We start from the raw sequence: 135,095 nt of genomic DNA on the forward strand, positions 1-135,095 counted from the left end.
GATGATACGTCGAGACGATTCCTCTCATAAATTATCAGAATCAGAATCATACACTGTTTTGGATGAAAGAGTCAGCAGCCGGATAGCAAGAAGGTAGTAACGGAGCAAGAAAAGTAGTAATGGATGCGGTTACTACCTCTTTCATTCCAGTTACTGTTTACTAACATAGGTAGTAAACAGGTCGCAAAAAGTTAGTAAAGGCTTCAGCTAGTAACTGTTTACTAACATAGGTAGTAAACAGGTTGAAAAAGGGTAATAATGGTTCGAGAAAGGTAGTAAGCGCTGCAGCTACTATCTGTTTGCTTGCAGTTGCTACCTTTTTACTAACTCTTTTTGAAGAGGCTAGTCAGCGAGATCAGCCCACCTTTTACCAAGCGATGAGGCCTTGTGATGACGTCAGTGTTTGACGTTAGTCTGACGTCAGAAGTATTGCTGACTTGTGACGTGACGACATGACTTTTCGCCTCACTCACGCTCGCATCAGCCAAGAAGGCCGTGCACGTAGCTACGCTGTTTCTTCAAATTCACATTTTTTCATGTATATGATTTTCGAGACGCGTTACCGATGCGAGCAAGCAAAACCGCCATCAGCCGAAAGCTGCCCTGCCATCTTGCGGAGCAGCACGAACGGGCGGAAGCCCTGCCATCGTAGCCTTGAGTTTGAGTTTATTCAACCACGTGACAAGTACCCGAAAATACAATGTATACGTGGTTTGGTGCGAAGGAAAAAAAGCTGCATTTCACAGCTTGACTGGCGCCTTCACCCAGAAAAAAAATCTATACTACAAGTTTACAAAAAAATTACAAACATTACAGGCAGCGGAAAGCGACAATACAAAAAGAAACACGCATGTGGCCCATGACAGCAAATAATAGAATCACAACTCTAAAATACATACAAAAAATATTCATAACAAATCAATGCATGAAAGAATAAAAACTGAATAACCATTACAGAAATCACCCAACATTCATTTACAACACAATCAGCACATCCGATTTAACATTCCAGCTTTAGACAATATACGCTGCGCGTCTCTCATAATCAAATGGTGGTTTTGGGACGTAAAACCCCACACATCAACCAATATACGCAGATTATCAGTTGTTAGTTTCCATTTGTTCATCACACTTGGAAGGCGGTAACGTAGTGTTTCAAATCCATAGTTTGTGCGAGGACAAGGTGCGTGCAAAGTCTCCGTACAGCGAGTAACGCGACTGGCAGGATTTGGTTGCAAGGTGGCCAAGGTGCGTAAAAAGATACTTCCTCTGCGTATTTCTGATTTAAAAGCTGACAGAAGCTGGTATTCGTAATAACAGGTAATTCTTAAAATTCTATATTTCGCAAATATTGAAGCAGTGTGTGCATTATAGGATACACCTTCAATGCACCGCAAGGCATTTTTTTGTAACACAACCAGGTTCTTTAGAGATGATTTAGAGCCTGTAGACCAGACCAGATGACAATAGTGTAAATGTGAAGAAAAAACAGCATTGTACACTAATATTTTTTGTTTCACAGGTAGTATGTTCTGGCATCGACGCAACACACCTAGAACTTCCAATGTCGAGATAGAGGTCGCACTAGTCGAGATAAGTGGTCGCACTAGTCGAGATAAGTGGTCGGCGATGATTCTGTAACATTCTCCCCCACCCCTTTTTTTATGTGCATTTGTTTTTACTGGTGCTGTTTTTCTGCAGGTATGAACCAACTAGACCAAAAAATGCATCTTGACGAATTGCCTTTCTTCGCGGTTTTAAGCCCTCGTTGGACTAAACTTCGAGGCTGTGGCCCGCTAGCATGAGATGACGTTTGAGACCCGTATAGTCCACAAAGTGGTCTTCCACGAACTCAAACTACTCTCCGTTGAATGAAGTTTATTCCTCCCCTATCTTCTTTCCATCCAGCTAATCCACCCATCTGTCTATACCGAAGCTATCACGTATATATTAAAAAATGCCTCATTACGGCGTTATCTCCTCGAGTCACGTGACTTCCTCTCGCAAGCATAGCTTCGTAATAGGCGAAAAGCAGTTTCGAGACGGGTGCATGTTCTGTGTGCTGGGTGGCGGTGAGGGATTCGGCGGGCGGGCTTAATTAAGGGCGTCTTCGTATGCATAAACAAGCGCGTGCAGGCGTCGCGTCGGAACGCATTAAGGGAGCCCGTTATCAAGTGCCTCGAAGTGTACGCGGACAAGGTGTGTGCTTGTGCGTGCTGTATAGTTCGGAAGGCGGCCCAAGCCCAGCTTCGGTGCGTGTCGACGTTGCTGAGGTTGGCACGCTTAATTAGAGCAAGCCTCGGCCTCACGCCCATATGTGTACCCTATATACTAGCCGTCGCCGATGCCACAAAGACCGTGCTCTATGCTTGAGCTGTTCGTTGTATACGTGTGTGAAGCGACGTATACTGTGGTCGCACTATGCGAGGTCTGTCTGGCTGCGGGCGCGCTGAAAGAGCGACGCTGGCGAAGCTCGAGACGGCGTCGGAGCGCGGGAAAATGACGCCGTGTCGCTTTGCGCATACTTGTTGAGCGAGTGCGCCCGCGCATTTTGTCGAGTGGCAAAACGGACGGCACATGAGCGAGCACCGGAAGTGTGTATCTGTATGTGAGACCGTGGCCCGTGTTCGCTTCAGCGATCTTTTTAGGGGCGGAACTCCTAAACCCACGGGTCTGTCCATGCACGTCTCTTCATGACCGGTTCGTAACCACCTAGATGTATTACTATGCAGGTGCCGCAAGTGTGAGTGACAGGACAGACAGACAGACAGACAGACAGACAGACAGACAGACAGACAGACAGACAGACAGACAGAAAGACAGACAGACAGACAGACAGACAGACAGACAGACACAGACAGACAGACAGACAGACAGACAGACAGACAGACAGACAGACAGACAGACAGACACAGACAGACAGACAGACAGACAGACAGACAGACAGACAGACAGACAGACAGACAGACAGAGGCACGGACGGACGGATGCATGGATGGTCGGGAGCACGTTCGGACGAAGGGCAGACGGACAGAAGAATGGACGGAAGTACGGACGGACAGACACGCGCACCTTGTGTCCCCCCAACAGGTGGGAGCTTCTATGGGCTGCGCTCTCAACACGAAAAAACGGTTGTCATAGATGGCGAGCCCCTTTGTTACTTCAACCATATATGATTTACGTATAATATATTAATTCGTTGTGAGGATGGTATAGCTTGTGTCCAAATGCTGACCAAAGTCCAAGTTGTGAGAGCCTTGTCAAGCTGCCTAAAGGCACCATTTTTCTCTCACAGCCGACTACTATCTGTATTGTTCGTGGGATAAACATCTACGCACGCTTTGGTGCGCGTACGGGCTTCATATGGCCACTGTGAATATTTCGCTTCACTCGCGTTGGTTCGTTCGTCAAGGTTTCAGATGGCTTCCAAGGCCTCCGTTGCAGCATTCGCTGACACTGTCCGACTCCGTGCACCGTGCTGTCAAATCTGTCATCTTATTAACTTCGATATGCCCGAGACGGCTTCTACGCGTTCTCTCTCATCGGCTTAAATTGCCGCCATTGCGGAATTTGACGCAGTCCCGAAGAGCAGTACCCCTAGCAACTGAACCACGTTGTCGACCTCTGCGATGGCGGCACATCACAACGGCGTCGTAGCAGACCTCAAGACCAATCAGAGTTGACAAGGTGGGGATTTTTTGCAATTGCCAGAACAGCAGCCCAAGTGGTATACACGAGTAAGTGTGGTAGTTGAACTCGGACAGAAACATTTAGACTTGAGAGAGAAACAACTTTATTCAAAATGGCAAGTTTCCGAGGAATCATATCCTCTCCCCGAGATGGCAGATAAGAGTCCTTGGGCCCTAGCGGAATCCTCGGCTTGCCTGATAACTTATGGCTGGTCCTGGATGTCTGAGCTAAGCAGCGCGGTCTCCCACTGCTGTGCGTTAAAATATTTGGTGTTTGGCCTCTTCAAGAGGTTAGGACAAGTCCAGATAATGTGACTTTTTTTTAGGACAGCGGCCACAACCATTCTTCTTCTCAGGTATTTCTGAACTATTTTTCATTCCGTACTCCCTATCCGTGTGCTGACCTGCTGAGGTGTCCTCGTAAGGAGAGGCAGTTGTGGGTCGGCACTTTTCACTGCTTCCTTTTATAACCACTTAAGAAAGAAATATTTATCGCACCTTGCTACACAACGTGGGTGGAGTATAGTACTAGGAAGACCATTGTTGCTTAGGAGCCTCGTCAAACGCGCAATGGGACCGTCGGTGGCTTCGGCCTCAATACGAGTGATGAAGAAAATCGGGATAATGCGATGACTTCACCCTGTATATGTCGTCGTCATGACGTCGTACATGACGTTGGATAATAACGTCATCACATGACGTAGCCGCTTTGTGAGAGATGAGCCGATCACAGAGGCGCTTCAGCAACCCGTAGGGTGCACTGCAGAAAGTTGTCGCTGGCGAAGTGATCGATAATTACAATCGACCTAAAAAGACAGAAGAAAAAAAGATTAATTGTTTTTTTTCTTTGAGTTGCCTATAGGAAATTGCCTGAATGTCTGCGTGAGTTCTTTTCTCCTAGCCGCAGGAATGGTCCCGCCGTCCGACTGAACGCAGTTTTGGCATTGCGGGTAAAACGAACACGTACACGAGGAGACGGCGGGCGAAGGCTCGGGAGTAGGCGAAACGAAGGCGCAACAAAAGAACGACTTAGCGCGACTCGGCACAACTGTGCGTGTACTACACGAATCGAAAAGGACGCCGGCGGGACAACGACACAGTTCGCGCGGCAGGAAAGAGGCGTTTCCGAGCCGACTCGCTTCAAGAAAGAGCGTGATCCCATCCGCTGGCGCCGATGAGTAGTAGTTGAGGCAGTAGAGGTGCCAAGTAAGCGAGGAGAGAAAAAAAAAGAAAAATAAAGAAGGAACGCACCTAAATACGAGGATGGCGTGGGAGAGGACGGCGACGTGAGAGTGCCCTCGACACTTCACTCTGCAGCCTTCATTTCCGACCGTCGAAAACAGCGGTTAGCGTCGTCGACTACGTTACACCGCAAAGTGTTCCTGTTTCTGTGCGTTTGTCGGTGATGGAGGGGGGGAGTTTGTCACGTGACTAGTGCCGCCAGGGCGTTGGTTGCAGTTCATTGCCGATGATGGCTGGTGTTGGGGAATCGGCGGCGGAACCTGCTACTCGGCGCGACGCTTCACTGCAGCGTGGCAACGAAGCACTGTGTCTGTTGGGTGTGTGTGTGTGTGTGTATATACACACAGCCGACCGTATTTGTATCGCAACATGTGCGCGCCAACCGCTGCGTGGTGTGGCGTTTTCATTTCCGATTACGCTCCGCTGACGCCACGGGTGGTGCAGTGTGCTTATATATACTGCCCCAGTTTGGCTGCGCCGAGTTAGATATGGACGCATTCACAGCTAGGTAACATGACTTTAGGTGTTTCCTGTTGGAAAGCCTCTCAGCTGCGATTCAGGTGGCGACGACGAGGGAACGATATCGGTTGCCTTATAGGTTGAAGTGGGAGTCTGCCAATATAGGTACGCTTGTGGAGGATGAGTTTTGGAAAAGAAAATTGTTTGCATCCAATACATCTTTTCATGGCATCTCGCACGACCACAAATTGTAAAGTTGCGTTTTCCCACTTCCACGCCAAAAGCTGTCATAAGTCGCCTGGCGACGGTTGCCTACCCGAACCCGGCAATCTCAAAGCTCGTTCACTCAGAAGTGTGGCAGCTTGGGCTAGTTGGTATGGCATGACGATAGTTATAGCGCGAGAACAAAACGACGACACAGAGACAAGGAGGACACGAAAGACACTCAGACCAGGCCCGCAGCAAGAAAATGTCCTTGCCCCCCCCCCTCCCCCAAGCAAAAAAAAATTCTGGCTATAAGCCTCACCCAGACAAGTGCAAGAACTCTGGTTCATAGAGTCACTCTACTATGGCAATGTCGAGGAATAACGAATGATACGGCGGATGCAGCCACTAGCGATCGCTGCTGCACGTGCTGGGAGACTGTTGGCCCGCTCTGCCCTCGAAGATCAATGATTAAAATACTGCGCTACAGTTACTGCGAAATGCGAAGCTAGAGAGGAGACGCTACGAGCGATTGAAGTTTCGTGTCTCGATAATCCCTAAATTCGTATTTCGCAGTAAGCGCAGTTTTTTAATCATGCAAAACCAACTAGTCCAATACCTCACTGGGCTCGAAGATAAACTGTGGGCTGTCCAGCGGATGGAGGAAGCCGCCAGTCTTGATGAACTCCTGGCCTTCACCTTGGCGGGACTTTTTGCCAGTCCCACAAACATTCGGGGCACCGCACAAATATGCCCACTGCGAAGGAGCAAGAATCATATCAGCAAGTTTTGGAATCAGTGAACCGAGTCATCCAGTAACGTTACCTTCTTTGTAGTTTACCTTAGCGCCATCGATATGCTGCCACGGCGGCCTCTTTAATCAAACCCACGAACTTGGCAGATCTGTTACGGCGGGTGACATTTTGTTCCCGTCAAGACTTGTATACCATCCTTTCAAAACTCTGTTGGCAGGATTACTGCTTTGGTTTTAATATGATGGCATGAATTACGAATAGGAATAGTTCCATGTTTCGTGGTCACTGCCAAACGTAAAATATGATGCATCAGTATTGCGACGTCACGGATGTCAACAAGTCACAGACTTCGTAAGGGAGGAATCAATAAAAGCCCTTGTCCTCGTCCCTCCCCCCACCCCCCCATGAGTGGCTGATTTAGGGAAAGGCGATCGCTACTCCCCCTCCCCATCACAATGACTCAGTAAGCACATCCCCCCCACCCTCCTTCACTGTTTGTCTCCAGCTCCTATCCCCGATTTGAACCCATGGCGGGACCAACTGTGAGCACAAGTTAACAGTATTTGCGCTGCTGTAGGCTTCTTGTGATGATACAGACTAAAAACAACAAAAAGAGAGACCCCCCTCTCTAGTTTTAATCAAGCAACCGCCCCCTCCCCTAAAATGAGTGGCTCGATACGCCCAGAGCCCCGTCCCCCAAGCCTCTTTAGCCACCCGCACTTACCCCTAAAACCCTACCAGAGCTCCTTTAAGACGAAACCCCTGCCGAGGCTCACGAAAAGAGGTGATGTTCTATATTTTTGAGATTCCGCCATATTGTCAGATTCTTAGATGCCGGCCTTTCTGGCCAATTAGGGAGTGGCGGATCTCGGCCATTCAGGGCTGGTATAAGGTGGTGACAAGTTCGACATCATGGCAAAATCTGGCCACGTCCGAACTCCGGAGTAACACTCGCGAGGTATCTTCTTCGAAACAGTGACTTAAGCAGACAATGACAAGCACTTGCTTGTCCTTTTTGCGTGCTTGTCCTGGTATTTCCTTTGTTCACGTACTCGTATTTCAAGTATCATGACTCACCAACTCGCCCAGTCAGTCGTACTGACAAATTACTTGGCGCTGTTGGTGCTCATTGAAAGTTTTCGAAGCTCTACAATACAAAGTATGTGGTTGTTTTAGATCATATACCCCGTATTTACAGATGAACAATTGGCAATTTGTGGGAAACAGCGCTGGCCATCCTGGGTTCTGCACGCAAATATATACATATTTAATCCGATATTGGAAGGCGACGACAACAGTTCAGAGCCGATTGTAGGCTATTTTCCATCTCTTGTGCCTCTAATTCTCCTTGCAACCACTGTATGCTAATTATTTATCTCCCAGTATAGTTCTTGTAGCAAATAGCCGCTCACTTTCTCGCTGTAATGAAATTCTTTCACTTCGTGTTTCATTGTATAGTTTCGACAATGTCACTGTGATTGTACTCATCCCTGTGAAAATGTGTAACGGGGAATCTAACGTGTTTCAACTGGCATTGACTGGGATCAATTAGCCCCAAATGTGAACCAACGTCCCAGCTGACTATACAGTTGCAACTGGTTCTAGTTATCATCTGGTCCAAGTTACAACTCAACTGACCGCCAACGAGAGCCAGGACCAGTTAAACTGGAAGCAGCTGACAAGCAACTTCAATATGCATAGCGGTGAAGGCCTGAGGTCGGTTACGCTTAAGAAAAAGGTCAAGCTGAATTCCAGAACTGCGGCGCTTGTAAATGATCTGTGGAAGAGAATCGGGCCAGTCCCTGTTTAGCCATGACTACTCTTTTCGCTGCTAATGTATGCGATGAATTAAAATTAAAGTATAAATGTTAAGCTCATAATGATAACGAAATTTGTCGGAACGTTAAAGTTTTTTCACCGAAAACCATTGATAAGAACGAATATGTCCGTGTGTATAGGAAACAGTAGCGTAGTCATAAATTATTTTTCGAGGCCCCGCCGCGGTGGTCAAGTGGCTAAGGTTACTCGGCTGCTGCCCCGCAGGTCACGGGATCGAATCCCCGCTGCGGCGGCTGCATTTTCGATGGAGGCGAAAATGCTGAGGGCCCGTGTGCTCAGATTTGGGTGCACGTTAAATAACCCCAGCTGGTCAAAATTTCCGGAGCCCTCCACAACGGCGTCTATCATAATCATATGGTGGTTTTGGAACGTTAAACCCCACATATCAATCAATCAAATATTTTTCAGGGGGGGGGGGGGGGGGTTGAATTATACTTTTTGCAAGCTCATGCGTGTGTTTGCATGTGTGCGTGCCTATATTCTATCCAAAATAGAAAAAATTCTAGGGGTGGGGGAGGGGAGTCATACCCCACTCCCTGGCAACGTGAAGGTGGTGGGTGGATCTTAAACTGTCTCTTATGTCGTGACCGACCATAAATAAAGTAACAATAGCCTTCACTGCTACGCAATCCGAAAAAAAAAAAAACGAAACAGTTGAAATGGGTGGCAAAAAAAAAAATGTTGCCGCGACAGGCTGCTCCTGTCTGTACGCGCTACTTCAATTGTTCGCCGCGCATTATGTGGAAATGAAGCGACGATTAATTACGACGTGGTTATCGTTTTGCATATAACCATACCGGAAACAGCGAGCGCTGGGCCCTTGACCTCTAGACAAGCGCGCGGCGCGAGAGAAGTTGATGTGGAGCAAGTTCACATCAAGATATGCGCGCGGCCGCCACCAAGTAGCAGGTCGGGTAAAAATAACAGAAAACCCCTTCTAAGATACACAAATCGCTCTCCTTATAAACAAGCAAACAAACGGTAGCAGGCAGCCTCTGAAGCTCGTGCACCTAAAGTAAACACCAAGTGACGCAAAATACGTCAAGTTTATAAGTGCGCGAACGGCATGTGCGAATTCTTCACATCAAGTTTACGTCGGCATGCGGGCCGAAGTTTATTCCGAGTTTCTCTTCGCGAGCGCGCCCGTTTATTTATATATTTCCCATTTCATGCGTTGGCGCACCCAGTAGTTCCAGACACGGGACGAGCTTCCCGTTATGGCTCTGCGGTTCGCCAGCGACACCGCAAATATTTATGGAGCCAGACCCGACACGGGCAAAACGGAACAGGCCGCATCCGCGTCGCCTTTGCCACGCCCGCGTTCACCTCTTTTACGTTTCCTTTCTTATTTTTTTCCTTTATGCGCCGCGCATTATGCTCCGCATAATGCGATCGCCGGTTATTACGAACAGGGCTTGCAAAACGCTCCCGTCTACCCACGATTACACTCGCTTGTCGACGAAGACACGAGAGGCTGGGCAGTCTCGAAATCTCTCGATGCGCCAATCCTCGCATTTTGTACCCGAAGGCTGGTAACAATAAACACCGAGAAAAAACTGAAAGCTTGGGTGCGCGCACGAGTCAATGGCCTATTCAAGCGATGCGCCCCTGGGCGGTGACGTCATGCAGCCGAGAAAGAAAGTAGTCCGTCCCGCTCCGAACTCAGCTTTCGGTAACATTTCTGTCGTATTCCGCGTAGCGGCATTGCTGAGAAAATTTGTATGAAGTGAAAAGGCTAATATTGACTCAGTTTATACGCCCTTGAAGCCCTGAGAAGCAAAATTCTTTAGACGCGCATGAATACAACGTCTCATCTCGCGCAGGTACGCGCTGCTGTGTGTGGACACATGCGTTGAGTGTCTTGCCGTTTGTGTGTGTTGCCGGTTTGCTTGAAGTGTTGGAGAGTCCGTCATAGGATGTTTACACTTTGAAGAGCATTCACTGTGAGTACGCTACCGTTTTGCCCTCCCGGCGTCATTGCCGATTGATCAAACTTCGCGTCGGTAGGCGCTACTCCGCGCGGAGTTTTGTCACGTAAACACAAATGTCGCTCAGAGCGACGTTAGGCCTAACCTATAAAACCGGCCTTCAGGTGCAGCCGCTCTCTCCGCTGCACTGACCGCTCCTTCGGCAACTTTGCTGCGGCGGCTCGCGATGTATTTTTTTTTCTCTTTACTTGGCTCGCCGACCGTTTTGCATGACCTGGCCCAAACCACGAGCATAGTTTTCTAATACTTAAACTCGCTGTTTCTCCGAAAGTTCATTTTATGCGGCGCGCCGTCTACTTGTCAGTTCCTGAGCGTTCCCAGAAAGTATCAACAAAGCAAGAAAAGACAGCGATGGTGGCTGGTTTGTCAAAAGCCGATGTCAACGCCCAAGCCGGGGAGGGGATCGCTCGGTGCAGAAAAGGAAGAAAAAAAAAGGCGTGACAGGCTTGGAAGTTGTCGTAGTAACTTCGATGCGATTTGTTTAGTAAAAGTTGGCGAAAGTAACCTTGCAAACCACCGCGGTCGGTTCCCGGTAGTAGTCTTCGTCCGTTTCTGGGGGCGGCTTGCTCTTTCTATGAAATCGGACATCGGCCGTCTCGCTAGGCGCTGGCTGAGCTGTCACGATTGCCCCGTTTCTGTTCCCTTGCCAATCGCGTTGCAGATTCAAGTTGCCGCTTGGAAAAAATGCGTTGTTCCTTAAATCTCGATCGCGCTCCGATAGTAGGCGCCGACGAATCTTCTCAATTTTCACTTTAACCGCTGAAAAAGAAAAAAAGTTTTGCAGCGCGGTCGCAGCTCACATTCCGCGTCTCTTTTATTTCTTTTTGCAACCTCGTGTTGGTGTGTCGCCCGCACGCACTGCTACGAAAGAGAAACCACCCTTTGTGAGGTTCATGGCTTTCAGCGTCATCTAACACCGCGTTGTACGGATTGCATGACGCCGTTGAAGTTTCGTCTCGCTGTTTTAATTCGCCGCCGTGTGTGTGTTTGTGAAGGCGGCGGTTTCGCGCGACGCTCGTCTGGGCATGTGCATTGTTTGGCGTGGTGCGTGCGTGCATGGCAGAACACGCCTTGACATTGCCGCCTTTCCCCCGAGTCGGTAGTGTCGACTTGCAGCTGAGCGTTCGCACGGTCTTCCAATTCAAGGACGGTCGTTTCCAAGGGTGGCCGACACACACACACACCAATATATATATATATATATATATATATATATATATATATATATATATATATATATATATATATAATGCTAACGCGAGACACCCAGCGAATCGTTGGCGCTTAGGGGGTCGTCCGCTGGTCGTCATTCTGCCGCATGCAGTGTGAAATGAGAACATTCGTGCTCTGTGCTTTCTTTTATTTTTCCTCTTCTCCACCAGCGTTAACGCGCGCGAACTCAGTTTTGCTTTGCGCGTAGAGCGTGCCTACTACGTTCGTTTATTTATTTACTTTTCGTTGCGTTAGCAGCGGCGTTGGGTCTCCCGACTGCGCTTCGCGAGAAAGCTGACACCCAACACAACCCGGCGATTCTTTTTTTTTTTTCCTTATTCCTTTTTTTTTTTTTCAGTTCAGACGAGACGTGGTGTCGGCGGCAAAAGCTAGCGTTTGGAAGCGTAGCTGTCCAGACACCGCGCACCGAACATAAAAAAAAAAAAACAAAAATAAAATGTGTAACTGTACTACGTCGGTGGTATCGAATTGTGCTCGCTCGCTTCGTACTTCAAAAGTCCTTCGCAGTGTCGTCACGGGACGTGGTATGAGAAAACAGCTCAATTTCATTTCCTGGCAGTGGACGGATATTGGTTTGTAAAGATGCTTGGGGAGTTGTTAAAAAAAAGAAAAACAAAAAGAAACTGGACACAGACGTTAGCTTTTCTTTTTAAAGGATTGTAATTTTTTAACCAACTTTGTGAATTAGTTCAAGCCAGCTCTTGTAAAGAAAAAATGACTAAGAATAAAAAATGGTTGCTGTTAGGTGTTTCGGAGCACCACTGAACCAGTGAGAATCTAGAAATTGTGCGAGAGCTCGAAAGAGGAACTGTTCAATGACTGCTGTGGTGTTTTACATTGTAAGCAAATGAAAAGTGAATGTCGTAACATTTTCAGGCCACAGCAAAAGTTACAAAAAGTAATATCTCCTGCCTTTCATTGCTCTTCATTGATATGTGTTCTGGCTGCGTTTCTGATGAGCTGTACTGAAATGAACTATATGTTTGGCATGTTTGTGTAAACCACATGACCCTACAAAGTCGATCATTTGATAGCCATCTGCTTATTTTATGCAGACATACACCAACAACTTAATCCCACAAAGACCAAGTGCTATTTTGCGTCCAGGAATATAATAAGGCTCCACCTTTATATCTAGCCATAGGGAGTGTCCATTTATAAAGTGATGAAAATGTGTGTGCTGTGAAACACAGTAACACAATAAGGACTAATATTTGCTGTTCACTGCACACAACTGAAAGCTAGCACCAGAACATTAGAAGCACTATCGTTACATTCTGCCTTAGGTTTCCTGCCTGCAGGTAAATGATCATTTCGAAGCCTACTCAATGCAGCTAATTTGATGTATAGCTTGCTCAATTTAACTGAGATAAAAAAAAATTAGTGTGGGAGGTACAGTCTATGGCCGATTGTGGTGGATTTACGATTTGTGGTAAAGTTTGTGCTTGCAAGTGATATGAATATATATTTCTCAATATTTTCATTTGTGGTGTTGTGACACTTTTGGAAACATCTCTGGCAAGAGTTCAAGCTGCGAATGAATGCTTTTCATGTTGATGAGTTAACTGAGTTGTGTTTGACATCTGTAAATGTCTGTCCGAGTGTCAACAGAAAAAGTGTTGGTCAGATTTTATTTAAAACCTGACTCCGGAATTGTCAAGATGAAAAATGAGCGCAATATGTGCAGTACTGACAGCGAGCCTTTGCAGTGGTTTTGCGAGCTTCAAAATACAGTTGGGGCTGAAAAAATAAAACTGCCAGAACAAGTTGTGCTCAGTTTGATGCAGTCTTTTCTAACTTCTCTCTGTTTTTATTTGATGATCTTTGTCATTTGCTGGTGGGAAGTTGCATCTGCACTGTAATGGGAATTTACTGCTGAGAACAATTAAAAGAAAAAAAAAGAATGAAATAAAAAATTGCCTGCTTGGAGCAATTAATAGAAAAAGAAATCCTTGTAAAATGTAGATAATTTTCACATAAAGTCATCACATGAAATTTCTAGTAGGTTGTTGATGACAGCGTGCTGCCCTTTGTATAGTTTTTGAGGAAACTGCGTGACACAGGAGCATTTTATATGCTGTTATAATCAAGCTTGTTGTTGTTTACTTTGTCTTCTCTGTCAGTACGTGCACATGTAGAAGTTATAAGCTGCCGCGTTTCATGCCAGAACTGCCATGATAGCGTAGCCGATAAATTGTTCCGTTGCTATCCTCATGGACACGGGCTCGACTCCTGGCCACATTTCGGATAGAATTAAGTGCCTTGCTCGATTTCCCGTGCACAATTGATTTTGGTGCATGTCCAGAAATCACTGGTAGTCTGAATTATTTTGGAGTCCTCCACTATGGCAAGTCTAATAATTGTATCATGGTTTTGCCACGTAAAAGCCTACCATTTCGTTGCATTACATTTGTTGCACATTAGTAGGAATGCGTTTAAGGTGTTCCACGAAGCTGCCGGACGTGCGTTAATGCTGTACAACAAACATGTTCACTCTTCTGTTTGTAAAGCAGAGACTCATGGATTTTTTCTCAACATCTTTTTAAAACCATGATGTTTTCTTTAAACACGGCTCATACTTAAAATGTCATACTTGTGCTCATACATAACGACTCACTCTTCTAAATCTTTAGCGTTGGACAAGTCCAGAGAGTTTAATACCTTAAAAGGGAAACAATAAATCAAAGTAAACTGGTGAATTGCTTCTCAAAACTCTGTTATAATTAATTTCATTATGATGTGTTCATTATTAGAAGAGAAAGTTTCATTCTTCAATCCCAGAAATTTCAGCTCCTGAATGTCTCTGAATTTGCCAATGTGTCTTCTTTAATATTATTATTATTATTATTATTATTATTATTATTATTATTATTATTATTATTATTATTATTTGGTCCCGTCAAGCTCAGTGAAATATGACATTTTCTGAAATCTGCAATATTTGGTCCTTTTGGCTCCATTCAAACACATGGCAATTCATTTCTGCCAATAATTGCCCCGCCGCGGTGGTCTAGTGGCTAAGGTACTCGGCTGCTGACCCGCAGGTCGCGGGTTCGAATCCCGGCTGCAGCGGCTGCATTACCAATGGAGGCGGAAATGTTGTAGGCCCGTGTGCTCAGATTTGGGTGCACGTTAAAGAACCCCAGGTGGTCGAAATTTCCGGAGCCCTCCACTACGGCGTCTCTCATAATCATATGGTGGTTTTGGGACGTTAAACCCCACATATCAATCAATCAATCTACCAATAATTCGTTATTTACACATTATCAAAAATGCGTTCATGTCACGTGGAGTTGCCATGGAAACCTCAAGGCTGCATTGCCCCCTTCATATCTTCATTTAGTGTGTTTTCTCACTTACCAAGCATCTTTTCATGGCATGAGGGATGCTTTCGGTGTTGAGGGAGGGTAATTTAATAATACGAATACAATTGCTTTTTTTTTTTTTTTTTGCCAGTGTTCCTTTCATTGGCAGATGCGCGAGAAAAATATTTTTGCCATCCGAACTATCGCTTCACAGGCTCAGACAGCCTGTACGTGAAGAGTTGGCTGTCTGGCAAAGCCAGAATTAGCGCTTTGAGTGCTGCAGATAAGGGACACTTTTGTTGTGGCTATCTCACGCATGGCCCGAAGCTCTCCGAAGGTTTGGGTTACCAAGGCTCACCTTCTGTTCTGTGCTTTTATTTTTAGCTCATTGCCATGGAATTGTCCGATGCGGATTTTCACGTTTCTCTTAAGTCGCGCCGTTTGCTTGTTTGTGCTGCAAGACGATTTTGTGCCTAGTGATTAATGGGTGATTTACAAGAGAGTACTCGTCTTCCTTGTGCAGGCCTGAAGAGTGAAGATGCTCAAGTTCATTACAAAGAAGTCCCAGCACGTAAGTGCTGAGCGGCTTAAGGTGCAGCGGGAGCTGTTTGCCTTCAACAAGGTAAGCCCGTAAATTTGAACCCTTCACGACACTCGGTTACAACCTAAAAAAAACCAAATTGGCGAAGTTTGAGCACTAAGCGGCGCGCAATCCTTGACACATCAAAACTAGAAGATTCTATCTGGAGACTCATCTGGCTGCTCCTAGGTCATTGCTGGGCTTTAGCTACAGGCTTCGACGTTATAGCAAAGTACAAACAAACTCTACGGCATAATTTAGCTCGGTGACGTTTGCCAAGTACTACAACAATCTAGCCAATTACTTCAACATCATGTTTAGATGCAGTAGCCGGCCGAATCGTTTCATTGAGGGTGATCCCAAATATGAATGAGAGAGAAGGCAAGCATCAACAAAAAGTTATCGTTATTGAGCCAGCTCAGTCATCGTAGCCATCACAGAAATCTTCTATCTCTGCTCTTGGTAGCTACTCGGGCTAGTTCCTGTAGTAAAAGACTTCGACCACGGTTTCATCTTCAGTCTCTAGCATTTATTGTAGCCCGTATCTTGAAGTCGGCGGCTGTGGCGCATTACCAAGTGACTGTAGCTTTGACAAATCAACATTTGTTCAGCAGCTTCATCGTCAAAACAACAGTTTTACTTGTTAGAATATAAGTCCCTGTAGTCGTAACTAGCACCGGGTGCAGCTTTATGGTGGGCCAGTGGTGATATTTCGCCAATTTCTATGAACATACCCATTAATGATGTGTGGACCAGTGGTGAGCCAATGAATTGAGATACGGCATACATATTATGGCACCTTAAATGGCTGTGCTGTTAAAAGTGCCAGCTACAACACACTCTTGTTCCTTCTCCAGGGAATTTCTATAAAAGCTCCATTGAATAGCACTTCCCCGTTTTTGCGACGTCAGTCCAGCACTTCTGGAGGGTTTTGATTAGTTGACTTTCCCATATATGCACACATTTGCATCACTGGTTTTTAGGTTGGAAACTTGAACATACTGGAAAATTTAATCAGATTGCTGCTTAGTCAAATGCAATATTTCAGGTAGCAATGATGAACCTTTTAACTCTTGATATGCCACTATTAAGATCAGCTGAAAGAAAAAAAAAAGTGGATAGTTTCAGTGAAAACCATCTATCGTGATTGTATTTCAAAGGTGAAAGAAGGCACTCTGCATTTCTGTGGGTGGAACTTGCATATCTTGGGCTGTAACCAAGCATTGTAACATTTTTTTTTTACTTATAGTTGAAAAAGTTGCCCTTTGACAAGCAATATCACAAGCAGTAAAGATCGTCTTTAGATGGTTTATCATATCTAAAGTAGTTTTGAACTGTAGTACTATAATTGCTTCATTAGCAGGTTACTTGCACGGGGTTGGCTCTATGTGAACATTGTTTTGGAAGTGTGGTTCACATTTCTTTTGTCCTGAACTGTTGTTGCAATTTTTTATACATTGACGTCTTTTTTTTTTGCTTTATCTGGATGTGCAGTGGTAGTCTTTCCTTTAGTTGTTCGATTGGCTTTGCTGTGTTACCTAGTTTCTAATAATTGCCTTTTGGTCAGTAACAACTGCGTCGTCAGCACAAAAAGAAGAAAAAAAACTAAGAACGGGAAAAGAGTGGTTGTACCAATCTTCGCGCGTGCGGTTTCTGCAGCTGACTAGATTGTGATGTTGCCTCATATACCCGTGGTTACGACTTTTCTTAGTGGTCAGAGGCAGCAGCGAAAGAAGAGAAAAAAAAAAGGCAGGCGCACGAGCGATGAGACATCCCGCCGCCCTCTTAGCATTGGCAGGCTGCCCAGTCTGTATGCCTCTTGCGTCCGTGGAGGCTACCTGAGCGAATGCCTAATTGCTGTGTCATAGAGAAGTGAGCCGATTTTTCCCGGTGCTGCCGTAGTGCCACACATGTCAGGCCAGGGGTCAAAGGTCGCATGGCTACGAGAGGTCTTGGTGAGGGCGTCACTTGCATTCCTTACATGCGCACTCTTACCTTAGTCTCTCGCTCTTTCAACACTCTTGTCTTCCTATCAGTGTTGTTTTTCCTTAGATGGCTGGATTCAGCTTTGTGAGGAGGTAGTTTGAGTTAGATAGCCGAGATAGCTTTGGCATATCTTTATGACCATCCAGGTGTTTTTTTTTTGTCATGTAAGGCTTGTGATAATTTATCTCTTTTGTTTTCTTATCTGGGAGCATGCATAACAGAACAAAAGAAGAGGCAGCAAAAAAAAAAAAAAAGAAAGAAAGAAAACGTGTCAACATCCATAATAATTCAATTTAGGTTTTCTTTCTTGTGCCTTGTGAAACTGCATTTTACGGGACTTTGTTAATGCAAGTTCTGTGCTATGGCCTGTGGGTGCCAAGAAAAAAAAAAAAACACGAGATTTAGCTGCTCGTAGCACATCTGGGATGGAGAAACAATAGAAATGCAAAGAGTGCAAATTTACCACTCACTTACTTAGGGTGGCCAATGCACATCCCTGGGAGTGGGTCGCTATCCTTTAACGTGCTTAACATACTACTATATTATTGCTGCAAGTCACCTCTTTTGTGTGCAGTATCAAGCTTTTAACAGAGCTCAATCAGAAGTTGGTGTGAAAAAAAAAAAGAAACAAATGGTTGGTAAATTAAGCACTTCTATTGCCTTGCGCAATGAATTACAGTATGTGACACGCCAAACCTACATGTCAACTCTCATGCTGCAGCCACGGACGATTGCTGCTGCGTATAGCACACGTTACTGGTTCTGTGAAAACAGTTCAATTACGTTCTTGGTGGCATTACACAGGGGCTCTTTGTAAATTGAAATGCAGTGAAGGAGGGTTGCTTTCAGGTGCTAGTAGAGGCTAATGAACCATGTATGTGCGTTGGCATTAGAGCTTGTCCGCTGGCAGTGTAAAATTAAAACAATTAAATGTATTCTACCTTTTGTAATAATGAAACAACCTGAAGAATTATTGCTGCTGAGTGCTCTTAAACAGTACCTTACAGTTGTCTGTGTGACTGGAATTGCTGATGGAGCCATGTGAGGGCTAAGTAACTGCAGTGTTTGGCCTTTGTCTTTCATTTTCTTTTGCTGCCTCATGTTTTGCCTCACCCTACAGTATGTCGCGAGTTTGTGCTTCTCAGGGTTATTTTATCTGTGCTCTGGGGCTCTGCAGTGATATGTGTGCTTGCAGGCAACTGTGTAGCACTCTTTGTTGTTAGATGGGCATCTAAAGCAAATCGGAGGTGAAAAATAGTGTTTGAATTGGCATTACTTGCTACTGTAAGCAGCACTAAAGCAAATTAAAACAGATGTATGTACATAAAAACAAGGTGTTGTCAAGGTATCCAAGTGTAGCTCTCTTATTAGGCACTTTGTTTTCTGGAATATGACCTATGGCAAAATTTTAGCTGCCTTTCAAAACAAGGGCTGTCAAAATTTTCCTTCCCTGCTGTATTGCATGCTGAATGTTTCAGAAGAAAATGGTTATATAGATTTAGTCTCGCCTATGAAAAAAAATGAATGAGCTCTGAAAATTTCATGAACTGTCAGCAGACATCAACAAGGTTCATGCAAGCAACTCCTTGAAAACCCTTGAATTTGAAAAGTTTATTTGCAAGACTTTGAAAGTGCTGGAATTATCGCAACTCCTCTAAAATACTTGAATTTTCGTCATGTAAACAAGCATGAACCCTGAATGAAGACATAACTCAGCCAGCACAGTGATGACTAAGCAACGAATGCTGGTGTAAATGTGGTTTGCAGATGTACAACGAATAAATTCACTACGACACAACAGCTGTTGGCATAATCTCGTAGCTCAATTTCATATCTCTTTGGCAGTCGCTCCCGTGCAGCGTGAGTCACCTAGGTCTGGAGGCAGGGCACACAGAATTCAGAGGATTTCTTTTTTGTTTTGTTTTTGTCTTGGCTGCGTGTCGCATCCTTGCGCAGGTTTCACAGCTGTGGTCTCGGCTCAGTCATAGCAGCGGCAGGTGTTTTGCTGGGTCTCATGCAGCTGAGCCTTACGCGTCGTCGTTCCGTGCGGATCCTCCTACGGCTGCCGGAGAATTTCATTTCTTGCAGAGACTTATTTAGCGAGTGATGCCTTGTTCCACGACAGTGATGTTTGTGTGCAAAAAAATCTCGGCCGACAATGGCTCGAGAAAACATTCATGCTCGTGCGTCTATGACAGAGAGATGAATACGCGTCTATGTACTTGAATACAAACACTCCTACCAAAGGTACCTTGTGTTTGTTTGGAGAACAATGTCGCTGCAGTTCTCTGTGCATGATAATTGGTTTAGCAATAACTGTGCTGGAACCAGCTGGATTTTTTTTTAAGCAAGAGAAAGACTAAGCTTGTGCTTCTGAAGTCTTCTCTATCATTCAAGGTATTCATAATCAGCTCAGTTTTTAACACAGGCAGAGAAGTGACAATACTTTAATAAGTGCAGATGACTTTTGATATAGAATAGAAAACACGATTTCGAAAATGTAGGCTTGCGTATGGGCCATTTGTGTTTTTATTGTTCACATGTGCACACTCATAAAGAGAATTGCACACTATTTTCCATGGAAAAGAATTTTTGACAAATGAGCTGGCACATATATTCATTTATGTGTGTGTGTACTGCAGTCCGAACACCAAGCTGGTTGGTGCACAACAATGAACTGTGAAATGAACAATTCTAAATGTATGAAAAACTCCAGAATAGAATGTTGTGATGTATATTGTCAAGCAAGGGGAAATGGATCCTGTTTACACTCCACTTGCAGCATTTTTTTTTTGCTTGGGTTGCTTTTTTTTTTCTGTACCAGTTCACTTTTATTATTCCCATAGTTTGTGCTTCATATGGGTGTTTTATGAAAGCATCTTTTGCGACATGTTAAGACGGGTCTACTACAGGGTCACAGCTGTGATTTTGGTAAACGTCAGACATTTAGGTGTAGGCATCATAAGTGTGCGCTTTTGCAAAAAAAATGAATATACATAGTTCTTTTGGTTTGTTAAGTTAGTTCGTTGAAGTATGTTCTAATAAGTAGCCTCAGATCTTATATCTTCATCTTTGAGAATCTGCAATCTTTATTTTTATAGTGAGCACATTGGAAATACATACTTCTGAAGTCACTGTTTAAAAGTTATTGTAGGCTGGAATTTCAATGCATTAATTTCCTGTCAGTAAGGAGCAGAGTGTTCAGTCATGTACGTACTTTTGTTTATTTCTGCATTGAAACACACTGAGAGCGCATCTGCGTGCATAGTATGTTCCCATAGTCCTTAATTAGAGGACCGTTAGTGGAAACACTGCATCAATGTCAAGTGCACAAAGTAGCCCTACTTCTATGTTAACATTACTGTTTACTTATAAGTATGCACAATATATGTCTGAACATTGCTGGAATAGCACAGCTGTTAACATTACTTTCCTTCGCTCTTTTGTTTGTTGCACTTAAGCCATCTATTCATTGAATTTATAACAAGAAAAAAGAGTACGATGCACATTGGTTTAACACTGTATATTGGCTAAAACTTAGTGTGTTGTTCCTGTTGTTGACACCTTAGAGTGGTGACCTCACATAATGTTGCAATACTTGTACAGTAAAGATGGATCACTTGTGATGTGGAAAGGACCATTCAGAGTTGCACTATACTACGCTGCTTGCCAGAACTAATCGAACCCTAAGCACTACAATGCCGTGGCAAGGATTCGCCACATTGCAAATGTAGGCATAGACTCAATCTGGAATGTTTTGAGAACATTAAACTGCCACATTGTCCCAGATGCAGTCACATACATGTGTGCTCACAGAGGGAAAGCTACTTCGAATTCACAATTTCTCATGTACATAGCTTGTTTCTGGTCTCGATGTGAAAGTAAAATATTAAACACAGGAGGTTGATTTCCTTTTTCTTATAGCCAACCTTTTCAATCAGTCTCATGGTAAAGATACTCCCAGGAACTAATATGATTTGTTGAGACACGGATAAAATGGGTAAAAAGCTGAAGTTTTCAGCAAAGGTATTAAAATCTCCTTTTTTCATTGATCATTTGCTTAGTTTTCAAACAGACATTAATGTAAAGCAATGAACCAGTTTAGGTTTATGAACCGTACTGGGAAAGCCTGCTGTTGGTATTTTCATTACGGTAAGTTTAATAATGTAGAAGAGAAAATTGAGGTCAAGGTTTTATTTTAAGATATTGCATGGAAATCACTGCCCATGACGTCCCGGATTTCAATGCATATTTTTCATATCTTGGCAGTACTGGCTGAACGAAATATTCTGGAATTTCGTGTGTTTAGTGTGTGGATCCCCGAGAGTGCTTCATTTTTACTGATTAGGAACTGCTCGGGACTTTGCAGTCGCCGTCAAAATGAGATCACTATGTTTGGTGCGGGAAGCCTGAAAAAAAAAATATTTGCTACAGTCGTATTATTTTTGTGTGTTTCTCACTTACCAGACATCTTTGTGTGTAGCTGGCGGGGTAATTTAGGAACTGTTGAACTCAACTGTAATATACAACTAGGAGAAAAATTGTCTGTTTAGTGTCTGTTTAGTGTCTTTTTTCATATTTTGCTTCCTCTGGCCCACCCCTCATTGAACAGACTGCCTGCCATGGGTTTCCTCACTGCCCTACGGCTCTGGCCTGGGACCCATTCCTGGAACTTTTTGCCATTGGGACCAAGACAGGGTCACTCAGAGTGTATCCTTTTAAAAGAGATGCCACAGACATTGGTTGATGAAGATGTAGAGAACATATTGCATCCAGTGCACAATATCTCATTGATATCTGTTTCTTTAATCGTATCTCAGTTGCATCCTACACTACCCACTTCCATTATCTGTGCAGCTGTCATGTACTCTCGTTTAGTTAATGTTCATTTTCTTACTTAGGATAGAGAAGTAGAAGCATTGAGAATCTGATCGCATTGGGTCTTTTAATAAAAGATACAATTATGATTATTGTTGTTTGTGCGCATGTACAGATGTAAAATAAATTACAGCGCTCAACTGCTTTTATGTTTGTTAACTACAGGAGTTATTCAGCCTGTGTGCTGCAAGTGCAGGCTTTATTTATTTTCATTTCACTGTGATTGTTGTTTTTTTTTTCTTGCCCACAATGTGAGTGAAGTATCTGGAGCTGTCACCCCGTATCCACATTCTTTGATGAGCGGTAACTCGTACTGCTAGCTAATATAAGTTCAGACTCAAACTATTGCATGTTAATATGTCAACCCAAAGTTCACGAAAAATGTGAAAACTGTCATTCTTTTACAATTTATTGGCATTTTGTTACAGTGTAGCAGCAGGTTGGGCGCTGTTATGTCACACTGCCAAGCACACAGCTGCAAGTTGAATCCGTGCCACGGCGGCTGTGCTCTGACGGTGGCAGAACACAGAGATGCTTGTGTACTGTGCTTCCAGTGCAAGTTTAAAATCTTCATGTGGTCGTAAATAATCGTCCGGGGCGTCCCACATAATCATTCAGCTGTACAGTTTTGAGACGTTTAAAGTCTGCTATGGAAGCAAGAGAATTTTAGAAGAAAGGCGACAAAATCGAGTGAGTTAGCCTTTCTCGTGCAAGAGCCTTTAACTGTCTCTTTATGTTCCCCATCTGCTACTTCCCCCAACTTGTAGAAATGTTATGACTTTGACATACCTGTCGCCAGCTACGGAGCCCCTGGTGTTGAGTATGTGGTGGAACATGATGCCAGCAGCCCTGTGATAGAGCTGCACTTTGTGCCTAAGCAGGTGAGTTGATTGCGTAACTTCCATATCTCCTTACTTTCTTACTCTGGTAACCCTGCTCTGATAACCTACTCTTAGCATTCAAGTTGCAGATAACCTACTCTTAGCATTCAAGTTGCAGTATTGAAGAGGCTCACTGTTCAACACTGCAACTTCGAATGCTAGAGCAGGCTATATCATCTCGGACAAGGTTCTCCTCTTAGGCTCAAGATTGGAAATACTTCACTTCTTTACCAAAAAAGAAGAAAGAGTTTGTTGCGTGAAACAAATATGAAGAAACTACATAGTGTAGTTTTCAATATTTTTTAACGATTTTCGCCCCGCCGCGGTGGTCTAGTGGCTAAGGTACCCGGCTGCTGACCCGCAGGTCGCGGGATCGAATCACGGCTGCGGCAGCAGCATTTCCGATGGAGGCGGAAATGTCGGCCCATGTGCTAAGATTTGAGTGCACGTTAAAGAACCCCAGGTGGTCGAAATATCCGGAGCCCTCCACCACGGCGTCTCTCATAATCATATGGTGGTTTTGGGACGTTAAAACCCACAAATGAAATCTTTTTAACGATTTTTTGACTGGCTGAGCATAGCTGTCAGTTTCTATCAACTACATTTACTTAATTGAGCGTGCTCGGAAAACAGTGCCTCAGTCAACTTGCAACTTCATGACTGCTTAATATATAAGTATAGAGGCATTCGGCAGTCCCTTACGTATTCATGTACAACATGTTTATTCAAGTAAAGTATCCTCTAGCTAACTGTCTGGCATGAGTCAATGTTTTCTGCTGTTAGCTAAACTTTTGAGAAGAGCAATCGAGATGTGTCCTGTCCTGATCGGTCCATATGGACTTTGTTTGCAGGGACGGTTGATCACCCTGCTGGAGAACAACACACTCCACCTTTGGGAGATCAACATGAAAGGAGGAGAAGACTCCGTACTTGAGCATGTCGAGTCCTACACAGTTGACTCTAAGTGAGTGTTCTCCCACAACCCTATTCTTCCAGTCTCAAGGTAGTGAACTTGCGATGTATTCATCATGATGTGAAGGTTTACATCAAAATTACAGGGTTCACACGGAGTCACTGAACGTAAGCACTTCCTTCAATGTTTGGAAGGCGTGTGCTGCAAATACTAAACCACTTTATTTTTCATACAGTGTTTCCCCACCTTTTTTTCTTTTTGTCTGAAAAAAGTACGATTAGTCACTAAAGCAAAAAGGTGAGGCATTAGAAAATTCTAGGGCTCATTTTAAAGAACAAAAGAAAAACAAGTAAAAATAATTGATGAAACTCATTGCCCACTAGTCCTTATGTTAGGTGATTTCAGAAAAAAACTAAGCTATATCCCTGTGATAGTTGCAAGTATTTTCAGCATTAGATTTTCCTTAATGTATGGTGTCTGGGATGTATCAAACCCTCTCCCTTATCACTTTAGTGAAATAATTTGGTGTTACCGCTTTCATTTTGTGAATCTGACGATTGGTAATTGATGCCAGTATACTGTGTCAAGGTGATCATTGATCATAATTTCACGAAAGGCATGGTTCGTAAATTTGGTGACATCCTATTATTTGTCATGCGAATGCTCTCTGTGGTATAGGCATCTGTAGCTAGCTCTATGTGAGATTCAGAATAGCAGGTAGCATTAATCCGATGCAGTCACTGTCGGAGAGATATTGTAATGAAAGGGGAAGGGGGGGTACGTTTTGGGCTTGTGGCTAATTCGAACGAAACTTTATGCCTTATCCTTTGTCGTGCACGCTAAGCCCCGTTGTCTCCTGCTGCACAGGCTTCGCATCTTCACCTGTTCAGTTCAGTCTTCTGGGGATTACCTGTACCTGGGCACTGAAGGGGGCAACGTTCACATGCTGGATATCAAGTCATTCCAGATGGCCGATGCAGTCATCTATCAAGATCTCGTCACACAGAAGTGAGTCTTTCTCTTTCTAGCTGTTGCTTGCTTGCTTGCTGTGGGCATTCGAGCTCCCCAATGAACATTTCTTGTGCACCATTTGCCTTCAGTGTTCCTGAAGACTACAAGATCAACCCCGGTGGTGTGGAGGCTATCGCGGAGCACCCTTTGGATCCGAACAAGATGGTCATTGGCTACTCGAGGGGTCTCATGGTGCTGTGGGACAATGAGACATTAAATGCCGAGCAGACCTACATCTGCAACAAGGTGAATTGGTGGAAGAGGGGCGCACACGTTAACAAAAATGTACTAACATGTGATAATCTGACTTCTTTGTATGTAGGAATGCCATGTATAGACAAGCATGAACTTCTAATTATCCAAATGCCGAGCATTCGAGGAAGCCACCACTCATGTTTACAGCTGTCCATTTTCCCTCTTTTGCAGAATTGCTCACAGTTAAACTACAAATAGTATATTTCAAAAAATTGTATTTACCTGTGCAGCATTACTGTGGTGATATTACACAGGAGAGAAGAGGGAAAAAACAAACAAAAAAAACAGAACACTGCAGAGTAAAGAGGTCCCGGTCAACTCCAGTGATTGATCTCGGTGCCAACTTTTCTTGCCTGGTTGTCATTGCGTTCCAGGATCTCCACTCGGTGTCATGGCATGGAAGCGGCACCAAGTTCATGAGTGCCCACAACGACTGCAGCTATTTTGTCTGGAGCGTCAACAGCGCCAAAGCCATTGAATCCATGGAGCAGTGTTACGGTGAGCTTTTTACAAGGACACTGGCTGGAAAGTGCAGTTCTCATTCTTGACTTGAATTAAAGCCTTCATAACGCTGAGCTGTGCATCTTGAGCTATTGTAAAGTGTCCGATTGCCGCCTGCATGAGCTGAAACATTGGCAGTAATGAAAATCGAGTTGTTGCCCCGCCGCGGTGATCTAGTGGCTGAGGTACTCGGCTGCTGACCCGCAGGTCGCGGGATCAAATCCCCGCTGCAGCGGCTGCATTTCTGATGGATGCGCCGCAGCCGGGATTCTGATGGAGGCGGAAATGTTGTAGGCCCGTGTGCTCAGATTTGGGTGCACATTACAGAACCCCAGGTGATCGAAATTTCCGGAGCCCTCCACTACGGCGTCTCTCATAATCATATGGTGGTTTTGGTACGTTAAAGCCCACATATCAATCAAATCAAAAATCGAGTTGTTAACAGGGTTTCCTGACTGTTAGGACACCTCCTGCTTCTCTCATTCATCATAATTTTACGGCATTTTTTTTCACAGAACTTGTGTATGAACAAACTACAACATGTCTTTGACTGAACGAAAGAGTCCTAAGTTGCTATTTTGCTTTAATAAGTAAAATTTATTACCAGCAAATGTATTGACGAAAGACACTCAGTTTGTCCCATTGTTGCACTGTTACCCAGTAGTAGACTGAATCATCGTCCTTTCAAAAGCCACTTATAGCATATCCTGATAACACTAATATCTTTTTAAGACTTCAACTGTGCGACAATATTTTTTTGTCTATCACACATTTTTTGGAGTTACTGTAACTGGTTTAGGAGCTTGTTCATTCTATAACTGCTCAAGTAATTTTTTTCTTCATTAGTGCAATACTTGTCAATTGTGCTTGTGTAACTTGTATGTTTTGCTATGCATTGATTTAGCTTTGGTAGCCAAGACATTGTAGTTGTGCTTCTTAGGCTTTATGGCAATTCAAGTGGCAATTTGTTTCCTGGCAGTGTCTCATGACCTGAACACACTTGCAGGTCCATACCCTTGCAAAGCCATCAACAAAATCCTCTGGAAGCGCACCACCGGCAAGTGAGTGTTTACAAACATTTCAAAGTGCATTTACTCGTAAAAATAGTACAAGTGGACGCACCTTCACCCTTCACTCAATCGATTTCATAAGCGAAGCCTGGGATATGCTCTACGTTACGCTGCTGTTGAGATCGTTTTGCACAGGCACTTCAGCTACGTCTGCGCGGAGCGGATCATTAACATATGGGCACCGACTCCACCAAACTCGTCCTGACGGTGCACTTCTAGCTGGCGTCTTCTTGTTCCAAGCCTGCATTTTGTCGCTTTCAAAAGCTGGTTGCAAGGACGCTTTCACACGAGACTTTGCACATTTCAATGGCTTCTAAAAACTACCAGTGCAAGGTAGAAACACGGTGCGGCGAGAAACACACGCAAATGCAAAAGCAGACTCAAACGTTCGTGCAGCCACGGTAGGGAACCTGGGAGGAGAAAGAATAAATAAATAATGACGCGTTGGTCATGCCAGCCAATGGGTAACGCATAACGGCACTCTTGAAAATTGTACCGGCCACTTTAGCCAACGGGAGACTGTGCGGTGCTTTCCAAATGCGCACCGTGTGAGAGCCAATCAGCAGCCTGGGAGTGACCATCAGAAAAGCCGCGATGGCAGCCATTCTGCTCGGTGGAAGCCATTTTGAGATGGTGAAAATTACGCACAAAGGAAACAGCTTCATATCTAGCACAAGATGGCGGCATTCAGCTCGTTGCAACGCTCATGGCACACGCGCAAACTTTGAACAAATTTTGTTCGTTCGGGGGCATTTAGCTGCTGCTGGAGTGCTTTGAAGGCCCATTTTATCACATTTCTTGACCGAATTCAGCATTAGTAATCTGAGAGTTAGTGCTCAGAAGCACATATTTCCCTAAAATGTTTTACAAAAAAATCTATCTTGTGGCCATTTTTGGTCGTTCTAATACCCGTGGCCCCCCTTAAAAGAGGTTCTTGAAAGGTCGTTCTTCCAGCTTTTGCTGCGACTGTGCTGCACATTCCGCACAGGCCAGGCGTTCTTTTTTCGTTAGTGGGCTCAAGTTGGCCCAATAAAGCGTTTCATTACTGATTGTGACCTGCTTTCATCACCGCCACGGCCATGTGACACTATCTTCTTTCTAAATTGTGTGCATTGGCATTTTCTTTGTAAGGGATGACTTCGTCATCTTCTCTGGTGGTATGCCTCGTGCCAACTACGGCGACCGTCACACGGTCTCGGTGAAGCACGGCGAGACCTCCAAAGTGCTGGATCTCACCTCCAAGGTTGTCGACTTCTTCACCGTGGATAAAGAAGCGGACGACCCTGGTGAGTTTTAAAACGCAGAAGACACCCACCTTTCGTTTTATCATTTTCTAAATCAGTTGCTTCTAGTTGCTGCATTCTCACCTTGGTGCTACTGTTTCGCAACTTCTATAGCCTCTGATAACGTCGCTACTGAAATAAACTCAAACCTCATTATAACCAAGCTGTGTACTACATAAGAATAAGTACCTTATACAATCGAACCTCAGTCTGACGCGGCATCTGTTCGCTCTGTCCCGAAGTTCTTACTAAATGAAACGCAACTTTTAAAAAAGTTGCGAGTGAAAACAAAAAATATTTTGCCCCAGAATGTCCGTGATGCTGTGTTTCGAAGAGCAGAAGCGATAAGGGCAGTCTCCAGTTTATTTCAAACAGCAGTGTGCTTTTCGCTGAGGCCCGTGGCAAAAGCTGCATGAGGCACCAACTCCAAAGTTTTGTCCTTTTCGCAATGAGATCAATCCCAGTCAGCTCTTGCCAATTCTCGCAATCAGCTCTTGCCGCGTACTTAATTCACAATGCCCTTATCCTTGCACGGTTCCGCGGTGTTGGCATCGTCATCGGCCGTAATGAAACCATCGCATCAGAGGTCCCACCCGCTCTCCCATGTCGGAGTCGACAATGCGCTGCCACAAATCGCCCCCGGAGTGGTCCTGTTCGGAAGCTTCAGGCTCGACATCAGGCCCGACGCCTATGAAGTATGAGCAACCGCTTTGCTATGTGGCACCTAACGTGCGGATTGGGGCCGAGCCAAGCGGTCACACTTTTGAAGTTTTGTTGAGCGGCGGGAAAAAGTGTGCAAAGCCTCCCATCCGCTATCCTAACCACACACGCACACCGAGAGCAAACAAGATGCGCACACGTGACACATGCCAGAACGCGTTGTACAGCTCTGGGCCCATGTCTAGTCAGAAAACAAAACTTCTGAATTTGAGCCAGCTTGGCTGGCGTCGCGGAGCTGTAGAGACGTGCAAAAGAGTTGTGATCAAGAGAGGAAAGCAGATTTGCGAAAGAAGGGCAAGGACTTGGGATAGAATGAAGAGAGGGGAGGATACGGCGGAAAAGCGACATTAAAATCCAAAACACGCGAGAAGAAGGCAGGTTGGGTAGCTTGCTTGAATGGTCAGATGCGCAACTTGCGCGTAGAAAAACTTGAAAGAGTGCCTGCGCGCGCAGAGGTCAAGCACGGCTGCTGGGATCGGAGCGCGCGGCGGTGTTCAAAGAATTAGCGGCCGTGGCCAAAGAATTGTTTTGCTACGCCGGCGAGTTTGCGTGGCCTCAACGACTTCGATATTTCGCCATTCGTTCCACACGTGCGGAGGGCATGTTGAGTTGAGTGCTAAGTGAGCGAGAGCAGGTCCTAAACACGAAGCGAATCGTGAATTATCAGAGTGAGTGCAGCAGCGTACGCGCTTGCACTAGAACGATACGATGAGACAAGATGCAGACGATCGAATAGAGACGATGTTGGCAAATGATCAGGTCACTCCAGGCCGGCGATGCCAACGACAACAGTACCAGCGATTAAAAACAGGAAAGATGGCTGACCGGTCTGGAAAATTGGTGGCAGTGTGAAAACACAGGCCCCGTCCGGCAATGCGGGGTGAGTATAGGGGGGGACAAAGGACGAAGGGGTGGGTAACAAAAAAGCGGTTGGGGAGAGCGGCAACTAGAAGGGCGCGGAGGCAGGGTTGGCATTTAACAATAAGAATCTATGGGCCCCTCGCCGATGCCTGATCGGTGGTCGAAAGCGGATTCCCGGGAAGTCTGCACAGGGCCGACTCCATTCGCTGTAACCGATCGGCGGCGCTCAGAGACGTTCGTTGTGAGTGCGATTTTGTGTCATTGAAGCAATGTATATTTTCACGGTCATGCGTATACCGTATTTACTTGCATAGTCCTCGCACTTTTTTTTTTGTGGAAGACCAATGCAAAGTTGGGGGGTGTGAGAATTACGCAGGGAAAACGTTCCACGAAAACGTACAGAGCGAAAAAGAAAATGAAGTGGCCGCAAATCGGGATTCTCACACCAGAAACTAACAGCAAGCTTAGAGAAGTACTAATTGATACTTACATCAATAATAAAAGCACAGGATCAACACAAGGCAAGATTTATTTGAGACACCAAAAGTGCAAGCAAATAGTCGAGAATTAGAATACCATACGCAAAGCTTGTGGGCGTAGTGGTTTTATGGTCCCTCGAATAGGCAGTATTCTAGGGACCATACAGAGTTTGTCATTCAACGGGATCCCTCAAAAGATAAGTGTAGGGCGTCAGTATTAGACTGATGGCTGTTTAACAGAATTGTCGGCAGTTTCCTTCCATCAATCCCAGTTTTAGGCACATGGCAGGCCCAATGCGTCTTGGTGGCTTTCAGCTGCCGTCACCAGTAGCGAACACAAAACTCGTAGACTCCGAAGGGTCTACCGGTGGCCCTGTTGCCGTTGTTTATTGCATGACCTATCACTTTCAACTTGAAAACAGCGGTGTAGCTTTAGTATCGCCCCATGACGGGACAAGTTTACCAACGCAACATACAAAACACGCCGCAACGCATGGAGGAAGGAAAAATCTTCCATGTCGCAACGCGCACTTGTCACTTTGGCTTAGCTCTGATTGGATGGAATCTCCGTGCAATAATAGTACGCTTGATGCTTGAGAGATTGCGCCAGTAGGTGTGCGTTATCATTATCAGTGGCTAGAACGAGCAGTCAACATTATTGCGGCAGTTTTCGGGGGTGCGATAATTACTCAAGGAAAAAAAAGAAATCATATTTTTGTTGGGCGATGTGGGGGGTGCGAGAATTATGCGAGTGCGAGCGTTATGAGAATGCGAGCGTTACGCGAGTAAATACGGTATTAGTTTTAAGCGAAAGTTCGTCTTAAGTGGGGCCATTATATGTAGGCTCGACTGTATCAGAAAATTTGTTATAGAGCATATTCCTAGCACGGTGTCAATTGCAAGAGCATTCTTCATTCACTTCGTCATGACCAATATTTCATTATATCCGGGTTCAGTATATCGATTTTTGAGTGTTTTCAAAACAGTTTTAAAACTGCGCTCGCGCATATAGCTTGGGGGGGCCGGGTGGAATTGTTTGTTTTTCGAGTTCAACGGCTATCTGGAAGAGTAAATTGTACACTGAAAAATAAAAAGAAGAAAGAGCTTGTATTCTTGTCATGCTATGTTTATGTTTGAGACACCATTCTGCCAGGCTTTGATTAGATCAAAGCAAGGTATACAAATAATCGTTAGCCTGAGCAATACGTGTTTTTGCTTTTTTTTTTTTCCTAAGTTCAACTTCGTTGTGCAGGTAGGTGTTGCCCTGATTTGCACTGCAGTGTTCATCAGTAGGCCTGTGGGAATATTTGAACATGCATCACTGTGTTCATGTCGGCTTTGATAAGAGTTTATGAAGTTTTCGGGGATCTTGGGTTATTCGAAACGAACAAATGCAGTTTACTGCATGCAACCCTTCTGAAAAGATGGTTTTGCTGCAGCATGGGCCTGATATGCCGGGCAATCACCCATTCCGGGGAAAATCTGCTGCGCCACGTAACCACAGTTTGGGGTTAAGTGGGTATATATGTGCGCCCCAATCCACTGTTGAACTATTGAAGAAGCACGTCGTCAGGGTTGTTCCTGCGCCTGCCCTCACAGAGACCGCAGAACCTGTGGCACTGGTCATTCTGGCCGAGGAAGAGCTGGTGGTGGTGGACCTTGTCTCAGATGACTGGCCCAGCTTTGCGTTGCCGTGCTTGTCGAGCCTGCACTCCTCGGCCATCACTTGTACGAACCACTTCAGCAACGTACCCCTGGACGTGTGGGACAAGCTGCTCGAGGAGGGCCGCAAGCAAACACTCCAGTGCTCGACGAAGGTGAGGGGAAATGGGCCACCGGTGTTCTACACGTGAGCTGCAACATACCTTGATTTGGGTGAACTGTTTCACCCTGCAAAGATGAAGCAAACTACAAGCACAATAGAAACACATGACCAGAGCTGATCAGTACTAGTCCGGTCATATGTGTTTCTTTTGTGCCTGTCATTGCGCTGTTTAAGTACTACTTTCTGAGAACTAGGGACTTCTTCATCCAGTTTTCGTGGAGTCTATTGCAGGTATTTCAGCTTCCTTTCTTGTTGCAGTAAGTCATTCGAAAATAGAAATGTTTCTGCTTGCCTTAGGTTTGATCCTCGACTCACTTCGAAGGGCTGTTGCGTTGTCATAATCATTGCTGCTTCGTCATCACTTTTTTGGGAGGCTCTGAATAACTGTCTGCAATTTTTTTACATTTAGTAATATCAAGTTTTACATAATATTCCAACTAGTTTATGAAACCTCTTGAATGTCGTTTGTGTGCCTTGGCCAGCGTGAACTTCAGCAAACATTTATACCGATTGTTCGGGCTCTTTCTGCTTTTGTCCACTTGCGAATTCCCTTGTTGTTTTGGAAGCAAGGCAACTGGCCTACAAACAGATGAATGTTAGAATAGAATGCACTCCTGGGCTAGTTGGTACGTACAGTTGTTACATTGGTGCCCTTTGTAAGAGGCACCAATGTAACAGATAACTGATTATCTGTTAAAATAGGGGTTGATTGTAAAGCGAGGACAGGGTAGCCTGCTTGTAAGAGACAGCTCATATAATGGACAAGAACTGCTCCCCGGTGCATGTCTCTTGTAAAGGGGTTCAACTGTGTATCTTAGAAAGCGAAGGCACGACAAGAAAACTTAGACTTGGCTTCTCCTCGTCCGTGTTTTCTTGTCATGATTTGCATTTCTAAAAGAATGTTTGAAGCCATCAGCAATGGCAAAACTGCGGAAGCTTGAGCACTCATCGTATCAACGATTTTTATTTGCTGTATCTGAGGGATGCTAATAAGGCGTCCGATTGCAGCCCTGGCCGCTGGTGGGGGGCCGCGTGACGTGCGAGGAGTCGAGTCAGCACGACCTGCTGGTGACCGGCCACGAGGATGGCTCTGTGCGCTTCTGGGATGCCTCTGGGTCATGCTTGCGGCAGCTCCTGACCCTGAGGACTGCACGCCTCTTTGGGGCGGGAGACGGCCCCTCCAGCTTCCACGCTGCGCCGGACGAGGAGGAGGAAGAGGAGTGGCTGCACTTCCACAAAGTGGGTTGGGCCCTGCCTATCGTGAAACTCTTGCAATGATAAAAAGAGGCACAAAATCAGCTTAGGCTCTTAAAGTGTTAATTAATATCTTCACTTTTATTAAATGATTGTAAATAGGCTGATACAGGGTAGACTGGTCTGTGGGACCAAAAAGTGACAAAAAAATTCGTTGTTTTCAAATTAACCTATTTGGTTTCTGCAAGTATTTTTCTATATTTCTGCAAATTTTCACTCATCAGGAAGTGATAATTTTATTGTAATGTTATTCTAACTGTCCAGATTCATGGTGATGTTAACATGCAGAACCTGAAAAAAAAAGGGGGGGGGGGGAATTCACTTCGAGGCTTCTTCATGATTTGCCAGCACTTGTGTTAGAAGCTCTGCTATGAATTTATGAGCACCTTTATGAGGATTGCAATGCATGCGCAACATGATCGTTGCTTATTGAAGAAGCTGTGTGTTTTCAGTTTTTTTTTTGTTTTTCTCAAAAAAGTAAACTTACGACTGTTCAATTTTGAGGCCTCAATATATCTGCACCTAGGACAGCTACAACAATAATTCTTTCTGCAATGGAAACCTGTATGTGTGTGGAATGCAAGTATGAGAGCAGAATTTAGAGCACAAGCTTTTTTAAATAAGGGGGACATGGGTCTATGAGATATCTCATTTATTTTTTAACCCAATATGATGACAGTTTGTGTGCTTACTCAGTTTGTTCTCCTGATTCTAAGAATGTAGTTATTTTTTTCTGTAGCTTCATTAGTTCAATAAATGATCAAGATAACAATCTTTATTGTTCTTACCACAATAGAAAAATAACCAGCAGTCAGAAGTTTACAAATGACATAGAGATTAACAGTAAAAAGCATAAGACATACAACATAGGAAGCACTTTTTTTATTGGGTCACTATTTCTTACATTACAATACACTAAACTTCGTAACTCCGAATGTGGCCATGGTGTGGTCACACCAGACTAATTTTAAAAACTTGCATTAAAAGATATTAAAATCGACTAATTTTAAAAACTTGCATTAAAAGATATTAAAATCTGCTTCCTATGTTGTGTGCTCCAAACATATAGCTTCATTCTGCAAAAAGAATTATTCTGCTATCTGTAATAATTTCCGATATATTACAGGAATTGTCATACAGGGTGTACAAAATTGTCATTTTGAGAAAATCAAGAAAACAAATACCGTATTTACTCGCATAATCGGCGCACTCGCATAACAGGCGCACCCCTAGTTTGGTCGCGGAAAATTCGATTTTTTTTAATTCCGCGCATAATAGGCGCACCCCGAACTTGGCCGTGATCAGAAACGATTCTACCCCCCAGCGGTACAGTTGGAACGCGGTCCCCGTACCCTGAAGAAAAAAAGAAGGCAAATCGACGAGCAAATAAAAAAATTCGAAGTGCAACGACCTAACCAACGTGTTTGTCAAAATAAAACTTGAAAAAAAAAAAATCGTCCATGAGCGAAAAAAAAAAACGGCTGTTCCATCAATTACTGATACCCCCCAAATCGCCGCACTTTTTGGAGGTCACGTGTAGAACGCCGGGGGCTCGATCGCCATCACCACCATCAGAGAAAAAGAAAGAAACGCCATTTTGCAAGCCGTGCGCGTATGTTGTGGTCGTGTATTGAACTTTGCTTCCACCATGGGGAAGTACGCGGTCTACACAGCTGGGTTTAAACTGAAGGCAGTGCAGTACGCGCTGGAGCACGGCTACCGGGCTGCAAGCAGGCATTTCGGCGTTGGAGAAACCAGTATTCGGTACTGGAGGGACCAAGAAGAAAAACTTAAGGCGACGAAGAAGACATGACGGGCTTTCCGCGGTGCCAAGACCGGCAGGTATCCGAACATCGAAGAGTAACTGTTCCGGCATATACGGGAGCTACGACAAGACGGCTGTGCTGTGTCGTTGGATATTGTGCAGACTGAGGTGCGCAGAATAGCCCGAGCGCAGGGCATCGAAGCAAAAGAGTTCAAAGCCAGCTCCGGATAGACAACTCGTTTCATGCGGCGCAGTGGCCTCGCACTGCGAAGGCGGACCACCTTGTGCCAGCGCTTGCCCGCAGCATATGAGGACAAAGTGGGGGACTTCCACAGTTTTGTTATAAAGCTCCGACAGCAGAAAGACTTCATTTTGTCCCAGATCGGCAACGCTGATCAGACCCCCCTTTGCTTTGATATGCCGTGGAACACGACAGTGGAGGAGAAAGGTGCACGGAGCGTCATCGTCAGAACGTCTGGCGCTGATAAACAACGATGCACCGTAATGCTGGCGGTGACAGTGGATGGGCGTAAGCTACCGCCTTACGTTATTTTTAAACGTAAGACGCTCCCAAAGGCAAAATTCCCTCAAGGCATCTACGTCAGAGTCCAGGAAAAAGGCTGGATGAGCGCGGAACTCGTGGTGGGTTGGGTGAAAACAGTCTGGGGTCGGTGGCCGGGTGGTCTGTTGTTGCCGTCCATGCTTGTCCTGGACAGTTTTCGTGGGCACCTAGTAGACCGTGTACGAGATGAGCTAAAGGAGCTGCGCACAGATCTGGCAGTGATTCCTGGTGGCCTCACATCGATACTGCAGCCTTTGGACGTGTCCTTGAATAAACCTTTCAAGGACAATGTTCGAAGGCTGTACACCACCTGGATGGCTGGAGGACAACATCAGCTGACTACAGGTGGTAAGATTAAGAGGCCACCTGTGGAAATGCTGTGCGCTTGGATCGTGGAAGCGTGGCAGAACCTGAAAAAAACCTTGGCATCCAATCGGATGCCAAGGTTTTGTCACGTGCCCCTAGCAGCCAATGGAATCGCGCGCTGGTGCTTTTTGCTGATGAGTTTTTCTGAAAAACCAATGAGAAAGGCGAACCAGCGGTGGCGGGAAAGTGAAGACGAAGAATGACCCTTTCAAACGAGACCAAGATGAGCCCGTTAGCTCATGCGTACAGGCAACGGTTTGGTGCGGAAAAAGCGCGATTTCAGCGTTTGTGCTCACATTCATCTCACAGGGGTGTTATAAATTGTTTTTGCACCAGAAATAATGACATGAGAAGCTGGAAACTTCTCAGATAAGTGCATAAATAGGTACAGATTTCGAAAATGTCAGCTTCAGAAGGTCGCTTCTTTCGCGATTTTTCCCCCTTCTAAGACCCGTTTCCCCGTTACTCATCAAAATTGTAACAAGTACAAGTGCTTTTGAAAATGGATAGTTAATTTTGCGGTAAAATAAAAAAGGCCTAAAAAGAAAAATCTCGATCAACAGTCATTAGTCTATGTTGACATACCTTAAATATCACTTTTAATTAAGCACTCTTTTTTTCTATGGCAGCCTTAAACAATAGGGGGTGAACTTAAGTTATCTCAGGAACAAGATGAGTTACAGAAAAACTAATTAAATATTTGAAATTGGCAGGAAAAACTGCATAAGCCTGTGCAATTTGATCAAGATTACTGAAAAAATAAACAAAAAAATGTCTAAGATCAGTCTGCTCCTTTTACTGAGAACTGTTGTGCCAGCATCGGTTCATGCGAAAAGGAGCAGACAAGTTTCCGAGGAGCGAGAGGGGCTTGTTGCCACATGTTTATCCTTGCATGGCCTGGTCCCGATAAGTGCTGGGCACAAGATGCAGCGCAAGCTTTTTTATTCATTTCGTGCACCTGCACATTATCCACTCGATCAAATGCGGTGCTTGGCCGGACACCACAAGAACAGAAGCACATTTTTGGTAAGGCAAATGTGCCAGTCTCGCAATGAGCTGAGGTAACGGCGAAATTTGAAAGATGATGACACATAAAGATTCTTTCACCATATCTATATGACTGATGCTGGAGAGTGTTGCGAGATTCTCTTCGGGCTGAATGTGTATCAAGAATGGACAAAGTTATTTGACCTGAAGACAAGCTGAAATCATTTGTGAATAAATAAATGCACACATGTGTGAACATATTATGACATCTTTTGACACGATACTGACGTGGTTGGTTTTAGTGATATTACTGTAACGTTTTAAACTTTCTTTACAAAATAGTTGACTACAACAAATTTCAGAAAATGGTTCTTCATTAATAATAGGCCATTCCAAAATGATTTCGTGTTCCTTTGTATGTAGCTCCCTTTTGATTGCTTTGAATGCATTGACACAGCTGTGTTTCGCTGCTCTCAAGAGGACCAGAAGCACTGCAGTCATAGCAGTCTTTGTGTTGTTTGATAGCAACTGAAGGCAGTAGTTGTTTTCGGAAATGTATTGCACTGTTGTGGCACTCTCTCACCTTTATCGCACATTTTTTTGACACGCAGGTGGGCACATTTGACCCGTACAGTGACGACCCCCGCCTGGCGGTGAAGAAGGTCCTCTTCTGCCTGCAAACGGGGCGCCTTGTGGTGGCCGGCACCGCAGGTCAAGTGGTCTGCTTCAGTTTCAATCCGGAAGAGGCCGAAGTCACTCCCGAGGTCAGTAGGCATTGAAGTCGACCAGTGTTTCGATACCAGCATTAGCAACTCCTACGCACTGTCGTTGCTGCTTGCAGGGCTGATTGCAGAGCGATTTTGGCTTCTTTCAAGCAGTGCAATCAGATGTGGTTACCGTATTTATTCGATTCTACCGCGCCCTCGATTGTATAAGTTTGTTTCGTCGATTGCGACGAAACAAACAGCAGTGTCAGTGTGGTGGCAGGGCAACATAGCAGTCACGATTAAGAAAGCGAAAGTACAGATATGTGCAGAAATTTGATTGGTTGTCAGAGTGATGCGAGGCTCGGATTATGCTACAATTGGGAAAGAAAAACGTAATGTTATATGCAGGCTGTTACAGCATGCACTGTGTGACTTGTCTGCTGCTGCTCAAAGCGGGTGCACCTTATGTCTGGGCTGGAACACATTAGTCCACCTATCTTTCTCCCCATACAGTGCCTATAATGTTCGCGTGATTAATGATGGTAACAATGAATCCTGCAGGCCGTGCAGCTGAATTTTGTGGGCGACCGCGACAGCTTTGTGTGGAAGGGTCACGACGCCCTGCAAGTGAAGAACTCCGCCGTCCAGTCTGAGGCTGGATTCCACCCCGACCTTGTGCTGCAGCTAGCACCACCTGCTGGAGTCACCGCTCTCGCACTGCACTCCAAGTGGGGCCTGTAAGTGCGGAAGTGGTGCTGCTTATTGGGTGATCTAGAACAATGTTCCGTGGTCTGTTGTGCACTTCTAGTGTCCTTTAAAAGGAATTGCCCTAATGGTCGAAATTACTTTCAAGCACATACATCTCCCCCACTCTCTCCCTGTTCATTGTGGGGCTCTCCAGATTTTTCTTTCCACTTCAGTTAGCCTTTTTGTTTTGTTTGTTTGTTTGTTTGAAAGCACAGTGGCAACATGCTCTTGGCGGGAGTTTGTTGAGCCATTACATTATGAACAGTTTTAAAACAAATTTCTGAAATTAACAAAATGGGATTCGTGAATTCATTTCGTTTTGTTTGGCCTGTAGAATTTATGGTCTTACAACAGAGTTTTTGTCTTATAGGTACATTTTCATGTGGACTATCACGGCTTTTGTATCACAAGAAATGGCCAAAAAATTGATTTTGTCAAAATCACATTTTCAGTTTCTGCAGCCCCTCTTTTATCCGATACCGAAATATCTCCACTAAAAACCACCTAGAAATGCTTTTAAAAATTTGTTGCGCTTCCCAAAGTAGTGAAAAGTTAGCGAAAATTGCAAAAAAAACGCTGGTTTTTAAAAAATAAAAAATAGTCATATTTACACGATTGTAAGTCTATTCGAATGTACCGTATTTACTCGTGTAATCCTCGCACCTCCCATTGCCCAACAAAAATATGATTTCTTTTTTTCCGCTAGTAATTATCGCATCTCTGAAAATTGCTGCAATAATGTTGTCTGCTCGTTCCAGTCACTGATGATGATAGCGCACTTCATCTGGCGCCATGTCTTAAGCATCAAGCGTAGTATTATTGTACGCAGATTCAAGCCAAGCCAAAATGGCAAGTGCGTATTGCGGTGTGTTTTGTACGTTTTGTCTAATGTTGTTACGCTATGAGGAGATAGAGAAGCTACACGGCTGCTTTGAAGTTGAAAGCGATTTATCATCGACTAAATAATGGCAACAGGGTCGCCGGTAGGCCCATCGGAGTCGACGAGTTTTGTGTTCGCTATTGGTGGCGGCAGGTGAAAGCCACCAAGACGTCTTAGGTCTTTTGTATGCCTAAGACTGGGATGGATGGTAAACTTCGTCAGAAGGCAACTGCAGACAATTCTGTGTTAAATGTCCATCAGCCTAATTCAGTGTAGACCACTTATAACGTAACTGCTTATAGTGCAGAACCGCTTACAATGCAGTCTTTTTCTACTCTCGTTTACCCTGTTGGAATTCAGTGTGAATGCCGGCAAAGCGGCATTCACACTAAATATACAACAAAAAAAATCGTTTTCCCACTGCATTTTAGTGTGGCGAGTGGGCTTTTGAAGTCACGTGGTATGATCGGAGCCCTGCCATTGGTTGCGAGCATTCCGCCCGCAGTCGGATGCGAGCGCTTTCCTCGTTTTCCTGCTTTTGTCGAGACATTGACGGACACAACCTCAGGAGTTCGTTCAGCGCCATGGATGCCAGCGAGAAATGCTACTTTCGTTCATGGAAGTTCGTTACGCGGCACCAGTACGAGAAAAGGCGCCCAAACGCAAGCAGTGAGCGCCGGGGAGAGGTTCGTCTGCTGCTAGGCCTAGCTGCGGCAGCAGCGACACATCCGATTTGGATTGTTCGAGCTTCATTCCTAGCGTCGATGACTTCGTCAGTGCTCCAGAGTGAACGATAAAGATGTTCAACGACTAAAGCAAGTGTCAGGACGAATGCGGAAGCGCATTTATTTGTGAGACCGATGCAATGCAGAACCTCGTCAGCGGCGCAGTATGCTCCAACTGCGTGAGGTGCGAGCTGTCCATTCGAGTAATGGCAAGTAGACGATAAGGACTGGCATCGTTTTCGAAACTTTAGCACCGAAATTACGCGTGGGCTGCAACTGTTGTTTCGTCCATGTATGCGTCAAGCCGCGTGTATCCGTCATGCAGTGGAAGCGAGGACACGTCCGCCAGCGGCAGTGCACCGGACAGCTTTGCTGTGAGTGTGAAGAGGGTGGTCGCACCGCACGTGATCGGAGTCAGACACGAGCAGCTTGTGCGGTTTTGTGCAATCATTGGTGTTCAAAAACCAGTACGTCCCAAGAATTGCCATTTGCAGAAAAAAAAAGTGCATATCGCTGCCGAAAACCTCGCACGAGCCTGAGAGCAACGACCCATCGCCGCAGTACTGCAAAACAAAAAAAAAATGCCGTCGGGTCCTAGGAGGCAGCTTGTAGAGACTATAAGGGTCCAATTTATAGGGCTGAATTATTCTGAAACTGTCAACTTTTTCAAGATAGCTTTGCTGACAATTTCTGTGAATTTCATGCAGATTGGTTGAAGAGTATAGTATTAAACATGTTTTTGAACTTTCAGACCTCTTTCCTAGATCCCTATTTTTCGTCATTTTTAGAGCTTTTGCGTGCACTATAACTTGTACACTTTATGTAGTCGGATTGCAATACAACTTGGCATGCTTAAAGTTTAATATGTCCTGAATTCAAATGAACAAATTTCAGAGGTCTCCAAAGCATATTCAGCTAGATAATATCAGAAGCTTGTTCCTGGAGTATGGTGAAACTCAAACTCGACATTAGAATTTTTTTCTAGGCCAGCACAGAAATGTTACACAAAGTTTCTTTGCTTTATTGAATTCTGCAATTCATTAGGAGCAACATTCTTAGAGCTTTTTTGTGCTTACTATTATTGCCTAAGCTTGCACAAACATGCATTGTTTTTACAAATGCATGGTCTGTGAAAAATTGACTAAATGTGCCATGAAAAAAATAAAAGCAGACTTGAAAAGTGGAGCTTGAACTCTATAACTGGTGAAAGTTTCATTGAGCTGTCACAAATATCTGAAGAAAAAGTTTTTCGAGAAGCATCTCCCCTTAATTAGTACTTCTCGAAGCTTGCAGTTAGTTGCTGGCGTGAGAATCCCGATTCGCAGCCATTTCGTTTTCTTTCTCGCTTTGTTCATTTTTGCAGAAAGTTTTCCCCGCGTAATTTTCGCACCCCCCAAATTTGCATTGGTTTTCCGGGCAAAAAAGTGCGAAGAATATGCAAGTAAATACGGTATCTTCATGAAATTTCAAGAGTAGCACTAAAAACATTTTCAACAAACGTGCAAATGTCATGAACATTCATTGAGAAATAAGAAAGTTGTAGATGAGAGCCTCGTCCCCCCTTAACCTAAGCTGTACTCCACTGTGCTTTCAGGCATGACTTCTGGTGTTCTAGTACTGTATCTTGTCCATATGTTCTTCAAAAAGCTTCTTTTTTTTTTTTTAATTGTGATAGCTAGGTAAGTGCACAATCCGAACTCACTAAAGTATGGCGAAGTTGTGCTTTATCAAGATATCCCTAACATCGGAAGTGGGAACATATCAATGAGGTTTTACTCCACCAAATTATCATCGCTGGCTATGTTGAATGCAGTCCTGCAAATATCTGCAAATGCTTTTCAAAAAGCGCAACGCACTGGTGTACTTTGTCGAGTTGTGCACATCAGGCGAGGTGCAAAATGGGTTACCTTAGTGCATCGTCTTTTATTTAGCATTGCCGCCGGAACCGCCCATGGATTTGGAGTCCTGGACTATGTACAGAAGAAGGTGGTTGTGTCAAAGTGCACGCTGAACCCGAACGGTAAGTTTCATTTTCTACTAAGATCCTCCCTTTGGGTTTAAAAAGCTTGGAGCTTCATACATTTTAACGTATGATGGCTCTACTAGTGTCAGTAGTCATAAATGATATAATTAAGCAGGGTTTGAATGGTATTCACTCCCACCTTGATACAGAGAAACCTTGTTAAACCGTAGTTGGCTGGAGCTCTGAAAAAGTACGTACTGAACAGTAGTACTGCTTAACCGAAATAGCGTAAGGTCGCTCACTTACCTGTCGAAAAAAGAAACCTTTAGGGAGTGCAATGAAAGAACAAAAGACGTGCAGTAATTTATTAACTTCGCGTGACAAAGTCTGTAATCTTCATTTGACGACGCGGCGGCCTAGCAGCAACGACAGCAACCTCAAACTCACTTATGCTGTGAGCCAGCTTTTCCGCCAGCCCCCTCTTCTCGGCAAATACCCGCATGACGCTGACGCAATGCACAGCTTCGGCCACTGTCGGACCTGGATCACCCGTGTTGTTGCTTTCCATGTCGTCCTCATCACTATCATTTAGGACACTTCGACAACCGAGGCAACAATGGCTTCGTCGGACATGTCCGGAGATGTCTGCACATCGCTGTCTGCGTCTCTGAAGTCGGGGAAGGAAATGCCTTCTGTAACGCCCTGCCGCTCCAGCACTTCAGCTAGCAGAGTTTTGCAAGCTTCGTCTACGATGTCCGAAGTCTGGTCGATGGTGTCACTGGCGTCATCTGCGTCGCCCGCACACACACTGAAGCCAGCACGCTTCAAGCAATTTTGAACTGTCGTTGCTTCGACCTGCCGCCACGAGTATTCGAGCAGGTGAATCGCGCCAATCAGGTCAATGGAGAATAATTTGCCACATTCAGTGGCGAGAAGAAATCTGCGCAGCAGATTCTTCTTGTAGAGCTGTTTTACAGCTCGAATGATGCATTGGTCCAAGGGCTGGGCAATCGCTGTTGTGTTTGGTGGCAGAAACGCCAACTTCACAGCCGTCAGGTTGTCCAGGGTGACGTGCGCCGAAGCGTTGTCTAAAATAATAACACTTCTGTTCTTAGACGCAAAACGACGATCGATGAGGCGCACATACTCCTCAAAGAGTTTTGCCGTCATCCATGCTTCGGTGTTGCTGCGATAGATGACCCCCTGATGGCAACCGGGCGCCTTTGAAGCATTTAGGCTTCGCCGACTTTCCAATCACGTGGAGCGGAGTTTTGTCGGTTCCAGTCATGTTCACGCAAAACCCCACTGATATTCTGTGTTTTGCATGCTTGCCGCCGGTGCACGTCTCGCCTTTGAACGCGAACGTTTTGTCTGGTAGCAGCTTAGAGAATAGTGCCGATTCATCCATATTAGATGTCATCAGGTGCGTAGTCTTCCAAGATGTTCTTCAGCTGACCATTTTGCCACTGCTCCGTGCCATCCACGTCAGCAGCAGCACCTTCTCCCGAAACAGTCCTCGTGGTAATGCCGTGCCTCGCCTTAAATCTGGCCAGCCAGCCATTGCTGCACACGAAGTTGTCATGGTTGAGCTGCGAGGCAAAAACCAGGGCCTTCTCCACGAGCAGGGGTCCGCTGATAGGCAGATTTTTTGACTGTGCAGCTTTTAGCCACTTCACCAGCGCCTCTTCTATATCCGAAAACGCCGAACCGCGTAGCCGGCACCTTTTCGCAGTTGCGGCAGCACTGCCGAGCAACTTCTCTCTGGAATTCCAAATTCCACACACCGTGGTTAACAGCAGGTCCTTTTCGCTCGCCAGCGCAGATTTTTTCGTGCCACTTTCAATAGCACGAATTATGTCCAATTTCTCCTCTATTTTCAGCACTTTATGCTTTTGTCAGTTTCGGCATGATGCAAGTACGAAGCAGCACAAGCACACATACACAACACGTGAGAAACGACGCGAGGGCTGTACGGCACTTATCAACCAGAGAACACCTATGCACGGCGCCAAATGAACAAAGAAAGCAAAGCAAGCGCACACCGTGTTTGCGTGTTTCTGCAAAGCGCCATTGCGTGGACAACACCAGAAGCCTAGCCGGCCGAGTGCTTCTTGTTGCAGAAAAATCCAAGAGATGGTGCCCACCAACGCAGCCGCCATCATCATCAACACAAACAGGCGAGGCGTGTTTCGATCTTTGGGGTTTGCTGTTCTGTCGGGACGCCCAGTGGGGGACGACATGCCGCGGCGAGTGCACAACGAAAATTGGAAAAACTACTTATTAACCGATACATACGCGATAAGCTGGTACGGCTTATGCGAATACTAAATGCATTATGTTCAATGGCCGCCGAGTCGGGGATATGACTTCACTACTTTTAAAAGGAAACTACTGTTTACGCGGGTACGGTTTAACGAGGTTTCACTGTATTTCTTTTTTGTGCTTGCACAGACCTGGCTGCATCTGGTGACATGATGTCTCGCCGAAAGTCCTTCAAGAAGTCGTTGCGTGAGTCGTTTCGTCGTCTGCGCAAGGGCCGCTCCCAGAGAGGGCGCAAGGACAAGTCTATGACCAAGTCGCCGGAGAGCCGAAGGCCGAGGTGCGTTATTTACTTTCCCTTTGTTAGGTGGACGTGATGCTCAGCAGTACATTTGTACATTATGTTCCTGCGCTAGTCGGGGAGAATTCTGATTTCTAAATGCACTTTGCATTCACTACCTTGTTTCAAAAACATACAGCAGGGCAGAAATGCTTAATGAATAATAATGGTGCCTTTCAAGTCTACTTTGTCGTTCATCAGTCAGATTCATTTTTGAGTTCATAGTGCATTTCCTTAAGCACAATTTAGTGCCCTAACTTTCGTATTGACTCTGACAAACTAGGCTGTCTGGTTGATGTACAGTGCTGATAGATAGAAATGGACATGAAACATATAGCATAAAGAATGATACTTGCAGTTTCTTGAGATAATCGCGTCATGTGGCTACGAATCTGACCACTTAGTGTTTGTAGGCTCTGAGTTAGTAGTGTCTGAGTCAAGATGATGTGTCCTAAGTGTCAGAGTCAAGATCATAATATGACACAAACTGATTACCATGGAGATGACAGTATGTGCGTTCTGTTTTGTTTCAATCCAGGAGTACTGCACATTGTGTACAGTCTGTTGGTGTCTTCAAAAAAACTTACACATTTTGTGAAATAGTGCGCTGCGCACAGATTTGGCTCAGTCTAGATATCCACACAGTCTTGAGGCATTTTGCTGACTTAGATAGAGTGAATTGTAGGAAATGTGAGCAAAGATCGAATGAACACACACGCACAAAAAAACGTAGACGGAAAGTGCATTCTGTCTGTCTCCATCGTGCTTTTTCTGTCTACTTAGCTTTTCTTGTGTTTCTCCGATGTTTGAGCTCACATTCTACAGTAAGACAAGCACCAACTTGCCCAACAAGAAGTTCTTGGTTGAGTTGGAAGATGTTTCAAAGGGGGGGCAGTCGAGCCCTACGTTTTGGTGAAGCTTGGAAGTGTTTCGCAGGAGAGGAGAGGAAGAAGGAAGCACGTCTTCTGCTGTGGCAAGCCCTGCATCTCGGCACAATGAGTCCGCCATCGACCCTGGCTCGCCACTGTCAGAGGCCAAACCCGTGGAGCGCCAGGTGGAAGCACGCTCCACGGACGACGCTCTTTCCTCCATGGTCCGCTGCCTCTGCTTCTCCAGCAGCTTCATTCTTCACAGTGAGTCTGTGGTTGCTAACTCCTGTTGTCTCGTCACCCGCGGCTGTTGTGGCTGGTGGAAAGAAGGAGGTAGTGTGGTAGAGCTTGTGGGTCCCAAAATGAGAGCCGCTCTTGGAGCACGCAGACACAGTTAACACGGTCAAATCAAGCGAAGCAAACACATTAATTGAACTACTTTTTCATCGATGATAGGGTCAGCCAAATCACATCCCTAGTGATACACTAAACACAACCTTATACAATATTCCAACACAATCTACAATGTGACAACAAACAAGGTAGCACAAAGGCGGCATCGCCATTGCTCGACTCACCACGAAAGGGCCCGTGGCAAACGGTCCGCAGCCCCGTTGCCACGGACCCGCTGCGGACCGTTTGCCACGGGCCCGCCGCGAGAAGGCGGCTATTAGTGCCAGCCGTCACACAACAAAGAGAACCGTTCATGTGCCGCCATCCAGCCTCACCGTCGGGCATCACTGCTGGCACTATCGCACCAACCATGATGATGAAGATAAACGCTCGCGAGCACAACTTCACATACCGCTCGATGGTTTTGAACCCTAAATGTGACTTATCCGGCAAACGCGTGTGTGCCATGAAGTGCAAACAACTTCGCAGGGGGTGATAGCAGCCCCCACAAGCTACATTTTAGACAGTTAAGAATTAACATTCGCAGCTGTTGGATCTAGTAAAATTCATGTTTCGAAATTGCCTTATAGAGTGGCATTGACACTTTGCTAGAAAGTAAAAAAAAAAAAAAAGAAAATATAAAATTGCCCTTGCGCTCTCTACCTTTGTGCATTTGTGACGTTTTGTCAAGTTTAACATGAACTATTCGCAGCAAATTTTCTAAACCTAAACCCTTTCTTGTGTATAGCTGTAAAGCTAGCTTTCTTGCATAGCTGTCCAGCACTGCCATGAAGCCATCTTAGAACACCAAAATTTCAATTTTTTGTTTGCATTTCTTGTCCGAATTATATATGACAAAGGTAGTCCAACATGCTCCGAGCTCTTGTTCTAGGACTAATTTTGTAATGCAGCTATTTCATTTTCTATTATGGCTTCTCATTGCAATAACAAGGCATCATTGTTAGCGCTAATGATGCACAAACGGAATGGCGATGTGTGTACAAGTAGACCGCTTATAATGTAGCTGCTTATAGTGCAGGATCACTTACAACATGGTTTTTTTTACTCCCATTTACCTTCCCATAGAGACCCACGTATAAACATACCACTTGCGCTTCATGGACATGTTGTTTTGGACAAACTTCTTGTAACGACATGCCTAGCCGCAAGCTAGGCTTAAGCAGCATTGGTCACTTTTGATTAGTAGTTGTGACTCGCGGGCGAACAAAGCTGTGGTTTTCTATGGAATCAAGAAAATTCTTTTTGCTGGCTTTGTTGACGAATATGAAATGATATCGTTAATGAAAAAAGTGGCATGGACGACGGGTGTGCACAGGGAAATTGAACAATTGGTATCACTCAGCGCGCGGAATTTCGGTCGTGATTCGACGCAGTTTCTGTGTACAATAAAATCTGGGTAATTTGACACCCTTTAATTTGGAATTTCGGTTAATTCGGCCACGGCGTCTGGTGCCGTCCAAAATGTACATTGTTCTATGATTAAAAACTGTCATTATTTCAGACAAATTCGGCCACGCTTCGGTCAATTCGAGCACCCGACCGTAGTCGAGTCACGACAAGGAAGCAGCAGCGGATTCTGTTGGCCAAATCGACGGCGCATCTAAACAACTTTGGGATCTGATTGCGGCCTCTGAGATTCAAAAATTCGTTCATGGGTAGTATATCTCAAAGGCATAAAAAAAAATCACACATACACACATATATGGGGGTTTAAACAACCAAAACGGAAGGCAGTGCATCGCTACTGTCAGCGGCAATGGGCAACCCGCAGATTTGCCTTTTCTTATTTCTTGCGCGTCGAACACGTTTGCGTGATGGTTAAGTTGGATTGCTCACCTCTAGTGTGCTTTAAGGGGAGACACGGGTCAGACCTAAAGATTTTTGAAAAATCTATTTTTTGAAGTTTTTTTTTTTTAATAATATGTAGGGCGTGAAGAAGGTGTTTCTAAAATGCTGTTGCTATGGAATGCGTATCTGTAGAGTAATTCAGTCTCAAAGTCGGTTTCGTGACCATTTGCCTTCGCGAAACTACCTCAAAAACGGTCATATTTGACGCGGCGGTGCCTGAGAACCATGCCAAGTAACGCGGCCATTTTAGTCTCATATAAAAGCTGTATTCTTCTTTTCTCTTTTCCTAGCAGAAGAACGCTTTTCATCTAGCAACAATGCAGCTATCACGAACTTAAAAAAAAACGAATACTCGCACATCATTGGTGCGTTTCTGTCACGTGGGGCAGTTCCTGGTTTCCTATTGGATGTCAAGGGATTCGTTTGCTAAACAGCGGTTTGCAATCCGCCATTTTGTAACGAGGCTTAAGCTACGGCTGTGCGATCAGTGCGATGGCAGGCGGTCATCGAAAATTCCATACTGCTCATGTGTTCGAAAAGAAGCGAAAACGGCGTCCGAGAGCATGCAGCGTCTTATCAGCAAAACCCTCTGCCGCCGAGAACATGGAAAAAGCTGGCTGTGCCCACGCTATCACGAACATGGCGCCCGTGATCACGGACTCGATAGCCGGAGTAACGACCACATGCGAGATCTGCGCATCGGCACTCTCCTCGTTTCCGACGCTAAAAAAGTGGTCCTTGCGTGTCGTGCGAGTGACATTCAAAGGGACCTTTCATCGACGTCAGCCTCACGACGCGAGCGGTCTGTTTTTTGAGACTCTGAAGCAAATGCAACTACTGGAACGCCGTTCACAGTCGTAAGCTGCTTCAGAGTATGAAGTGAGGTGTATGGCGAGCCTAGCAGTATTTCCGATAAAGGTCGGTAATATTTTTTATTTGTTCAGGCTGTCAGCCCAAGGGCCAAGACAGGAGTTGGGGTTACATATCTGGCATTGACAAAGAACATATGTGGAAACAAGTTTCACACTGTACGCTCAAGACGCACACTATGTGGAAATAACAAAACAAAAACGCAGAACTATATCGGAATACATCTCGTACACGTCACCAAAAAAAGAAAAGATTTGAAGTGATATAGTACATATTGAACATATTGATATAGTACATTGAACATATTCAGCCAACAAGGAACAAGCAATTTGGTTACAAATATTCTCACAAAGCCTTTTCGAACCTTTGTAAATCGCAATGTTCGACTATGAATTGAGGTAATTGATTCCAGTCATCGATGCTCCGAACCAAAAACGAATACTTGAATAAATCTGTCCTGAAGCTAAGTGGTGTGATATGTTTCGAGTGTTTTGTTCTGGATGTGGTAAATGGCTGTAATGCGATGTGTTCCCTTAGGTGAACCTTGTAGTCTCCATTGAGTATGTGAAAAAATATCAGTCGGTTATGTTGCATTTTTCGTTTCACCGTCATTAAACCGGCTCTGTCTCTAAGCTCACTAATAGACTGAGTTCTGGAAAAGGAATTGAAAATGAACCGTAAGGCTTTGTTTTGTATACGCTCACATTTTAGTGCATTTGTTTTGGTTATGGTTTCTATAGATGACTTGCGTAGGTCAGTACTGGAAGAATAGTCATTTTATACACCATTGTTTTAGCTTCCGGGGTGGCATGATGAAGTTTTCGTCGTAACGACCAAAGTTTACGCATGGGTTTATTGCAAACACTGTCAACATGCACGGACCAGTTCAAGTCATGTGCAAGATGGGCACCTAGATACCTAACATTCTTTACTTCAGTCAGCACTGAGCCTTTAATGCTGTAAAAAAAAGGATAACGAGTCTTTTTTACGTGTCATGCGCATGAAGAGAGTTTTTCATGCATTCAGTTCTATTTGCCATTCGTCGCACCAAAGACTAATTTTTTGTGAATGGTTATCAAGCTCCAGCTGATTGTCAGTGGAGCTTATCTTCGCATACGCAATGGTGTCATCTGCGTAATGTTTTATAGCTATTTGCTGAGAAAAATCGGCACCAATGTCACTGATGTACATAGAGAAAAGTAAAAGGGCCTATTACGGACCTTTGCGGCACACCTGATCTGACTGGTTTATTAGTCTGGAGACATTATTTAATTCAACAAATTGTTGTCTATTTGACAAATATGCTTCTATCCATTTTAATAGCTGACTGTCATCAGTCAAGCAAGACAACTTTTTAAGCAACTTTCTGTGAGATATTTTATAGAATGCTTTTCGGAAATCAATAAATATGATGTCTACTTGACCTTTTCCATCTAAAAACTGACAAATTTCATGCGTAACCTCAGTAAGAATTGAAATTGTGGCATACCCTTTGCGAAACCCGTGCTGATTATTACCTAAAATACCATTTTCTTCTACAAACTTCATTAGGTGAGTAGTCAAAATGTGCTCCAGTGTTTTACAACAAGTACTTGTCAAGGAAATTGGTCGGAAATTCGTGACGTCATTTTTGGAACCCTGTTTATGGATCGGTATTACCTTGGCACACCTCCAATCTATAGGGGCTTCACCGGATCGAAGTGATTTTGTGAAAATGTCCAACAGAAAAAATGAACACCACTCGGCATAACGCCTTAAGAAGGTGTTGGGAATTTGATCAGGTCCAGGGCATTTTTTCACATCTACTTTAAGAGACCCAGAAGGCCTTCTTGTGTTATAGTTAGCTCAGGTAGACATTGCTCATTAAAAATTTGCACTTGAGGAGTTGATCCATCGTCCCTAATGAGAACCAATTCAAAATATTCATTAAATTGGCAAGCCATCTTATAATTATCCGTGATAGTTACATTATCGTTCTTCAAAAATTGGATGCCAGGTTTTGGGCCTGAAAGGTACCTCCAAAATTTTCCCGGTGATGTTTTAATGGCATTGGTAAGAGTTTGATTCATGTACCTGTGTTTCGCTTGAATAATTTCCATTTTGAGTTCCTGAGAAAGGGAACTGACGTAATGCCGTGTTTTTGTTGACAATGGTTTTTTAGCCCTCGTTCTTTTCAAGAGTCGTTTTTTCTGAATTATTTTTCGCATAATCCATTGGTTTCTTCTGTTAACTTTGTTGGTGCGTTTTGAAACAAATAGTTCTATTGCTTTCAAAACAATGCATTTAAACATGTTCCATGCATCATTTACTGATGTAGTATTCAGAGAGATATATTGAGTGAAAGCATCATATCCCTGCTCTAATTGATCTATTGCTCCAGTATCATCTGCTTTAGAAAAATCTAGAACTGTCGTAGATTTATTCTTTTTTACCCGAGTGCACGTGGTATCTATATGCGTGATCACCATTTTGTGATCAGATATCCCTTCTAATACTTCACATTGATATTTAGATTGCGCGGCAGATCTGCTTAAGAAGACCAAGTCGAGCAGTGATTCTCCTGATTCGTGGATTCGCGTAGATGTAGTTACAATTTGTGTTAGGTCAAGGGAGAAAGCCAGATCCGAAAGAACTCTAGACACAGCTTGTTCATTTTGACCTTCCTGATAATTCACCCAATCGATATGTGGTAAATTGAAGTTTCCGGCCAGTATGATCTTATAATTAGAATGGCTAAACTTAACAGTTAAGAAATTATTAAGAAGTGTCATATATTCTTCAGGTGTGCCAGGTGGGCAATACACTGCGATAACTACAAAATACTGCCCATCCATTTGTATCGTGCACGCAACGCATTCTAACTCCGGTGGGGTGAAAATTTCAGTGCAATGAATTGAAGTTTTGTGAACAATGGCAACACCTCCTCCCCTGGATCCTCGGTCTTTGCGACAGGCAGTATAATCGGGAGGCGGGAACTCTATATTTTCAACTGATTCGCTTAACCAGGTTTCTGTCATGATTACAACATCCGGTTCATGTTCAAAGAGCGCAGCCTCAAAGAGTGATGACTTTTTACAGATACTGCCTGCATTAACATTCATAACTGTTAACTTGTCAGGAAAAATTTCCACTGCCGTCCAAGCTGGTGTCTTTCTCGTAATGGCGAGCGTTTCGGCACTCTTTACGCGAGTCAGTGGAATCATCCCAGTAATACGCCTTGCCGTCTACGTAGAGCTGATCGTAAGCTAGGCGCACCCGCTTTCCACTCAACTTCTTGTCTTTAGCGCTTTCCCAAAGGCACTTTCTGCTGTGTAGCACGCGTTTTGAAAAGTCATAACTGATTGAGACGTGCAAACCCTTTAGCTTGTAACAGTTACGCATAATTTCTTGCTTTTCCTTGAAGTCGTATAGTCTGACAATAACCGGTCACGCTTTTGACTGTCTCTTTTCAATGCGGTGCATACACTCAACGCATTTAGGCGATAAACCGATTACAGAAAAAATTTTGTCCTGTAGCACTTTCGTCAGGCCTTCCTGTGTTTCCCTGTCTTGCTCATACAGGCCGAAAATAACAAGATTATTGCGGCGCTGGCGATTTTCAATGTCATCAACATTTCTAGATAACACTTCGACTACTTCGTTCAGTCGGGTTGCTGTTTGTTGTGCGTCATCCAGTTTAGACAGAGAGGACTCAAGTTTAGTAGCTAGGCGGTCTTCAATATTTTTTATGGCAGTACCATATTCTTTTACTTCCTTTTGGACTGCTCTCTGATCACGTTTAATGTCAGCTAATGTTTTTGACTGCTCCTTCAAAGTTTGCAAAATCTGTTCAAGTTTGTCATCTGAGTTTGAGCTCGGTCCCGGATTCAACTCGACGTCACCATTTGTGACAAGCTTAAGAAATATACACCATCAATCGCACACTATCAACGCCAGTGTTCGGGGATAGAAGCGGCATCGGCGACAAATTCAGATAGCTTGAGAACGGTGGCTCGTGCTCAGTCTTGGTGAATGCGGTAGTTGCACTTGAATTCGCAGCGGTGACAAGAAGCGGAACCTGTTAACAAGCAAATACAAACACGTTGGACACCATACTTGTATTCGTGCCGTGCCCGCAACTGAGTAGGTCAGTTGCGGGCACGGCACGAAACTGGCATCACCACGAAACTTGTGCTGACGTGTGACGAGTGCAGGGAACTGAAATTTGTACAGAGCTCACCGAGAGCACGGGGAAGATGCAGCGTGCCGCCCGTTTGGGATCAATGTGCTCGCGTTTCACGCGGCACAGCAAGCGAACAAACTGCGTAGGACAGCATTTTTTTTTTCACCCTGAATGTTTCATGGATATGCAAAGACATATAAAGATAACATGAAAGTGGGAATGATTCCTGTTTTATTGAAGGCTGCCATGCATGTCACTGATGACTGCGCAAGCATCGTCAAAGCGCTGTATGCCGATCTGAACGATGGAAACATCTTTGAAACATTGGATTTTGGGGGGACGCGCCCTTTGAAAACCTAAAAATCGTGAAAAAGTGAACTTGACAACCACATATTCGGGTAGTACAGTGGACTCCCAATAAACGAAACTCGCTTAAAAGAAAATGTCTCATAAAGAGAACTAAACGGGCTGATATGGCTGGATTTCTATGTGTTGTGCAGTAAAATTCATCGGTTAATTGAATCAGTGCTTATTAGTCACCTACGGTTAAATGGCACAAACTCTAAACACACCATAGACTCGCTCTGGCCAAACAAAAGTAGTCTCGCAATCATGACAGCACTCCGACACAAGCCAATCCAGTAGCCATTCTCGCTTGTGGTGGCTGTGGGAGCCAAGTCGGCGAGTCAGTTGTGTGTTAGGCCTATTTGTGCGGCTAATTGCGGTGGATCACGGTGTTATTTCAGCCCGAAGGAAAGCCAGTGGCCACACCATGCACTCGGGCTTGAAAAAAAGCTGAAAATTCTTCAGGAGCTTGATCGAAGCGGCGTGCCCAAGATGGAAGTGGCAAAAAAATACAACATCCCGAAATCGATGCTGTCGCGGATCTTCAAAGGCAGAGAAAAGATTCAAGGCTCTGTAAAGAAGGGGAGCTTTACATCTAAGCGGATGCGGACGACACTTTATGAACAATTAGAAAAAGATCTTTTTTCTGTGGTTCAAGCGTGCACGGAGTTCCAATTTGCCCATAAGCGGACCAATTCTTGGACAGAAAACTCGAGCGATCGCCATGTAAACGGGTGTTGAGAACTTTGTTCTAATCGACGGATGGCTCAGCCGCTTCAAAACACGCCATGGTCTAGTCTTCAAAGCAATCTCAGGTGAGGGTTCTGCAGTCAACAGGGACATTTGCACTGGCTGGCAAATGGGGCGGCTTAAGGAAATTTTGATGAGCTTTGAGTCATGAGACGTCTTAAACGTAGACGAGATAGGTCTTTTTTATAAGGTGCTTCCATCAAATACTCTCACCTTCAAAGGCGAAACCTGTAGTGGAGGAAAATGCAGTAAAAATGGCATCACTCTGCTGGTGGGTGCAAACAAGGCAGGAGATGAGAAATTGCAGCTGTTGGTAATAGAAAAATCAAGGCACCCACGTTGTTTCAAAGGCGTTTGACACGTTCCCGTTGCGTACAATGCGAACACAAGAGCGTGGATGACCATGGCCATTTTTGAAAACTGGCTACAGGAGGAAGACGCAAGATTTACGAGGCAAGGCAGGAAGGTTGTCTTCACCATGGATAATTGCCCAGCCCACGGTCAGCTTGACTCCAAGCCATCACTCTGGCGTTCTTGCCAGCCAATGCAATGGCAGTGATCCAGCCGATGGATCAAGGGGTTATTCAGAACATTAAAGCTCATTACAGCAGGCAATTGCTCCATCGATTGCTGCTTTGTGCAGACAGTGGGAAATGCTACAGCATAGATTTATTGGCATTGTTGCCCGTGCCTGGGATCAAGTGAAAGCAACAACAATACACAGATGCTTTCGTCATGCTGCCTTTCAGGAGCAAGAAGCAGTACCTGATAAAGAAGGAAGCCCTGCTGATGCCAACATTGAGGCAGTATTCAGTGAGATCGTGCCCTCTGCCCCTTTCACTTTGCAGGACTACAAATCAATTGATGAAAATGTTCGTCCCTGTCGTCAAGACACTGTCAAGGAAATGATCGTCGAAGTGCAAGATGAGGATTAACCTTTCAGCGATGAATGTGAGGACAATATTGCCACAGTGTAGCAGTGCCACCAGACCGATCAGCTAAAGAGGCTGTTGAACTATATTGAGCATAAGGCTTGTCCTGAATTTCTGGCTAGTTTGTTGGGCATGGGTGCATACCTTGGGAAAAAACAGCTCAAGCTTGCCAAGCAAACCACCTTTCACTCCTTTTTTCTCCTACTCATCGTCATGAGTACGGTGACGTTTGTGCAATTTGAATAAAAGTTATAATTCACTAAGTGTACCTTGCTTAAATGAAACTTTTGATAAATGGAACAGTTTTTATAGATCCCCTTCGAGTTCTGTTTAAGAGGAGTCGACTGTATGTCTTATTAGCTATCTGTTCTGTAAATATAAAGTTTAATTCATCGCGAAAGTGCGTCAAATAAATTATATAACATGCCGCGTTAGCCGGCGAGTGGCCAGCGAGCGCTCAAAATATCCCAACTTCGTGTGTTTAAAATTCCCAATCACGTGGCCCAGCGCCACCATCTTGGTCTTCTGTTGCTGGTGAATTCTTGCTTTTTTTTCCGCCACCAGCGGCGGCAGAAGCGGTGTGGCCACGCGGGAATCGCTCATGATTGGGGGCCTCTCGAAGTTTTGAAGTCTCCCACTGCTCTGATGCGAAATCGCGATTGGAGGAAGCGCGTGCCTCTCGAGGGAATGGGCGATCACGCAGCTCCTATAGGCTGCTGTGCGTGATGACGCATCTTTTCCCCCAGTTCGCCATCTGCTCCAACACCGGTCTTGCAAGCGCTGGTGTTCTCTTTACGTGCATTGTTTTCCCGTTTGCCATCATTCCGCTCGGTTCTCGCGCGTGCTTTTCAATCGTTCATCGTCTTTATGAGACAATCTTTTGCCGACAATCTTTTGCCGTGTTCACGGGACGCTGATTGTTGTTCTGTCACTAACGATGGGCAGGGCAAAGTTTGGGGCTCGGCGCGCGTTCTGTTCAACAACGGTCCGATGAAGCTCGTTCGACTATTGGGTATGACAATCTCGGAATTTTTTTATCACTCCTCTTTTTTTTTTAAAGATATCATCATGGCTGCCTACACACATTGTCAGAAACAGTGTCATATACAAGTCATTTTCTATAAAAAAAAAAACTGAGCCATAAATAAGAATTCTAAGATTGTCATACCCTCAAGAAATGTTTGGGGATTCAGAAAAAAAAAAAACTGCATCGAAATCCATCCAGTCATTCCCGTGCTACACTTTCCACAAGCAATGCACAATGACCAAAACACAGTTGTGAGAAAAAGCCTGTCGAAAACTTCGACAGGCTTTCTTTTTGATGAACTTTCTTGTTTCTCGTTGGATATTGATGAAAATTGGCACAGACACTAAGAATAACCTCATAGTGCTTCCATAAAAATTTTGAGGCGATACCACAAATACTTTACAAGAGACAAATTATTTCTTCATTGAACCTCGTGGAGAGGCTGAGCATAATGTAAAAAAGAAACAGTATTGAGAAAACCGCGTTTGAAGTTTTAACTTTGTTAACATCTCTAAGACACCTAAAAATTGTGACCTCAGGTTTGTCTTGTGATATTTGACTTCTCAGGCATCTGGTCTCTGACCAGTGTGCCTTTATTGCCTTTTTTTTTTTCATAACCTCTTTTTTATGATTTACAACGAACAAGTATGGATTTCAAACCAAGTTCTTTCTATAAGGGATTGGTGTGATAGGCATGACAGAAAAGATTCTAATTGAATAAGACCATATACTGAAATGATTACACATATTTCTTGTGCAGAAGTTGTAATTAGAGTAATTAAGTACTTGATTACAAATTATCACTGAACATTTCTTTATTTGGAGAGATGTTTATTGCATCAGAAAAATGAATCACACCATGACGGCCTATGCCTTATTTCCAAATAACAAAGTTATGGGCAGAAGACTGGTGGCACAGAAATTTTTAGCAGTATAATTAATGACGTGAAGTGGGCATATAAAAATTCTTGCCCCTGTTTCATACATGCCCTTTTGCCACTCTAGCCGTGAAACGCATCATCATACAGCCGGTTGCGGAAACTCTAATCTACTAGGCTTGGAACATTCATAGACGTTCGTGCTGATATCAAGCACGGTTCCAAGCACGTCTAAATCGTATCACAAAAGCTTATTGACAGCGCTCCATATGACCGTGGACAGTGCAGCCGGCGCGTAATACACTTGCCGGCGGCGTTCGGTGATGATGCGCGAAATGTGTAACTACAATGACAAAAAATCGGCGGGCACCGCGCTTGGAATCGCATTTTCGAGTGACGACGCGCGAAACTGCTAGCCGCTGTTCCGAGCAATCCTTGGCAGTGAAGAGGGGTGAGGGGTGACGAGCTTGACTGTATGGTCCGCTGCCGATGCGTAAAATGGTAAAATGCCCGTACGTGGTTCAGAGGAGCTAGTGAGTGATGTGATTCATTCCTTGTGAAGAAGCACGTTGCCAAGAGTGCGCTAGCGCGTCGTTCCTGCCCGCGGTCTCGCTGTCAGCAGATTAGGGCTACAGCCGACTCCGATGACGCGCCGCGCTCGTAGACCGCGCGCCCGCTCGTAGTAACCTGATCGCGCGTCTGCCTACTGCTCCTAACTAAAGCGTAATTTAATTATATCTTAGGTGATTATCGAGCCGTGAACACATCATGAAGTAGCAATTTTTGAGAGCCATGTTCTCGCGACGCACAAGCAGCAGGCGACGATCTCCCAGAGCGAGCATCGGGCCAATGACGAGGCGAGCTGAGGCAACATGGCGGCCATAGCCAATCAAGGGCCTCGAAACAACCTTCCAACATTTGCTTTTTGTGCGCTTGTTTTCAAAGGGAGGAGCCAGCTGAGGCGGGAAAGTTAAACGCGGAGAAATGCTCTTTCCGATGAGCCCAAGAAGCTGGCTCCCGGCCCCGCCACCGCGAAGCCATAATTTTTTTTAAATCGCCGTTTTCTCGCGATTTCCAAAAAAAGTTTCGCTACCTAGGTGGGTGGAATGAATTTTCTGAAGCACTTCTGCGCGGTTTTTAGTGTAGATATTTTGGAATCAGATAGAAAAAGAATTCCAGAAACTGAAAACTTAATTTTCAAATAATCGATTTTTCGCCATTTTTCGCGATCTCAAAACCGCATCCCCCCTTAAGTGGTTAGAACACTTGCAATCGTTGAGTTCACAGCAGCGCCGTCTTGTTCTTTCATTTCAGATGCAGCGACAACACCAACCCTCTGGGCAGGCACGAACGCAGGTGCCATTTTTGTTTACACCCTTGCCTTCCCCCCGAGCGACAAGAGGGACTCTGATCCAGTTCAGTGCACCCTTGGTAAGTCCTGAAAAAAAAGGGGGGTTGCTTCATAAGAGCTACTTGTGCCATATTTTTTTTTAGTAACTTGTGAAGCCTTTGTCTAAAGCTGTTTTTGCATCTGTTGTGTGCCTTTGAGATGTCTGGTTGTGGCGAAATATTACTTGGAAGGTTGACATAGCTTTCGTGCTAGTTTGTGTTGCATCATACCATGTGGGGCCTTTTTTTTTGTGCTAAATTAAGGGTAAACATGGGGATTGAATTGTGAAAATAGCTTTAAGGACAATTTACAAGAATTCTTGGAAAACAGTCGTTTTCGTATCTGCAGTCTTTTGTTTGTGCAGTATCTAAATGATTACACTGAAAACACAATCGTAGTGCCCAAAAAAAGCTCATTTTGTAAGCATGATCTGTGAAAATGAAGTCGAAAATTGCACTAAAATGCTGCAATTCGTGGCGCCATATCTAGTCTCTCCCCACACCTAGTACCACCATTTTGGCGTCTTTTCAAAGCTGAAAGTTCTGCCTTTCTATATACACCCTTTTCATTTACGATCACCGCATAGAAAATGCATTTAAAAAAATCTAGGGCATTCTCGCGAATCAAAGTCCCCTGACAGTGTTGTAACTCCGGGATTCCCTTTTGATGTTTGAGTTTTTCAAGATGTGTAGGTTTCGCTTGTGCGCTTATTGTGCCATGGCCCTCGTGCAGGCAAGGAGATCCACCTGAAGCACAAGGCTCCAGTGATATCCATCCACATCATAGACGCTCGTGGCTACCCTATTGCGGACCCATTTGAGGAGGAGCCCAAGGGCCTAGTGCCACCACAAAGGGTACTCATCTGCTCCGAGGAACAGCTGAAGGTGAAGTACCGGTGCAGGCATCATGTGGGTGGTTTAGCAGTACCATTTATGCTATGGTATTACGATTCCATGTTTGTATGCTGCAGTTAGGGAAAGGTTTTAACTGCGCAAGTTGCATGGTGCGTATGGGGATATGATCATGTTTGTCGCTGATGCAATTCTTGGAGCCAAAAGTAGCTGCATGTCGATCATGGAATAATTGTTTTGTTGAGTGCCCTTGATAATAATAAAATCATACAGCCAGCACATTCGAAGTTATATGGCTGCCGAAAAATGGACACCAGCAATAATGTTGATACACTTGTTGATGTTATCTCCTTTCCTGGTTGGTCTCTCTATTGCCAGATGGCACCACTTATTCAGCCTACTTTTGTTGATGGCTACAGTGGTCAGGTAAAATGCTAAGTTCAAGAAGCGTTGCGGGTAAACTAAAGCTCCGCAGTGTTGTTTTTAAGAGAATGCATAACTTTGTGGATAGCAGCACTGAATGTTGCAGTGATAGGATCTTTTGCTCAGTATAAGCCACCTTTTACATGATGCGCAGCTTACAGTGAACGTATAGACCCAGGATACGCTAATAGAAGAATTCTAGTATGGTAAAATATGCTCATGTTCACTGTTCAGTTGGTGTGGTATTGGCGTACTTTCTGTACGGTTAACCAGCAATGCTGAAAAAAGCCTAGTGACAGTGCAACCTCTTTTTTTTATGTATTTCTAGTCGCTGTACTTGATTGGCTGCTGCACTTATGGTGTTTTGACACCAAGCTAACAGAGTCTCTCTGAACACACATCTTTTGTTTCATTTTGGAGTGGGCATTGGCCGACTTTTAGAGTAGGGTATTTGTTGCTGTGTATTTAGCATGGCTGGTGCGGGATGAACAGATTGCATTTGCATGGGATCAGCCTTCCTTTACACACAATTATCTCCATACTACTTGTCCAAAGTTAGACGTTGTGCCCAATGGAAGAATGGTGAGAATTACAGTGGGACCCCGATTATGTGACTTTCAGGAGACCACACAAAACCGTTGTATAATTGGGGCGTCGTATAGTCGAAAAACTAAAATTATAGGCAGCGACATTCAGCCTTGCCCAAAAAACGGGTACAGACCACCTGAATAAACCTGACTAAGCCCACGGCGCACGCAACTTTGTGCCTCTGCAAGAAAGGTAAATTAAATTATTCTTGCCAGGGGCAGCTAAAGGCAGCATTACTTAGTTGAAGGTGCGAGCGCATCTTTATTCTTAACCTAAAAAAAAAAAAAACATAAGTCGAATCCAAATCGCATCTTCCTACCAATAAATAAAGTCCAAAAATTGCCTGCGCGTGAAACCAAAACCGCATTGTTAACAGCCTCCCGTGGGAAGAGTCGGACACAGATTCATCACTATCACGGTGGCAGACCAATGACCACAACTTTGCGTAAAGTTAATGAGGTATTGAATGCCTGTGTTTGCGACTAAGCTGCGCGTGTTATGATTTCGTGGCTTGTGAAGTACAACTAGTGATGTCCCGCTCTTATTATGAAGGTTGACGTCCAGTGAAAAATCTTGCACGGTGAAAACGGTGAAAACAGCTGTGTCGCACTCTTGTGCGTGCGTAATCCTATGACTGCAAGTGCGACTAGGGCCAGAGTTCAGCTGTATGCCGACTAGGTAAAGTTCCTACGGGCCGAAGACGTGAAATGTCAGCTTTTCAGCCGCCTGAAGCTACTCTGTGTTAATAGAGCTTGTCTAGGTAATGACCCCGGATAAGTACGCATTCGATCGAGGCTTATGTAGAAGCGCTGAACATCCAGGAGAATGAATTCATTCTAAGAAGACATGCTGTCTCGCTCTCTACTTTTCTAATCGACAACTTAATGGAACGCAAGTTCATGATTCGCACTTGATAATATTTGGTGGATGTTTGATTCGAGTAAATGTGTTTTTTTTTTCTTTCGGGCTGAATCTTAAAGTCATCTTAAAACGTGGGGTCAGCATAAAACTGCGTTGTATCACCAAGGTTTTGAATACATTATTTCTATGGTGATTTCACCTGGACCAAACTGATTCGTTGTACAATACGGGGCAAAACCAGGGTACGTATAATTGAAGTTCCACTGTATGAAGTTGTTAGTACCACACACTAGCTGTTCTCTGTGTCATTGCGTTCGTGGCATGTGACAGTATCGGTAATGATCACTGGTGTTAATAAGAAACAAGCAGTCGTTCTGCGTACGAATGCAACCGATGAGCGATGCTCCTTAGAAATGGAACACAAACTACTATGCACCTGATCTTGCAGCTGGCCTTCATGAAGACTGTAGGGTGGGGCAATGTTTTTAAAACCAGTAAAGTTTCGCAGCTCTGCTTGCGAGCCGGCACATGCGGCTGACGCGTGAACTTGCGACATTACAGTTCCATTTCGCTTCACTTGTGGTGTTCTGCGTGATTGGATACGACAGTACACCGTTACTCTCAAGGATGCATTGCCAAACCTTATCGTGGAGGCGACGCACATGCCGCAGCGAGCCGAGATGTGCAAAGAGTAACCACTTGTGATGCGTTCTGCATTTATCTGTGCTCGCTTTCTTGTGTGAGGCGTCATGCAAGATTGAACTGCAGCCCACCAGTTTTTGTGTTGGCCATCTTTTCCACTTCGGCGATCAAGCGTCTATGGGAAGCTGATGCAGCGGGGAACTTCGATGGCGATGGTGTGGTGCGGGCCTAAGAATCTTTGTTCCTAGATATTTGCTAGCATTTCCTGCTTATATTTAATTTGTAGAATATGTAGGAATGCATTGGGCATATAAGCCTCCTCTCATCAGTGAAACATTCTACCTCTTATAAATGGCAGGCTAGAGCCCTACAGCATAGTTTGTCGTTATTCGTGTTTCTTGACTAGCTCTAATTCTTTTCACTGCCCACTGTGGTGGTGTTGGGCTTGTGGTGCTCAACTGCTTACACAAGGATCGCAGGATGGAATCCAGACTGTAACATTCTCATTTTGGTGGAGGCATATTGCTAGAGGTTCAAGTGTAAGCTAAATAACACCAGATGGTGAAAATTTTCCAAGCCCTTCGCTATAGCACCTTTCACAATCGTATTGTTACCGAAAAGATAGACTCCTACAGAAAGACGCCACTGGCACTTTGCAATATCATACTTTTCAAACATAATGCCCTAACAATGAATATGTTGTCTTTGCTGCTGCTGCAGGTTTTCACACTGCCCAGCTTGAAGCCCTTTGGCAAGCTAAAACTGACGGCGCATGAGGGAGCTCGGCTGCGCAGGGCCGCCATAGCACGCTTCCAGAGCCGCAGTGACCCTGCTCGCACAGAGTACTGCCTGGCTGTGCTCTCCAACTTGGGCGAGGTGGCACTACACTCCCTGCCTGACCTGCGCCGCCAGATGCTTGAGGCTTGCCTTCGCCGCGAGGACATCAAGTGAGTGCACCTTCGCAGAACAATATGTCACTAATCTGCCATCCTAAAATAATGAACTCTTTCTATTAGCCCTATAAAACCTGCTCGGTTCTGAATATGCATATTATCTTGCTGCTCGTACTGCATTGAAGCAGTCTCGCTACGACTGCTTTTAAAGCTTGTTCACACCAAAGGGGTAGCAGCCAAAGCAGGAAAGTGGAAAGCAGGAAAAACCTCCTTTTCAGGCGGCAAAAGTAGGTGGGAAACGAGGCAGCAAGTCCGATCGCTTCTACACCAATTTTCTTTTTTTGCCATCCACTGAAGCTATTCGCTTTACTGCAACCAGTCAGAACGCCATGCGATGGAGGCCCGGTAGTGGCTTAGCTCTAGTGCTGGTGTACCTTTGGGTCAAGCATTGACCAAACAACAGCACATGCTCAGCAGCACATGCTCAAAAGTGTGAAATGCCTGCCTCCTCTGCCGTGTGGCCAGCCAAAGGAGGCGTGTGGTGTGAACAGCTGCATGCACTCGCCGCTTAGAAAAGCTCGCTTTCTCACTTTGCCGCTTTACCTTCGGTGTGAACAAACCTTTAGAGTTGCGATGATGAGAGCGATTGAAACTGCAAAGAGCAGCAGTGGCGTAAGATTTTCGCCATGAGAACTGCTGGCAGCCAAACCAGTAAGCAAGGCTTTTGCTTCTTGATTCGGTGCTTATTTCCTGCACATTAATTTTACTTGTTTTTATTTTTTATTGCTTCTGTATGCAAGCATGGGCATGTCACCAGCAAAAAGCAGCAGTAGTGTTGGAGTTCGGAGTTACCTGGTGCAGGAAAGTACCGTATTTACACGATTGTAAGACGACCCTTTTTTTCAAATTTGACAATCCAATGTTGGGGGGTCGTCTTAGAATCGAAATCGAACCATGTACCTTAGAATCGAAATCGAACCATGTATTGTCATCTCGAATAGTTTCCCGCTCAACCCAAAGCGCATAGTTTTCCGCGTGCTTATACAAAAGCTTTTCTTTTTTTAGCATCTACTGCGCGCATTACGAGTGCCTTTATGACGAGCGCACGGCTCTTGAGGGAGCACCGGTAATCGATGGAAGAGCCGCCGTAGGGGGGTATTGGTAGTTAACGGAAGAGCTCCTCTTTGTGATACAATTTTCTAAGCGGGCGCGTCGCCGCGTGCTCCTGTCGCTTGTGTCCACGACCGGCTCTCTCGAGTCACTTCTGTCTGACATGAGTGCCGTAGGCTCGAAGAACACTCGGCGCTCGTTTACGGCAGCGTTTAAGCGGGCCGCTATTCTCCTCCTGCGCCGCGAATACAACGAGTGGATTTCGTCAGGAAGCCGCGAACTTACGCCAAGCGGGCATGTGAGGAGAGCCTCCCTGGCTACTGTGTGCGGGTGGGTCCTCTCCGCATGGGCGGCTGTCCCACGCGATGCCGTGGTGCGGTCGTTCGCGAAGTGTGGACTCACACTTGACGACGACGTGCTGTGGGACTGCAGCAGCAATGACGGCAGCAGCACCAGCGAGGACGACTCCAGCGACGATGAATAATCCTCCGCAACCACGTGAATAAATTTCCCTTGTGTAAAATGCGCGCGTTCTTTTTTTTTTCTTTTTTTTTTTTTTTTTGAGATGCGATTTTGGGGGGGTCGTCTTACATTCGAGTCGTCTTACAATCGTGTAAATACGGTAACCTTCTTAACATTGTTGCAACAAATTTTTACTTGTGGCTGTTACTGCCAGTAGACTTATGTGCATTGTAAGGAGAGATTGTTGCCCATCTGGGATGAACATACATAGTAGCAGCATCCACTTCTGTTGCTTGTTTTTTTTTTTCTTTTTGTTTTCTGAACAAGATGTCATTATTGATCAGACATAACCAGATGCATCTTTGCAACTGAGTGGGAGTAGCTCCGTCATTATCATATAAGTGACACCGTTTGACTTACAAGTTACATGACTGAAAAGGTAGCTACTAACAGTTAAAAATTACCTTATGCAGGAATTGGTCGGTGGCAACGCATTATTGGTAACTAGTCGCTGCCCAAGGTCTTGTATACGTAATTACATTTCTTACATTTTCTGAACCATGCCCCTCCCTACGCAGCGGCATATGCAGTCTCGTGTTCACAAAGGACGGGGAGGGCTTTTACCTGAGCTCGCCGTGTGAGTTCGAACGCTTCTCCCTCTCGGCCAAGCGAATGGTGGCCCCCCACTGCCAGGTGGATCTGCCCGAAGGGGTTCGGCCTCAGCCCCCGCAGCCCCAGGAACCCCAGGGGGGCAAGGAGGAAGAGAAAGTAGAAGCAGCAGCACCTGCCGTGTTGGCCACAGAGAACGAAGAGCCTAAGGAAGCAGACGGCAAGGCCGCATCTACTAGCGAAACCAGGCTCGAGGAAGTGAAGGAGGTGGCAGAAAAGAAGCCAGAGCTGGCATTCTCAGCCGCCACGTCTCCCACATCGCCAAAGGAAGAGTCGTCAGAAGGCGGTGACGATGACAAAGGTGGCTTGGACTCTCCACCAGACAGGTCTGTGCGCTGTTTTTGCAGTGATTTGCTTTTAGAATTTTTACGAGCTTTGAAAGTAGGTGGGTAGTAGGTGATACTTTAGTCCATAGCTGTCTGGAACCCTCTTTTTGTCGGTGTTGGACGAAACTAAAAAGTAAACTGCATGTAAAAGAAGTATAATTACTCTTAAGTTGTTAACTAAGGAGTGGCCATGGAAATCTATATGTATCTGACCTTTGCATGTGATGAGAAGCCCATAATACCGTATGTACTCGCGTAATCCTCGCACTCGCATAATTCTCGCACCCCCACACCGTTGAGAAATATTTGATTTTTTTTCCTCTAGTAATTATCGCACCCCTAAAAACTGCCAAGATAATGTTGTCTGCTTGTTCCAGCCACTGATGATGATAGCGTGCCCCATCTGGCGCCATCTCTTAAGCATCAAGCGTACTATTGCATGGAGATTCAATCTAATCCAAGCCAAGCCGAAGTGGCCAGTGCGCGTTGCGGCGGAGTTTTGTTTGTTGTGTCGGTAATCTTGGCACGTTATGGGGCGATACTGAATCTACACGGCTGCTTCAAGTTGCAAGTGATAGGTCATGCACTAAACAACGGCAACAGGGGTGCTGGTAAGCCCTTCGGAGCCTACGAGTTTTGTGTTCGCTACTGGTGACGGCAGCTGAAAGCCACGAAGACGCGTTAGGCCTGCCGTGTGCCTAAAACTGGGATTGATGGTAAGCTTTATTTCTTCAGAAGGAAACTGCGGACGATTCTGTCAAATAGCCATCAGCTCAATACTGGCGTCCTACGCTTACCTTTTGAGGGCTCCTGTTGAGCGATGAACGCTACCGCTATGCCCGCAACGCCCACAAGCTTTGCATATGGTATTCTGATTCTCGACTATTTGCTTGTACTTTTTGTGTCTCAAATGAATCTCTCCTTGTGTTGAACATGTGCTTTTATTGTTGAGGTAAGTTTTAATTAGTACTTATCAAAGTTAGCTATTAGTTGCTGGTGTGAGAATCCCGATTTGGGACCACTTCGTTTTCTTTTTTGCTCTGTACATTTTCGTGGAAAGTTTTCCCCACGTAATTCACGCACCCCCCAACTTTGCATCGGTTTTCCGCGAAAAAAAGTGAAAGGATTATGCGAGTAAACACGGTAGCATTTCAGACATGACTTTTTTTATTGTTTACTCATTCTTACCAGTACATTTTCTTGACTTTTAAGGGCTCTATCCAGGCTCTTATCATTTTTATTTTAAAAAAGCGAAATTTTTGTTTTAGATCTGCACAAATGAAAAAGAGGTTAGAACATTGGATTGACCAAAATAAATCACTGAATACAGCATCCTTTCACAGTACAATCCCGAACATCGATTTTATTCGCTTCTTATTGCTCTCCGCTTTCTTGGCACGTCTTCCCCCAAATTGCAGTGGTATCAGCAGTCTGGTCATCACTAAGAATGAGTCCAACTTCACCACCACCACAAGCACGGTGGGCGACCTGAAGTCCCTCGATCTGGACGACCTGCTGCCCGCCGACCACGAGGCACTTGCCGACAAGCTGCGTTCTGAATGCAAGATAGAGGTGGTGCGCGAGAAGCGCACTGTTGTCGTTGTGCGGGAGGAGACGCTCGTCAATGGGTAAGCAACAGCTTGAATGTGCGCATAGTAAGCCCAGGTGTGGCAAATTATGGAAGAGTAAGCGCATACAACATGGCACTGCCATGCAAAGAAAGTGTACGAATGCAGCTGCAATACAAGTGCCATCTGAATCTCTCTTAGGCTGAAATACGTGGCGCAAGGTTGACCAAGAGAGAAAAAAAAGACGAGACAGAGAGAGCGCCAACTCACAACTCAGTGAGTTGTGAGTTGGCGCTCTCTTTGTCTCGTCTTTTTTTTTTTTTTTTTTTCTCGTGGTCAACCTTGCGCCACGTATTTCAGCCTAATAATATGTACCAACTAGCCCAACATAACGTACTATTATGAATCTCTCTTCCCACGTGCCGTGCAAGGCTGGAAACTTTTTACCAGAAGGATGTGCTTCTTTATCTGATGATTTTTATTTGCAACTGTTCATCATAATGTATTAGTGTGCAAGATTTGTTTGAACTTTCAGGAATATTAACCTATTGTTTGTTTCATCTTGTCTACCTTGGTGTTAACGTAGTGTTACATATCTTGTGATTGCAAAAATGCAACACAGTACTTGGACCGTTTCGTGTGCGACAATGCCTTCGATCTAGTGCAGGTGTTCTCTAAATTTTTAAAATGAATGCCTACGTTTCTATCGGCATCAGTTCGTCTCATGTAGGAGAACACTCGCATCGAAACAAACGTTACATTTTGCGACCATAATCGTAGTGATTTTACGCAGTTATCTCGAGCAGTTACTCATGCCTGCCGTTATCATCCAGTTTTGATATCGCATTTCAATTCACGAGCATCTTATGTGCACAGTGGATTTCGCTTTTGAAGTACCAATGATAGAAATAAGTCTGGGACGATATCTCTTGGCAGTAACGCAGCCTTGTAGACAAGCCTACTTCGTAAATTTATCAGTCGGTCAATTTTGGAACTGTGTTTTTCGATCTTGAACTAAAATTGTAATTTGCTCGTAGTTAGTGTATGGGTAAAGTTCATCCCGAGAAATGTAATCTGTACTTATAACGAACAACCTTATGCCTTTACACTATATTCGTATGGCAGATAAGTAAATGTGTGCAAACATACAACATTAAAAAGATAGTACACTCAGACCTTGATATTACGAACTGGGATATAACAAAATATTGGTTATTACGAAGTGAGGAATACTCCTGCAATAGATAGTGTTAAGAATACACTTTAATGACAAATTTTTGCATATAACAGACCTATTTTTTTTTGTAAAATGCAACTTTGTTATAATGTGGTTCAAGTGTACATTTGATAATGCATTCATTGCATACAAATGCTTATTCCAGCAGAGCTAAAAATTAGGGAGGGAACTTTTCATACCCAATGCTGTGTAGCAGCCAGTACTTTTTGCCTTAGCCACATATTTCTTAACGTCAGTGAGAATGTTGCCAACGATGCCAGTCCAGCACTCTCTACTTCCTGCCCATTTGCCAGAGTGTCAATACTGAAAATTTCATTCAGGCATGGTAGGGTAGGGGGAAGCTTAGGTCCAATAAAATGGGTTACTTGCCATGGAAAGTTTTTTGCATTGAAATAAAGTGTCTGGCGCAATCTTCTGCGCTGCTCATTAGCTACTGCCTTCGTTGTCGTGCTAACATCTTTTGCTCCTATTTGTCAATAATACTCAATGTGATCTGTGCCCTTGTCTTATTTCTTGCTCTCACACTATTATTTCCCTCTCCTTCTTTTTTTTATTGCAACAGGAGCTCTCCTACAAATTGAACCAGCCTTCATCAGCTAGCATCCGCCACTTTGAGCACTTGGAGCTGTATCGTATTTTCACACCATGCGCATTTGTTTTTTTTTTTTTCATTTTTTTTCTTCCTCTTTGCGTGATTGTTTTTCACATTGCAGCTAGTTCCTCCGAGCAACAGGTGTTTTTTTTTCTTATTTTATCTCCCCCTGTTACTTGTTGGTTTCCCTGTTTTTAAGCCATTTTTTTTAATCAGTTTAGGAACAAAGCACTGTTGCTGAGCACAGGTGTGCACAGGTGCACCACACACACACTAACATATTCGTGCACGTTATCTCGCAGCTGTGCGCATGCTTGGCACACTGATGTTGCATGTCCAGCACTGAGGCAAGAAGACTTGGGCATGCGTGAGAGAATGGGGGAGTAAGGAGCAGTTGGGCCGTGCAGTTACCTGCGAAAGTACGAGGGGTGTTCGCATTTTGCAAAGAAAGCCTAGATCTCACGGAGCTTCGGCAGCATCGTTGCCTCTATTTTGACGTATCATGGCTTAATAGCATTCGCCATCCACTTGCAGATTTTGACACTTCGAAGGTGTTGTGCCCAAACTCTGTGGAAATGCGCGTTTGTCGTGGGAATTGTTGCAGCGCGTAATGTTTGGCAGCTTACTGTATGTCTGCATTTTTTTTCCTCCTCGCAAGGGTAGGATTAGAACGAACGTTTTCACGTGTATGTTGAATTTTTCGCCACTAGGTTGTGCCCCCACTCCTTGCGTTTTTCTACCGTCTCCAGCACCTGCACACGACCGAGAGCCACGAAAAAATGTATGAACAGTGGAGGAGAGTCTTTTTTTCGCTTAGACTGTGAAATGTACAATGTGCACTTTTTTTTATTTGCCAAAAGTACACTGATAACACCGGTGGTCGGCTGTACTTATGTGGCTGTGCATATATTTATCTTCGATATTGGAAAAATCTGAACGAATTGCCAACTTTGGAAATGTTGGCGGAAACACCATTCAAATCGAGAGCGACCAGTGCTGTCATACATAGTGGCGTGCATACTTTTTTTTATCAGTGAATTCACGGAATAGACTGAGCAATCGTAGAACAAACCTCTGGTTTCCGCTAAGATTGCGGTTTTATTCCCACTCCGAAGGTCCATTCTTGCACCAAACTGGTGACATCACCAAGCAAAACAGCGCAATGTTGGGAAATGACCACAAAACGTCAATCTCGCATATTCGCATGGCGGTGCTGCCAGTATACTCTAACCATGTCGCGTTGGTTTTTATAGACACTCAGTATTGCATCATTCCTCGTATGGCGGTCGACACTACAAGTACCGCAAGTGCCTTTTACCTCGGCACAAATGCAGCAGATGTGTGTGCTGTTGCCGCGTTCTACAGCGGCAGGCACTCCTATTCGCGATGCAGACAAAATGCTTCTTGCTTCATGCTTCCTACAGCCACATTGCTGAAATCGGAAAGTGTTTGCATAACTTTGCATAACTCATTTGCAACTGGCCGTCTTCGCTTAGAAGTTACGTACTGTCAGAGATAAAGGTATTCTAAAAACTTGGCGGTACGCAGCAAAGTGAGGTCATGGCTGAAGTAGGTCGGCTAATAAGCATGCCAGTGTGTTCAAACCTCCAAAACAGCACTTTCTTCTTCTTTTTTTTTTTTTATGGGAGACATTCGAAATAACTCGCGCTATTATCCAGCCAGTCTTGACTGCAGTCTTTCTGCAGTTCAAACTGTTTTATTCTATTCCCAGCAGTATATCTCACAACTGTTCTCGTTGGCCGTCACGTCCGGGGCGAGTGCTCTGATGTAACATTTCACGGCACGTCGAGATGCGTTGGCACTACGCGAGTCGTGACAGCTGCATGCCCCGAGGCAGCGTTGTCGCATAGCAAGACCGTGCAAGTTGCGCTTTCCTCTTATTTTTTGTTTGTGGGCCCCGTTTCTTCGACAGATGCATTCATGCTGTATGCATGTACAAGAGATATAGGGGACCACACTGGGAACTGGGCGCTACGTGTAGCAGCTCGTTGATTACTGTTGCTCGTGTTCCCGAAATTTTTTGTTTATTGCATTTGCCCATATGCAATTACATCCGCAACATGCATGCAATGCTGCAAGTAGGCAAGCAGTACAAGAACCTCGTATACGCTATATTATTTACATTAAGGACTCCGTATTGCACTTCATTAGCGGCGGCATCTCATACAGGGGGACTGCTCGTGGCACGCTTTTGGGGAGGGGTGGGAACGATTTTAACGGCTCCTGCGTTCATTCCTCGATTTGTATTCGCGACCAGGATGAAGTCATTTCACTTAGTTGCATTTCTCTTTCACCGTGGGCACAGAGGGTAGGTAGCTGTGTTCTCCAGTTCCATGCAGTACACCCAAGGCAAAAGGGTAGCCAGCCCAGCCCATCAGTGTAATGAGAGCCAGATAGAGACTCACCGTGAATGATAAAGGAATAGGCCTTGTGCTAGTTTTCATTTCGTAAAGGCACAACAACACTTCTCGTTTTTACTTGCATATTTTTTTTTAAGTGGGAGGGTTGTGTGCAAGGGGTCGACAAAGCACAAATCATCTCATAATCAAAAAGTGCCATTTTTCAGCCTTCCAAATAAGCAAATAAAGTGAAATGGGGAGAGGAAAAACGAGCACTTCTTGGCAGTTTCTTTTTAATTGAATTTTTTTCAACAGCAAGTAGCAGCGTCTGCATTTTTTTTTTCTAGAAAAGGTCTATACATACTATATACATATATATATATATTAACATATTTAAAGCTTTTTTATTTTACTGTTTTTCTCGTCCCATGTTTATTGTGCTCGTCACCACAAGTCTTTTTCGCATGTTTATACAGGGCAGCTCTTTTGCTGCACGCGTGTGTTTACCGGGGGCAGCAGCAACATTTTAGATCCTTCCACAGTACGTCGCGAATTATGCCACGGAAATGTCCATATTGGTGATGGTGGTACAACTGCTATGCTTCAACAAGGTGTTTTTTTTTTTTAAATGCTGTAAGACTTTTTCGAGCTGTCTTTTTTTTTACCGGGCCATTTTTGAAATAAAATGTGTGCAAATTGCCGTAGTCGTGTCGTCAAGCTTGACTCACTGGCTCCTGCACCTTTATTGAAATATTGAGGCTGCTCCGGCACACTATAGAATGGTAGTGCGAATTGCTGTATAATGAATGGGACCGTAATGAAGTAAATACATTGTCACTGGCTTAGATTATATAATATAAATCTGTTGTGACGGCAATGTAAGCAGTCTGACAATTGAATGGCATGCCTTCCAAACCTGCCACATGAAAGCTGCTATTATCTATTAAACTTTTATTAAAAATGGCATCAAACTGGAAATAAGACATGGTTTCAATATTTGTCCACATACTTGTAGTATGATGTCGGTGGCTGGGAGTAGTTCCACAAAAGGCATTTCTTTCCAATAACTGGAAATAAATGCACTTGTGGGAACTTTCCCAGTATTCTAATGCACTGGCTGTCATCTGTATTTTCTGTTTGTAAATCTTGGTTGCTTTTATGGTTTTGTTTTCTTGCTGAATCTCCACTGTTTCCTCAAGCAGTGTGTGGAAGTGCCCCTTGATTGCTTTCAGTCTGAGGGAAGCAGGAAGTGGAGGAAACGATTGGACTCGAGGTGATCTACCATATCTGTCCGATACTAGTGCACCCCCCCAATTGTAACGCACTGGTAACCTTCTACTCAAACTTAGGTCTAATGAACCTGGAGTGCGTTGAGCTTTTCTTAGTTGCCTGCACTTTGTGGTCACTATCTCTAGCAAGCGTTGGCCCAATTAAATATTTAGTGGTGTCCTTCAGAAATGTAAAACATCGAAACCAACACAAAAAGATTGCCTCATTGCACGAGGGCAGCTCTTTTCAATGTTTCTTTCACCAATGCTCAAAAACTTTTTACTCTAAAAATTTTTCTCAAGTTTAATTTAGCCAGGCACCATGCGGGACATATCGAAGCCAGCCCAAGAATGGCATTGAAACTGTTGCAGTTGAGCAACACACTTGCGCAACAGAAGCTTTGTGGATCCACCAATTTCATTTTCCTGTGCTGCGTTCTGCCATTCTGTAAGGTCTAGTCGTGGCCTCCGTGATTTGCTCCGATAGCAAGTCGTGTCGCCAGAGCTAATTGCGGAGACCACAAGCCGGTCCAACCGGTATTGAAGCTTCTGCAATTAAAATGCGTTTAGCGACTTTTCCTCCTCGAGGAAAGGTGCAGGCGCTGTGTTATCGTAAAGAAAGAGAGGGGGGGAACAGGCAGATTGAACTCTATCTGTCAAGTCGCCCTACAAGTAAGTGTTGAGTTTTGGGGAAAAAAACAAATCAAACTGAAGGAAATGAGAGAAAAGTTTTCTTATTCCCCAACTCCACATGCAGTCAGCGGTGTTTCAGACATACTGTACAGTCAGTCCGCAGTTGATCGCCACAACCGCCGCTGCTGTTCAGTTTGGTTGTCGAAATATATCTGGCAGCGCGCCAGCATGACTTGCCGCTACCGAAGATGTACGACACCGGAGATTTCAGCTCATTTGTTCTCGGCGTAAAAGAATGCGCCCGCTACCGCCAATTTGGTTTTCAATTTCCTGCCGAATGTAGAGAGGTTGTAGCTGGGCCTCTCACTGGGCATCATATCGGCCTTGTTCAGCATCTGGCCGTCCTGACAGTAGACCAGCAACACGTAGCGATGGGGTCCCGACCCTCGGGGAGGGTTCGGGCCCTTGTATGACATGGCCTCGTCACCCTCGTGAAATGTTTTGTCGCTGTTCGCGTTGAGCACCATCCAGTGGAGCCAGCTTCGCTTTGTCGGTTGCTGCCTGTTGGGTGCGTCCGGGTCAACCATGAGAAGCGAGAACGGAGGGCCGCACCTGTGGAGAAAGAAAAACACGAATGGGACGCCTTAGGTCTTTTATGTGAGGCCGCATATGTCAACGTGGCCCTACAACACTTCACTTCTTAAAGTAGTAGTGGAGTGGGTCCACTAAAGGCAGCGCCGCCTCTATTTTTCAGTGCCCAGGCGAACGGTCTCTTCAGGCCGTCGAGCGCGCCCTCCGCCTCCTCTCGCCACTGCCGCAAGATGGCGCTGCGCAAGTAGACTACGGCTGGTAGAATTATATATAAAGGAGAGAAAGGCAGCTGCGAAATTTGGGAACCATCTAAACTCCCTAAGAAATGAGACAAGCCTAGAGCAGAGGTTTATAACTACAGCTCAAGGTGCTAGGCTAGAAGGGGACGAATATATTGAATATATAAGATCAAGGGTGACAGAAAATTTTCAACAAAAATGTGCCTTATGCACCACAATAGAAAAGGATTGATCAAGTGGCGCAATGGCTCCATGTTCACAACGAGAGTGGCAAAGGGCTGAGAAGAGGGTTCCTAGTAGTACATCAACAGGCCCAATGGCATTCCAATTATGCTGATAAAGACATTGGGTCCAAAGTCTAAGCAGACTTTAAGAGAGGCAGTGAGCAAAACAATAATCGATGGTGATGTCCCCGATGGATGGAAACTTAGCAGGATGAGCATGATCTATAAAGGGAAGGGGGACAAAGCTGACGTAAACAACTACCGTCCTATAACAGTGACATCAGTGGTCTACAGGTTGGCGATGCAGGTTATAAAGGAAAGACTGCAGGCATGGATAGATGATGAGGGGGTGCTGGGTGAACTGCAGAATGGGTTTTGGAAACACAGGAGGTTGGAAGACAATCTGTTCTCACTGATGCAGTGCATCGAAATAGAAGAAAAGGAACTCGGGCCACTGTGGCTACCATTTTTGGATATCAAGGGAGCGTACGATAGCGTGGATAGAGGACCTGTGGGGAATACTAGACACACTGCGTGTGGAAGATGGAGTCACTAATCTTTAAAGGAAATCTGTAAAAGTAACAAGATAAAGTGGGAAAAACGGGTATCCAAGACCACAGAGGTGAAACGGGGAATTGGGCAGGGGTGTCCACTGTCACCCTTGTTATTCATGATGTACCTACAAGGATTAGAGGCCAAATTAGAGGGAAGTGGACTTGGCTTCAACCTCTCTTTAGTCAAACAAGGAAAACTCATTGATCAGGCGCTACCAGCTTTAATGTACGCAGATGATATAGTGCTAATGGCCAACAACAAGGAAGATTTGCAGAGATTGATGGACATCTGCGGTAATGAGGGAGATAGTTTAGATTTTAGATTCAGTAAGGAAACATCAGCAGTCATGATTTTCAATGACAACGAAGGTAGTGAGCTTAGAATACAGGAGGTTACACTAGAGATAACAGATAAATACAAATATCTGGGCGTATGGGTAAGCAATGGGACCGAGTACCTAAGGGAACACGAAATATACGTGACGACTAAAGGTAACAGGAATGCAGCAGTGATGAAAAATAGGGCACTGTGGAATTACGATGGGTATGATGATGTGAGAGGAATATGGAAAGGGGTCATGGTTCCTGTGCTGACGTTCGGCAATGCGGTCTTGTGCACGAGATCAGAAGTTCAAGCAAGATTAGAAATTAAGCAACGTGGAATAGGTAGGCTTGCTTTAGGAGCTCACGGGAATACACCAAATCAGGGAGTACAAGGTGATATGGGATGGACATCATTTGAGGGCAAGGAAGCTAACAGCAAGATAAAATTTGAGAAGCAATTGGGAGAAATGGGAGAGGAGCGGTGGACTAGGAAGGTTTTCAGCTACTTAACATGATGAATGTCGATACAAAATGGAGGAAGCGAACCAGGAAATTGACTAGTAAGTACTTAGAAAACAGCAGGTGGCCAAACCAAAAAGAACTATCGGTTAAGAAGAAAGTGAAGGAAACGGAGACTGACATGTGGAGAATGGGCATGATTAAGAAGTCCGCACTAATGGAGGCGGAAATGTTGTAGGCCCGTGTGCTCAGATTTGGGTGCACGTTAAAGAACACCAGGTGGTCTAAATTTCCGGAGCCCTCCACTACGGCGTCTCTCATAATCATATAGTGGTTTTGGGACGTTAAACCCCACATATCAAGAAGTCCGCACTAGAGATCTATCGAACATTTAAGCAGGAAATTGCCAAGGAAAGGATCTATGACAATACCCGGGGTAGTTCTCTACTGTTTGACGCCAGGACGGGAGTATTGCGAACCAAGACATATCGGGCCAAATATGAAGGGGTAGGCAGTATGCAGTGCGTGTGGAGAGGAAGAAGAAACTGCCGAACACTTGATAATGTTCTGTAAAGGGCTTCACCCTATACTTCAGGATGATGGTGCAGAGTTATTCAAAGCAGTTGGGTTTAGGGCCAGAGAGGGCAAAATAGACTTTAAGCGGGTAGAATTAACTAGAAAGAGGTTATCTGATTGGTGGCTAAAGTCATGGCACGAGTGAAAATAAACCCTTCACTGCAAAGTACCAGTCCTCAACTTCACTATTTAAAGGGGAAAAAAATCCAGTTGTTGGTTTAAGTATTGCGGCTAGGTGGCGTTAGCCGCCGCCCGATCTAAAGGGTATAGCCACATCAATTCATCCATCCATCCAACAGAATGGTGGCGCTGAATGGTCGAACGTATTAGGAAGCTCGCCAATTCGTGTTTTCATGCGAGTTAATTTGCAGTCTTGCTTCTTGACGGCTTTCATTGATGCAGGGAGGATGAAAAGTAACACGAACATAGCGGCGCGCTGTTTTCAACTGGCCCTGTCAGGCCGTGCTACCGGTTCGATTTATACGTCCGAGCATTCGTGTTTTATTTTCTCTTTCAGGCTATTCCAACATTATTATTTGCATGCCTCAGTGTATACTACTGCTGTGTATCGCTTGGAATATCTGAGCGGAAAAAAAAGGCCGATTTTCTTTTTTTAATTTCTCATTAGTGTCAAAAAAAAAGTCCCCTGTCCCCTTATGGATTCACCTCAGACGGACTGAAAGGCAAAAACTATCCTCGTTTTCTTCCGATTCAATGCACTGAGTGTTTCCTACTTCCCTCCGGGATATTTCTGCGCCTAACATGGTTTTATTACTGCCCCAAGGATTGGAGACACGAAGCTAGCTTTCAGCCCCACAGTTGGTTAAGCACTGCCCTTATGATCGGCCCATTTCAACCAAGCGAAGGTGTTGTAAAATGCCGTCAAGTTGCGTGACCTTCCGATACGTCACAAACGTTCATGTGTGACGTCATATGATGACGTTTTCGGGTAATGATGATTACTCACATCACTTGTGTTCGCGCTGCCGACGCGAAAAGACGCAGGATGCCGCTGGCGATCAATTTTCGCTTTTGATGAGGCATTTAAAGTAATCGCCTTAATGCATTGTATGGCTTTAGCTGCTTGAAATTGCAGCTTCCGCTGATTTTCGGGGAGCGTGCTTGCAGTAATCAGGCAGAACAATTGGTATCCTAATAAATTTTCGTGCTACACTTCAATATGTAGCAGTCATTTACAACCTGAGTATTTTATAGATTATATGTTGGGAGGGGGGGGGGAGCTGAAGACTACCCGTGATGTTTGGCAACATGGGAATTGGTATCACTAAACTGGAGTGTGCTGCGTCCGAACAGTCAACAAATTAGTCTATCAGTAACAACGCTGCCTCGCGATCACTGCCGTGTGCAACGCTAACATTACGCGCCGAAGCTGAATGGTAGCCATTCGGCTCTACTCTGCTCGCTACTCAATTGAGAGGCCAGGGGGAAGCACAAAGAAACAGAGCTGAGCAGCCGGATATTAAGTCCAATTGATTGATTGATTTGATTGATTTGTGGTGTTTAACGTACCAAAACCACCATTTGATTATGAGAGACGCCGTAGTGGAGGGCTCCGGAAATTTTGACCACCTGGGGGATATTAAATCCAAAACAATCCGTCCACAAATACACAGACACGCTCAAGGAACTGACCACAGGCCGCATTTTTCATGCCTGTCATCTTGGCTCAAGTGTAGAGTCGGCATTAAACTTCATACTTTAACAGTGCATGTTCAAAACATAGGCAATGATCACAGAAATCGCACTGCATATGGAGCTATTCGTTTATTTCACGATGATTTCATTGTTTAAGCTCTCAAATGGAGAAATTACCTGTAGTTGTTTATTTTCTGACACTTGCTTTTTCTCGGTGGCAACACATATAATGCTTTACGAAGGGAACAGATGATGACCTATATCCCTGGAAGCAGTCTAGGGGAATTTTGTGCTATTTAGTCCACGAATTCCAGGCTTGCGCATAATGTGCTACGCCACAAGAGAGTAGCAAGCATCGGGGAACATTAAGCATCCAAGCTTTTAATACTAGCTCCTGACAGAGGCTTCTCTCAAAAATCTACTTTCAGTCAAAAAAGCAACTCTCAGTCAAGCGAACGCCACGGTGACAAAACGATGTTCCGCGGATTACTGGCATCAGCTATCTGGCATCGGCCTAGCAGACGATGCGCGAGAGCCCCGATCACGTAGTGCCTTTGAAATAAGCCAGGTGTCCAGAACGACAAATGGTTCATGATTCTAGTTTAAAAGTTTCCGTTATATTTTTAACAAAGCGAATACAGCCGGAAACCGAGCCGTATAGCAACTTCGAATGCAGCCGCGGTATTCGTTTGCGCGAGAGACGACGTGGCGGCATCTCTACTCCGGTTGCGGCGCCTGGCGGTGAAACGCCGCACTAGCACCGACGGCCGCTTCCCATTGAAATCCGTTCCTTCGCCGGGGCACTGAAAAAGCAGAGGAGGCGCTGCTAAAGGGTCTTATGGCTTCATGAATTCACTGCCATAATTTTTTTAAGGATCCGCCCAGTACGAACGGAGTTAAAAAAGATTCGTCGCGCGCTGCGATTGCATTCTCTCGTTCCGGAAAAAGCGCTAGAAGTTAGGCAAGAAGGTATGGCACGGGGAAGGAAAATACGTCACGCGCGCCTCGTAACCTTTAGCACTTGGCAATTTTTTTTTCAAATACGTGGCCTTTAATTCAGTGCACTCGCGTGCACAAGTCGCGGCCTTCCGCGGCGGCCCCAGTAACGACCGAGTGCGCCATTCTCGAATCAGCCAACGGTAGATACAATGGCTGTGACGAGTGATTTTCGAGCTTGTAGCGTCATTTGTCGAGATAACAGAATGCAATTTCTGGCGGACTCTTGAGAATTGCGTATTGCGCTATAATATTTGACTCGCGTGTCCTCGGGAGCCTCAACTACTGAACGGCAACGTTTTTTGGCCATGTTCAAAAAAGGTTGCACAGCCCTTTTAACAAGAGAGGAGGCTATGATCTGGAAGCATAGCCAAACGGTTTTTTCCCCCAACCAGCTATCGTATAAAAACATTTGCCAGATGAAATTCAACCAAACATCCGACATTTCAACTAACGTTTACTGCCCGGTTCGGAATAACGCAATAACTTGTGTCGTTGTACCGAAGTAGTTATGGAAACATTATATTCAACTGTATGTAAACCACCCAGAATCGGATTTTTTTTTTTTGGAAGGGGAACCCACCTTAAAAGGCAATACTGCTAGCTTCCTCCCACGAGACGTGGGCGTCGCTTCTGTCTGTACCTGACTACCTGATTAAGGCAGAAGTGATTAACTGGGTAAAAATGGTCGGGACGAGGTACCTGCACCACCCTTCGAGTCAACGGCAAGCTACAGTATCCGAGAATATACTGTTGGCGAGGCGGCCAGGAGACATTGAGCCCTGGTGGTTGCCTCTGCCCGCTTTGTGACCACGAATCGTTTTCTTGTTTTTTTTTTTTGTGGGGGGGGGGCAGATCTGAGCAGCGGGACCTCCCACTGTTGAGGGTAACGATATCCACAACCTGGCGAAGACTGGGTTGCTGCGCTTTAGGACAACTTCAGAGGATGGGGTAGGGATTCGCAAAATGCATCTAAATGCTAACTCACCTCAAGTAGCCCCTCAGCTTGACCGTCGGGGCGTTGGCGGTCTGCGCGGGCGTGTACGTCTGGTTGAGTTCCGAGATCAGTAGGTTGCCATATTGGACGTCCAGCAGGGCGTGCGGCGCGTCGTCCATGCCCAGGTCTGTTACGATCCCGGAGTCCTTCCACAAGAAGAGGTCGGGCAGCGTTATGCCTTCCGACATTGGCTCGACCTTCGTTTTGGATCCGGAACCGCCGACGGAGGAGCCTTCCTTAGCCGTTTCTTGGATGCTGGGCTGCCATGTGGTTGCGACGACCAGCAGGAGAAGCAGAGTGGAGGGCTTTGCCAGCGTCATTGTAATCGGCGAGGCGTCCGCGACGTCCTCTCGCTAGACGAGGAAGACTTGCACTGCTGTTGCTGAAACAATGGCGCTCGATGGAAGGAGCACGCGCATAGGTGTTATACACGAGCTGCGAGAAACGCGAGATGGTCTGGATCGGTTGCGGGGAAATCGTGCATATCGTACTACCTGTCCTTCCTGTCGTGGTAGCGATTGTCACGGAGCCTGAAACGATCTCTTACCTGGTGTCGGTATTGCAGGAACGACATTTTTCTTTGTCCACCTTGCTGCACGTCCGCACTGGAGCAAAGAGAGATGTGGAATGAAGAAAAAAAAAACAAGGCAGGGAAGGTAACTTGATTTCCTCCATTTTGCTATTCTGCATGGGGACAAGAAAATGGCCACAATACTAGTGTCGTTGGTGGGCAATGATGCGAATTGCACTATACTGTGTGCAAGAATTTATTTGAGATTCTAATTCCTCGAAGGGCCCGGGCTAGCAATGGTACGTGCGACGGTGCTTGTATGTGTGTTAAGGGTAAGTGAGGGGGGCGAGAGAGGCTGTGATGAGCTATGCATATAGAGATGTATTTCGACCCCTTTCCAAAATAATAAAAAAAACGTCTGGCTGGATCTCTAATATTATGGCTCATATACAGTAACTCTAGGTACCGCGTAGACGTGGGCTGATATTAGACAGTTATAGTTTAGCGTTAGCGTGATAGCATAGGTTAAGGGAATGACGCTACCGTGCAGCAAACGTTCGTTGTAGGCAGCGTCTTATAGTTTAGCGAAATAGCGCTTACGTGGTTTACGTGCCCCCAAATGGGATGGTGGCGCCACCTATTAGATGGTTAATAAGTTAAACAGCGAACATGAAAATAAAACGAGAATGTTTGCCTATGCCACCGCGCGAAGCATTGTTAGAAGTTGATTTTTGTAATATTAAAAGTAAATAAATATGAACCACGTACAAAACGCGAAAACATCTACGTTGCCTATTTGTTTACATTGATCTTGTAGTTAGGCCTAGGCACGTTCGAAATGGGAAGCTATCTCAAATACTACGCCAACTTATCCGTAATACTCAGTCATCGAAGCTAACTGAAGGCAAGCGAAGCCACTTTGAACAGTCGTTTGCTGTGAACAAGGTGAATTTTTCAACAACTACGCCAAAATCACTTCGAAGCGGGCGTCCGAGATCGTCGCCATGTTTACGTACACTACGTGCACCTACGCTACCTTAAATCTACGTATCTGCGCATGCGCACTTCGATTTCGGTATCACCGTACGCCCCGTATCACGCTAAGCCCGGTATACTGTAACTCTCTATTGCTGCTGTATACGACACCGGAATTTTCCATGCCCGCAACTGCATACACGCAACTGTACACTTGCCCACCCATCCTCTGGTCGGTGGTCGTCGTCGAGGAAATAGGAGTTCGACAAGTGATGCTAGTCCTGGTGGTGTTGCTAGACTCTTTCCATTTCTTTGTTCTGCGGTGTACCGGCATGCGCGCGTACTCTATCACATTGTGATATGACCAATTTCCGCGCTAGTGAAAAATCAAGGTAAATAATGGGAGAAATCAATCGCGTGACTGGTTTTCAAACATTTTTTTTATACATATATGGCAGTAAAAAGCAAGTCAAAGGAGATAGTGGTTAAATGCTGGCAGGTTTTCGGTGTGCAAAAATGTCGCTATCGTCAAGACACGAAAATTTTAATTATTCTTCATGAAAGGGAGCAAAGCTCGTCGTTTGGTGCATCCACGCAAACCTTTGCGTCATACGAAGATGGCTGTGAGCCGACTGTTTGTTGCTGTGGCTCCCGCTGCTTTCAGTCTGCTGCTACGTAAAGCCGGGCTACCTTGTGCACGCAAACCATGACGTGAGACGGTCCGGTTGGTCTGCTTCTTGAGGCGGATAACTTGAAATGCGCTAACCCGATGCGGAGCACTAAAACGGGATTTTATTTCAAAATAGGCCCTTCTTTGGCACGAAAGTAACGCTACGAGGTTTCTGGACCGCCATTTTAACAATCAACGTCGACTTAATAGTTGACTCTAGTGTCTCTTTAACCTCAACCGTAGCGCAAGGAAAAGGAACGTCTGAGCGTGTGCATATGGCCCTATTCCCCATAGTGGGTTGCGCCGAGGTTCTGGAGAACCAACCCTTCAAACTCGGTAAATGCGGCTGCGAAGTGCCCACTATGCAGCGTAATTATGCCCTTTCCGAATTCGCGAAGTACGTGCGCCGTACGCTCCCGTAACACGCCCGCCGGCCCGGCTGTATGCGTTGATGTTGTTACTAATGATGATGCATAATTATATGCCCGTATGCTTTGTAATTGGTGGGCCGTTAAACCAACTAGTCGCTGCGAAATCGTCCTGTTTTGACGCCTGCTGCGATTCTGCGCTTCTGCTATGCCATATTGCGTGCGTTAAGGATACATGACATCGTGTTTTTTTTTAACTGTTTTGGGCATGGGCATCGTTATGTGGTACCAGTCGTTATCAGGCAGAAGTATCAGTGGCTTGTCAGGAAGAAGTACCCTCTCCTCTGATTGAACCAAAATAAGCATGGGAGGAAGATGGTCGTACGAATATGACGTCGCTGGTCGTTGCATGAATACTTGCACAATCCCGTCGCGTACGTCGTCAAACCCTTCACGTCAGGGCTCGTTCTCACAGCCGTCAAACGACCAGTTTCGTCACCATGACGTCACCAGTTTGTGTCAGGGGAGAGGATTTCCGACCCGTTTTCTCTTCAAAAACGGGTTGACGGTGACGTAGAGCGATGCTCAGATGGGTGGCACATGCGAATACCCGCTGGTGACTGTATGTGCCACAGGTGTGCGGGTATGGCGATGGCGACACACGGGTAATTTTAATGCGCGAGCGTTAAGAAAATTCTGCCATCGGCAGCGTTGACCCAACGAATGCAAAAAAAAAAAGAAAAAGAACAGTCATGGTCCCAGCAGGAATCAAACGACAGCATTCTGCGTGGCAATCAAGAATTCTGCCACGCCAGGTCTCGGAAGTACTCTTCAAATAAACCCTAATGTTTATGACATGTAAATTGTGGTTGCAGTGCTGGCTGTCCAGTTTTATTAACATTACGTATGTATGATACAGCCCTGACGTTGGGATAACGTCAATTGGAGCTCGGCGCCATCCGCTGAAGTTGATTTAAGTATAGCAGCGCCGAAGGCTACTGTCCTAGCGGACACCAGCGCTTCATATCGGCTTATCGCTTCTGGTGTTACTAGTATCCATGTTTCTTTTGACATCGTTACGCAAATTTAAACAACTGGTTATAATAGACATATGCGGATGCGTAACGTATTTTTGTGAGTGTATTTGCCCATATATTTGGTGCCACTTCTTAACGTTTCGTTCAATAAAAAAAAAACTACAACACATCTTTGGGCCATCCGGCAAGATCACCTGAGGCACCGCCATCATAATCAACGGAGAGTGGGACGGGACAGGGGTTAATCCCCTTTTACCCCACTCCGCCCGGTAAAACTGCCAGACATTAAATAAAGTCTATTCATTCATTCATTCATTCATTCATTCATTCATTCATTCATTCACATCACCTTCCATCCGCATGCTTCGCATGAAATCAGTGTCGAAGGTACGTGCAATCCGTCGATTTTTTTACGAGCTATTTCTTAGTAACCAGTGTCCCGAATTTTCGATCTCGGACTGCGCTGATTTCTCGCTCACAACCGTTGACGCCAAACGCCGGAATCCAGTGGCGTAGCCCAGAGGTGGGGGGAGAGGAGTTCAGACCCCTTCCTCGAAAGTTTTTAATTTTGCTTGCGTATACACGCCACATGCGAGCACACGCACCCCATCCACCCCTTCGAAAAAACTTTCTGGCTACGCCCTGCCGGAATCTCTGCTACACGAGCTCTTTGGCTCGGTCGCGCTAAGAGCGAGTTCGTTTGCGTGACTGAAGAATCATCGCTCCGTGAACGACTTCACCAAATTGGTCACTTTTCGGTGAGAGCGACAATCACTTGATCGCGCTACCTATCGCAATCGTTGAATACCGTGTGAATACCGTTTTATCCCAGCACACACGCCCGCTGAAATGCACGTACAGTGGTTATGGTACTTGGCTGCCGACTCGAGTGTCGCGGGATCAAATCGCGGCTACGGCGGCTGCACTTCCGATGGAGGCGAAAATGTGGGCCCGTGTGCTCAGATTTGGGGCCACGTTAAAGAACCCCAGGTGGTCGAAATTTCCGGAGCCCTCCACTACGGCGTCTCTCATAATCATATGATGGTTTTGGGACGTTAAACCCCACACATCAATCAATCAATCAATGTTGGTGGCTGCAATGTCCGGAATCCTCCACTAAGGCATTCATCTTAATCACATTGATACAAGTCGTCATTAACAGCAACGAATGCACCATATAGGCGACGAAGATGACGAGTGAACAAAAACTTGTGGACAGATTATCAGCACCTCAAATGTCCATGTAAAGCACAGTGGGGTACGTAAAAAAAAACAAAAAAAAACTTGAAATTGTCATCTCCAGATTCCGGTGCCGTGTTCCCCCTTTAAATTTTTATTTACACAGAGCTGGTGTAATATTTTCCCCCCTTTGTCCGTTCTGCAAAGAATCAGAAACTATTGAACATTATTTTGGCTCATGTCGGAACTATGCAGTAATTAGGAAAATACTTTTAGCTATTCCATTTCCGAAGCTGTTTCAACTTAACCACAGAAAATGTTCTAAATTTTGGTGCCTCTGTTCTGGAAAATTGCCATAGAGATGCGTTCGATGAGGTCTGTAATTTTATTCAAGACTCTAAACGTTTTTCAACATAACGCCCACGTCACGTTTACAGATACTCCAAAAAATAGCGGGTCGAGAAGTAATTTCCGAATCTGGGTAAATCCGCGACATACCAAATTAATCCGGTTTGACAAAACCAGCTTTTGGTCGGCTCTCATAATCAAGGTATAGTTATTAGTGTCTATTTTCTTGTTGATTTTTTTTCTCACTCTCCGAATCTTTGATGTCTTTTTTTACTATATTGTCTTCATTTTACAACTTTTTTTCCCTCTTTAGGGGTGAGGCTCCTTAAAGAGGCACCCGTTCGTCCCTCGTAGTCGTAGTCGTAATTGTAGTGTGTAACCAGTGTTACATTTTGACCTGCAAGGTGGTGACGGTGGGAGGTTTCTCCTGTGCTTTGTTGAACAATAAAAAGTTCGCGGCGTGCGCGCTAACTAAAAGCCTAATGCTCCTATCTCTCATTCCCCATTAGCAGCCATTGGAAGGAAGGAAGGAAAACAGGGGGAAAAGAACGGCAGGGAGGTTGACCAGCCTATAGGCAGCCGGTTCGCTACCCTACGCATGGGAGAGGGATGGGGGAGATGAAAGATAGAGAGCAGAGAGGGAAGAGAGAAACACAGCACATTCGGCAGCACACACGCGCAGACTCAGTCATAGTCCAGTCTTGTCTTTCGTGGTGTGCGAAGTTGCTGTTACAGTCGCTTGTTCAAGTCCGTGTCGCGTAGGAATTTCAACAGAGCTTTCGTCGCCTTCTGTTGCAATGTCTTCTCTCGGGCACTTGACAGAATAGTGTCCACAGACATTTGGCTGTTGTCGATGCGCGCAAAAGCGGACGCAAGTGACTGTCTCTGGATTTCATACAACGGACAGTCACACAGGATGTGGTGTAGCGTCTCTTCGCAATGACAGGCATCACAGAGAGCGTTGTTGGTCATTCCTATGACAAAGGAATAAGATTTTGTAAATGCCACTCCTAGCCGTAAGCGATGAAGAAGGGTGGCTTCCCTTCGGTCGAGTCCATTGGGCATGCGGAGAGCCATCAAAGAGTACAGGTGGTGTTGACGATTCGTATTGATGCTTGGTGGGCACCATAGTGAAAACGTGATTTCACGCGCAAGTCGCCGAAGATTACTAGCAGCATCTGTCCGCGAAAGTGGTATGGCTTCTCGTGTTCCTTCAAGGGCTGCCCGCGCGGCAGTATCGGCATGTTCGTTCCCTATGATGCCGCAATGACTTGGCAGCCATTGAAGCATCACATGATGTCCTTTCTCATGTGAAGTGTGGAGAAGGCATCGAATTTCGAAAACAAGCTGTTCGTATGGCCCGCGACGCAGTGCTGAGAGCACAGATTGTAGGGCAGCCCTTGAGTCGCTCAAAATCGACCATTGTTGCGGTGGTGCCCGATTGACCACACGAAGTGCAGCGTGCAAAGCAGCTAGTTCCGCTGCTGTAGATGCCGTGGAGCGGTCAGTCCTAAAGCTGATGGTAACACCTCTTGCTGGGACAACTACTGCCCCTGACGAAGACTGGCGGTTCGTGGAACCATCGGTGTATACATGTATGCTGTCTGAATATTTCTCGTGCAAAAGAAGAAGAGACAGTTGTTTCAGCACAGGCGACGATAGCTCAGATTTCCTCCGGATCCCTGGTACACTAAGATGCACTGTGGGTCGAATAAGACACCAAGGCGGTATGGATGGTTTAGATGCAGGAGTGAAGCCCGAGGGAAGTTTATCGTTGTATTTCACAATCGTTTTGGCGAACGATGCTTGGCACCCCTCTGAAGGCAACAGTGCAAGGTGATGACAGGGAGCACGTGCGAAGTGTCTGATGTGCGTTTTCAGGACTTTCACAAGAATGTGAGTTTGTATCGAATAGTCACCAGCAATTGCAATTGTTGCTTCCGTTGACGTACATCTGGGCAGACCGAGGCACACTCTCAGCGCTTGGGCTTGTACTGCCTGTAGAACACGAACATTGGTCTTGCAGGTATTGCTAAGCACGGGCAAGCTATATCTGAGGAAACCGAGAAACAGGGCTCTGTAGAGCTCCATAATTGCGTCTACTGGCATCCCCCACGTTTTTCCTGCCAGGAACTTGAACAGTTGGGAAATAGCGGTCAGGCGCTTATTCATATAGGTCACATGCGGACTCCTACAGAGGTCCCTATCAATAATGATGCCCAGAAACCGGCGGGTTTTGGCGTAAGAAATCGGTCGCCCGCAGATTGAGATGGCATAAGGGTTCATTGCTTTGCGAGTGAAGGCCACCAGCGCGCATTTTTCTGGTTATATGCTGAGACCTTGTTTTAACAAGTAGCTGGCAATCATAGTTGCTGCTTTTTAAAACCGGGAACGTATCTGAGGACGTGTGACTGCCGAAGTCCAGACACAGATGTCGTCTGCGTATATTGAGATTTTAATGGTGCTTGGCAAGTATTCAGCAAGGCCAAATTAATGCAAGATTGAAAAGCGTCGGGCTAAGAACTCCGCCTTGAGGAACACCCCTGGAAGTATAGCGTCGCGTAGTTGGGCCATCTTCTGTTAACACAAAGAATGATCTTGCAGCCAGGTAACTCGAAATCCACCGGAAGACTCGACCACCAAGGCCAACCACCGCAAGAGCACCCAAAATGGCTTCATGTGGTACATTATCATAAGCGCGTTTCACATGTAGAAACAGAGCTGCAGATAGTCGCTTACGGGATCTTTCCTGCTGAACGTACGAAACTAGATCAACGACATTGTCAATAGAAGAGCGGTCGCGTCGAAAACCAGCCATTGAATTCGGATAAATCTTGTAGGATTCAAGATACCACTCCAGGCGGCCTAATATCATCCGTTCAATTATCTTCCCTACGCAGCTGGCCAGTGCTATTGGGCGGTATGAGGTGAGTTTGAGTGGGGATTGGCCCTGTTTCAAGATGGGTAACAAGCGGCTTACTTTCGAGTCATCAGGAACACTGCCATCCTGCCACGAGATGTTGTAGAGGCTCAACAGTTCTCTCCTCGCGCCTTCCCCAAGGTTGCACAAGGCTCGGTACGGAATACGATCTGGGCCCGGAGAAGTTGAACACCTGCAGAGAGCTAGTGCCGCCTCGAGCTCCTTCATTGTGAAAGGGAGGTCCATGTGGTAGTCACGGGAACGGGGGACGTCACCTCTCATTGGAGAATCTGGACGAGTGGCTTGGTTGGTGATCTGCGCACAGAAATCTTCTGCGACATCGATGTCTTGCCTCCTTTGAAATAGCGCGAGCGCTTTGAATGGAAAGTGCTGTTCCGTAAGGTGACGCAGACCTTGCACCGTTTTACAAATGTGTGAGAGTGGCTTGCGAGGGTCTAGTGACTGGCAAAACGTTGTCCATCGTTCCGACGCTAATCTATCCGTGTGACGCCGAATCTTCTTTTGCATCCTCCTGGCTGCCCTAAGATCGTGAATTGATTTTGTACGCCGATACCGACGCTGCGCCCGGCGTCGCAGTGCTCGGAGTCGCTCCAACTCTATATCAAAGTCGTTTCGTGTGGAAGATATCGTCACCGTGCGAGTGGCGCTCTGCATTGTGCTCCTAATTGTTTGCTCTAACCCAGATCGTAGGCCATCGCTGCAAGCATCTTTCATGCCAGATTTGTAGTTGGTCCATTGGACTGCTCGAATGGTCATCCATGGACCATAACTAGACAAGCCTTTGATGTTAAGGTAAATTGGAATGTGATCACTTCCTCGTGTCTCAACATCTGGAAACCACTTGACGTATCTCGCGAGGGAGTTAGAGACAAAGGCAAGGTCGAGACAGCTGCCATATGTCACCCCTCGAAGAAAAGTGGGGCTGCCATCGTTTAGGAGAGTAAGGCCATAGTTGTAGGCGATGTTGGCTAACCTGCGTCCTCTTGCATTTGTCCGCGTACTTCCCCATGCGTGATTGTGCGCATTGAAATCACCCATGATGACCTATGGTGCAGGACACACTCTCAAAATATCCGCTAATCTCCTGGAATCGAGATTTTTCGACGGCGATATATAAACGCCTATAAGAGTAAACATGAGTTTGTTCTTTTGCACAGTGATGCAGACATACTGATTGTCATCGTGAGGTGCAATTGTGCACAACATACATCAGTTCACGACGAAGAAAGACGATGATTTTGCTGCACGCACCATTCATTGAAGACATGACAGCTTCGTACCTCAACAGTCTTATTGGTTTCGACAAACTGGGTTCACAAATGACGATTATTGGAAACACGTTGGTAAACACAAACTGACGAAAATCTGAAAGGCGTGGTTTTAGTCCTCTGGCGTTCCATTGGATGACGGATGCAGCCTTGACTTCTTTACGAAATGATGAGGTGCGAGTAGCCATCTTCCTTGTTGAGAGATTCAAGCACTGGGCTTAGGGCGTCCAATAGTCCAAGTGCGCTTCGAGCAGACGGTGTCTTCATGTCGATAATATCGCTCGGATGACTTCTATGAGGGAACGCAGCACAGACATCACTTGACGATCAGTTTTAGGCAAATCTTCCATGGCTGGAGATGGCTCTGGTGTGGCCACAACCTGCAGAGGTTCCTTGACAGAAGAGCCCGTCGGCAGCGTGGGCCATTCCTCAAGAGAAGGAGGCTTCTGTGTTTCTTTCGTAGAAGTGGTGGGCCCTTTCGCGGCGCTATTGGATGGAACCGCTAAAGAGTGGAAAGTAGCGTCTCGGGAATGTGCCTTCTTTGAAGACTTTCGATGATGCCGACGTCGACGCTGACGCCGGACTACTTCAGCTGCCTCCCTGTGTGTCGAGTTGTCTCGGGCCATTTGTCTGAGAACCGCGCGCTCTTTTTGGATACAAGGACAGTCTTTCGACGAGGCAGCATGAGAACCACTGCAGTTGGCGCACTTCAGAGTAGTCGCCCGACAGGCGTCTTCAGCATGAGGTTCAGCGCGGTGGGGACACAGTCGTAAGTTGGGGCATACGCCCTTGACGTGTCCTGGCCTGAAGCACTGATGACATTGAAGTGGCTTTTGGATGAATGGTCGAACCGGATGTCGGAAATGTCCAACTTCAATGTGGGATGGTATGCAATCTTCCTTGAAGAACACTTTTACGCAGCGCGTATTTCCAAGGCGCCGCACTTGCGTAATGACAGTTCCCTCGTTTGCAGGCTTGATGAGGGTAGACAAGTCAGCATTAGGAATGGCAATGTCGATGTCATAAATTACACCGGCAATTGATTTTTCATCCATCTGGATAAAGGGGCGCATTTTAATGCCGCCTAGCTCAGTCGTTTGCTGCAGCTGTCCTAGCGCACTCACATCGTGCACGTCTATGGCGAGAATGTTCTTCCTTGGGTTTACTCGTACGTCCTTAATTTGATGTGGCACCGAACATTCGAGAGCAACGGAAAGGGCTTGCCTGCTCAGAAGCCGAAGGTTGCTTGATGGATCTTCGGGCATGAAGATGATGACATGCGTCCAGCGCGCAGGCCTTGACTGCACAGTCGCTGTGCTTGCAGGAGCTGATGCTGCTGTATTCGCCGTCCTTCTCTTCGCCCTCTTATCCCGGACAGATATAAAGCTGCCATCAGATGTGTCGTCTTCCGACATAGAATAGAGATCGGTGTCCTCAGTGTCACTGGGAGAGCCAGCTCGCTTCCTTGTGGTCGACGGGTGTGAGGACCTGTGACCAGGCGGGCCTCTGACATGATCCACGGCCATCACCGCAAGACGGGGAGGCGAGGCACCTCAAAAGACCGATGATTTCACTAAAAAAATACAGAGCACAGAAACAAGCGTTCTTCTAAAGAGATACTTCTTCCAGCCATTGGCTTGTACATTGAGCACTATCTGACAAGAAAGGGTTGCTACGTTATACTCGCTGGGTGTAACCTCCTTAGTTTTAGAAAGGTTTAGTGAGCGTTGAGCCGCAGTGCCATGAATACAATGAACTAGTATATACCATGAACTCGAGGTGGTTAAAGGTGGGAAGTAGACCCGAAGCGCAAGCCGTAAGGAAGTGTGTGTGTGCCACCTCTCGTTTAGTCCTTGGAATGTCCGCTGGATGGCGGTGCTACTATATGGGGAATATATGATGAAAAGATGCGAGATGGTGGTACTTGCAGTGTTGAATAGATGGACGAACGGACACACAGAGAGTTGCAATGGATGGACGCATGAACGGATGCAGGGGCGGATGCATGAACGAACGCAGGGACAGACGCACGAACAGACGCACGCACGGACGGGCAGATGGACGCACGTATGGTCACACAGACGGACGCATGAACAGACGGAAGCAAGAACGAATGGACGGACGAATGCTTCGCCCCACTCACTCTCCATTATTGACTCCGTGGATATGCGGCCTTTTTTCGTTGCAAGCAATAGTGCAGTTATCGTCAATATGAAACTAATGTTCTCTTGGCCAATCCCTCAGAGTGAGTATGAGCAATGTATTCTAGGCTTCAAACAAACAAACAAACTTGTGTTGTTGCCACTCCACCATCTTGGTTCAGGGACACTGTGTACTCCGTGTACAATCTGTGAATATATTTCTACCCTCTGCCTACTCTCACCCCGTGACATTTTGGTGGAAGTGCGGGGTAACAAGACGGAGCTACGCAGCGGCCGACGCTTGCTTTCTTCCACGATGGCACAAGAGGGTCCGGCTCCAGCTCCCGCAGCGACCACCGCAACGACGACAGTTGTTCTGCCCCAGCTGAAAGACCCTGGAACGTTCTGCGGGACCAACAATGTCGACATTGAAGAATGGTTGCAGCTGTACGAGCGAACCAGCAGGAATTATCGCTAGGACGAAACGCTCATGCCGGCGAACATCCTATTTTACCTGAAGGGGACAGCCAAAGTGTGGTTTGAGAACCACGAAGCAGAAATTGGCAGGTGGGATGCGTGCAAAGAAAAGATGCGTGCACTGTTCGGCAAATCGACTGGCAGGAAAACAGCGGCCAAGAAGGAGCTGGCATCTCGCGCTCAAACGTCATCGGAGTCGTACCTGTCTTACATATAGGACGTGCTCGCCCTTAGCCGCAAAGCAGACGACGGCATGGAGGAGTCCGAGAAGGTAGCGCACACATTAAAAGGCATTGCCGATGGCGCGTTCAATTTCCTGATTTGTAAGGACTCTGACACAGTAGATGCCATTATCCGAGAGTGCCAGCGTTTTGAGGCCGCCAAGAGCCGACGTATTTCCCATCAATTCGCTCGACTCCCCAACACCGCAGCAACATGGTCGTGCGACGTCAAACACGAGCACAGGCACCGCTGACTGCAGAGCACATCACGAAGATCATCCGTCGAGAACTTGAAGCCATGTCTCCCGCTTCAACTTTCTCTCGTGCCTGTGAGTCCAGCTCCCAAATGGTGCCTTTAGTGCATGCCATCGTTCGCCAAGAGCTTTCAAACGTTGGCGTGGAATCTGTGTGCACCGCCGCCCCCTCCCGACCAACTGACCGTCGTCCGCCAGCTTCCGACGCCCCAAGGCCAGAGGCTCCCAGCACGCTCTCACAATTCCGCTGAGTGGAGGACTGTTGATGACCGGCCCATTTGCTTTAACTGCCATCGTGTTGGTCATGTGGCTCGCTATTGCAATAGCAGGTGGTATTAGCGTCAGCCTTTCTATGGCTACAAGTCACGCAGAGGCAGATGATGGCCACTTCGGAACTCGCCACGAGTCGCCTCGGCCAGCCGGTGGTGATGGTTCGTCGACGGTGCATTGTAGGTCACCGTCCCCTCCCGGCCACCAGTCCCGCTCAGCGCTGTCTCGTCGCCCATCGTCGCGCTCAGCGAAATTTCGCCATCCTCCTTCGCCGAATGCACATCTAGCTCGGGAAAACTAAACGATGCAGCTCCCAGAAGTGATGCTGCATCGACTATTCGCCAGCCAAATCCTCTGACTGTGCCGACACTACACAACCTCATAGACGTTAAAGTAGACGATGCACTTGTTGTTGCCTTTGTAGACACAGAGTCCCACATTTTGGTGATGAACTCGGAGCTTCGCCGCCACCTTAAAAGGGTTTTAACACCGCCCACAGTGCCGCTCTTCCAAATCGCCGACGGTGGAACTTTTCCTGTGCTTAAGATGTGCTCCGCACGTGTTAGTTTTGCTGAGCGCTCCACAACTGTGCTTTTTGCCGTGCTTGAGAAGTGCTCTCATGAACTCATCCTGAGCATGGGCTTTCTTGCCGCGCACTCTGCCTTAATTGACTGTGGCATAGGCTTGCTTCAGCTTGATCCAGTTTATTGCTACGACACTCCAACTACACCTCAACCACGTTTGTGTTCTGTCGAGTACGTTCGCTTAGCGCCCCAAGCCGTTACCTATGTCACCATGAGGTCTTTTCCTCCGGTACCCGACGGCGATTATGTGTTGGCACCGATTTTGGACGTGTAATTAGACAGAAATGTTGCCCTTCCTCATACTCTGTTGACGATTACGAATAATGTGGTGTCGCTACCGATACTGAGCTTTAGCTGGTACTCTCAAGTTGTTCCAGATTACATGACTCTAGCCAACGTCTTTTCCGTCAGTGAACATTCTGTTTCAGCATTCATTGCAGACACTTCTTTCCCCGCTACTGCATCCTCTTCCCAGAGCTCCACTGATGCCGACTTTGGCAAGATGATCGCGCCAGACCTCGTTCCAGCATAGTCAGCTGATGTCCGGCATATCTTGGCATCCTTCAGGGACATCTTCGACTTTGGCAACATCCCTTTAGGTCAGACGTCAGTTGTCACTCACACGATGAACACAGAAGACGTCAGCCCAATCCGACGACTTCTTTATCGCGTGTCACATGCAGAGCGACAAGTCATCCAACGTGAAGTTGATAAAATGCTCGCAAAAGACGTCATTGAACCATCTTGCAGTCCATGGACCTCGCCAGTCGTCCTTGTAAAAAAGAAGGATGGCAGCTGGCGCTTCTGCGTCGACTACCGTCACTTAAACAAGGTCACGCGCAAGGACGTCTACCCACTGCCACGGATTGACGATGCCCTCGACTGCCTGCACGGGTCTGCCTATTTCTCCTCTATCGACCTGCGTTCAGGATACTGGCAGATTTCCGTTGACGAATTAGACCGTGAAAAGACTGCATTTGTTACACCGGATGGACCTTTCCACTTTAGGGTAATGCCCTTTGGCTTATGCAATGCTCCCGCTACATTTGAGAGAAGGGTGGACTCGCTGCTACGAGGTTACAAATGGTCAACATGCCTCTGCTATCTCGATGACGTTATTGTATTCTTGCCGTCATTCGAAAGCCACCTTAGCCGTCTGTCAGCTGTTCTGGGAGTTTTCAGAAGGGCAGGCCTACAGCTCAACTCCTCCATATGCATTTCGGCCGCCAAACAATCACTGTGTTAGGCCATTTTGTCAGTGCTAAAGGCGTGCAACCTGATCCCCACAAAATTCGCGTCGTCAAAGATTTCCCTACACCACGTTCCACGAAAAATGTACGGAGCTTTGTCGGCCTCTGTTCCTACTTCCGGCGTTTCGTCCACAACTTCACCGACATTGCCCATCCTTTGGCACAGCAACTGAAGAAGGACACGCCGTTTTCTTGGGGTCCCCAGCAAGCCAATTTGTTTCGCCAACTTACTGCGTTGCTCACTTCTCCGCCCATCTTAGGTCATTTCGATCCTTCAGCGCCCACTGAAGTTCACACCGACGCCAGCGGGCATGGTATTGGCGCTGTCCTCGCCCAGCAGCAACAGGGTCAAAACCTACGCAAGTCGTCTCCTCTCCCCATCCGAGTGCAAGCTTTCCATCACTGAGCGCGAGTGTCTCGCTCTTGTATGGGCAGTTGGAAAATGCCGACCATACTTGTTCGGTCACCACTTTTCGTTCATCACAGATCTCCACGCCCTGTGCTGGTTGTCCTCCCTCAAAGATCCTTCTGGACGCCTGGGTCGTTGGGCTCTAAAGCTACAGGAATATAGCTTTGACGTGACCTACAGGTCTGGCCGAATGCACCAGGATGCCGACTGTCTATCTCGCCATCCCGTCGATCCTCCTGACCTGTCAGCGCACGATTCTGATGCCCGTGTCTTCGCCCTTTCTAATTTCACGGACATACGTAGGGAACAACTCAGTGATGTCTATTTGCGGTCTATCATACGCCGTCTAGCTTCTAACACCTCGAATCCTTCCTTTCGCCTGTTCACGCTTCAAGACGGAATTCTCTATTGGCGCAACACAAGCATGCACCGAGTGCCCAGAACTTCTTCTGGTAGTTCCTGCAACGATCTGTTCCACTGTGCTTGAACAACTTCAAGATGTCCCAACCGCTGGACATCTCGGAGAGCCCGCACGTATCACCGCGCACGGAGTCGATTCTTCTGGCCCGGCCTTCACAGCTCTGGGCACCGATACGTGTCATCTTGTGAGTCTTGCCAGCGCCGCAAGCATCCATTCATTGGCACCACCTGAACCACTTCAGCCTATCGACATTCCAACAGACTAGTCCTACCGCGTCGGCCTCGATCTCATTGGACCATTTCCAATGTCTCGGAGTGAGAATAAGTTGGTAGTGGTGGCTACAGACTACGCGACACGCTTTGCCATCACGCGAGCGCTACCAACAAGCTGTGCTACTGGTGTCGCGGACTTTCTCCTTCATGACGTTATTCTCCACCATGGAACGCCGCGTCAACTGCTGACCGACCGTGGTCGTTCATTTCTCTTCAATGTCGTTGACGACATTCTTTGCTCGTGTTCCACACGTCATAAACTCACCACTGCCTACCACCCGCAAACAAATGGACTCACTGAGCGCCTTAACCACACACTGACGACAATGCTATCCATGTATGTCTCCAGAGATCATCGTGATTGGGATGCCACTTTGCCTTACGTGACGTTTGCCTACAACTCGTCACGACACGACACCGCTGGCTTTTCTCTCTTCTATCTCTTGTATGGCCGTCACCCCACTTTCTTTTGCCGTCGCATACTGACGCTCTTACCTAGTACGCTTGCGATGCAACTACTCAGGCTCGAGCGGCCCGCCAGATTGCCCGGGATCGCCTTTCTGCCTCGCAGCTATCTCAAAAGGATCGCTACGACAGCCGTCACAGAGCCGTCTCTTACTCCCCAGGATCGTTGGCCTTGCTCTGGACGCCTTCCCGTCACGTTGGCCTGTCCTCGAAGTTCCCCGCTCGCTACAACGGGCCTTACAAAGTCTTGCGCCAACTTATCGAGGTCACCTATGAGATCGTCCCCTTGGACACTCCATCCTTATCGTCTCTGCCGTTCACTGATATTGTACACGTCTCCCACCTTAAGCCATACTTCTCTGCGCGGGATCGCACGCTTTCTTACGTGCCGAGACGGCGCTTTCACCGGCGGCGACTATATGATACAAGTCATCATTAACATCAACGAATGCACCATAAAGGTGACGAAGATGACAATTGAACAAAAGTTCGTGTTGTTGTTGCCACTCCGCCATATTGGTTCAAGGACATTGTGTACTCCGTGCACAATCTGTAAATATATTTCTACCCTCTGCCTACTCTCACCCCGTGACAATATATCGTGGCCTTGGCGCTAAGCTCCAGAAATTTCTAGGCACACGGACTGTGTTTACGCCGTTGCAGTGTCGTTCCGTTGTCACACCTGTCCCGTTTATTAGGGAGGCGATCGCCGGGCTAATTCCAAGAGCCGAAGTATCGGCCCCCCGAACCGCACCACGAAAGCGTGGACAATTTAGAAGTGGTCCTTATTGGTGCGCCAGCGGACGCCGGCTGTGGCCCAAAGAACAAGACAGAGCCGAGAGTTGATAAACAAACAAAATTATATTCTCATTAACGGCAGATCAAAACACAATACACACGTATGCATACTCCACAATAGTTACATACAATACGTCACCAAACAAACAATGTACTACACAGTACAGTCAACCACACTTGAAACAACGGACACAGACAACAATACGCACTACAATGCAGTCGCATGCATTGAACAACCAAGACACTTAAAGACCAAAGAGATATAAAACCTATTCAGTCCAAAGTCCTTGGAACAAAAGTCTGAATGATACTCTTCCGAGAATCACTCACTCAAAGTCCAGCGTTGTTGTCGTTCCGCAGCTCTCGAAGTTCTCTTCCAGGAAACCTCCCGTCTTCAATTGGCCACTCTTCAACCTTCAACTTCTTCGCCGGAAATCCGTCGGCTTCACACACGCAGCTGTTGCCCGCGTCTTCGCTCGATAGCGGTAAACCCACGCTCTTGCCTGTAGCTCGAGCCGTCCCTACGGACCAAAAACTTCGCCGACTACACGGCGGACTCTCTACGCACTCTGGCGCTCACTTCCGTCTCCTCCTGTTCTGTCACTACGGGCAGAACCTTCGCCGACTACACGGCGGAATTCCTACGCGCTCTGGCGTTAACTTCCGTCACCTCCTGTTCTCGTCTCGGCTGCTCGGTTAAATACCTTGCGCGCGACTTTCCAGATCTTTCTCGTCATTTCGTCGGCGCGATACGCAGCGAAGGCTGGGGAGAGGCGAGACGGTTTGTCTGCCCTCCGCGTCGGATGACTCAGCTCGGTCTGACCCCGCCCCGTTCGTTCGAGAGAAATCGCGGTCTTGCTGGGCCGCAGATGTGGGGTGAGGAGGATCGTCTGCGAAGCCGTGCTTCTGCGGGGAGAGCGCGCGCCCGGGAGCCCTGGATGTTTGCTTTCTTTTTTTTTTTCTTTTTACCTCGCGGCGTTTCTGCCGCCCGTTGTCGCAAGGATTTGGCGGCGCGCTCTTGTTTAGCGCTCGTTCTGTGACATCCATGTACGAGGCGCATGCACGGCTCAGCCTGTCCAGCTCGCTCAGCACGCGCACCGCGCATGACGTCAATTTTATGTCAAGCCCGTGGCCTCCTGCTGAATTCGTGAAGAATATGAGCAGCACCACAGCACATGAGTAAGCGAGTTGGGCAGGTCCGCCCCCCCTCCCATTATTTAAAATTTTGTTTGTGTAAATATAGAAGCACGCTCACGAACTAACGCACTAACATACTAAAGCATAATTGCAGTCCCCGCCCCCCACCCTGAAAGAAAGTTTGGTCTAAGCTTAGTGGCAAGTGCCAAAGCGGTATTGTTGAAATGATCTACTTTGCCATGACCTGGCTCGCTTGACGTCATGAGTCGTGACACAAGTGCCTTCTTAGTCGGCTGCTATGGGTTCGTGCCGAGAAGGCACCCAAAGTTAGTGGTCACGTGATTGAGTACACGCTGCGTGGTGATAGTGATTTGCGGTGCTATGTCCCTGAATCTATCGAAAAAGAAAAAGAGTGGTGAAAGCTGGCGGTTCCGTGCGTATATTGTCTTCTCGACCGTTTAATACTCGACGTCCTATGTTTTGGACCCTGTCGAATCGTGAAGGGTGCGGCAGCACGGGACTTCCGCTTTGGGGAAAGTGCGCGTTCGTTGCTTCCGGCATGGGCGTCAACAGGGGGCCGCAAGTGGCACACCAGCAGTTGAGCCGCACCAGCGCCACCACCAATTGCGAGAAGTAATACTAGGACGACGGAGGCTGACATGGTGTGCCTTGTACAGGCCTTTTTTCTCAGTCGGGTCACCTTCGCTCTCCCATTCCTAGCAAATGCAATGACCGAAATAGACCAGATTTACAAGCTCATAAGAATAGCGTACAAAGCTGCTCTGCAACTTCTGAACAGCACGAGTACAGAAAAACTCGTGGCAATCGTCATACATAATACATATTGTTACGGGAAAGATTTATTCACCGAGAGCTGGTCTTGCTAACGGCTTAGAGAGCGCACAGTCAAGCAGGCCAACGGGAGAAACTTGAGAGTCCAACCCACTACAACCACGTTGTCGTCTTCTTCATTTGGGTGCCAATTCAGCTGTGTCGGTGCGACAGTTCCATACACGTATCATCACCCCGGCCCGTAAGGCACCGTCTCGGTGCCTGTTAAATGAGCGCGTCGGCGTTTTAGGGCTTGAGGGGAGAAACGTGGACCACTTCCGTTCTGGGAGCAGCAGCTGATGAGTTTGTGGTAGCGGCAATCTCGTAAGTCACATGTGTGACCTGACAAATGACTCGGTAGGGCCCAGCGTATCGCGATAGTAGTTTCTCGCAGAGGCCAACACGTCGAGATGGGAGCCACAGGAGAACAAGAGATCCCGCAGAAAAAACGGCATCTCTATGTCGACGGTCATAAAGAGATTTCTGTGCTGTCTGCGACGACGATAACCGAGCACGCGCTACCGCACGTGCCGTGAGGGCACGGGTGATTGCATCCTGAGCGTACGAGGTCGAGGATGGGTGGTCTGATGAAAGCAGTGTGTCGAAGGGCAGTAAGGGACGTCCGTAGAGTAGATAAAAAGGGGAGTAGCCCGCTGTTTCATGACGCGACGAGTTATAGGCGAAGGTTACGAACGAAAGAGCTATGTCCCAATCAGTATGGTCGGTAGATACGTACATGGAAAGCATGTCCGTCAATGTGCGGTTTAGTCGCTCCGTAAGGCCGTTAGTCTGAGGGTGGTAAGATGTGGTGAAGTTGTGACGGGTAGCACAAGATCGGAGAAGATCATCAAACGCACGGGATAGAAAGTAGCGACCACGGTCTGTGAGCAGGTGAGTCGGAGCGCCATGCTGGAGAATAATGTCGTACAGCAGGAAGTCGGCAACGTCGTTTGCGCAGCTGGTTGGTAGCGCTCGAGTGATTGCATACCGAGTGGCATAGTCTGTGGCCACTGCAATCCATTTATTTCCAGTTGTAGAAGTAGGAAAAGGGCCTAGCTAGTCCAACCCCACTCGATAAAATGGCTCGGCTGGAACTTCAATAGGTTGAAGTAGACCGGCAGGAGGAGTCGTAGGCTTCTTTCGGCACTGGCAGAGGTCACAAGATGTGACGTAACGGCGAACAGAGCGGTACAGACCCTTCCAGAATACTCGTCGTCGAATGCGGTCATAAGTTCTGGAGACTCCTAGATGTCCAGAAGTTGGAGCGTCGTGGAATTGTCGCAGAACATCCTTTCGCAGGTGATGCGGTACGACGAGTAAAAGTTCCGCGCCGTCGGGGTGTAAGTTGCGGCGGTATAAAACGTTGTCTTGAAGCAGGTATCTGCTAAGAGAAGGGTCAGCATAACGCGATTAAAGGCGGTCAATGATGGTGAGCAGCGATGGATCTTGGCGCTGTTCGTCAGCCACGTTCAGAAAGTCAGTGATGGCTAAAACGCAGGCATCAGATTCCAAATCAGTGGAGCTAGGTGGATCAACAGGGTGCCGGGATAAGCAGTCATCATCGCTGTGCAGCTTTCCAGATTTGTAAACAACCGAGAACGTGTACTCCTGTAATCGTAGTGCCCATCGGCCGAGTCTTCCTGTAGGGTCCTTAAGCGTCGACAGCCAGCAAAGCGCATGATGGTCCGTGATGACTTCGAACGGACGTCCGTATAAGTACGGACGGAATTTCGCAATAGCCCAAACGAGGGCTAAGCATTCCCGCTCAGTGATGGAATAATTTTGTTCCGCTTTCGACAAAAGACGGCTAGCGTAGGCTATCACACGGTTGGTGCCATTCTGTATCTGAGCGAGTATAGCACCAATGCTATGGCCGCTTGCATCGGTGCGAAGCTCTGTTCGAGCCGCTGGATCAAAATGAGCCAACACAGGTGGTGATGCGAGGGCGATAATTAGCGACGCGAAGGAATGTTCTTGGTCCCTTCCCCAAGAAAATGCCACATTATTTTTGAGGAGATCCGTGAGGGGCCTAGCAATATCCGCGAAATTGAAGACAAAGCGGCAGAAGTATGAGCAGAGCCCAATAAAACTGCGAACTTCTTGTGTGGAACGCGGAACCGGGAATTCTCGGACTGCACGGACTTTGTCAGGGTCGGGTTGAACACCAGTGGCGTCAACAAGGTGGCCGAGTAGTTTAATCTGCCGACGTCCAAATGAGCATTTCGACGAATTGAGTTGGAGACCAGCGCAACGAAAAACGTCAAGAATTGCCGAGAGACGAGACAGGTGGTTTTCGAAGGAGGGCGAGAAAACTATTACATCATCCAGATAGCAGAGGCAGGTCGACCATTTGAAACCGCGAAGAAGAGAGTCCATCATACGTTCAAAAGTAGCCGGGGCATTGCACAACCCAAAAGGCATGACCTTGAATTGGTAAAGGCCGTCGGGTGTGATGAATGGCGTCTTCTCGCGGTCGCGGTCGTCGACCGAAATTTGCCAATATCCGGATCGAAGGTCAAGGGACGAGAAATAGTTGGCGCCGTGGAGGCAGTCGAGCGCATCATTGATTCGAGGTAAAGGATAAACGTCCTTCTTGGTGATCCGATTCAGGTGGCGATAGTCGACGCAAAAACGCCAGGTGTTGTCCTTCTTTTTAACTAAGACCACAGGGGAGGCCCAAGGACTCGATGACGGCTCAATGACGTCTTTACTCAGCATTTTCTCGACCTCCGCCTGTATTACTTGGCGCTCAGCACGTGACACGCGATAAGGGCGTTTGTGAAGTGGACTGGCGTCGCCGGTGTCGATGCGGTGGGTTACGGCACTTGTGCGGCCCAGGAGACGGTCGTCAACGTCAAAGATATCCAGGTAAGAAAATAGAACACCCCGGAGCGCCGCAACTTGGGAAGGTAAGAGGTCACTGGATATCATTTTGTCGAGAAACGCCTTATTTTGCGACGTGATGACATGTTAAGTCATGGTCTTAGTGTCAGGTGTAAAAAAACAAATCGAACATTCATCAAGGGTGGAAAGATCGGCTAAAGTGATGCCTTGGGGAAGCACTTGGGTCGACGTAGAGAAGTTCAGAACTGGAAGTAGCACCGTGTTGTTAGCAACAACCACTATGGTATGTGGTAGTGCGATGTGGTGCGTAAGAGTCAAATCAATGAGGGGAGCTACCAGATAGTCTCCATCAGGAACGGACGGGAAGGGCGACAGAGGAATGTACATAGCAGCCTGGGGCGGTAGCCGTAGAGACTCCAGGGATCGTAGCCGTGTGCGACTTGGAGGAGTGAAATCGGAGCACAAAGGCAATTCGAGCCGTAAGATACCGGTAGAACAATCGATGAGGGCGGAGTGGGCGGTTAAGAAGTCAATTCCAAGGATGACGTCGTGTGGGCAAGCATCGAGGACTGCGAAGAGAACGGAAGTGTGGTGGCCAGCAACAGTAACGCGGGCAGTGCACATACCAAGCACCGATGTTCGACTTCCGTTGGCAACTCGAACAGTAGAGAACAAGCTGGTGTGAGAACCTTTTTCAGGCGAGATCGAAGTGTAAAACTCATAACAGATGCTTGGGCACCAGTGTCAATTAGAGCAGTAACGGCGTGGCCATCAACGAACACCCGAAGTAAATTGCGTCTTGAATTTGTAGCCGGTTGAGGGTTTTTGTTCCGAGTCGTCAACGCAGCGCCACCTCCAGGAGCTGCACTCGTCAGTTTCCCGGGAAATGGGCAGAATAAGCCGGTGACGGAGAGTGGTGGCGTTGAGGGGAGCGTAACGGCCGACCCTGAGGTGACGGCGAGCGGCTAGACCAGTTTCTCTGAGCGACGACGTCAGCGTAGGACGGTTCGGAGCGTGGTAATGAACGGTGAGCTGAAGGGTCCAGAATATGGTCATCCGGAAAACCGGGTTGCGAATAGTGTTCGCGGTCCTGACGGCGATCTACATTACGAAAGCTTGGCCGGAAATACGACCTGTTGCGGCAATGGCGGGAGATGTGCCCAACTCGAGAGCAAGAAAAGCAGATTGGTCGATCATCATGCGTGCGCCACTCAGATGAATTTCGGTAGCGTGGTGGAAACCGAGGAGTCGAAGCTGCCGCAGCGACAAGTGGAGCAGAGTGGTGGTCAGCGTTGTGGACGGTAGTGCTCATGGGCTGCGGCATAAGTCTGGCGGGCTGGGGAACCTGGACGCCCAGGTTAGCAAACTCCTGACGTACGACGGCTTGAATAAGCGAGACTGTTGCCCAGTTGTCTTGCGCAGGGGGCTGATAGGAAGCGGGTGCCATGGCTTCCAGCTCCTGGCGAACAATCCTTGCGATATTGGCAGGAGGCGCAAGTGAACGGGGCGCTGCAGAATCCTCGCAAGAAGAAGTCGCAGCAGTGTTTGGTAGTCTCGCGATTTGGTGGGTGATTCGCCTGCTTTTAGCTTGCTCAGGTCGCCGGCATTCAGATATGATGGAGTCGACAGTGGTGCAGTTCTTGCACATTAGTATGTTGAAAGCATCATCAGCAATGCCTTTCAACACGTTGCTGATCTTGTCCGCCTCGGACATGTTTTTGTCAGTCTTCCGGCACAGTGCCAGTACGTCTTGGATGTACGTGACGTACGACTCCGTCGATGATTGAACACGCGACGCGAGTTCCTGCCTGGCTGCCATCTGATGAGCAACTGACCGACCGAACAGATCGCGAAGCTTTTGCTTGCATGTGTCCCAGCTGGTTAATTCTTCTTCATGCGTCTCATACCAGGCGCGTGCCGTACCACGTAGGTAGAATAGAATATTTGCCAGCATAAGCGTTTCGTCCCACCTGTAGTGCTTGCTGACGCGCTCGAATAATGCGAGCCATTCTTCGACGTCCGTGCTGTCCGTCCCGGAAAACGTGCCAGGGTCGAGAAGATGGGGGGGAATCACAGGCGATGGAGCCGGCGCGGATGGCGAGGCCTGAGGGCCAGTTTCAGGCATCGCGGCTGGACAAAGCTGGCGTCCACTGCGGAGTTCCAGAGTCGGGTTGTGTGAAGACTCAGCACCTTCCACCAAAAGATGTTACGGGAAAGATTTATTCACCGAGAGCTGGTCTTGCTAACGGCTTAGAGAGCGCACAGTCAAGCAGGCCAACAGGAGAAACTTGAGAGTCCAACCCACTACAACCACGTTGTCGTCTTCTTCATTTGGGTGCCAATTCAGCTGTGTCAATGCGACAGTTCCATACACGTATCAATATGAAGAACTGACTGCCGCCGCTAATCGCGTTAATAGAACGACTCACCACCACACAACTGGGACGAAAGCTGCTTCAGAGGCTAGGATACCCCATCTCCCCTCAATTTTGTGGCGACCAGACCGTAATTGCACCCCTGCAAATACCGGAACAAATTATTGGGGAACGAGCTCCGAAGAACATGCGCCCGCTCTACAAGAAAAAACACTGTCAAGCGCGCGCACGGAAACTCCTTTAGAGGGCTCATGACCCTGACACCTACCTTATACACTGACGTGACTTTTTACGCCATCATATCTCAAGGCCTCCGAAAACAGGCATACGTAGTGGCGGTGACTGGCCGAAACAAAGTCGTGGCCTGCGCGTCTACATGCACGAGATCCAGCGCCACCGCAGAAGCATCAGCCATTATACCTTGACAATCAGAGAGGCAGAAAGGAGAGGACGCTCAACGTATATTTTGACAGACTCACGAGCTGCCTGTCGTCTATATCTCAAAGGCACGATTGATATTTCGGGGCCCACGCTGACGAAGGCGCGTGGCGTCGCTTGGTGCCCAGGGCGTGCGGGCATGAGGGGGAAAGAGGAGGCAAACTATGTATACCTCGCGGGCTTAATGGCCGAGATGCAGGACCTTCCTCATGGCACCCCTCAGGCCCCCATGACGAACACAACAAGTAGGCAGATCTTGAAAAAACCAACGCCTTACAAGACGGAAGTACGCCTCTCCGCACCCAAACTTCAGCATCCAGCAAGCCAGGGACTGGCGCCGCGTTCAAACATATACATACCCACACATATCAAGACTACGCGCTATTTTTTTCAGTTATACACAACAGGGATGTGTCCCTGGTGTAGCGACCACACAGCCACACGTCACCTACCAATGTACACAGCTACCGGCCCTGGCAGTATTGAGGCTGGCGCGTTCACGCGAAACGCTAACAACGTTGTCTTGGGAGACACGGCTTTCCGAGCTGGCACTCGGGAGCCAACTGTGACCCTAGACCAGGCCCGGCAAGCCGCCGCGGCCAGTGGGACTCTACAAGAGGGCTCCCAACCGGGATTAAACCACGCACTGTCCCATTGAAACAAAGTTTATTCTCTCTCTCTTATCCCCGCCGTGATGCAACGCGGCTTGCACTCCCTAAGGTAAAATCCTGACGACGCTTATGGCTCTAGCACCTGTAGTCGGCGCTGTGACAGTTGTGCACACTATTCTTCACCCGGTTTGTTTATTCGCATTACGTCTCGTTTGCTCGTTCGTTCGCTTTCAAGAGGTGCTGAAATTTAAGGCATCGGGGCACCGCGATGGCGCGCCGACAGTCCGTCACCAAATTGTTTGCGCCACCGAAGATGTGCGACACCGGAGATTTCAGCTCATTTGTTCTCAGCGTAAAAGAATGCGCCTGCTACCGCCAATTTGGTTTTCAATTTCCTGCCGAATGTAGAGAGTTTGTAGCCGCGCCTGTCACTGGGTGCCATGTCGGCCATGCTCAGAATCTGGCCGTCCTGACAGTAGACCAGCAACACGTAACGATGGGGTCCCGACCCTCGGGGAGGCTTCGGGCCCCTGTACGACACGGCCTCGTCCCCCTCGTGAAACCTTTCGTCGCTGTTTGCGTTGAGCACCATCCAGTGGACAGTGCTCACGCTTGGCTTTGTCGGTTGCTTCCTGCTGGGCGCGTCCGGGTCAACCATGAGCAGCGAAAACGGAGGACCGCACCTGTGAAGGAGGAGGAAAAACACGAATTGGACGCCATAGGTCTTTTATGTGGGGCCGCGTATGTCCAATGGGCCCTGCAACACTTCACTTCTTCAAGTAGCGGTGGAGTGGATTCACTAAAGGATCTTACTGCTTCATGAACTCACCGCCATAATTTTGTAAGGATCCGCCCAGTACGAACGGAGTTATGAAGATTCATCGCACACTGCGATTGCATTCTCTCGTCCCGGCAAAAGCGTTAGAAATTAGGCAGGACGGGATGGCATGGGGAAGCGAAATACGTCACGTGCGCCTAGTAACCTTGAGCACTTTGCAGTTTTTTTTTAAATACGTGGCCCTTAATTCAGTGCAATCACGCTTTCACAAGTCGCGGCCTTCCGCGGCGTCCTTGGTAACGACCGAGTGCGCCATGCTCAAATCAGCCAACGGTAGATACAATGGCTGTGACGAGTGATTTTCGAGCTTGTAGCATCATTTGTCGAGATAAGAGAATGCAATTTTCAGTGGACTCTTGAGAATTGTGAATTCCAGGACGCGTGCTGCGCTGTAATATTTGAGTCGCTTGTCCTCAGAACCTTCCACTATCGATCGCCAACGTTTTCTGACCATGCTCAAAATGTTGCAGAGCCCCTTTAATAAGAGAGCATGTTATAATCTGAAAGCATAGCCAAACGGTTTTTTTCCACAACCAGCTATCGTGTCCAAAACTTTACCCGGATAATTCAACCAGACTTCCGGCATTTCAACTAACGTTTACTACTCGGTTCGGAATAACGCAATAACTTGTGTTGCTGTATAGAAGTAGTTATTGAAACATTGAATTCAACTGTATGTAAGTCACCCACAATCTCTTTTTTTTTTGCAAGGGGAACCCTTTTTAAAAGGCAATACTGCTAGCTTCCTCCCACGAGACGTGGGCGTCGCTTCTGTTTGTAGCTGACTACCTTATTAAGGCAGAAGTGATTAACTGGGTAGAAATGGTCGGGGCGAGGTACTTGCACCACCCTTCGAGTCAACGGCAAGCTACAGTGTCCGAGAATATACTGTTGGTGAGGCGGCCAGGAGACATTGAGCCCTCGTGGTTGCCTCTGCCCGCTCTGTGACCACGAATCGTTTTCTTGTTTTTTTTTTTGGGGGGGGGGGGTCAGAGCTGAGCAGCGGGGCATCCCACAGTTGAGGGTAGCGATATCCACAACCTGGGGAAGACTGGGTTGCTGCGCTTTAGGGCAGCTTCAGAGGATGGGGTAGGGATTCGCGTTCTTTCTGGCAGAGTTTAGTTTAAGAAAACTGCATCTAAATGCTAACTCACCTCAAGTAGCCCCTCAGCTTGACCGTCGGGGCGTTGGCGGTCTGCGCGGGCGTGTACGTCTGGTTGAGTTCCGAGATCAGTAGGTTGCCATATTGAACGTCCAGGAGGGCGTGCGGCGCGTCGTCCATGCCCAGGTCTGTTACGATCCCGGAGTCCCTCCACAAGAAGAGGTCCGGCAGCGTTATACCTCCCGACATTGGCTCGACCTTCGTTTTGGATCCGGAACCGCCGACGGAGGAGCCTTTCTTAGCCGTTTCTTGGATGCTGGGCTGCCATGTGGTTGCGACGACCAGCAGGAGAAGCAGAGCGGAGGGCTTTGCGAGCGTCATTGTAATCGGCGAGGCGTTCGCGACGTCCTCTCGCTGAACGAGGAAGACTTGCACTGCCGTTGCTGAAACAATGACGCTCGATGGAAGGCGCATGCGCATAGGTGTTATACACGAGCTGCGAGAAACGCGAGATATGGTCCGGATCGGGTGCGGGGGAACCATGCATATCGTACTACCTGTCCTTCCTGTCGTGGTAGCGATTGTCATGGAGCCTGAAACGATTCCTTACCTGGTGTCGGTATTGCAGGAAAGACATTTTTCTTTGCCCACCTTGCTGCAAGTCCGCACTGGAACAAAGAGAGATGTGGAATGAAGAAAAAAAAAGGCAGGGAAGGTAACTTGATTTCCTTCATTTTGTTATTCTGCATGGGGACAAGAAAACGGCCACAACACTATAGTGTCGTTAATGGACAATGATGCTAATTGCACTATACCGTGTCCAAGAATTTATTCGAGATTCTAATTCCTCGAGGGGCCCGGGCTAGCAACGGTACGTGCGATTGTGCTTGTATGTGTGTTAAGGGTAGGTGAGGAGGGCGAGAGAAGCTGTGATGAGCTATGCATATAGAGATGTATTTCACCCCCTTTCCAAAGTAAAAAAAAAGAGACGTCTGGCTGCATCTCTGATATTATGGCTCATATTCAGTAACTCTAGGTAACACGTAGACGTGGGCTGACATTGCTCCTGTATACGGCACCGGAATTTTCCATGCCCGCAACTGCATACAGGCAACTGTACACTAGCCCACCCATCCTCTGGTCGGTGGTTGTCATCGAAGAAATAGGAGATGATGCTAGTCCTGGTGGTGTTGCTAGACTCTTTCCATTTCTTCGTTCTGCTGCGTACCGGCACGCGCGCGCACTCTACCACAATTTGATATAGCCAATTTCCGTGCTAGTGAAAAAATCAAGGTAAATAATGGAAGAAATCAAGTGCGCGCTGGTTTCAAACATTTTTTATACATATATGGCAATGAACAGCAAGTCAAAGGAGATAGTGGTTAAATTCTGGCAGGTTTTCAGTGTGCAAAAGCTTGGATAACACCAAGACACGGGAATTTCAATTTTGCGTCATGAAAATGAGCAAAGCTCGTTGCTTGGTGCATCCACGCAAACCTTTGCGTCATGCGACGATGGCTGTGGGCCGAGCATATATTTATTGACTTGTAAAACATTGACGCTCCCTAGCAAGAAGAAGCCACAAGCAAAACCACACGCACTTTTGAGAAAGTTCCTTTGTTGAAAATTACGTCCTGGTCTGGGGATTGAAAAAACAATTCATATATACTAACGCCTTTCTATCGCTGGTAATACGTATGGTTATCCATGTGGCTTCGTGCTACAAACCAATGCTCGTCAACTGTTCCTTTCTAGAGTTACAGTATTTCATAACTCAAGTCACCTTGCGGTAATCCTCAAAACTAATCTGTGATTCCACCTTACATTTAGCGTTGCTTGCGCAACCAAGGCCACGTAAAATAATCTCCAGTGTATTACGACGCCTCGCTCCTGCTTCACTGAACGTTTCGACAGCTCAAAACGCGGAGGATGTTTGAGCTTTGCCGTCAAGTGTACAACGCGACAGCGTAATCAGGTCCCGTTCGTATCTTGTTCTAAACCGTTAGCCTACCTCGCTTCTCTTCTATACGTGGGCACCTCAACTAGAGTGACCCAGCAGAGGTCTTAAAGGGACACTAAAGTCACATAACAATTTACATCAGAGTGAAATCTCAATGTATGACATCTAAAATGACAATATTACCAACAGTGCCCCACATACCCGAGAAATTAAGGTGAATACACAAGAACACAAGTGCTGCACTAGCACATTTTCAAAATGATCCCGATGACATCAGATGGACCGCCTACAATTAATCACTAGTAAGCGATCTAACTGCGCTAAATGAAGAACCTTACGTGCATCAAGAGACGCAATAAAATGCTGCTTGTTCGTTTCTGTTTGATTCACGAAACAAAAAAACCCGCCGGACGTTACTATGGGTAAAGGCGCGAGTGATCTGAGGGGGAACGGGCCTGAGGGGGAACGAGGGGGCAAACGGCGTAGCTCACGGACTTACTGGCCGAGACGCTGGACCTTCATCAGGGCACCTCTCAGGCCCCCATTAAGAACACAACATAACAAGTAGGCATACCTTGAAAAACCAACGCCTTGAAGATGGAAGTACGGCCCTCCGCACCCAAACTTGAGCAACCAGCAAGCGAGGGACTGGTGCCGCCTTCAAACAAACACATACCCACACATATCAAGACTATTTTTCCTCAGCTATACACACAACAGGGATGTGTCCCTGGTGTAGCGACCACACAGCCACACGTCACCTACCAATGTACAGAGCTACCGGCCCAGGCAGTATTGAGGCTGGCGCGTTCACGCGAAACGCTAACAACGTAGCCTTGGGAGGCACGCCTTTCCGAGCTGGCACTGGGGAGCCAACTGTGACCCTAGACCAGGCCCGGCAAGCCGCCGCGGCCAGTGGGACTCTACAAGAGGGCTCCCAACCGGGATTAAACCACGCACTGTCCCATTGAAACAAAGTTTATTCTCTCTCTCTCTCTTATCCCCGCCGTGATGCAACACGGCTTGCACTCAAAATCCTGACGTCGCTCATGGCTGTAGCACCTGTAGTCGGCGCTGTGACAGTTGTGCACACCATTTTTCACCCGGTTTGTTTATTCGCATTATACGTCTCGTTTGCTCGTTCGTTCGCTTTCAAGAGGTGCTGAAATCCAAGGCCTCGAGGCAACGCGATGGCGCGCCGACAGCCCTTTCTGGGCCAAGCCGAGCCGTAGGCGTCGTTTTAGAGGGTTCTCGTTCTTTATTACACACCGCTCCCGTTCGATGGAGGTCATCGATTGCGCTTCTCAGCCGCGGCACGGGAGCCGCGGAAAAACTTCCAGCCGCGCAATCCTTATCCAATCGGAAAGCGGCGTGGCGGAGAACCACAGCGGGACGAGAAAGTGCCAAGTTAGGGGGCGCTATCAAAGACGAGCGCTTAAGATCTATCTGGCTGGTACGTTTCCACGCGATTGCATCCATCAGTATTCACTTCGGTGCTGCGCGCTTGTGTCTCTGCGTTGCGGCTTTGTCACAGGTGAAGGCCGATTCGTTCGCTATGCGCAGCTGTTACACTTCAGTGGGCGGAAGAAAAAAAAAGTCTCCAGTCACCCGAACTTGCGTCCTTGCTGCTACGTCATTACTTGTGTAGAAAAAGAAGTCGACGCGATACAAGCACACGACCATAGGCATGCTGCCCCGCCGCGGTGGTCTAGTGGCTAAGGCACTCGGCTGCTGACCCGCAGGTCGCGGGTTCGATTCCCGGCTGCTGCGGCTGCATTTCCGATGGAGGCGGAAATGTTGTAGGCCCGTGTACTCAGATTTGGGTGCACGTTAAAGAACCCCAGGTGGTCAAAATTTCCGGAGTCCTCCACTACGGCGTCTCTCATAATCAAATGGTGGTTTTGGGACGTTAAACCCCACAAATCAATCAATCAACCATAGGCATGCTGAAGGAGGGTGGATGAGGGGGTGGGGGAAAGTATATTCCATATTGTATTGTTAGTCGGAACCGTTTTATCAGTTCTTAAGAAGTAACGTTATGGCCACGCAAGTTTTTTTACGACTTTGTCGGCCGAAGACCCCTGTAGTTGCATTCCAAGAACTGTTTGCTTCCCATCTGTGCTCACGGAAAAAGCCAGGAATGGAGGGGGGAGGGCACACACTTTCCTAATGAGGTACATGCTTATGCCAATGCAGATGACCGCAATGCAGAGGGTCGTCAAAAATAATTGCAAAACCACTTTTTCCCAACTCCCAACAAATTACGGCTCCTATTAATGGTCATCCCGAGTTTTGCTCTGAACGCGTCAAGCAAAGCCTGTTTTAATAGAGTCGCCCCACGCACACGCTTCACTAATATCCCCACTTGTGATGATGATAAGACATTGCTGAGTGTGTGTAACGATAGATTGTCAAGAGTGCGCGCAGCTGGCAGTGACACGATTTTTCGCGTAAGCGGTCGGGCGGAACACGAGCATCCGCTTTCGAGATCTTTTTTTCCTTCGGTCTTCCGTGAACTTCGTTACCTTTTACTGACTGCTGTTCGTATTTCTGACTGCGTCGTAGCGATGTCCTTGTCTGGGAACGAGCGTTTTTTTTTTGGGCGGCCGACACCGAACAAGTATGGAAATATATCATCGATTGCAGATGATTATCGGCGAATATGCAAGAAAAAAGAAATTTGTCATTTTTCATTGTACGAAGACAGTATTTCTTTACGCTGTAACGTCGTTATGATCAAGCTCCGTCGTTAGCATAACGCAGTTCGTTACATCAGATATTTGTTGTAACAGTAGATATGAAAATCGACTCTTGCTAATTGGCTGTATGGCTCGTGAAAAAAGATACACATACAATGACGCATCATTCTAGGCGTCCAACCCGGTATAACAGAGATGATGATCCTGTCTCCTTGTGGTATTTAAAACCTTGATTCATACGCTGGCGCAAACCGTCAAATGCACTTTTTTTAAAGAAGATGGCCTTTCGTGGGATTGTTGAACGGATAAATTTTGTTTAGAGAAATTTATTCTCACAGACAGTGAACATCAATTACAATCCAACATCACGACAGAACATAACATAGATAGACACACCAAAATTTGTTACAAAAAGATATGCTTACTTATGTAAACGAAACAAATTTTGTTCTGTAAGTCTGTCTGCCTGTCACACGATGCACATGCAGCCACCCGGCCAAAGTTTAAGCACTTGCTGAACGCCCGGCAATCTTGAACTGGTGGCTGCGTTAATACTTGTGAATATTGTCGAACAAAAAGCAAATATTGTTACGGGGAATAAAGTATACACTGGCGAGCAAATGCGTACAACGCTGCTGCAGTCCGAGCACGTTCACGTTCAGCACTTCGTCGTCGTCATCCTCAGGCATCTACTTAGCCCGTGACATCACCCGCCGGCGGCAGAAGCACCGTCCCGGTGCGATCAATTCTCGGGGCGTGAGAAGTATGGCTTGAGCCGTGAGACGTGCACTATATCGGTCGGGACTGAAGGTGGTACTGACGTGGTATGGAATGGAGCTATCTCATAGGTCACGCTGGTGACCTTGCGTATGACGCGGTAGGGGCCAACGTAACGGGACATCAGTTTTTCGCAGAGACCAACACGACGTGATGGTAACCACCGCAAGACGAGCGACCCCGCAGAGTACTGTACGTCGCGGTGCCGGCGATCGTAAGCACTCTTTTGGTTGAGCTGCGAGGCACATAAACGATCCCGGGCGACTTGGCGGGTGATGTCAGCTCGGGCCAGGGCATCACGAGCATAGGCGTCAGATTGGAGCATGGTGTCCATGGGCAAAGGCGGGTCATAACCAAACAGTAGGTAAAAAGGTGAAAATCCAGCTGTATCATGACGTGAACTGTTGTATGCGAAGGTAACGAAAGGTAAGTGGATGTCCCAATCTTTGTTATCCTTGGAGACGTACATCGCTAACATATTCGTCAGGGTACGGTTGAGGCGTTCCGTGAGGCCGTTGGTTTGCGGATGGTACGCTGTAGTGAACTTGTAGCGGGTAGAGCAGGATCGCAGGAGCTCGTCGACTACTTTAGATAAAAAACAGCTGCCGCGGTCGGTGATCAACTGACGAGGAGCACCATGACGCAGAATGATGTCATGAAGAAAATCTGCTACATCAGTAGAGCAGCTGGTGGGGAGGGCGAGTTTAACGGCATACCGCGTTGCGTAGTCGGTAGCAATAGCAATCCACTTATTACCGGTGGCGGACACGGGAAAAGGTCTTAGAAGATCGAGGCCGACTCGGAAAAAATGGCTCATCTGGTACCTCAATGGGCTGGAGGGTACCAGCAGGTCCCAGAGCAGGTGTCTTGCGGCGCTGGCAGAGGTCGCATGCCGCAACGTACTGTTGCACAGAACGGTAGAGGCCAGGACAAAAGAATCGGCGGCGAATGCGGTCATACGTGCGTGACACCCCTAGGTGTCCAGCGGAGGGGGCATCATGCAGCTGGGCCAAAACGTCTGAGCGAAGATGTATAGGAACAACGAGTAAAAGCTCAGCACCATCAGGGCGGGCGTTGTAGCTGTGCAAGATGTCGTTTTGAAGAACGAACAGTTGTAAGGAGTGGTCAGGGTGGGGATAGTGCAGACCATTGATAATAGCACGCAAAGAGGGGTCGCGGCGTTGTTCAGCAGCTATGTCGGTGAAGTCGGTGATTGAAAGAACGAGGGCCTCTTGTTCATCTTCCCTCGTGTCAGGGAAATCGACTGGATAACGGGACAAGCAGTCGGCATCCTTGTGAAGTTTTCCGGATTTATAGGATACGGAAAAAGTGTACTCTTGTAGGCGCAGCGCCCAGCGACCAAGGCGTCCCGTAGGGTCCTTGAGTGAGGAGAGCCAGCAAAGCGCATGGTGGTCCGTAATAACTGAGAATAGTCGGCCATACAGGTACGGTCGGAATTTCGCAATGGCCCAGACGAGAGCTAAGCACTCGCGTTCTGTGACGGAATAATTTTGTTCCGAGTGCGACAACAGTCGGCTTGCATACGCGACGACGCGGTGCATGCCTTGTTGCCGCTGTGCCAGCACTGCGCCTATGTCGTGGCCACTGGCGTCAGTACGAAGCTCCGTGGCGGCAGATGGGTCGAAGTGTGCCAGGACTGGTGGATTGGTGAGAATGTCAACGAGCGACGAGAAGGCGTTTGCTTGCTGTTGGCCCCAGGTGAATGCGACATCCGTTTTGAGGAGGCAGGTTAGAGGACGGGCTACTTCAGCAAACTTCTGGACAAAACGACGGGAATAGGAGCACAGTCTCAGAAAACTTCGGACGTCCTTGGCTGAGCGGGGTGTGGGGAAGTCGCGAACTGCTCGGACTTTCGCAGGGTCTGGTTGAACGCCCGCAGCGTTAACAAGATGGCCTAGTACGCAGATTTCGCGTTGCCCAAAGCGGCATTTGGACGAGTTAAGTTGCAAGTTGGCATGTCGAAAAACATCAAGCACTGTGGACAGACGGGTAAGATGGTCGTCGAAAGTAGTCGAAAAAACAATAACGTCGTCAAGATAGCAGAGGCAGATGGTCCACTTCATGCCTCGAAGGAGAGAGTCCATCATGCACTCAAAAGTCGCGGGGGCATTGTATAATCCATAAGGCATCATCTTGAACTAATAAAGTCCATCAGGAGTCACGAAGGCCGTCTTTTCGCTGTCTTTGTCGTCCACAGCGATCTGCCAGTAGCCTGAGCGAAGGTCTATTGAAGAGAAATATTTGGCACCGTGCAAGCAATCGAGTGCATCATCTATGCGCGGTAGGGGATTGACATATTTCTTGGTAATATGTTTGAGATGGCGGTAATCAACACGGAATCTCCAGCTATTGTCCTTCTTTTTAACAAGTACAACGGGTGAGGACCAGGGACTAGATGAGGGTTCGATTATGCCCTTATGAAACATTTTATCAACTTCTCGCTGTATAATAGCACGCTCCGGGGCTGACACACGGTAGGGTCGTCGGCGAATGGGTCGAGCGTCACCGGTGTCGATGCGATGGGTTACCACGGATGTGTGGCCCAAATTACGGTCGCCGAAGTCAAGGATGCCCTGATAAGAAGCAAGCACACGGCAGTAAGCAGAGACTTGTTCAGAGGTGAGCTTGTCAGATAGCATTGGCTTGAAAAGGTCGGAACAGGAACGTGACGAGAGCGACGTTGATGAAAAATCGGGTGGTGAATCGGTGGTTAGGGCGGAAACTGTGTGGTCGGCCAGTGGTGTCAGATGCGCAAGTGACATGCCGCGAGGAATAACTTTCGCTGAGAAGCCAAAATTGAGGACGGGAAATGAAGTTCGGTTGTCCTTAACGGTAACCACCGTGTTGGGGAGTGCAACATTACGTGTCATGGCCACGTCAGAAATTGCAGCAGCAACATAATCACCATCGGGTACTGGAAAATATGGCGAGAGTTGGACTTGGACTGTGGCGGAAGTCTGAGGAAATCGACAGAGCGTAGACGAGGTGGGCTGGTAGAGACGGTCTCTGAGAAGGATGGTAGTTCGAGCCGAAGAAGACCCTTGGAACAGTCAATGAGCGCAGCGTGTGAAGTCAGAAAGTCGAGTCCAAGGATGAGATCATGAGGGCAATTTTCCAGTACAGCGAACAGAACTGAAGTTTGATGCTCAGAAATCGTTAATCACGCAGTGAACACATTCCAAGCACAGCAGGAGTACTCCCATCCGCTGTACGAACGGGAGGGGCAATCGCAGGCGTCAGAACTTTTTGGAGGCGGCGGTGGAGGTCTGAGCTCATCACAGATATTTGTGCACCAGTATCAATAAGAGCAGTTACAGGTAAACTATCAACGAGAATTGTAAGGAGGTTGCACCGCTGGTTGGGAGTAATCAGAGGATTTGCAGTCCGAGTCGTGTATGCAGCGTCACCTCCGGGGGCTGCACCGGCTAGTTTTCCGAGCGACGGTCGTAGGGAGACCGAGAACGGCGGGGTTGGGGCGAGCGGGACTGACGACGCACGGGCGATGGCGAGCGGCTGGTCCGACGTTCTGGATTATGCTCTGCACCTGTCTCAGCACGGTAGGACGGGGCATAAGGTGCACGTTCGGAGCGAGGCCCCCAATCATAGAAGCTCGGTCGAGGTGATGAGGTCCAACCGCTGCGGCAATGGCGAGCGATGTGTCCTATCCGATGGCACGTGAAACATATGGACCGATCATCATGAGTGCGCCATTCAGCTGGGTTTCGTTGTGGCGCGAACGTGCGGTTCTGAGTGGCAGCCACAACGACTGGAGCCGAGCTGGAAGTAGCAGGGGCATTTTGATGAGGTGGCGAAATGCCCATATTCGCGATCTCTTGGCGAACCACGGCCTGTATCATTGAAACAGCATCGAGGTTGTGTCCTGGCGCGCTGACGCTAGACATAGCGGGTGCCATAGCCTCGAGTTCCCGACGGACTATTCTGGTGACGTTTTCTGGCGCTGGTGGTTGATGTAGTGTGGGCAAATCTTCGCTAGAGGACGTAGCCGCCGTGTTGAGAAGGCGGTCAAATCGGTGAACTATGCGCCTACTTTTTGCCTGTTCGAAGCGACGACATGCTTCGATGACCGACTCCACTGTCGAGCAGTCCTTGCACAGGAGAAAATTGAAGGCGTCATCGGCAATTCCTTTCAGGATGTGTCCGACTTTGTCCTCGTCGAGCATGTCCTTGTCGACCTTGCGGCACAAAGCCAACACGTCCTGGATGTACGCGATGTACGGCTCTGTGGATGTCTAGGCACGAGTCGCAAGCTCTTTCTTTGCGGCCACTTGACGTCCGATGGGCTTCTCAAATAGATTGCGCAATTTCTGCTTACAGACGTCCCAGCTAGTCAACTCTTCTTGATGTGTCTCGTACCAGAGTTTTGCCGTGCCATGCAAGTAGAAGATGATGTTCGCCAACATAAGCGTCGGATCCCAATGGTTGCTGCTGCTGACGCGCTCATATAGAACCAGGCAGTCTTCAACGTCTATATCACTTGTGCCGTTGAATGGGCCTGGGTCACGAGGTTGCACCAAAATGATCGGCTGCGGGGCTGACGGATCTTGTTGATATTGAGTAGCCTGGTTAGTCATCGTGGTAGCTGCCATGCGCCGTCCGCTCGAAGATCCAGCTCGTTGGGCTGTATAGCGAGCGGTACCCCGCACCTTCCACCAATGATGTTACGGGGAATAAAGTATACACTGGCGAGCAAATGCGTACTGGCGAATATACTGGTGAGCAAATGCGTACAACGCTGCTGCAGTCCGAGCACGTTCACATTCAGCCCTTCGTCGTCGTCATCCTCAGGCATCTGCTTAGCCCGTGACAGTATTACGCATATTTGAGGCGCATCATCAATAGGTCACTATTATTTGATGTGTTCTTTTACTTAAAATACATCAATACGTAATTCTAAAGAGTCCAGTGTTTCTCATGGCGTATTCGGTTTGGCGGTTTTGAGCGCTCTGCAAAGTGGCTGCGTCTTCGGTTGGTAGAATTTGAGCGCTCGGACTACCTTCGGTTGGTTCTTTCAGAGCGTCAGCCTCTGACTCAGAGCACTCCCGATCGCTCTGACTTCGAAGTGATAGCGTGGCGCGATCTGACTGGGAGGACAAATGACGTGGCACAAGCCAGCCAATCACGTTACTGCTGGCAGGTGAACCAAGTGAGGAGCGCGAGCGTGCATTTCGAAAAGGGAAATCGCTGGGCGAGTAATACTTCGTGCACGTGTGTTGTTAATGGCGTTTTCGCGCGTGTGTGGGGCGAATTCACATCCACGAAGCCACAAATGCACCATGTCAATAACGAGGAGGCTAGCCAAGGCGGAGGAGACGTCAATACTGTCGTTACAGCAGCTCGCATAAAGCCCCGTGATTTGCTTTGAAAATAGCGGTTCGGACGAGGACGATCGTCAGATTTATGTGCTGAGCTCAGAAGGCTTTCACTACGTCCAGACATGTCAGAGAGACGAAGAATATAACAAAGATGAGACATGTCACAGATGTACACTGAAGTGATCGACACCATTTGTTGACAATGTTGACGCGGCGCAGCAATGTTTACCCGGCAACTTTCCGCGCTGGCTGCACGGTGGCGCTACAGGCGCGCTGCTCCTAGCTGCTCTGGGCGCTCTGAGATCGCCGGTGTATTCGGTTGGTACTCTGCCTCTCGCACTCCGATGGCGAGCTGCCTCTGAGTCAGAGGACCAGAGCGGCCAACCGAGTACGCCATTAGGCTGCGCTGAAAATGCGACACTATGCACTAAATAAGGCCGGCTCTCGTCTTTCGACGACATTTGCAGTGAAGTATACTTGACCATTTTTTTTTACTTTCTGCAATTGGTAATAAAATTTCTCCCAATTTTCTCAAAGGATCAAAAAACTTTTGACAGTGAATTGTCTTTCAATATTCATTTTGAAGTGAATTGACGAATTACCTGGATAAAAAGATCACATCGCCGTGTCTGACGTGGTCGATATCGCCCGTAATCCCGTGATCGAGAGATCAAATATAGCAGTACGGCGTGTACACTGGCATTTCTTTACGACAGCCGGTGCCGTGTTTTTCGCGTTCGACGCAGTGGAAATCTGCGAGTTGAAAGAGCTTCTTTTCACGACATATTTGAAGAAAAAAAAAAGAAGATTCTATATGAGTCATCGTCAACATAGTTGGTTGGCTCCTGCGGCTAGACGGTCTTCCTTCTTTAACCCTGTGAACAAAATTATCTCTCTCACCCTCGTTCAGGACAATGACTGCTAATAGAAAACAAAATAGTCGCAGAGCAGAGATTCTTAACTACACGTAAGAAGTAACTACCGGAAGAAGCACTCACGTGTTGTACATCTTTCACGTGCGCGAATCACCGGCAAGAGTTATTCATTTTTGCGCAGTCAAACCTCTGCATTCGCGCACGCAAGGCTCAAGTATATAAGCGAACAATTGTGCGACTTTGACAAAAAAACAAAAACAAACTTAATTCGAGGGAGAAGGGCGAGGGAAAAGGGGAAGGTCGGAAAAAATCAATAGCGCGGTTTCGTCCATTTCGCGGTTACTATGGCAACTCTCTAACTGCGCAATAAAAGCGACCTTCAGTGTTTCTCCGTAACACGGGACACGCATACGCAAATCACTAAAGAGGTGACGCACCCGGTCGGTACTGTTTCTCGGGTAAAACAACAAAATAACTGAAACTTTTCCTGCGTGCGGTGCATTTTTCCAGCAGCTGGTCCAGTTTGTTTACTGACCCCGAGGTCGCGCTATCAGATGCCGCCTGCGGCGGCCGCATTTTCGATGGAGCCGAAAATGCTGTAGGCCCGTCTGCTCAGATTTGGGTGCACGTTAAAGAACCACCGGTGGTCGAAATTTCCGGAGCCCTCCACATACGGCGTCTCTCATAATCATAAGGTGGTTCTTGGGACGTTAAACCCCACGTATCAATCAAATCAATCCGACTTGTTCAATATTGAGGCAGTTGAGTGAAATCACGGTTTTTGTTAATAAAGTGTTCAGTCGCTGCTAGCTAGTTCGCTATTAGCGATTACACAGCGTTGAACACCGTTTCATATCAGTCACAGAAAGATCAAGTTAACGGGCTATATTCCCTTCACGTGTGCGATTTAGATATCGTTGAAATTAATTAGCTATGGAGTTTCCAATCTTAACTGCTACCGTGGTATAGTGGTTAAGATGCTCGACTGCTAACACGAAGGTCGTGAGATCGAATCCGTACCGAGGCGGCCGCATTGATGTTTGAGGCCCGTATGCTTAGATTTAGGTTTGTGCAACTCCGGGTGGTCGAAATTTCCGAAACTCTCCACGACAGCATTCCTCATAATCATACCGTAGTTTTGGCGCATTAAATTTCAATTATTATTATTATTATTATTATTATTATTATTATTATTATTATTATTATTATTATTATTATTATTATTATTATTATTATTAAGCTTTTAGTCCCAAATGAATAACGACACAAACCGATTCATTAACAAGATTTATACCCGCTGTCGTATTCATATATGTCGCGCTGCTAACTTCTAAGGCGTTGGTTCCACTCCTGGCGGCGATGGTACGTGTAGCATTTCGATATAAGCAAAATGCAAGAGCACTAGCTGTTTAGATTTAGACGCAGGTTAAAGGAGCACAGGTGGTCAAAATCATTGCGGGGTTCCTCGCTGTACAGTGTGCCTCGTAATTATGTCGCAGTTTGACACGTACATGATTCCTCGAATTATTCGTTATCGAGGACTTCAATGGCGATGTCGCGATATTAGCCAGCCTTGGTCTTCCGGGTGATGGGCGATTTAACTGTGCTATATGCAATGCGAAAACATCAGCGCACGAATAGCGCGTATACAGTCCCGAACGCACGTATGACAAAAAAAAAAAAAAGGTTTACGAAGTTTCGTTTAGACCTGGCGGATATATGGAAATTTCGCGTATCGAATGAAATAGTCTGTAATACCATTCGGTATTCGAATACAGTAACCGCTGTTCTTAAACAGGCGTATCTTTTGGAATGATTTATGAACATCGAAAAACTGCAAAAGCGCTCAAGTAAGCACAAGAACCAATTGCAAAAGTATGATGAATTTCATCCAGGGAACACAGGAGCTCGCGTATATATGCATAAGGGTGCGTGGCTTGGGGATTGATTGATTGAATGATTGTAGAGTTTAACGTCCCAAAAACCACCATATGATGATGAGAGACGCCGCAGTGGAGGGCTCCGGAAATTTCGACCACTGGTGGTTCTTCAACGTGCACCCAAATCTTAGCACACGGGCCTACAGCATTTTCGCCCCCATCGAAAATGCAGCCGCCGCAGCCGGAATTCGATCCCGCGAACTGCGGGTCAGCAGCCATGTACCTTAGCCACTAGACCATCGGGGTGGGGCGTGACTTGGGGAGCCAGAATTCACCGTTACTCGACGTTCATACCCTCTTTCTGGAGGCATCTGAAAAATTTTCCTATTTGTTTCTTTCTCTCTACTTGTGCTTTTACTCTTAAATTTTTTTGGTTGCTGTGATCCGAAAAATACAGTTTCTGAAGTTTCGTAATATTCGTGAAAAAAAAAAATTGCACTGCTTAATGAGAATTCCTAGCAAAGCTGTTTAAGTGTTTTTGGATTTTGCGATAAGTTGAGGCGACACAGCCTCGCTAACCGGGACACGGCCAGAAGCAGCGTATGGCCACGCTTCAGCATACGCTTCACAGCAGCCGCCGCAGACAGGCCTCCGTTGATGCGGCGCTTTGGTTGGTGTATATTTTCTTTTGTGTATGGTTTGTACGCAAGACGTGGTTATTTGTAGTGGGCTCACATTTTCCTTCGGGTCCTGTACTAAGTGATTTATCTGTTCAGTACATATTTTTTTCTTTTTTTTCCTTCTCTTGTTGTTGTTATTGTTGTTGTCTGTTTATGTACTGAGAACACCGTTGTACGCTGGTGCCAAAACGAGGGCCAGCAGTTTCGTCAAGCTATCCTTGCGATGGCTTTTTCTGCCGGCCTCCGGCATCGTGTACTATGTACATGATGTCAATAAAGTTCACTGTTCACTGTTCACTGTTATTTTCATATATGGCCTACCAATGGACGCCCTCACCACGCACCTTAGTGACGTGGAACAACGCCGACTAAATTTCAAGGCCGAAAGGCTGCCGCAGTGACGTCAGAGGGTGGGGGCCCAGTTTCGTTCACGTTTTAGCCGGTGTTTCGTTCACGTTTTAGGAGAACCAACGCTCCCGCTCTCGCAGCTGCTGCGGCTAGATTGGGCCGAATAAAAGATGTGGAAAAAAAAGTCTTACTGAGCATGCTCAGTTGGGCAACTGGGTCCCCAACCTCTGACGTCACTGTGGCAACCTTCCGGCCTTGAAATTTAGTCAGCGTTGCGCGGAATCAGTAGTCTCGCCATTGTCGTACCCTCCTCCTCGCGCTCCCGCCGTCTTCCATCTTCCGTTACGCTATGCGCGTCCGCTGTCTTTCGTCCTCGTTCGCTCTCATCGAGGACGAAATGAACGCGTCTCTTCGTTGCTCAAAATTTATCCGCGGAAGATTTGAACACGCGCCCTTTTGGCGCTATTCGACTCGCATTCGACTTGGCCTCAAAAGCCTCCGTTCGCGCACTCAATATTTTTCGCTGTAGAAGAGCCGCGTTCGCTACGCGAAGGCTTATCTAGCCAAGAAGAACTTTATTCGCGAAGGTTTGGGACGAGGGGTCATGAGCTGAGTGGGTGATACAATTAGGCAGTAGACTCCACTGTTAAATAATATGAAGTCATTCATTATGGATGTTGTCACTCCCAGTAATACCTTCAACGCACGCAATATTTTTTTTTACGTCACACTGATCACGTGAGCATTGAATGCCGTCTGGAGCGGTCGAGCGGGTGCACGTAGACGCTAGCGCAGTCCGCAGCTGCTATACCACGCATTAGCTACAAGCTTCCATTTACGCTTGAATCATATCGCAAGGACCTGGCGTGCCGTATGACTATATTTGGTATCATTACGACATCGGCCTCAACAAGTTCTCGCAAAAAAAAAAAAAAAGAAAACGTCGACCGAAGCGGCCGAAAGGACAACCGTGATGCTACAGACAAACGGGATCAGACTGCACGAAAACTTAAATGTAAGAACAACAACAACAGAAAAAGTGTTCTTTCTTTGATCGTGTTTATCTTTTTTTTTAATTGGAACGCGCTGGCGTCGGCCTCCTAAAAGCACCGGTTCCTGTCGTACAAATGTCCTGTTACCGGAACAGCGCGGCAGAAAACAGCTGCACCGGACTGTTCATCTCACGAATACGCGTATTGCCTCTCATTTCGCCGACGAGCTTCGTTATGCGGACCTTATCAGCTGGGTGGTCGACGTGCTCAGGATAAGAAAAAACAAGGGGGGGGGGGGGTGGCTTTACATACATTCATATATCTGTATATACGCCAGAACTAAACAGCTGTACATACGGCCATCGCCTGTGCTATCGACTGCCGAGTGCAGAGCTTTGCCGACAAACAATGCGGTGGCATGAAACCGAGCTTCTTTTGACTCGGCGTTACAAATCTGTTCTTAAAATGCGATGTGGGCTATGTTATCTACTTGAGCTTATTTCGTGTTATCTCTGCCATGTTGTACTTGACCGCTGCGACTCCTTACTTTGTTACTTTTCTGATGCCCGAATGTGGACTCATTTTACCTCTATCACAGTTGTATGTACAGACGCGTCCCCTGTTAAAGAGAACCCCCGCCGCGGTGGTCTAAAGGCTAAGTTATTCGCCTGCTGACCCGCAGGTCGCGGGATCGAATCCCGGCTGTGGCGGCTGCATTCCGATGGAGGCGGGAATGTTGTAGGACCATGTGCTCAGATTTGGGTGCACGTTAAAGAACCCCAGGTGGTCTAAATTTCCGGAGCCCTCCACTACGGCGTCTCTCATAATCATATGGTGGTTTTGGGACGTTAAACCCCACATATCATGTTAAAGGGAACGCCTGAGTGCACTGCAGGTTTCTATTTCGCTATCTTACGGAATCATAATAGTTTAGATATGCATAAGACTACTGGTGGTTGAAAGTTTTGACTCCTCTTCACAGACTATAGTGATGTGTATGCAGATTGTTTTCCTAAGCACTTCCTGTCAGAGGGCCAGCAGTATTAATGGTGTGCATTCGAGTGTTCCGCTTCACATTGGGTGGTACTGTACATCTCTTGTCAGCTTGGGGTTTTGTTAATTTGCTTGGTTGCACATATAGTTTTGCTCTATTAGTAACATTTGCACTTGTGCTATTCCTTCTTCTATCAAGTGTTCCTGTTTACTTGATTAATAAGAAAATGCTTTGTATTTGACCTGATGTGCCGAGGTTGTTTTTATCTAGAATAATCGTATGCGACAAACTTTCTCGTACTTGCATGGTATACCCTGTCAATACCGTTTTTTTTTTCAAATCGTTAATTAATAGTTATGTTTTCGTTTTAACTGCACGGAGGCCTATTTAACGGTTCCTTGGTTAACAAACGTGTGATAACTCATACTTACCCGGCCAATAAGAGACTATAACTTTTGTAAATTGGTCTCCACACGTAAAGCTTTCGAGAAGAGGTGGTCGTAGCTACTAATTATCAGGTACTAACGGCCTGTCTCATGCCTGTAACCGTGTTAGTAAATGTACTCGGTAAAGGCAGTACTACTAGCAACAGTTACTAACTTGTACAAATTATAAAAGAAATACAGTGCTGCGTAGGTCTCTGAGCTGTATACATTTACTAAATCACGTATAGGCAAGCTTCGCGCGGAATCGCGAATTTTAATAAGTTACGAATTAAATAAACAACGAACTCCGTCGAAAAATTAACCACCGGTGAACTGTTCATAACACGAAGTTATCACCACGACTGTGCGTTTCATAGCGACTCAAAAGAAACACACTTTGTCGGGCAAATGTACGCTCATTCGAAAATGATGTGCAGAAGCACTTTATTGACTTTTCGATTTACAACATTGCTCGAAAAGTAATGACTAAATACAGGTCTTTCTTTCAAACAGGGCGGATCAAACGCAATTTTATCTTTAGTACGAAGTGTTACAGAAAAAAATTGTGGGAAAGAAAATGGAGAAGCTAGCGATTGCACGGCTGCAGAAGTGGGTGTAGAAACGTTAACAATGCAGAGCAATCGCGTTTATGGTGCTAAAATGGCTCTTTTGAAGCTGTGAGAGGAGGAGGAGGGGGGGGGGTTGTATTTTCTGCAGTCTATAAAGAAGGGAATGAAGGAACAAAAACAATAGAAGACTGATGATGCGGGAGAAAACATTGATCAGGGCGTTCGTGTAGAGCATGTAAACTGTATAGGTACATAATAGTCTTATCACAGTGAGCGCTCATTTGTGCTGTCAGTCTGTACTCGTCGAAGTTATTGTGTGGTCTAAAAATGACGGCTAGCGTTATCTGCGTGGAACTTCGATCGACAGAGCTGACTACAGACGAACTCAATGCACTGCTTCTAAAGCCCGACTCGTACTTTTGCTTACGCAACATCCCTACATGTCCATTCATCGACCAACTTTCGCATTGAGGCCCTAATGCCACACATGCGTTTTTTTCTAGCACACGCGTACTTTCTATAGAAGGAGAAGACGGTGACCAGTTCGAAGCATTCGAGGAATAAAGCACTGTCCCCCTTTTTATGGATTCTCGGCGAAAAAGAAGTTCCCGGCCAGGGGTGGTCCGAGTTCTGTCTTGTTGACGAATTCGGCGAGGTTAAAGTTGTTCCGTTTTTCGGGAGCCAACTCGGATCCCTGGAGTCGCCGACCGCGCTGACAGTACAGCAGGAAGACATACCGGTGAGGTCCAGAACCCTTGGGCGGCGCGGGTCCGTTGTACGGCACAGCCTGGTCACCCTCGTGGAGCTTCTCGGTGGAGTTGACATTGACCACGATCCAGTGGAGCCAGCTCCGGAACTGTGGGTTCTGACGGCTAGTCGCGTCTGGGTCCACCATGAGCAGCGCGAACGGTGGCTCGCAGCCGACGCTGACGTTTCTCAGGCACACGGTGGGCGCTGTACTGGCCTGCAGGGGCGTCAGCTTGTTGCCCAGCGTCACCTGGAGCGAGTCGTTGTACCTGACGTCCAGCGTCGCGTTCGGCGCGCCGGGAAGCGACAGGTCAGTGACCAGTTCCTCGGTGGTCCAGATTGACGGTTGCTGCTGTTGCGGTTGTGTCATGTTCATTGGCATTTGGGCGTGCATCGGCGACTCAACCATCGTCGCGTTCGTCACATTAGTCGGGCTCGTCGCGTTGGCCGTCATGTTCGTCGCGTTGGCCATCATGCTCGTCATGTTAGCCATGTTAGAGGAGTCCTGTGCTCGGATGCTGTCGCAGCACAGCAATGTCACCAGAAGAAGCAGGCCCGGAATCTGCTGGACGAACTGCATGGCCGTAGTAACGTTTGCTCCGGTGGTAACGATGTCAACAGAGCGCGCACGAAAAAAATCGAGAGCTGCAGGGGCCGCACACTCGTCTGCGTCGACGACTCGATAGATTTATAGAAGGGCAGTCAGTCGCGGTGTCCTCCGGCGCGCGCGCACAGTCAGTGATTGCGACGCCCCCTCGCGTCTCTATATAAGCGCTTCCTCGGCCCGTGCTGGTGCGGCGGTTGCCACGACGATATCGCCGCCGGAAAAGCCGGTCTCCGTCACGTGCCTCTTCTGTTTGTGTGTTGCTTCGGCGGCGCGACGTTCTTTATAACGTTTTCATTCCGCCTTTCACGACTGACAACTCATCTGCGACGGCGCTGTAGAGACGGCCTATAGGACGGCTGCGTTGCCCATGTTTTGCTGCTCGTCTGGACCACCTGGTGACGCAAGGGAGAGAGTGTGCGAGACGGGCTTGTTAGATGGGTCGCTTCATTTTCCATCGTTGCCTGGCCCTCCATAAGGGCCCCGTAACAGCTGTAATGGGCGGATGATTGGCGGGCTGGCTTAGAGGGATCGGTCGTGATCAAGACGGGCGTGGGCGTGAGTTACGTCTATGTATAGTCGGTCTTTTCTTTGTCGTCCTTGGCCGCGAATCTGCCTAGCATATGTAGTGAATATTGAACTGAGCATGCGCGTGGCCCGTAGTGCCAGCCTCCGTGGTGTGCTCAGCACATACAATGTTGCCCTCTCAGTAGGAATGCTAACCAAAATTAAAAATAAAGAAAGGTTCTTCGTGACTAGGCAATCGATTTCTGCCTGCAAGGTCAAGTGTTTTCCATGTTCGGTCGTTCTATCGGAGAATAAAGAGTGTGTTGAAACAATCTTCCGTGCTATGTCTCGATTGGTATGTCATGCAATAGAGCTGCGTTACAGAACTGCAGCCTGTGCAGATTAAGACTTTCTCAATTGGCACGCGGGTTGAGCAAGTTATTTATGTTGTGCTCCTCCAAAAGGTATATTTATGTCGGCTTACATTGGGCACCGCTGGTACGTGTAAAAGGGAAAGAGAATATACCGACTCGGCAGCTCGTGCAAGGCAAAAAAGTATGAGGAAGTATCGGGGCAACACGCGCAATGCGACCGACAGCGACGCACCATATCCGCGCGAAATCTACCACTAAGCACGCACCACACCTACTATTTGTGACGAGCTGTATTATCTTGTTCAGCGAGGAACGTCACATATCAAAATGTAAAAAAATAAATAAAAAAATAATGCTTTCACACTTCATGGCTTTGTATGGCTTTATGGCTTTGTATGTCTTTAGAACGCTGTGACCGCATCAGAAATTGATCGTTCATGAGCGGTTCTCTCCGACAGCCTTCGAATTCGCTTTAAATTTAATATTAACGACTGGCAGTGCCGGGCTGTATCCAGTCAACATGGCAAAATGCAGTCAAGGTCTTCCACCCGGCACTCCGAGATCAACGGATCGGTATAAGCGACTTCGGCACCCCTGCAAACGCATGCTTTTCTTTTTGTATTCTTATATTTTATTTTTTTGTTTCCTCTCCTATGGCGATGTGGTGGCGGTGCAAGGAATTATTCCTTGGCGGGATGGGGGGGGGGGGGGGGGGGCAAAAGTTTTTTTTGGACCTACACGTCTTCATCAGCGCGGTGTTTTCAAAACTGTGACCAAGTTTTTTTGCGAGAGCCCCGCCGCGGTGGTCTAAGGACTAAGGTACTCGGCTGCTGACCCGCAGGTCGCGGGTTCGAATCCCGGCTGCGGCGGCTGCATTTCCGATGGAGGCGGAAATGTTGTAGGCCCGTGTGCTCACATTTGGGCGCACGTTAAAGAACCCCAAGTGGTCGAAATTTCCGGAGCCCTCCACTACGGCATCTTCCATAATCATATGGTTGTTTTGAGACGTTAAACACCAAATATCAATCAATCAATCAATCAATCAAGTTTTTGCGGGATACAGAACTCGAAAAAAGACTGTAAATAGCTTTTAAGCTTCCAAGATTTCGATCCATCATAGTCAACACCGTCTTTATAATTTCTTTACCACGCCCTTCCCTTAGCTAACGCTGAGTAGCAGGTCCGAAAATTGATTCAGGCCGACCTCTCAGTTTTTCTCTCATATATAAACCTCCCTCGATCTCTTTCTCCTTGCGCAAACACTCGAAGTCTACTGGCAGCGTCGGATCTTAAAAGTGGTACTACGGTCTCCTCCTGTCTGCCTTCAAGAGCTGACCAAAGGGAATTACCGGCGTGTTCGTTCCCAATGATGCCGCAGTAACTTGGCAGCCTCAAGTGTCACGTGGTGCTCTTTTTCATGTAATGTATAGAGAAGACATCTAATTTCGAATACTAGCTTTTCGTATGCCCCACGACACAGAGCTCACAGTACAGATTGTAGGGCTGCCTCTGAACCGCAGAAGACTGACTATTGCCGAGGTAGTTCCCGATTTACTATGAGCAAAGCGCAGCGAGCAGGACAGTTAGTTCCACGGCTATTGATGTTTTAGAGTGGTCAGTCCTGAAGCTCATGGTAATCGGAAATGAAGGAGGCCCGTGTGCTCAGATTTGGGTGCACGTTAAAGAACCCCAGGTGGTCTAAATTTCCGAAGCCCTCCACTACGGCGTCTCTCACAATCATATGGTGGTTTTGAGACGTTAAACCCCACATACCAATACCGAAGCTCATGGTAATAGATCCTACTGGACAACCACTGCACCAGACTAACACTGGAGTTTTGCGGAACCATCGTAATATACATACACTCTTCGCGTACCTCTCGTGCAAAGGGATTGATGATTGATTGATTTGTGGGGTTTAACGTCCCAAAACCACCATTTGATTATGAGAGACGCCGTAGTGGAGGGCTCCGGAAATTTTGACCACCTGGGGTTCTTTAACGTGCACCCAAATCTGAGTACACGGGCCTACAACATTTCCGCCTCCATCGGAAATGCAGCCGCCGCAGCCGGGAATTGAACCCGCGACCTGCGGGTCAGCTCTCGTGCAAAGGGAGCAGAGACATTTGTATCAGAAAGGCTACAGCTGATCTCTTCCCTCCCGCCTTGGCCCGCCCAAGTTATGTAGTCTATAGCAAGCTGAACTTGTATTGTTTGACTAGTTTAACTAATATCTGATCATCCCCTGAGCAGCTATTGTACAAGTGCAGCGTTTATGCATGACGTGGTTTCCTGGTTCCTGCAGGTAGCGCCCATAGAGGCAGCAAGTCTGTTGCACGAAGTCAACGAGGTGAAGTGTGCCGATTATCGAAAGTTCCACAAAACATGGGCGGTGTGGGTTCGAACTATAGTTCGATACTGCATGCTTATACATCTCGCGCTAAGGGAAATTCAGTCAAACGACGAAACAGGCACGGACAGACGCAAACTTCAAGTTGAACTGAAGAACCAGTGACACATATGTGCGCAGTGTACCAGCGCGCACCAACTTTTTACTTCCCCAGATGTAGTGCCCTCTCCAAAAAGACCATTCACGTCTTTGTCAACGATATCAATGTCGTGCACGTGGACCTTATGCTTTCGCGTTGCACTCGAGGTGCCGTGTCTGTTTCATCCTCTGTCTAAAGAACATATTTCGGGCCAGAAGCAGCAGAGCATCGAAAACTCCGGCATCCCGCTGCGCTCATGTAGTGGCACAACCTGTGCTCAAATGAGGAACGTTTTACCAAGAAAGCTGCATTCCGCACTGCACCCATTCAACATGAAGTGGTGTAAGCTATAGGTTATCGTCGTTGTCACAGTTAGATGCTTCTATGAGACCAAAGTTTATTTCCCCTTCCTTTTAAAACTCCAGTTATGCATTCGAAACGATTATCGCTGACGCTCATCGCAGTGTTCTTCGAAGGTGGCTTTTCCGCAATAAGACTCTTTATAAGGTAAAGTCCACTGCATTTGTTATCTCGGCAAAAGTTGTTTTGCACGTTGGGAGCTATCAAAAGTATATAAGTTCCCGTGTATTGGATCGTGTATTGTTCTTATCAGGAGCTGTGCCTATTCATTTTTTTATTGGGAAAGGGAAGGAGAACGGTAAGGGGAATGGTGAAAGTTTGCGAATGCACAACTTTCGAGTGATCGAATATCGCGTGACGTAGCGAGCGCACTTTCAATTGCGATTCGTCAGCACGTTGCAATAATCGATTGAAGATTTTTTGTCCCTAGCAATGAAGCGAAACGCGTCCCCAAAAATACGTCCGACATTAACGACCATAGTCTCTGTCGGAAAGGCCCGGGAAAACAACTGCACGACCTTGATTCGTCCGATGAGGGCGCGCCCTAAACAAAGCTTCTCCGCGATACAATGGTGCGTGGACGATCGCTTCCCCAGTTGATGAATACGCAGGGCGCCCTTTCTTTGACATGTGGTGGGCGTTGCAATGGCATTCCTATTCCACAATTGAGTGACTCGTCGTTTCTTGGATACTCTATGGCCAGACAAGCTGTTTTGATCGCTACGCGGCTGTTGCGAAAGAACAGCTGGCTGCGTGCTTGAGTGACCTTGTTTTGGAGATATAGTGGGCGAGGGAATTCCGTAGTGGCGTTTGGTTGGGAGTGCAGTGCCTAGATTAGCTAAGTAGACACGCGCACATACCATTTCACCGTTTCGAGTAAAGACATTTCAGGTCATTGTCGTAGTGGGGGTTAGAAAAGGAGGAGCAGGAGATAAGGGCAGTGCCCCCCCCCCCCGAATTTTTTTTCCCTGGCACACAAATCGAAAAATGACGTTATCAAGGTATCAAGGGGTGCACTCCCCCCCCCCTCCCGATACAATTTCTGCCTATACCTCTGCTCAAGCGTACGACCCCCTCGCCTCACTTCAGAAATTATTTAATGTTGCTTAAATGTGCATCCACGTACACATACCAATACACGCACTAACATGTACAGAAGGCTGAGTTGACTCGCCTTCCACCACCCCGCCGAGAATCTTCTGGATGCATCATTGTTGGTGGCTAAGTGGTAAGTCGCTTTAGAAACGGCACTAAAACGGCGCGAGAACACAAAGCCACATATGAATCTGGGCACAGCTAAATCTATCCAACGCAAAGTACATACTTAAGAAACGTTATGTGTTGCTTTGAAACAGAACAGAACAGAAACGCGTGATGTAATAATGATGACCTAATTTGAAATTGATTAAAATTGGCGAAAGAAGAACACTGCTTTAGTTCCCCAGTTTGCTGCAGCCGGATATTAGTTCTTTAAAGGCGATGCATTCCTTAGCGAACTGTAGGCACTTTGAGCGTTTATCTATCTATCTATCTATCTATCTATCTATCTATCTATCTATTCGCCTACGTGTGTGAGGGCTGTAACTTGGGTAGATCAAAATCAGTATGGGAGGGTAAGAGGGTTTGAAGAACATGTCTGACTGGTCATAATATGAATAACATGAAAATCCTGTCGCGTATATACGTCGTCAAACCCTGTACTCCAGACACGTGTGGCACATACCCGTCTGCCATACCGCAGAATGCCGTTATATATGCGCCCCAGGTGACTGACCCAGGAACGGCGAGAACAGACATTGGCGTAACCCGAATGAGACAGCGTTAAAAAATACGGTGTCGGCTGCGCTGACGCAATGAATTCAAAGATTAAATATTAAGGTTCCAGCAGGAGTTGAACCCAAGCATACTGCGTGGCAATCAAGCATTCTACCACATAGCCACGCCAGGCCTCTGGATTCCTTCGCTGTGCACTTGTCGGCATGTCTCTTCCTGCCACCAGTGTCTCCAGATTCCGCGGTAAGTCGTGAGCAATGTGAGATGGAACACTAAGATTACCTTTCGAAGGCGAGAGGACATAAACTCGGTGGAAAAGCTCTAATTAACGTGTTCATCACACTAAGTGCTCAAACGTAAAGGTATCTCAGACATTTCAGTATGCCACATTCATACTATAGTAAAGCAGAAAATTATCTTAGAATAAAACCGCCAGGTCTCTACGAAACGCGCAGCACAGCCACCGCAAAAGCTGGAAGAATACTTTTCTCTAGCCCTTTTTAAGCACTTTTGGGACAACTACGGCAAGCACACTTGAGTGTTACACGCAACGCCATAAATAATCATAATATTTGTGTTGTGGGAGGCGCCCACCATTATTCGTCATTCTTTAGAAAATTGGTGTCCGCTACACACTTCTAAGAAATTACGTGTACTTTGCTGATGCACATATGATCGGCTGCAGCGACACCAGTCTCAATGGTGAACACTGTCATGCGCACATTTGAGCACATATTTCATGACTGTCCAGCATGCGCGCGTGAGTGATAAACGCTGATTTCTTCTAGTGAACGATTTTGCAGTCATTAACTGATGAGACCGTGTTGGACCCTTGTCCTGGCATCAGCAGTGTAACTGTGGTCATATAGAGCTGTTATATAGCCTCCTTAAAAGCATCTGAATTACATACACGGCTATAACATGTTGTCAATTCGAAATAACTGTATATACTCACCTCTTTATCTCACCATCGTCATCCATTACTCTTTTTCCTCCCCTTTGCCCTCCCCCAGTGTAGAGGCTAGAGCATTGTGTCGCTCAGAACGACCTTTCTGCCTTCCTGCTGCTCTTTGTTGATGCTATGGTTGACGAGGATGAAGAATTATGACTGAGCCTTTAGTAATGGGTCGGAGCGTGCACTCGACGACTTACTCGTTACGCAATTCGCATTGTGTGACGCGTTATTACGCATGTTAACGCGAACGGCCACGCGTTCATATCAATGCTGCGATGAAATACGGCAACGGGAAACGACAAGTGACCTCGATAAAAAATCGGATTCGGTCGATAGCCGACAATCACACCGCCGATTGGACATCAATTATCGGAGAGTGGCGTGCGCCAATACGCGTGTGACAGGCGCACCTTAGAGAGGACCGCCTTTCTGTTAAACTTGGCGGCGCCGGGTTTTCCGTGAACATCACCTCCGCCGAAATATGTGACTCGTAACAAGCTTCACTTGAAAAAAAAAAAGTCTGGCCGTGTTCCACTCGCAGTCACGATTTCGAGCCGCACGTTACTTCGTCGGGTGACGTGTATGATCAGGTGCGCAGACCCGCCTGAGAGTACCGGTGCGTGATGGAAGCGCGTTTGCACGGGCCGCGTTGGACGGGGAAGACAGCCGAGTGCCAACATCTGGCGCAAACGAACTATAGCGTGCTTTTTTACGTACGCTGTTGATACAACTTGCATTCGGAGCATTCGCGGGCAGCTGTCCACAAGTAAAGGCCTTGCATATCGAGGCTGAATGCGTGCCGAGCAACTAAGAACCCCGGCCGAGTGAATGTTCCGACGCTCCGGATGTAAGCAAGTGCTTTAGTGCAGGGGTCTCAAACGAGGGCCCCGCGGACATGTGGCCCGCGGCTTTTACGCGTACTAAAGTTTCGTGACTTTGCTAAATAGTGCTCGCGTTATTTTCTCGCCTGTTGCAAGCAATGGAGCTTTGTTCCCGTAAACCTCACAGACGGGACGGGTCTCCAGCATTTCTTGTGTGTGTGTGTGTGTGTGTGCGTGTGTGTGTGTGTGTGTGTGTGTGTGTGAGAGAGAGAGAGAGAGAGAGAGAGAGAGAGAGAGAGAGAGAGAGAGAGACGCCCCGCTGTGCAACCACTATGGGTTGACGCATCACCTTGGAACGGCGATATTTCAACTGCCGGTGTCCAGATTTTAGCTGTTGTATTTTAACTATATTTCTCATTCGGTGTCCAGTTTTTAGTCGTTGTAGAGATCAGTATTGATATGCTTCATAAATTGCCCATATATGCATGGGCGTGTGCAGGGTTCTCGTACGGGAGAGGGGGAAGGGGTTAATCGAGCGCTGTTCCATGTGAATTTGTATTCGTAGTATGAGGCAGAATTTGCCCCCCCCCCCCCCCCCCATTTAGAGGCGCTCTTTCAAATGACCGCGGTAGGATAGCATTTTGTTCAAAGAGTCAGGGTAGGGGTCAGTTGGTATACCAGGTAGTACATAGTGTAAACATCTTTTGCGCGCTACAAAAAAAAATGAAATCGATGTAAAAAATGACAAGAGAGTCGGGGCAACACACATACGTCACTAAAGTTTACACAAAATTTTGTTCACCCCCCCCCCCCCCCTTCCCGGTTCGCTGCAACCATCTTCACTGTCCCAACCATTGTGGAAACACATTTCATGACTGCGGCCCCCTAGGTGCGATGAGTTTGAGACCCCATCCCTTTCACAAACAGCTCCCTGGGCGCCGCCATAATCTTCTCTGGACTGCGCTAAAAAGACGCGAATCCCCGCCCTCCGGGAAAAGCACCGCCGAAGCTGTGACGCCAGCCTTTGTATTCCCGCACGCAGCCCAGCGTGGTGGTATTTTTTTTTCTCTCCCGTGAAAAAGTCTACTATTTGACCACCATTTCTGCCGCTGTTAGGAGTCGTATGAAAAGCTGCACGTGAAAGTGCATGCATATCATCAATTTCACCGTGTATAATCATTTTGTACAGGTTTGCCTGTATGCGCATCGTAGGTGTGCAAAAAGTTTAGAGCTCGTGAACCCAATACTAACTCATGACACGTACCTCGCGCTCAGCTCGCTCGCACTCACACTCCATTCTACCTAATTATTCGTTTCTTGGCCAGTCCCCCGTATTTGGTGTGAGCCATTCATATGGGCCATCATCATCATGATCATCATCTTGTAGTGGAGACGCCGGCTTGCAACAATCGTTGACAGAACGCAAGCTAATTTGCCTCATTTCAGGCTATTGAATTAAAGTGCCCTTCTTGAACTGCGCGGGATATAGATTATTGTCGAGGGTGCAGTCTATATATAAACCACACAGCACAGCACGCGACGCGGAAAACCGGCAGCTACATTTAGCGTCCCCGGAGTTCTGTGACGCGAGACCACAAGCGGCAGCGGAAGTTGTCGAATTCTAAATGAATCTTGTTCCCCCTCGTTGGTCTCGGGACTGTCCGAAGACAAAGCCCGCCGACGTGAGCTGCACACAGAAATGAACGCCTCATCACGCTACACTGGTCAGCCGCTCGTCGCGACCTCGCTGCATCAGCGAGCTTGACCACCGCGACATTTGTGCCGCGGACCTTCGAAGATGCGTCATTCATACGCTCGCATGACTCCTTATAAATCCGAAACCAAACGCACATTTATTTAAGCGGGTAGGGATTGAGATGACAGTTGAGGGGAGGCTCTTGGTTACCTAATTGTAGAGTTACTGTATATGGTATACATGCTACCAACACAGTAACTCTACCTAAGTGGGGCGGGGGCGCTAGGTCAGCCTGATAAATTGCCTTAAAGGGGCCCTGAAACGCTTTTTCAAGTAACCATAGATTGCATTCGCTGGAAAGCTTATTGCCTCACGAATTCAACGCCGCAAACATTTTAAGAATCCGTCCAGAGCGAGTGGAGTTACAAAGGTTTGTCGCATGCTGCAATCGCATTCTCTCTTCTCAAGTCCCGACGAAAGCGCTGGAAGCGTAGCAGGGAGGGACGGCAGGGTCACAGAGAAACGTCGCTTGAGCCCCGTGACCTTGAGCACTTTTTCATTTTTTTCTTCTAATGCGTGGCTTTCTCAGTGTGATCGCGCGCGCACGCGGGGACAAGTAGCGGCCTCCCGTGGCGATCTTTGTAACGAGTACGCGCGCCATGTCAAATCAGCCTATGGCTGATAGATGGGCTTGCTACGTGTGATTTTTGAGTATATTGCGTGATTTGTCAAGAGAAGAGAAAACAGTTTTTAGCTGACTTTGATAATTTATTGTGAATTCCCGGCCGCGTGCTGTGCTATAATATTTCACTGGCATGTTCTCGGGAGCCTCTACTACCGATCGGCAGCGTTTTCTGACCATGCTCAAAAAGTGGTGCAGGGTCCCTTTAAGCTCAAAACCTTAAGAGGGGGGGGGGGGGGGGGGAGGGCTCAAGCATACTTTGTGCATGTTCGTGTGTGCTTCTGCATGTGTGTGCGTATATATACACAGACAAAATCTTAAAATGTAAAAAGAGGGTGCCCCCCCGCCCTTTTGTTAGGGGTGGGGTTCAACATATACGCCTCTGGTGGAAAGTTTCATCGGC

The 135,095-nt window shown here is 46.9% G+C and overlaps 4 protein-coding genes across 6 annotated transcripts; 1 reads left to right on the forward strand and 3 right to left on the reverse strand.

Annotated features, from left to right (window-relative positions):
• The first annotated feature begins 9,873 nt into the window (after positions 1-9,873).
• l(2)gl (LLGL domain-containing protein l(2)gl) lies at positions 9,874-68,595 on the forward strand. Of its 2 annotated transcripts, none has more exons than XM_075889338.1 (23): positions 9,874-10,011; positions 15,238-15,336; positions 21,893-21,990; positions 22,958-23,039; positions 23,891-24,003; positions 24,820-24,960; positions 25,053-25,209; positions 25,593-25,716; positions 26,726-26,780; positions 27,921-28,075; positions 31,732-31,949; positions 32,966-33,196; positions 37,503-37,655; positions 38,160-38,335; positions 41,882-41,970; positions 44,365-44,512; positions 45,449-45,645; positions 57,922-58,038; positions 58,730-58,881; positions 62,083-62,309; positions 64,406-64,822; positions 66,241-66,450; positions 68,190-68,595. In XM_075889338.1, exons 2-23 carry the CDS (start codon positions 15,253-15,255, stop codon positions 68,206-68,208), a joined length of 3,363 nt encoding a protein of 1,120 aa, XP_075745453.1. In that variant the 5' UTR covers positions 9,874-10,011; positions 15,238-15,252; the 3' UTR covers positions 68,209-68,595. The 2 variants fall into 2 exon arrangements, with proteins under 2 accessions (XP_075745453.1, XP_037282830.2); XM_037426933.2 differs by having other exon boundaries at positions 9,993-10,131.
• A 3,966-nt stretch (positions 68,596-72,561) lies between these two features.
• On the reverse strand, positions 72,562-79,521 carry LOC119161698 (protein D1). The gene is made up of 2 exons (XM_037414233.2): positions 79,088-79,521; positions 72,562-73,092 (listed from the first exon to the last, which is right to left on the reverse strand). Exons 1-2 carry the CDS (start codon positions 79,414-79,416, stop codon positions 72,753-72,755), a joined length of 669 nt encoding a protein of 222 aa, XP_037270130.2. The 5' UTR covers positions 79,417-79,521; the 3' UTR covers positions 72,562-72,752.
• Positions 79,522-104,229: 24,708 nt separating this feature from the next.
• LOC119161683 (protein D1) lies at positions 104,230-118,011 on the reverse strand. Of its 2 annotated transcripts, XM_075887980.1 has the most exons (4): positions 117,920-118,011; positions 106,742-106,799; positions 106,184-106,574; positions 104,230-104,874 (listed from the first exon to the last, which is right to left on the reverse strand). In XM_075887980.1, exons 3-4 carry the CDS (start codon positions 106,510-106,512, stop codon positions 104,529-104,531), a joined length of 675 nt encoding a protein of 224 aa, XP_075744095.1. In that variant the 5' UTR covers positions 106,513-106,574; positions 106,742-106,799; positions 117,920-118,011; the 3' UTR covers positions 104,230-104,528. The 2 variants fall into 2 exon arrangements, with proteins under 2 accessions (XP_075744095.1, XP_037270128.2); XM_037414231.2 differs by lacking the exons at positions 106,742-106,799; positions 117,920-118,011 and having other exon boundaries at positions 106,184-106,703.
• Positions 118,012-123,542: 5,531 nt separating this feature from the next.
• Positions 123,543-125,261, reverse strand: LOC119175890 (protein D3). The gene has a single exon (XM_037426920.2). It carries the CDS (start codon positions 125,009-125,011, stop codon positions 124,265-124,267), a length of 747 nt encoding a protein of 248 aa, XP_037282817.2. The 5' UTR covers positions 125,012-125,261; the 3' UTR covers positions 123,543-124,264.
• Between the last annotated feature and the right edge of the window lie 9,834 nt (positions 125,262-135,095).

Source organism: Rhipicephalus microplus, chromosome 3, assembly GCF_043290135.1.
Source record: "Rhipicephalus microplus isolate Deutch F79 chromosome 3, USDA_Rmic, whole genome shotgun sequence".
NCBI classification, from domain to species: domain Eukaryota; kingdom Metazoa; phylum Arthropoda; class Arachnida; order Ixodida; family Ixodidae; genus Rhipicephalus; species Rhipicephalus microplus.

What these genes read in the sequence shown, in the direction of transcription:
- LOC119175890 (XM_037426920.2), bottom strand. Translation starts at nt 125,011, where the DNA reads ATGCAGTTCGTCCAGCAGATTCCGGGCCTGCTTCTTCTGGTGACATTG.
- LOC119161698 (XM_037414233.2), bottom strand. Translation starts at nt 79,416, where the DNA reads ATGACGCTGGCAAAGCCCTCCACTCTGCTTCTCCTGCTGGTCGTCGCA. An exon ending in AAGCTGAGGGGCTACTTGAG is followed by an intron (nt 73,093 to 79,087) that starts GTGAGTTAGCAT and finishes CTTTCTCCACAG; the next exon opens with GTGCGGCCCTCCGTTCTCGC.
- LOC119161683 (XM_037414231.2), bottom strand. Translation starts at nt 106,674, where the DNA reads ATGGTTCCCCCGCACCCGATCCGGACCATATCTCGCGTTTCTCGCAGC. An exon ending in AAGCTGAGGGGCTACTTGAG is followed by an intron (nt 104,875 to 106,183) that starts GTGAGTTAGCAT and finishes CCTCCTTCACAG; the next exon opens with GTGCGGTCCTCCGTTTTCGC.